Source organism: Herpailurus yagouaroundi, unplaced genomic scaffold (assembly GCF_014898765.1).
Source record: "Herpailurus yagouaroundi ecotype Mexico unplaced genomic scaffold, PumYag 160, whole genome shotgun sequence".
NCBI classification, from domain to species: Eukaryota; Metazoa; Chordata; class Mammalia; order Carnivora; family Felidae; genus Herpailurus; species Herpailurus yagouaroundi.
In genome coordinates, this window is record NW_024412401.1 from 26788440 (window position 1) to 26931314 (window position 142875).

General features: G+C 41.5%; 6 protein-coding genes and 1 long non-coding RNA gene across 17 annotated transcripts in view; 3 read left to right on the forward strand and 4 right to left on the reverse strand.

Annotated features, from left to right (window-relative positions):
• The window catches only part of PLPPR1 (phospholipid phosphatase related 1), a 326239-nt gene extending 290712 nt beyond the window's left edge, over positions 1–35527 (forward strand). For 4 of the 5 annotated variants that reach the window (XM_040481836.1, XM_040481835.1, XM_040481834.1 and 1 more), the window contains 5 exons: positions 3325–3457; positions 21466–21716; positions 25492–25668; positions 29149–29280; positions 35139–35527. In XM_040481836.1, coding sequence (XP_040337770.1) covers positions 3325–3457; positions 21466–21716; positions 25492–25668; positions 29149–29280; positions 35139–35171 — 726 coding nt within the window. In that variant the 3' untranslated portion in view covers positions 35172–35527. Of the gene's footprint in view, positions 1–3324; positions 3458–21465; positions 21717–21979; positions 22940–25491; positions 25669–29148; positions 29281–35138 lie in introns of those variants that run through there. The other variant, XM_040481838.1, reaches the window with a different exon arrangement.
• A 14089-nt stretch (positions 35528–49616) lies between these two features.
• BAAT (bile acid-CoA:amino acid N-acyltransferase) lies at positions 49617–71615 on the reverse strand. 3 transcript variants are annotated; one of them, XM_040481841.1, is made up of 4 exons: positions 71551–71615; positions 54533–55026; positions 54092–54294; positions 49617–50672 (listed from the first exon to the last, which is right to left on the reverse strand). In XM_040481841.1, exons 2-4 carry the CDS (start codon positions 54993–54995, stop codon positions 50079–50081), a joined length of 1260 nt encoding a protein of 419 aa, XP_040337775.1. In that variant the 5' UTR covers positions 54996–55026; positions 71551–71615; the 3' UTR covers positions 49617–50078. The 3 variants fall into 3 exon arrangements, with proteins under 3 accessions (XP_040337775.1, XP_040337773.1, XP_040337774.1); XM_040481839.1 differs by having other exon boundaries at positions 71497–71608; XM_040481840.1 differs by lacking the exon at positions 71551–71615 and adding an exon at positions 66673–66994.
• On the reverse strand, positions 70487–96260 carry LOC121034758 (bile acid-CoA:amino acid N-acyltransferase-like). 3 transcript variants are annotated; one of them, XM_040481842.1, is made up of 5 exons: positions 96155–96260; positions 83368–83505; positions 78241–78757; positions 74740–74942; positions 70487–71631 (listed from the first exon to the last, which is right to left on the reverse strand). In XM_040481842.1, exons 3-5 carry the CDS (start codon positions 78704–78706, stop codon positions 71035–71037), a joined length of 1266 nt encoding a protein of 421 aa, XP_040337776.1. In that variant the 5' UTR covers positions 78707–78757; positions 83368–83505; positions 96155–96260; the 3' UTR covers positions 70487–71034. The 3 variants fall into 3 exon arrangements, with proteins under 3 accessions (XP_040337776.1, XP_040337778.1, XP_040337777.1); XM_040481844.1 differs by lacking the exon at positions 96155–96260 and adding an exon at positions 90957–91002; XM_040481843.1 differs by lacking the exon at positions 96155–96260 and adding an exon at positions 88502–89265.
• Positions 93226–96287, reverse strand: MRPL50 (mitochondrial ribosomal protein L50). Its single transcript, XM_040481845.1, has 2 exons — positions 96155–96287; positions 93226–94182 (listed from the first exon to the last, which is right to left on the reverse strand). The coding sequence occupies exons 1-2, from the start codon at positions 96244–96246 to the stop codon at positions 93795–93797; spliced, it is 480 nt and encodes a 159-aa protein (XP_040337779.1). The 5' UTR covers positions 96247–96287; the 3' UTR covers positions 93226–93794.
• Positions 96288–96495: 208 nt separating this feature from the next.
• On the forward strand, positions 96496–109250 carry ZNF189 (zinc finger protein 189). Of its 3 annotated transcripts, none has more exons than XM_040481847.1 (3): positions 96496–96850; positions 97595–97721; positions 106451–109250. In XM_040481847.1, the coding sequence occupies exons 1-3, from the start codon at positions 96818–96820 to the stop codon at positions 108169–108171; spliced, it is 1881 nt and encodes a 626-aa protein (XP_040337781.1). In that variant the 5' UTR covers positions 96496–96817; the 3' UTR covers positions 108172–109250. The 3 variants fall into 3 exon arrangements, with proteins under 3 accessions (XP_040337781.1, XP_040337783.1, XP_040337782.1); XM_040481849.1 differs by having other exon boundaries at positions 97640–97721; XM_040481848.1 differs by having other exon boundaries at positions 96497–96850; positions 97637–97721.
• Positions 109251–117152: 7902 nt separating this feature from the next.
• ALDOB (aldolase, fructose-bisphosphate B) lies at positions 117153–131845 on the reverse strand. Its single transcript, XM_040481850.1, has 9 exons — positions 131756–131845; positions 126762–126883; positions 125492–125703; positions 124401–124455; positions 123364–123524; positions 122173–122256; positions 121099–121273; positions 120244–120443; positions 117153–117667 (listed from the first exon to the last, which is right to left on the reverse strand). The coding sequence occupies exons 2-9, from the start codon at positions 126871–126873 to the stop codon at positions 117572–117574; spliced, it is 1095 nt and encodes a 364-aa protein (XP_040337784.1). The 5' UTR covers positions 126874–126883; positions 131756–131845; the 3' UTR covers positions 117153–117571.
• Positions 131846–133175: 1330 nt separating this feature from the next.
• On the forward strand, positions 133176–137845 carry LOC121034762 (uncharacterized). The gene is made up of 2 exons (XR_005792596.1): positions 133176–133389; positions 137336–137845. It is a non-coding gene; the product is annotated as an uncharacterized LOC121034762 (long non-coding RNA).
• Positions 137846–142875: the final 5030 nt, after the last annotated feature.

Below are 142875 nucleotides of genomic sequence, written 5' to 3' on the forward strand. Positions count from 1 at the left end.
ACACACACACACACACACACACACACACACACACACACACACGACATCTGTTCACGGCTATGCCTCCAGTGCTAAAACAATTCCTGGCAGAGTGGGTTCTCCCTCTCCAAAACTGTTGAATGCAAAATGAGGATATGATGAATTTAGTTTAGAAGAGATAATTCACTTTGTATTACTTGGTCCACAGTTTTCATTTATTCTTAAGCAATACACCAAGAATTGTGTACTGTTTTCCGGTCCATATTGTCAATTCCCTGCAGTGTTCATCTTCAGAGAAATAAAGGTCAGAGGTCAGAGTCTATAAGGTCAGATTCTACCTAGAAGTAGGTCCTCTAAAGATTCAATCTTTTGTTTATTCAACAAGTATTAATTGAGCCTACCAGACCTTGTTCTAAGCACCATACAAGGAATGGCACAAGTCCTTCCCATAAGAATATTGTAGTCAAATGAAGTAGGACACACAAACAATAATTGCAGTTAAGTGGGTAGATGTCAAGAGAGAGATCTGTATAACATGTTGTGGGAGCAATGACAAGACAGGGTCTCTCTTTTCCCGAGGGGATCTGGTAAAGGCTTTGGGGAGGGTAGTGACATTTTCACTGGGTCCAGAAGGATAAATAATAGAAATTATTTTTTGTTCTTTATAGTCTACCTCATTACACCTGTGTTCCAAAAGACCTTCCTTAATCTGGTGTGCTTCATTCAACATTGAATAACTATACCTTACACTGGGCTAAGCCGGGGGATGCTGTAGGGAGGGGATAGTAACCAAGAATACCAGGACATCCCATAACAAAGAACAACAATAATAATATGTAACCATTTCTGATAAGAAATAGAAAAGAGAAACCCAAGGTAAGAAATTCACGTATAACAAGAATGCCTGAGCTAGTCTGTGGAATCAGAGAAAACTCCCTCAAGGAAATACTGTTTCATGTATCCAAGCATGCATGAATCCATCCCCATCTGTTCACTAAGATAAAAAACCAACAATACACTTCCATCACGTACAGTAAGGACAAACAAAACCCTTTGGCACCTTATTTTAGCAGAGATAGGTCTTACTGGAAATGAAGGAGGGCTGAGTTCTTAAAGCTATTCAGATATTTGTACATGACAGAGCATCATCTCATTGTTAATTCCAAGGGACATTAGGCACAAAATATTTTTAACTCAGAACAACCATACTTCGACGCCACCTGCCAAAGTGATACATGCCATTGTGTGCCTGTCTGACCCCAAATACTGTCTACTCCTGCCAACTTCCCACCTCCTTCTGACTTGCCTCTAGTGCTATTTCCACAACACCATTCTGTCTTGTACTTTAATAGCATCTGAGTTTTTCAGTATTTAAAACATATTACGCTTAACTTGTTTTGTTTTCTATGTTCTCAATATTAAACACAGATGCAACAAATATTTTTATTGAGTCACTACTTAGTAAAAGTGTAAGCAGTTGAGATGAAGACCATGGAGCCAGGTCTTCTTGGCTTCAGAGCCAGGGTTTGTGACTTACTAGCTCTGACCTTAGACAAATTATTGAATCCCTCTGTGCCTCAGGTGTTACATTTGTACAATCAAGATAACACTTGTGCATGGAATTATGTGTAAAGGCCACATTCTAGTGCTGCCTCCAACACTATGTGTGGCCAAGCACTGAGACCTTTGGTGTCCTAGATCATCAAAGGGAAAATATCTGTAAATGGTTCCAATTTTATAATTTTATAGTTTCATTTCCACACCCTGTGCCATTCATGATGTTGCCACCTTTATCCATCTATTCCATAATGATGGAAGGAATATAAGGAATGGGAATTCTTAACGTATTGATAAAGTTTATCTAACACCATAAGCATGTACATAGCAAAGAAGAACATCTATAGGATCACATTCTTCTGGGAAAATGTTGAAATTGGGATTAGGAAAATAAAAATGGCATGTGATGTGGTGGAAAGTGTGGACTTTAGAATTTAGTTGTCCTGGATACCAATCCCAGTGCCCCCACATGCCAATTGTATGCTATGGGAGGTCCTGAATGTTCTATCTTCCCTAGCAAAGCAAGGGTAATAATACTTATACTAGGAATCTTACAAGCATGAAAAATACTATGATGAAGTGCCTGACCCATAGTTTTCAATAGATGATGGTAATTAGCAACTTTTTATTCTTTGTTGGTGGTTCTCAGTCTTCACTTGTGGCAGAGTTGGTGAACACTTACCTCATGCTAGTTCCTTATTTTTTTTTTTTTTTGAGAGACAGAGAGAGAGCAAGCCTGAGTGGGGGAGGGGGAGAGGGCGAGGGAGAGAGAGAGTCCCAAGCAGCCTCTACACTCAGCACAGAGCCTGATGGGGAACTCAATTTCACAACCATGAGATCATGAACTGAGCCAAAATCAAGACTCACTTAACCAACTGAGACACCCAGCCACCCTCCCCCATCAGTTCCTTATTTTAAATAAGAATATACTATGCTGAGTACTACAAGAGTAATCAAGAAACATAGGTTGTGGTCCCTGTCCTCAGAGAGTTTACAGCCTACACAAAGACATTATAATGTATATAGTAATATATATGTATTAGTTCAAGATAACGAGAGAGAGGTACCAAGGTACCAGTTATAAAGAGACAGTCAACCAGTAAGAGAAATAAAGCTTAAGCCAATATATTCAAGTAAAGATTTATCAGGTGAATAATGTGTTGCCATGTAACAAGGTAATAATTTATTGTTATGTGTGCTTATAATGCCTTGTTAGGCACATGGGGCTGTCCCAGTCATTTCTCATCATTGCAACTCACACATTCAGTTAAAAAAATCAATCCCAGGGACACCTGGGTGGTTCAGTCGATTGAGCGTCGGGCGCTTGATTTCAGCTCAGGTCATGGCCTCGTAGTTTGAGAGATAACAGTGAGGATCCTGCCTGGGATTCTCTCTCTCTCCCTCACCCTCTGCCCCTCCCCCACTCATGCTTGCCTCCTCTCTGTCTCTCTTTCTGTCTCTCAAAATAAATAAATAAACATGAAAAAAATTCAGTCCCAGTGTGAGTGAGCCTTATCATAGTTCCCACTGCAATTCACTATTTCCATTTATGTTTTTATGACCTTAGAATTTAATAATATAGCCTGAAACCTAGCTGAAATTATCAGTTATTGCCACCTCTAATTCTTTTGAAGAATTAAGTACAAATTATGATTTAACTCTCCATCTCTGCAACATGACATCTTTTAAAAGCATTTGGAGCTTCAGAAGTTTTTGTTTTTTAAGGCAACTGGTCTCTTTTGTCAGACAGCTTTCCAACTTGACATTTCTTAAACATTCTTTCTCCAGATTTTTATTGGTGAGATATCCATGTATTTCATAAAGTCAACCAGAGAGTCTCTAATTGCCCAGGAGAAAACAATCCTGACCGGAGAATGCTGTTACCTGAACCCCTTACTCCGAAGGATCATAAGATTCATAGGTGAGTATAAAAGCATGCTGAACTGAACCCTCGCCCCCAGGTAAAACCTACTACCCTTACCACAGATGGACACACTTGATAAAATAAACTAAGCTATGAAAGCATCAACTTTTAAAAGCAACGGTTTCTTTAGGGATTTTCCAGGAAGCACAGAAACCGAGCCTAATCGTAGTGCCATGTCAAATTTTTCATCCTTAAAGTGAAGTAGTACTTATTGTCTTACAAATGATTTCAACTTAGATTTTTTCCCCCTACACAATATTTATCTGAGATTCCCTCTGGACATATATTTTCATAGTCACCAGCTATTGTCATATACCCTTTAACTGAATCAGGGGAGCTTGTGGGAGCCCAGCAGGGGACACCAATAAAATGAATTTAGAAATAATCAAATTTCCTGACAAAAATTTCCCATCCAGTATAATTTTGTTATGTGGGGAACTCTACGAAGTATGGGCAATCTAATCCATCAGATTCTGGAAAACAAGGTTGGAAGGCAGAATCCATCTGATTCTGCCTTTCCAAGTTTGGAAAACAAATAGTTTTATTAGCATTCATGATAAGAAATAATTAAGGCATGTTCTATATCTGTCCTTCTAGGACTTTTATAAAAATGTCTGAGGTGGTGTGGATAATGACTATAGATTTGGGGATGAGTGTATATATGGGTATAGGTAGAAATATACCTATATATATTCCTACCTCTGATTAGATCTTCATGGGAGCCAGGATAAAACTCCCGAGTGTGATCATAGCCGGTATTGAAACAAGCTGTGATACTAGTGAGAACCTACAGAACTGACAACTGGGAAAGTGAAGTCCAGAATATGGCATGCTCCAAACTCTTGGTTTTCCTTAATCCTGTTTTTTCCCCGCTGTAGGAAAAAGGGTTGAATTTCCTCAAGTCATAGGCAAATGACCACATTAAAATCAAATATGCAGTAACTTCTATGATCAGAGTAGAAATGAGGGACGTAGTACAGCGGGAAGTCTAAGAAAATCTAATTTCAAAGAAGCAACCCTTAACATTAAAATAGTCTTGAGCATCTGCTGATGGTATTTGCAGAATGACCTGTGGCAGTCTGTAATCAGCTCACTGGGTAATCCCCTAATCAATACAATGTCATCTCTGTCTATGAGTTCACTCATTCCAAACAGTGGTGCCTTTCAAAGATGTTCGGAGTTCGGTCACTTCCCACCAGAGTGGCGAGGTAACAAATCATCGAGGAGAAAACAAAAGGAGAAAAGAGAATATTTATTATCAGTAGAGTGGAGTAGATGCTTTACAAACATTTCATTTAATCCACCCAACACCCAATAAGGTAATTGATAATCCTAATTGTACAAGTGAAGATCTGATATAAAATGGGATGAAGTAACTTTTCCCAAGGAGTATGAGAGTGCCTGTGTATGTATATAGACACATTTACATAATTTGATTCGGAGAAGATTTCATGTTCACTGCCTGATCATATAATGAGAGCAAGTTATTCAAAGCAGAAGGTTATTAGACTATAATTAAGCAGAGATATCTTTATAAAAGTCACTGTTGTTTTTCCTTGGCAAAGATAATTTATACCTATTTGGGATCCACCCCAGCTGGGGCAGAGTCCAAAGAATAGAAATTGTAACTGATATCTGTCATTTATACACACCTGCCTGTATGCATTGTCAGGGCAAGACTTTGTTCACGGAGGGATGCCAAAAGGCCCCCACCATCCAGGAACGAACCCTGCCGATTGCCAGCGGTGGTACTTGAAATCCCTACTGTAGTCAGTGCATCGAGCTGAGGTGTGGTTTCAGGAGGACAATTAAATAGAAATGTCTCACCCTAGAGGAACATCAAACTCCCATTTCCATAATCAGTGACACTTTAGTCCATTGGGGTCTATCATAAGCTGACAGAGATACTTCTCACAGGGATGCTTGTGTGGGGAGACAGCCAGCAGGTAGCATGTAAACCTCGGAGAATTAGAGGAACAGCATCAAAAGAGAAGAGAGATTGCTGGCTAAGGAAGCACCTGCTCCATTCTTTTCATCATTTGTTTTATGGCACCAGGATCTGCCCAGTTGCTTAAATCAAAAACCTAGAAGTCACATTAAACCGAAGGAGAACTTGTTAGAAATGTACATTCTTAGGCTCCATTCCATACCTACGGAATCAGAAAGTCTGGGGATGGAGCCTGATAATCTGTGTTTCATGATAGGTCATCCAGGTGATTCTGATGCACTCTGAAGTTTGGGAGCCACAGCTTTAAGCCATTGAAATTTCTTGCCCTGTAAGTGGTCTCCCTCCATCTTGTCTTGCTACGTGGCTCTGTGTACCCCAGCCCTGCAAAAATAACATCCACTGACCACTTTGCACGTGTTTCCGGAGCAAAAGTATGACCAGGTCATTTCCCTGCTTAAATTCTTTCAAAGAATCCCTAGCGTGCTTAACAGTGTGATGCTTTGCCCTGGTTCCTGTTCATGTGCTGCTCCTCCTGCCTATTGCCATCCTCTCGCCCTTACAGCTGACAATCCTGCTCGTTCTCCAACACGCAGCTTACATGTTACCTGTTTACCAACCCAGACAGCTCTCTACCTCCTCTCCCCAGCCCCCACTGAGACTTACACCTGCATCTTTTATAGGCACTTAAAATTTCACTGTAATTATATAAGACTTTTACTCCTACTAACTTGTGATCCTTCGTAGAGCAGGAACTGTATCTTTTCACTTTTTATCAACAGTATATCAGCAAAATGCCTGGCACATAGTAGGTTTTCATTAATTTTTTTTTTTTTTGGATAAGTAAAGAACAAAGATTACCTGTGTTAAGACACAGACTTGCCTAAAATTGCTTCCATAAATGCTGGTTCTTAAATATTCATTTACCTGCTGTTTAATTAACTTTATTACCACTCTTCAGCTTAGTCCCAGGAAATTAAAGTACATAAGTTAGGCAGTTTCTAAGAGAAGGTGAGAGAAGTCTGTCCTAACTTCATATAGGAGAGTTGAAGGTGTAGGGAAAGGCTATTTATCTTAAGAAGAGTAACATTTTTTTTTAGTACCTGGATTAATGTTTTTTTATAAGAGGAAAAAACATACTACTTAAAAATCCTTTAAATAGGGATGCTTCGGGGCGCCTGGGTGGCGCAGTCGGTTAAGCGTCCGACTTCAGCCAGGTCACGATCTCGCGGTCCGTGAGTTCGAGCCCCGCGTCAGGCTCTGGGCTGATGGCTCGGAGCCTGGAGCCTGTTTCCGATTCTGTGTCTCCCTCTCTCTCTGCCCCTCCCCCGTTCATGCTCTGTCTCTCTCTGTCCCAAAAATAAATAAACGTTGAAAAAAAAAAATAAATAGGGATGCTTCATTTGAAAACAATCAAAGTAAACTAAGGCAGTAATCAAATATACTAGAAATGTTATTGTAAAGAGATTAACAGTCTGTTTTTCGGACCTAGTAGCCACCAAAAATGATCAGAAAATGCCAACTGTTTCAGCTAACTCTTCTAATTAAGTTGAAATCCCATGACTTTCTCTTGCCGTTTATGTAATTATTCTAGAGTCCATTACAAATAGTATTTCCCAACAAATACGATCAGCTTCTCATTGCAAAATGACCAGTGAATTAGCAAAATATTTTTAAGCAGAATCATGCTGTATGCTGTCAAAGGTGAGGGAAAAGTTGGAATTCAAATACATTTTTGGCAAGACTAAACTGATATACCCTTTCTGCATAGCAGTTTGATGGTATATTTCAATAATCTTAAAAACAGCTGTCCTTTTTAACCCAAAATTCTACTTCAAAAATTTATCCTATGGAAATGATCACTGCTATAGATTAATTTTTATGGACTAAAATTATTTTTTATAACCTAAATTAGAAATCTCTCAAGATACAATTTTTTCAAAATAATGCTCCCACCATAAGTTGCAACCTCAGAAAATATTATTTTTAAGAATTTTTAATGAAAAGGGAAATATTCACGATATAATTTTATGTGAAAAAGTCAAGACACTATGAATCTATATTTCAAAATAAGGATACAGTATCATAGGTGTGTATGTGTGTGTTTATTTGTGTGTGGGTATCCCAGAGAAAAAAAGATTGAAGGGAAATACACTAAAAGTTACCTTTGTCACTTCTGAGTGTTAGAAGAATGGTTGAATAATTTTTATCTTTTGCTTTCTATGCTCTAATTTTTAATTTTTATCATCAATATGTATAATTTTAAAATCAGAAAAGAGAGCTAAACATTATTTTTTTAAGGGACAGGGAGAAGGAGTGGCAAAATAGAGGCTATCCGGAAGGATGGCCATGTCCTTTAACGTGGTCCTCAGTGCAGGAAGCAGAACTGAGCGTGGCACCTTGGCTCTCAGTCTCCCCTAGTCTGGGTGGTGTGGACTTGCACAGCATCCCCTCACTCTACCCCACAGATCCAAATTTAAATTTTCAGTAAGAAAATGGCAAGAATAGTGAAGTCAAAGGGAAAACCTTCGAATGAAGCCATCCCCACCAGTAGACAGATGCAAAGTGTGTTGGCCTTCACAGAGAAGATGGAATTCTTCTGATTCACAGATCCAACAGTAAATTGGTTTTCCCAAAGTTATCTTTATAGGAAGGATTCCCAGCCTCCTGAATGTAGGGATGTGCCCTCATAAGTGTTCCACCCCTTTCTAAATTGTTGTTTAATTTCTCAAGTTTTGTTTACATGATGTGGGAAGGGTGGAAAAGGAAGGATGGCTGAACTAACAAATTTCACCAGCATTTTATAAGAACAGGTGTACCTAAAGTAGTAACACGTACTTGGACTTTTCCCTTGCCTCATCATTTTCCTCTCCAGTCCTTTTCTTCTACAATCTCTTTGGTATTGCATTAAATTCTACAACACCACCACCCAGATTTAAGTTCTCGAAAGAGATAAACCACTGCGTTCTTTTTTCAGGAGCAAAGACAACATAAGGAAGTCACATTTTCCCAAAAATTCATGAAGATAAGTTTAGTTATATCCTTTTCATTTACAAATACACTTGAGTAAAAGTATTCTTGTAAATATCAATTATTAAACAGTAACTTTTTAATTTAATATTGGAAAGTAATGAATAAAAAGCATTAGAATTTGGTGAGGGTTTTGGGGTTGTTTGCCATGTGGAGGGAAAACTAAACTAACTATCTTCTTGAATAACTAATTTGTTTGAGGTTAAAGGAAAAAAACTCATCTAAATATGTCAAGATTAGACTGTCTATTAGCAACTAAAATAGCCTGTCACCCAGAAGCTATTTATTATGGGCTTTCCATTTGGGATCCTTATAGTTGCTCCATTATTACTTCTAATAAAAATTTAATTAAATACTAAGCAAGTCTTATGCCATTTAGGTCAGGTCTGTGGATGAGGTAGCACTGGGCAGAATAGAAAGTAGCATGGTAAACAGTTAATTCATGTAACACTAATTAATTGCCATAAATTAACTATGATCTAAATGGAGCATGAATATTTTAAATGCCGTTTCAAAGGTCACAGTGTTTTATGGCCATAAGAATTGATACCCTGAGACAAGCTTAATGTCAGCCTTTTTGAGAACTAGAAAATCCTTCTCCATTTGGAAAGTCATTTAAATGTACTTTATCTGAAAAGAGATGTCATTGGATTCAGTAAGTCCATTTCTATGTACCTTCAGTATTTATAATTAAATTATAAACTGGAGGACTGATCATATCCATTCAGCCTTCAACAAATAATTTGTTGGCATCTACCATATGGTAAGCACTGATTAAGGTGTTGAGGACATATTAGTGAACCAAATAGAGATTTATTTGCCCTCATTGAGTTTATATTCCAGTAGGGGAAACTCAGCGTTAAACAAAATAAATAAGTAAATTATACTGTTCATTAGGAGATAAGTGCCATGGGGAAAAATAATGTAGAAAAAGGAAACAGGGAGTTTGTGGGGACAGATATGTGATTTTAAAGGCTGTCCTACAAAGAGAATTGTCTAGAGTTGGCAGTGACTTCACAGCAGGATAGCGACTGCCTCAGGGACCAAGGTGCCCCGTGAACTAGGCCAGCCCCATGTGCCAACTGAAGAAGCCGAAGTTCCATTCTTTTCTAAAAAATTAGGGTGCCCAGGCACCCAACTTTAGTTCTGAGACAAGAAGCTGGAGAAAAGGGCAAATGCAAGGCAGGGCATGGGCTTATAAGCAGATGGAGATATTTCTGGAGCTCAGCAACATAAACCAGAGTTGAAGCTCTAGGATATAGATCAGAAACCAGAGTAGAAGCTCTAGGATATAGATCAGGAGGAGAAAGCCAGGATGGGTTTTAGGGGAAAAAAATGGAACCTCAGTTTCTGGGCTCCGTGAGCAGCCAAGCCACCAGACTTCAAGACTGGCCTGTTTGGTGTTTCCTTCTAGAGAGCAGAGATGCAGGGAGGAGAGGGATACGGAGGCTGGGAGCTCTGAATGACCTAAAAGGCAGAACCAGACCTCTGTTCAGGTCTCCAGAGGTTGTGATGAGGCTGCCTGTGGTTGCTTTGCTCAGTGGACGGAACAAATCTGCTCTCCTTTGAGTGCCATCCTCTGTGAACCAGCACATTACATACAGTCCAGAGCAAGACTCCTACTCCAGACGGGTACTCTCATTATCAAGAGGAAAGTTAGTTAGTCATATGAGACTCTAGTGATCCTTCCCTGAGGGTCTTCCCAGCACCAGTGTTTAAAGACTGGACTCTGATGAAAAGAGCAAGTAGATAGCCACTTTCTTACACTTTGCAGATGAGCCAGTGCACATTCATGGCATGTCAGCGAACCTCTCTGCTATAAAGCCATTTCTCAACCTCAGCACTATTGAGCTGTTGAGCCAGATCATTCTTTTCTGCATAGGGTGTTCAGTAGCATCCCTGGCCTCTATACACCAGATGTCAGTAGCACCCCTGACCCACTAGTGTCAATCAAAAATGCCTCTGAACACTGCAAAATGACCCCTGGAAGCAGGACCACCCTCAGTTTTAAAGATTTAGGAAGACAAGTATACTTCAGACTTTTGCTTCAAATGTTACGTGAATATTTTTGCTATGAAGATACTACACACATCACAAAATTAGGCACAGTGAGATACAAAAATACTGTCTGAATATTGGAAATGACTTCCAACAATCGATAAAGGGTGGTTTCAAAGCTTTCTATGTGAAAAATAAAATTTGCAATATATGCAATATCGAATCACTATACTGCACACTTGAAACTAATGTTCGGGGACCCTGGGTGGCTCAGGCAGCTAAGCGTCCAGCTTCAGCTTAGGTTATGATCTTGTGCTTCACGAGTTCGAGCCTCACATCCGGCTCTGTGCTGACAGCTCAGAGCCTGGAGCCTGCTTCGGATTCTTTGTCTCCCTCTCTCTCTCTGCCCCTCCCCTGCTCGCTCTCTTCTCTCTCTCAAAAATAAATAAAACCTTCTCAAAATTAAAAGAAAAGAAATTAATGTTCTATGTCAGTTATACCTTGATTAAAAAAGTGGTGCTTTGGAAACAATTTAAGTGGTTATATTAGAATGTGATAACAGTGATTAGGAAATGCGTCAAGCAGAGGGCAACAGCACCAGATCAGTAATCTGTCAGTTATCAACAGGACTTGATGCTTGTCAGTGGTGGGAATGGAGGGAATTCAAAGCACCAGCTTTGTTTTTGAAACACAAACATTATCAGAAAGGGCAGAACTCGGGATCTGCTATTTAGAAGCCCTTCAGAATTTAATATACCCATTGTTAGATTCTTTGGTAGGTTAGGAATCTAGAATCTTCCCTCTCCATATTTAGTTTGTATCTAGGGCATACTTCCTAGATTTACCTGCATGCAACTTCTCCATTTTATTGTAGAATTCCACTGCCTCTGGCCAACTTTTAGGATCTTTGTCTCTCTCAAGCAGCATTTGGATCCACACTGCCTAGGGGAACTGAGAGGCAGATATTGAAAGGCCAGCAGGAGTCAGACATTTGAGAGAGAAAAACACTGAGGAACTGTCCCCAGAAAGGAGGACTAAAGAAGACACTCCAGTTGAGATGAAACTGTGTCATCAAGAAATGTAATTTTATGCTTTGGGGAAGGAGAGATGTGTTTGTTCTTTCATTTATAAAAATATTTAGGAGGAATGGTTCCTGTTGATTACCCATCATCTTTATTAAGTAATTATCCTTAACCTTCATCCATCATGATGAGTAGATATACTGCCAAATATAAGGTACTTTTTAAAACCACCAGCTCATCATATTGTAAAAGGTACTTTATTAATTCGGAGAATGAATAACACAAAGAGTCGAATATTTGATTGAGGTTGTTAGCATTATAGGGTCCTTGTCTCTTTCCTCTGTTTTAAAAATAACTTTATAACCAATTTTATAATCAAGCCTGGGTGGCTCAGTCAATTAAGCATCCAACTTTGGCTCAGGTCTTGATCTCACGGTTTGTGAGTTTGAGCCCCGTGATGAGCTCTGTGCTGACAGCACAGAGCCCACTTCTGATCTTCTGAACCCTCTCTCCTGCCCCTCCCCCACTTGCGTGCATGCTCTGTCTCTCTCTCTCTCTCTCTCTCTCTCTCTGTCTCTCTCAAAAATAAATCATTAAAAATAAAATAAAATAAAATAAAATAAAATATACTGAGGACATTTATTTCCCTCAGTTATAAAAATAGTAGTAACTAGTATCTATATCAAGCTCACAATTTACAAAATGTTTTTACAACTATTTCTGTGATTTGCATAATAACCCTGTGATATAAAGGAACTGAGGTCCAGACTAGTTGATTTAAATAAAATTATTCTTAGAATTAAAACCATGCCATTAAGACAAGTACACACCCATCAGCCTTTGGTGTTTTCATGGAATATGTAGGAAACAGAGATCACATGGATCTTGTTTTGTGAACACCTGAAATTAACTGTCCAAGGAACTGATGTATTCAATAGTGTCAAAAACTTCTTTCTGAAGCATAAGATATTTGATGTGTGTAGATCAATTTGCACTGATGGGTGTTGTAATATATTAGAAAAAATTAGATTCATTGCCAAAGTGATAAAAAAAAACTATCTCATTCAGTGATGACATATCCCAAGTATTTTATCATAATATTCTTGTTGGAAAATTGTTGCCTAAAATATTGAGGAATTCTTGTTCAGTTGTGACAAGTGCAATACATTTCATCAGGGGCATGTTCTAAATCCTTGCCTCTTCTCAGTGTGCATTTGCACGTGTGTGTGCATGTGTTTGTGTGTGTGTGTGTGTGTGTGTGTGTGTGTGTGTGGCCAAGCAAACAGGACTAAAAGTGTTGTTTTTCATGGCCTGATGCCTACTCATATTTTTTAAAATTTGTTTTAATGTTTATTTATTTTTTTTGAGAGAGAGAGACAGAGACAGAATGTGAGTGGGTTAGGGACAGAGAGAGAGGGAGACACAGAATCCGAAGCAGGCTCCAGGCTCTGAGCTGTCAGCACAGAGCCTGACACAGGGCTCGAACTCATGAGGTGTGGCCTACTCATATTTTTTTAGGTTTATGAAAATATAAGCTTAGAAGGTTATGATTAAGAGTATGGATTTAGGGGCACCTGGGTGGCTCAGTTGATTAAGTGTCTGACTCTTGGTTTCGACTCAGATCATGATCTCACAGTTCCTGAGTTTGAGCCCCACATCAGGCTGTGCACTGACAGTGTGGAACCTGCTTGGGATTCTGTCTCTCTCTCCCTTTCTCTCTGCCCCTCCCCACTCACACTGTCTCTCTCTCTCTCTCTCTCTCTCAAAATAAATAAATCAACTTAAAAAAAAAAAAAAGAGTGTGGATTTAGAGCCATACTATTTAGTTTCTAATCCCAGCTCTTTTTTGGTCAATTTAATTGACCTCTTTGTGAAACGTGGAGCTACTAACAGTGTCTACCTCATAGAGTTGTGGTGGCAACTGAGTGAACTATATTCTAAAGCATTTAGACCAATACCTAATGCACACTAAGCACACAGTATTAGCTACCCTTGTTACTGTCTTTATTGTTATTACCTAGTATCCATGGCACTCTTATTTAAACATCTCACCTGTGCAGTACATCCTTACAAGGAAATGGGATGAACATGGTAACACAGATAAGTCTCTTCGTTGGGTAACTTTCAGTTTGAATAAAGCATATTAAACAGAAGACGCTTCAGGGCACCTGGGTGGCTCAGTCAGTTAAACATCCTACTGTTGATGTGGGCTCAGGTTGTGAGATCGAGCCCTGGGTCAGGCTCCTCACTGGGCATGGAACCTGCTTTAGATTCTCTTTGTCTCTCTCCGTCTCTCTCTCACTCTCTGTCTCTCTCAAAAACGAAAAGACATTTCACCTTCTTTCTTTCCTTTTCCTAAAGAAAGGGTTGTTTCCTGAGAGAATGATCTTCACAGCTGAATTGAGAGCAACAGCTGACTTTCTCCACTAAGATTTTCCACTAAGGACCTCGATGTGGCAAAAGTAAAAGCAAACAGGAACTCTGTTCATTTCTTTGTATCTTGTATTCTATTTACAATGGAGATTTGGTGGAAGATACGATCTAAAATTAAGAGTTGGTGATTGAATCAGAATGTGCACTGAGGACATGGCCCATAAGAATTCCTTAGGTGTTCCCCTTCCACTGTCGAAAATGGACTGACGAACCCATGCCACTGGCTCTACTTGTTCCTGTGGGATAAGCTTTTCATCCATTTCCCCACTAAACCAAAGGCTAGGAAGTGATTCGAGGGCGGTTTGCTTGTTGCTCAAGTGTCATAGTAGGAAAACTATCACAAAAGATTCACAAAGCTGGTTACATTTTGAACATGAGAAAATGTTCAAGCATTCTCAATGTCACGTAGCACAATAGTTCTTCCATCCTTTCACTGCATTGTTTTGCTAAACATAGACACAGGATCAGCCCTCTTTTAGAAATGTTAGATGAGAGGCTGAGAAGGGATGTTGACGGAGGAATGGGAGTCCCTCCCCTTTTCAGAGAGTACTGTGACCAACCTAACCCAGATAACTCGTTTTTATGTCTTTTTCAATATACTTTTCTTTCTTTTTTTTTTTTTTTGAAGTTCTATATTTTAGTTTCCCTGCATGAGAATAGGTAGGAGTCATGATTTCATGTGCCCCTGTGTTAATATTTAAACTGACAACCATGGGGCACCTGGGTGGCGCAGTCGGTTAAGCGTCTGACTTCATCCAGGTCACGATCTCACGGTCTGTGAGTTCGAGCCCCGCGTCGGGCTCTGGGCTGATGGCTCAGAGCCTGGAGCCTGTTTCCGATTCTGTGTCTCCCTCTCTCTCTGCCCCTCGCCCGTTCATGCTCTGTCTCTCTCTGTCCCAAAAATAAATAAACGTTGAAAAAAAAAAAATTTAAACTGACAACCATTGCAACTTCTCAGGATCAGAAATGGGGACATTTCTCTCAAATATGTCTGAGTCTAAAACTATACCCAAGCTGGTCATGATTTCGGGATTCACAGGCCTCCCCGGCAGGAAGTCTCTCCTATGTATATAGCAGGGATCTCCATATTCCAATTTAAGGTTCTTTTTTCATTCTTGCTGCATCAAAAATGGAGAATCCTTTAAAAAAATTTTTTTAACGTTTATTTATTTTCAGGACAGAGAGAGACAGAGTATGAACAGGGGAGGAGCAGAGAGAGAGGGAGACACAGAGTCCGAAGCAGGCTCCAGGCTCTGAGCCATCAGCCCAGAGCCCGATGCGGGGCTCGAACTCACGGACCTCGAGATCGTGACCTGAGCCAAAGTCGGAGGCTTAACCGACTGAGCCACCCAGGCGCCCCAAAAATGGAGAATCCTTTAATTTACAAATGATGACTTATGAGTTTCCCGACTCATGAGAACTTACATAGTCCCAGTTTTCAATTATTCTCTTTACTTGCTAAGTGGGACTATGCAGGATTTTGTGAAGTTTACAAAAAAGAGACATGGTCCCTATAGCTTACATCCCAAATGTTTTTTTGTCAACCCTGTGTTCTGTGTTCAGTAGAATCAAGGATGTGAGACGACAATGTGAGTTAGATAATTTGGACAAGTTCCTATGCTTTTTTATCCTCTTCTATTGTTGCTCTGAGGTTTCTTTAGCAGTTCATGAATTGATCCACAAATATGTATGAAATGTTTACTATGTGCCACATTTGATACTAGGTACTTAGTGTGCAGTGTTAAAGTAGAGGTGGTCAGTGCTCTGAGAAAGCTTGTATATTCTACAATTCTAATGAGAGAGGCAGACATTACTGAATAGTCACTAATGTAAAATTCCTACAAGTCTCAAATAGAAATATTTTTTCTAAGACCCCATGAGTATGTGATTGTTTCTTTCTCCCTATTCACTCTTTTTCTTTAATTTTTGTTTATTTCTGAGAGAGAGAGAACATGCAAGCAAGCATGAGGCGGAGGGGGGGTGGTGCGGGGAGAGTGGGCAGAGAGACAAGGAGACAGAGGATCCTAAGAGGACCCTGTGCTGACAGCAGAGAGCCCAACACAGGGCCGAGAACATGACCTGAGCTGAAGTTGGACACTTAACCTACTGAGCCACACAGGCACCCCTCCCTGTTTGCTGATTTTTGTTGTTTATTTATTTATTTATTTAGAGAGAGAGAGAGAGAGGCAGAGAGAGAATCCCAAGCAAGCTCCACGCTGTCAGCACAGAGCCCAGCAGGGGGCTCGATTCACGAACTGTGAGGTCATGACAGAGCCAAGATCAAGAGTCACACACTTAACTGCCTGAGCCAGCCAGGCACCTCTCGCCCTATTCACTTTTAAGTGAGGCAAGCCCTATACACAGTATTCATCAACAGAATTGTGGCTTGCTCTTGGCCTGCTCTCCGGAACGACAGCTTGCCAGCCGCTTGGTGTGCACAGCTTCAGTCCAGTTCCCAGTCAGCAGGCTTTCTACTGGAGCTCCTCGGCTCCAGTGAACTGGCATCTCCTTGTACCCCCACTACTGTAAAGATGAGAAGCACACAAAACCACAGGACCCAGCAGGCCCTGCTCTCTAGAGCCCGTCTGGGTGTGTTCCTCCTAGAAGACACTACTGCCCGTGCTCCTGCCACTTCCCACCGAGTTGCTGTCCATGACTATGTTTCTGAATACATTCAGGAGAGTGAAGAAGGAGAGGAGAGAGTTTCAGATAAATTCAAAGAGCAGACCTCATCCAGTGGAGTGACTGCAGCCCTATTTCTGAGTAATCTAAAGCCTGAATCTGAGTCAGCGGCCAGATGGTAGGACAGAAAGGAATTCTCACCCTAGGTTTTCTCCCCTGATCTCTGTTTTCTAAGGAGAAGCTTGAGTTTTTCATGAAGTAAAATTGTGTGTGTGTGTGTGTGTGTGTGTGTGTGTGTGTGTGTGTGTGTGAGAGAGAGAGAGAGAGAGAGAGAGAGACAGAGACAGAGACAGACAGACAGAGAGTAAACTTGCTCCATGTCACTTATTGACAATGGAAATCCCTTGCTGATTCTCCCTTTGGGCTGACATTATGAGTTTCCATCTTTTTTCACAAGCCCCATGTATACTTTAGTAGACAATTGAGAGATGCTCCATCAGAGGCTGTCAGCTAGGTGCCATATTAAACTGTAAATTACACATTTATAATTGAATATAGAACAGTTGGCCTTCAATTTAGAAGCCCCACCTCTAAAGGTCACAGGATCTTTGTGGCTAAAAGGAATGTAGTCTTTCCCTCACCCACCAGCCCCTACTCACCCCGTTCCCAACCTACTATCTGGGGCTAGGTTTCCTAATGAAGGGCACCTGTGTGAAAAGCAATAGCATCCTCCTTCATACCACGGAGTCCGGTTATGTATTTTCCCAGTTCTTTGTTTGGAAGGCCTAATGGTATCCTGGTAGGAGTCCTGTTTTTCCAGCATGCCAATTATCTGTGGCTTTGGTGGTTCTCCTCATGCACATTTCCTGGTTATGTCACTGTTTTTCTACGTTCATGGTTGAGTGAAAGGGTAGAATACTGTAATGATTCCATAGTAGGGACCAGGTCCCAGAATGTGACCTCCGTGTCCCAAATTACTAGTGATCAAAGACCCTAATTTGTCCATGGACAGACTGAGATCAGATGGACCCAGATAGAATCCTGAGGAAAAAAGTAAGGACTTTTTAATACCTTCATTTTCCTCTTTCTTTATCCTTGGGCTTGCCTGATGGGTGTCATATTTACACCGCAATGAAGAGGCCGGGGCACTTGGGTTGCTCAGTTGGTTAAGCATCCAACTCTTAGTTTCAGCTCAAGTCACAATCTCATGGTTCTGAGCTGGAGCCCCACGTTGGGCTCTGTGCTGACAGTGTGCAGCATGCTTGGAATTCTCTCTCTTCCTCTCTCTCTGCCCCTCCCCTACTCGCGCTGTCTGTGTCTCTCTCAAAATAAATAAATAAACTTTAAAAAACAAACAACAAAGAAGAGGCATGCTTAGGTTTCCTTAGCTGATCTATGGCATCCTGACAAGGACCACAGACATCATGATCAATCTCTTTGTCCTAATTTCAGGCCCTCCTAGCCTCTTGGTCCTGTCGGCATTCTAATGCCTGTCACCCCTTAGGGATGTGGGAATTTACAGCTGCTTACCCCACACCACACCAGAACGTAGGAGTCTTGTGAGGAGACCCTTGGGCTCCACCAATTTGATCTTCTGCCGTTGCTAATGCAGGTACCCTCATCTGATACCGTGCTGGGTGTGAAGCTTCTCTAAAAGGCTTGCAGCTCCTGAGCTACACCCTGAGAGGGATAGGACACACTTCAAATGGATTTCCAGAAATCATTCTGGAGACTTCTGTTGCCCTGACCCTGGGTTTGTCAGCCAGCGTGAGGCAGGGAGCATGGGAGTGCCTCTTCACTCCCTCAGCCTCCTTGTGCGGCATCCTCAGCCACATCCCCCCCCCCCACCCCCAAGGGTGGCTCTCAGTCTTCCCATCCAAGCCTTTTTGGAATTCCAAACAAAGCAACAACAATAACAAGTGTCTCAAGCACACAGCTCTGGCAAATCAAAAGCACTTCACTTTTAGGCTATTGTGTCAGCTTATAAATTCATTCATAAATGCGATCAGCTCCCCTGAAGCAAGGAACACTACTGGGAGCAGATTCATAAGATAAATAGAACCCACTAGAGAGGGTTATAGGAATGAAAAATGTATCTGTTAAAATTTCAAAAATATGACCTCACTTAAAGAATTTTTTGACACCCAGGTAGGTTCTATAGACATTTTAAAAACATACCCTTCAAATCCTACGTTGCAATACAGAGACCATAAATGGTATTCCACCTGACCCTGAGGACAAAAGGAGCTATTGTTAGCTTCTGAGGCTTGTAAAATACAGACAAGTAGCTCAGGGTTAAGGGCAATGGCTGGAGTGTCTTACAAAAGCCCCGTGTGATAGGACATTGTCTGTGAATCGCGCTGCTTCAGGTTCTGCCGCCCTTTGTTGGCATGGCCTGTGACATTCAGGTGGCCTGTGACTGTGCCCTTCTGAAGCTAGATCAAATGCACCGGAATGAAATGTTTGGAAAGCAGATGCTTGTTAAGCCATTAGGAGAAGCAGAGATGATGCCTAAGGAGGCAAAGAAGAGGGAAAGCAACTTTCTGCAAAATATCACAGGACAATAAATAGAGCTGCCCATCACAGAATCACCATGGACCACAGAGCTGGCATTTCAGACACCCATCCTAGGAGCCTAGAAATCCTGTCTCAGAAAGAACAAACCCGCCCTAATTGTAAGCACTTCTGACAAATAAAATGCCAGAGGAAAGTGCTGGCACTTGTCCTTTTTCAAATCATAAATTTCTCTGGTTTCCTGGAAAAGTATGCCCAGACAGACTTATTGCCCCTTGAAAAAGCCAGAGACCTGGTCTTTAAGAATCTTGCTTAAAGGTGTAAAAAAAAAAAAAAAAAAAAAAGAAAAAGAAAAAGAAAAAATCTCTAACCATTCAGACTTCCTGAACCTGGGGCGAAAATTGCCACGAATGATCAATGATTGCCTACTCTCAGAGGTCAGACCCTCTGAGAGGGAGCTGGCTGAAGCTATTAAAAGAGCCAGTTCTCATTGTGATAAAGCACATCCTGGCAAAGCCACAAAAAAGAAAATTATAGCAATCAATACAGATCAAAATGAAAACCGGATGAAGGTTTCAGCCAAACTTGTCTTCACTTGTGCTATAATGGATCAACTTTTCAGTGCTGATGTCAGCACAATTTGCAGATGGAGGACATTGAATATGGGAGTCAAAGCTGGGTAGAAACTTAACTGAAACTGTAGCAGATCCTTGACATTTACAAGGGTTAATGCTGACTCTCACACTTGCCAACTTCTCCCATAATTGAGCTGCATTTGGGAAGTCTTTATCCTTTCAAGTAACTTGTATGTACCTCGGCTCTGCACAGCCCCCTTTGATATTTTTAACAGACAATAGTGCACTGATAATCTATAGCTGTACTGTGTAGGCTTTGAAAGAGTTCACAGTGAAGCTTCCTATAAAGAATTCTGCCCTACCATGTTCAATCTTATTGGGACTAATCCCGTGGAATTTGCCAGAGGACAGATAAAATCCAGGAAATACAGCCTACCCACAGGATTCTCAGCCAAACAGCAAAGTCAGTGTGGCGGAAAGAATAATGCCCTCCTCTCCCAAAATGTCCATATCCTGATCCCTGGAAACTGTGGATTTGTTACCTTATATGACAAACGGGAATTTACAGGTGTGATTAAACTCAGGCTTTTGAGTTGAGGAGATTATCCTGGGTTGGACAGGTGGACCCAATGTAATCAAAAGTCCTTATAAGAGGGAGGCAGGCAGGAGGGGTGCCTGGGTGGTTCAGTCTGTAAGCGTCCTGTTTTTGGTTTCAGCTCAGGTCGTGATCTCACAGTTCGTGGGTTTGAGCCTCACGCTGGGCTTTGTGCCTGCAGCACGGAGCCTGCTTGGAAATCTTTCTCTCTCTGTGTGTCCCTCCCCTGCGTGCGCGCTCTCGCTCTCTCTCTCTCTCTCACTCAAAATCTCTCAAGATAAATAACTTTAAAAAAAAAAGGCGGGGGGGTGGGGAGGCAGGAAACTCTGAGTCAAAGAAAATGTGACAATGGAAGCAGAGGTCATAGTGACATAATTGCTAGAAGGGGGTCACAGATAAGGAATGTAAAACAGCTTAGAATCTGGAAAAGGCAAGAAATGAATTCTACCCTCAAGCTTCCAGAAGGAAAACAATCCTGCTAACCTGTTGATTTCACCCAGGGAAACCTACCTCTAGAACTCTAAGAAGATACACTTGTGTTGTTTTAAGCTACTCTGTTGTAACTTTTTACAGCAGCTGTATGAAACTGATACAGTCACCAACATTTTTCTTTAACACTCTCCCTTTCTTCTCATTTTCTCTGCCCAACTGTCAAATGAAACATCCAATTCAATCGAGGTTTCTGGAATGACCTTTTTTATCTTTAAGGATAACTCCCTAACAACCTCATTCACTTCAGCCGCCATGATGTCATAAATATCCCCTCCTCAGAGTATTTGCATTTCCAAACATGAGCAGGCAGAATATATTTTCTACAGGAAAAAAAAAAGGAACTAATGTTGAGTAGCTATTGACACCAAAGGGAGTATTTTGTACCTGTCCTACTTAATCTTGCCCCCCAAGAGGTATCACTCCCCCCGACCATTTTGTGACTGAGGGTACCAAGGTTCAGAGAAGGCAAATAACTTCTGTGAATGTCAGCAACGTTGGGGCTGGATGGAGCCCAAATCTAGTCCTTCCCATTAGAACATGCTGCTTCTGGTTTATACAAAATGATAAAATGCTAACCGCAGAATATCTGCATCAATTTGAATGGAATAATGATTTGGGAAGCGGCACCACTCCCTGCAAAGATAAAGGTTGGGGAGACAATTTGGCGAGATCATTTTTGGTAGGTTCTGATGGACTCTCACTGCTATGTTTTCCTCTCAGGGACAAAACCAACTGACGGTGCACCTCACCATTGCTAATCGTTTCAAATCTCCTTGTAGGGGTATTTGCCTTCGGACTTTTTGCTACTGACATTTTTGTAAACGCCGGACAGGTGGTCACGGGGCACCTAACCCCATACTTCCTGACAGTGTGCAAGCCGAACTACACCAGTACAGACTGCCGAGCACACCACCAGTTCATAAACAATGGCAACATTTGTACCGGGGACATGGAAGTGATAGAAAAGGCTCGGAGGTCCTTTCCCTCCAAACATGCCGCTCTGAGCATTTATTCCGCCTTATATGCCACGGTGAGTAGCCCAGTCTTGCCGGCACTCCCAAGATGAGTTGTCGGCTGGGATACATGTCTCTCTGCCCTCCTCACCTTCATTTTTTTTGTCACAGTCACTTAGAGTGATTTTTAAAGTCCTGTTACAACATGTTTCTCCTGCATAGCACCATACCGTTGCCTCCCCCACCCCGCCCCAACACCCCAGGGTAACATACCGAGCTGCCAGAGGATATTGATTTGGGAATGTGGATAATCTCTTAGTCAAATCTTCCCATTTTACAGATGCAGAAACTGAGCCCCAGAGAAATAGGTAAGAACCCACAGTTAGACCTGGGACCCAGGCTTCTGGCACCCTGTCGGGGATCCTCCCACTGCTCACAACAGCACTCTTTGCCAAAGTTCCACTGGTTCCAGGACAGCATACATTTCTCACACCTGCCTGCAAGTTTGCAGGTGTGGGCGTTAATGTGAACGGCTGCGTGGGTAGTGCAACAGACCCGGGATAAAAACACAGCTTTCCTCTGCTCCTCCCGACACTTTTCTTCACCGTTTACCCAGAACAGAAGGGTGATCCTACCAGATCCCCAACACCCGAAAGTTCACGTGTCCCTGCTCCCCAAATCCTACAGGCTTTGACTGCCCCCGCTAGTGTACAATGTTCTCTCTACATTGTTTGCTTTCGTCACAGAGAAAACCTAAAGTGGGTCCCACATCTTAAAATACAAGAAGAAACCATGCTGTCCCTTTTACTTTCCTACTCTTTAATTGCATCCATTTTGGAAATGACTTCATCTCCCCTTTCTCTGGCCTATGCTTCCTTAGAGACAAGAGCACAGAAGTAGAGGGATCAGCTCAAAGGCCGATAGCCTATGCATTTCCCTGGGGAAGAACAACTATTGGTCAAAAACACATCTTTTCCTTACTTGAACTTCATGTTCCAGGTAGGACTAGCCCAGTGAGTCTCAATAGAAGGGAAGGTAGAAGGCAGAGGAAAGACCCCTTTGAAATAATCCATTCTTCCCAGAGGTTCTGAGCAAGACTCGCCCCCACCCCCCAGGAGAGCATGTTCCCACTCCCTCAAGTGAGGGTAACTGCACTCTCTGCTGAGAGTCTGCCTCCGGTTGAAGGGCGTCCCTGCCAGCACCTGGATGCCTACATTCAGGGTGGAAAGAAGGGGACTGACTACACGTCTGGTCTACTCAGTACAGCGTCAAGTAGACTGCTGAATATTCTCTTTAAAACGATAGCTCGGGGCGCCTGGGTGGCGCAGTCGGTTAAGCGTCCGACTTCAGCCAGGTCACGATCTCATGGTCCGTGAGTTCGAGCCCCGCGTCGGGCTCTGGGCTGATGGCTCGGAGCCTGGAGCCTGTTTCCGATTCTGTGTCTCCCTCTCTCTCTGCCCCTCCCCCGTTCATGCTCTGTCTCTCTCTGTCCCAAAAATAAATAAATGTTGAAAAAAAATTAAAAAAAAAGATGGCTCCTTGGCATCACATTCACAAGATCACACGTATAGGATGAATTTGTCAACCACCAATTACCCAAAATCAGTCTTCCTAGTTATTCCTTTTAAATCTGCTCTTTAATGAATAGGAGAGAAAAAATGACTTCAGCTGCCCCATGTTAGGAAACATGCACCTAGATAATATAGAAGCCTCAAACAGATCAATCATAGCTTGGTGAGCCTTGCTTTATGATAGATAGATTAGATAGATAGATAGATAGATAGATAGATAGATAGATAGATAGATAGATTAGATAGATTAGATAGATAGATTAGATAGATAGGCAGGCCGACCATGTATTCTTTAAACAAAGAAAATCCTCTCAGGCATTTGGCATGTTCTCCAACTTTCAAAATATCCATTTGTTCTAAATTATCTACAGCCTAAGTTCTATGAAGCAATGTATTCCTGAACCCTTTTCCTACCCATATTTATCGAACTCAAGCCACTGAGGTGTGAAATTTGTAGAACACCGTTATAAAAATAAATCTGTTACTCATAATAATCTATTGTCTCATCAAATGAGATACAAATTTCTTTTGAGAAAAAAGTCTGCTCAGAATAGCAGATGTTTTTCAAGGGTTCAGATATAATCCAATTCAAATCATGCCCCACAGACTATAATCAGATAAACCGTGATACAAGACTCCAATTGTGTGAACATTTTTTGAGCCCCTGTTATGTGTGAAGTCCTTTCAGAAATTACTCAACAAAGATCTCCTAAGGACTAGTTAATACCGTGAAGAATACTAACCCTAAGCCCCTGTTCTTATAGTTTGTAATCTTATAGGAAAGACTGATAAAGGGTATAATTAAAAAACAACATAAAAAGATAAAATATTAGAGTTAAATATATCTAGTGTAGATGTTAAGTAACATTTCCTATACAGCCCCAGAATGGTGTAATGTGCTCTAATTTTTGTAACTGATCAAACCATACTTTCGTAGGTCATCTATTACATGTGATAGAGAATTCCATCTTCTGTATTCACACCACTGTTGAAACATCATTCTACAAAAGTAAAAGTTTCCATTGTAACATTGTAAAATGCATCCACTGAACCTGTATGTGCTCAGGCCATACAAACACACTGTAGACTGTAAGTATTAGCATACTATTTCTCAGAGTTGCAAATTCACTTATCGGTTCTAAAGAAATGATGGGATGGATCAGTAATGCCCTCTAGTGGTTTCTTATAACCATTGCACAGGTGATCGAACCGTGTTTACTTCTTCGAAAGAGGCTCTGGGCCACCAGACACACATTTGATAACTGAGCCGATGAAACTTTAAGAGTGTTGCCAAGCCCCTCACAATAGATAAGAACAGCCCACATCTCAGGTGCCATAAATTACATCATCCTTTCCTCAGGTCAGGAACTCCTTTCCCAACCTTTTGGATGTCGGGGAACCCATAGGAAAGTTTGATATTTTAAAACACATAGAGTTCAATAATTTCAAACACGACTAGAGTAGGGGCACCTGGGCGGCTCAGTAGGTTAAGCCTCCAACTTCGGCTCAGGTCATGATCTTGCGGTTCATGAGTTCCAGCCTCACTCAGACTCACTCGTGCTGTCAGCGCAGTGCCCACTTCAGATCCTCTGTCCCCTTCTCTCTGCCCCTCCCGTCTTGCACTCTCTCTCTCAGAAAGAAATAAAACATTTTTTAAAAATTTAAACACCAGAGTAAATGAATGCAGAGAGCCGATCACAGCTGTTCCAAGGAACGTGAGAATTTAGCACAACTGAAACCTGTTTGTGTGACACACCCATCTGGAAGTTCTAATGCAGCCAATCAACTAACCAGTCAATGCTTTTGTGTTTGTTGCTCACAAGTGTGGAGAATCAGCTAGAACTCTGGGAGACCCCAAAAGTAAAACGTATTAGCCACTCGCCTACCTGGCCTTCTCTTTCATAAAATTCATTCTCACAGAAGGTTTCTTCGGTATCTGAGATTCTATGTGGGTTTCCTTATACTCCAAGTGATTCTTTAATTTGTTGCATAAAACTTGCACACTCTGATGTTCGTTATGCGGTCACTCTCTGCATCGCTATTTCTGTTTACGGGCCCACTAGAACACAAAACATGATTAGGAGACGGCCATTCATTGTTCTTGCTGCACTGGTTTCCCACCCAAATTCTTTCCTACCTGACTTCGTGGAATTGTTCAACTAGTCAGTGTGGCCACTTGGGCGCGGCCCCTGTTGCATGTGCTGGTGCACGTCTGTGCATGTATGTGTTTGCACCGCACAAGGAGGCTGCCTGTCACTTGCTGGTCTCTGTCCTGTTCCAGATGTACATCACAAGCACAATCAAGACAAAGAGCAGTCGGCTGGCTAAACCAGTGCTGTGCCTTGGGACCCTCTGCACAGCCTTCCTGACAGGCCTTAATCGGGTCTCTGAGTATCGGAACCACTGCTCCGACGTGATTGCGGGCTTCATCCTGGGCACTGCTGTAGCCCTGTTTCTGGTAGGTTAGCTTCCCTCTTTCTACCTTTTTCCCTCTCGTGCCCTCTGCAAGGGTGTCAGGTTAGCCAGACTTCACAGTGTAAGTCCGTGTTCCTCCTGCCCCAGCCTTGTGAGTTGCGACTTTCTTCCAAGTATTATGCATCCTTTTGCTACAAAAATGACTTCTGAAGCACCCTTTCTTTCAGAAATCTGACTGCATGTTCCCCCAAGGGGTCAGAAAGACGAATGCCTGTGGAGGACGGCTTGCTCTGCTTCCTTCAACACTCGGCTGTGGACTGGGGTCCAGCAGACTAGTAATTTGGTGTACCTTCAAAGCAGTGTTCTTTATTTTATTTTCAAAGCAATGTTCTTTAAATATCTGTTCAGAATGTATCGAGAGCAGAAACTAAGGAGGGAAGAACAGAAAACAAAGAGCCTGGGTGGAAGCAGACAGCCCCTTCTCCCATACCCTCAGAATCTCTGCTCTGGCCCAGACTTGCATATCCCACTCTGCAGTATGAAAACACTCCTCTAGCCACTCCCAGGCTTTTTAGAAGGCTTCTGCTCTCACCTACACTTGGCTCTCAGCTTATTTCCACTATAAGTGGCTTCTCAACCACATATAATAATCTTTCTGGAGAAGAGTTTTGGCTGATCCAGTTTTCTCCGTATCTTTACTTTTCTGATGATTTTAGTTCTTCAAATAGATGGGGGCCTCACCACCTGCTCAACTAGGAAATTTCTTAATCTTAGTTGGACCGGAAGAGAAGAGGTTAATTTTTATTTTTGTCTTTTTACAGTTTTATTGAACTATAATAGGCAGATAATAGATGCCACATGAAGTGTACAATTTGATAAATTTTGACATACGTATATCTTTCTCTCCCTCATCCATTCCCCTCATTCCCAAGAAACCACTGATCTCTCCAACACTCTATATTAGTTTGCCTTTTCTAGGATTTCATATGAATGGAACTATATAGTGTATATTCATTTTCTTGGCCGTCTTTCACCTGACATGATTATTTTGAGATCCATCCATTGTAGCATGTCTCAATAATTCATTTATCTTTCTTGCTGTGTAGTATTTTATCACAAGGGCATACCACAGAGGTACAATTTGTAAATACTCTTCATGGATTTAAAGTATACCTGGAAGGATTTACAGTAAATCACTGGGACTGGAGAGTCCTATGTTGTGCATGAAATGAATCCCCTAATAATATTCAGCAAGCTTCCCCTAAAAGACAATAGCCATCACAGTCCAGATGTCCCTCCTCCCATTCTGCCTATCCTGGTCCAAAGCACCCATAGAGACTGGCATTATACATAGATGACTCTTCCTTGTCCTAGCCTTCCTCCTTGCCCTTCCCAACACACTGAATACACCTATGCCTCTCCTAACTTCTAACTCAGAGTTTCCAACATTTTTACCTACTGAGATACAGGAAATGCTCCCAGTTACTCAAAACACTGATCTCCCCATGGAGATGGGGAAACTCCATTTTAATTCCAAATTATTTTAAATGGATCCAGGCTTTCTTTCTAAAGTGAAAGATGAAGGACTTCAATGCAAATTGTCTGTGTGAAGCTGCAGGAAAAGCGGTGCTGAATGATCCTGAGGTGTTGATCTCTCATAGGAGATATTTCCCAATGATTGCTTTTAAAAGAGTTTGGAAAGGGCACGGGTGACTTCAAGAGAAGAGAGGGTTTTCAAAGACAGATCAATAGTCCATCAGTGAAGGCTCAGGCTCAAAAGCCAAAAAATTTTGCTGTCCATCAGTCCCGGGACCAACATCCCCAGCTAGAGACGAAGAACGGTACAGACTGTCCCAAGGTATTTCATGAGGTCTTTATGGGATGAAATCTGTGACATCCTTTGCATTTTCTAAGGCCACATGTACAAATTCTGCCTTAGTATTAACCTTCCTTTCTCTCACTAACTTGCAGCCCTGTTTCCTACCACTTAGTTATTATTTGCTCTGTTCTTGCCTTCCCAGTTGATGGCAAATGTCCAATTTTGTTTTCCACAAATGGTCTTTATGTAAGACCCAGAACTGTTGCTGAATTACCCTGGCAGAGACAGACCCCATGCTCTTCCTGTTGTCTGCATGTGCACATGTGCACACTTCACATGCGCACACACACTGAGCTTGGAAATGGGAGGGGAAAGATGTCTTCGAAGAGACTGGAAGCCTCCCAAAGTGGAGACTTGGACAGGAAGAGAAGACTCTGTGAGACCAGGAGCATACTTTAGAGCACATATGCATTATTGTGAAGATTAAAGCAGCCAGGGCAGGGGTTGGTGATTAGTTGAGAAATTACTACGTGCCCTAATCTGTATATACACCAAATCATGTGCTCCTAGGACAACCCTAACACTATTCTTATCCTCATTTTACAGATGAAGAAAATGGGGCTCAAAGATAAATAACTTACTCAATGGCCACCCAGCCAATAAGCTATAAATCTGACCTGGGTCTTTCCAACTTCAGAGTTCCTATGTTTCCCAGTTCCCCCATTTCCTGAATCGAGGGGATTTAAGCAGAGCTGGAGAGTGAGGTGGAAGAAAGCCAAGTAGAGAATATTTATATAAATGTTCTGCAGGGTTTGAAGAGTGACAGGAAAGATTCAAAGATACTGGGTATAGAAACAAAGATGCAGAACAATGAAGACAGTGGGAAAAGACAGATAAACTCTACGAGGGCAAAAGAAGCAGAGAAGATGGTAAAAACAGACTCGGTTATGAAGGAGGGCCTCAGTAAGAAATAAAAGTGAGCAGTCGTTTAGAGGGAAAGTATTTTCATGGAAGCAATAAAGGAAAAGTGCCACTATTTTGAGTTATTTAATCTCAAGCAAACCGTAGTCACATAATTTAGGGAGGGTCGTCTTAGGAGTGAAAGACTCGTCAGCATGGATCATTTGCTATATGTGTGGCGCTTGTTAAGAGGCAAAAGAGTAAAGTGGTATGATTAAGGGGCTGTGGAGTTGAAATCTCTGTGTGACCTTGGGCAAGTTATCTAACTTCTCTGTGCCTCCTTACCCAAGTTGAATATGATAATAGTCCCTCCCTTGTAAGATTGCTGAGTGGGTTAAATGAAGGAAGGTGAAGTCCTCAGGACCATGCCAGACAGAGTGGCCCTCAATAAACCATGCTGCTGTTACAAGATGATTTACATTCGTTGTGTCTTTTAATGATTTCAGATCTGTGAGATAGGTGTTGTTATTTCCATTCACAGGTGAGGAAACAGGCTTAGTGGGGTGGATTGATAACCACATGGCCAGTGGTAATCAGTCAGATGCTTCATCAGCCCCTAGACATGTTCAGTAGACACCCTAAACTATGCCCGAGGTCTTTGCATGGCCCCTATGACCCACTGGCTCAAAAGAAGACAGTCACTATGGCAGCGATGTTCTAGGGGGAAAGGCCTGCCATCCTCAGAGGTGCCCAGGCATAGACGGCTCTAGTCTGACTCCAGTCTTTTTTCCCCTCATCCTGCAGGGAATGTGTGTGGTCCATAACTTTAAAGGAACACAAGGATCTCCTTCCAAATCCAAACCCGAGGATCCCCGTGGAGTGCCCCTAATGGCTTTCCCAAGGATAGAAAGCCCTCTGGAAACCTTAAGCGCACAGGTACAGTAAAGTGGTTTTAGCAAACCAAACCCACAGGCTCAAGGCCGGTTATCTTGGGAGGTCAGCTAATCCATTCCTCTACTGGAAGCAGGATACCACTGAATCCACTCAACACTAATCAAATCTGAGGTAAAGGCTTCAAGAACTTCAATCTTCTTTCAGTAGTCCTGTATTTATTCTGGGGCGTGGCAATCATGAATCCTCAGGAAGTTCTTAGTAATGTCTAACTTAAACCCCAGCTGCTTTAAGACACCTTGACCTACTATGTAATACCACATTTATGAAATTTGGACCAATTATGTGGGAGGCCAATCTGGTTTAGTGACTAGGACAATATTTAGAAAGAGAAAGGTTTTGTTACATTCAGCAATAGATGTAAGCTGGAAGCACATTAAAAAAAACAAACAAACATTAAAAAGGTTACTAAGTGTCCTTTTGCATCTATTTTGATGACCACAATCAAAAAATTTCAATGCAACCATACTCACTTATTTACATCAGGGCCTTGGTTCATGTCAGATACAGAAAATGATTAGCTGCACAGTCCTTGTCCTCGAAGAACTCACAGATAATCAGGAAGGTGGATATAAGTGAGTAGTCATAATATGGCATACTGAATCAGAGGTTCCCAAGGTGCTTTGTGAATCCAAATGAAGAAAAAGAAGTGTATTCTGTCTGAGAAGACAGGAAATGCCATGCAGAAGATTCGCCAAGTGAAAGCAGCCTCGAGAGATAGTATCAAACACTTGTTTTTGCCTGGGACAGTTGCTAGGTGCTTTACAACTACATTCTTATTTGAATGAAAACCTATTGAATCGATAGGAAAGTCCCACTGCACAGGTTAAAAAATAGGAATATGGGGGTGCCTGGTGGGCTCAGTCAAGCGTCCAACTTCAGCTCAGATCATGATCTCACGGTTCGTGGGTTCAAGCCCCACTTTGGGCTCTGTGCTGACAGCTCAGAGCTTGGAGCCTGCTTCGGATTCCGTGTCTCCCTCGCTCTCTCTCTCTCTGCCCCTTCCCCTGCTCGCTCGCTCTCTCTCTCTCTCTCTCTCTCTCCTTCAAAAATAAATAAACGTTAAAAAAATTTAATAGGAATATGAAGATAGCGATGTTCACCGAACTTGCCTGAGGCCACGTAGCTAGCAAGCAGGAGAGCTGAGATGAGTGGTTCTCTAAGCAGAGAAGGAGATAACCAATAACAAAACAGGGTTCTACTGTCAGGCCAGGCTGAGTCCCACTAAAATGTTTTCCTGTAATAATCTATTCATCTTGAATCGTGTTTATGTTTATATCCTTACAAAACCATTTTGATAGATAGTACAAGGGAAAAGCAAATCACTTCCCACTGGAATTATCAATATAGTATAAAATAATTTCCCTTATTAAAGATTATTAACTATCCGGTATCTGAGATGAACTCTCCTATTTCTTTTCACATTTAGTGAAGTCTTTCTAATTTTACTAACAAGAAAAACAAAACACTAAAGCTATTTCCATCTTGGGAAAACTAGGCCTCTCCATTAAACCCAGAGCCGAGTATTTTGTTTGTTTTTCCCCCAACCTGTATTAAGGTGAACGTTTTGACTTGATTTAATTAAGAAGTAACATACTAAGGGGCACCTGAGTGGCTCAGTCAGTTGAGCGTCGACTTCGGCTCAGGTCATGATCTCACAGCTTGTGGGTTCGAGCCCCGCATCAGGCTCTGTGCTGACCGCTTGCTCAGAGCCTAGAGCCTGCTTCAGATTCTGTGTCTCCTTCTCTCTCTGCCCCTCCCCTGCTCACGCTTTGTCTCACTCTGTTTCTCAAAAATAAATAAATGTAAAAAAAAAAAAGTAACATACTAAAAAATCTATTGCTGGTTTATTTATATACAGCCTATCGATGCAGCTTGAGTGATAAAGGAGCTAAATCATGATCCCTTGTAATGAAATGGTGAGATAGACTTTCTCTGGTCTTCCCTATCTAATTATGTTTCTGTACCTGATAAGATCAGAGTGGTTTCCTCTACTTTTGAGGTGAAGCAACTGAAGACAAAGGTGAGTTTTAAAAGCAAACAAATAGCTACTGAGTTCCACAAACATGGGAGTCTCTGTGTTCTTTTAAATGCTCTCTACTTTGCCTTAAATGTCCCAATTTAAGGACATCGACTTTGGACCCCATCCTTCCGCCAAACACCACTCAAGCACTACCCTCTGTTGGAAGCCTTCTCCAGGCCTCTCTCTCTTCTCCCTCAGGACCATTGATAGTGACCACAAAGGTCATAGAGACATCTAGGTCGTATTTGGGGGGATTCCACTTACATTGAAATATGAAGTGCCAAACAGAATTTCAAACTCTGCTCTTCCACAAGATAGAATGAAAGATTATCTTTAAAATATATATCATGATTCACTACGAGCAGCAGTTGAACTTCCTTCAATCTGCCCATGTATCTTTGTTTCCATGTGTATCGTTCCATCTGGATACGAGGCCATTTCTGAATAATAGGCTTGGGCCTAAGGACCTCATGGACCCTTGTGTGATTGTCCTACACAATTAATGCCAATAATGCCCCTTCATATCTGCCTCTGCCAAGAGCTTGGAGACCTTGAGGATCTGAACCCTATTATTTACTCTCCATATTTCCTGGCATTCGTGAGGCATGAAATGAATGTTTGACAGGGGCAGAGGCAAGCCAGAAACAAAACCTGAACTAGAGACTTTAGACAAAAGCAAGAACCAAAAATCAGACAATAGTCACTATCTGAACCCCCACAGAAGACAGAAATTAATAAGAAACAGTGAACAGGGCTTCTGCAGACTAGTCAAAGAGAAGCCACAGGACGCTGGTTAGAAAGTTGACTTCTCAAGTGATGCCTTCCACACCAACTATAGAAGACTCAAGTAACAAAGCATCCACCTTTATTTAAAATGTTTTCATGTGGGCAGTTAGGATGATTATACCCTTTACTTGTTGGGTCAAGAAAAGAAAATTAGCATTTATTGCAAGCCATCACATTCAGTCCTCACAATAATCCTACAATTGTTATAAATCCCATTTTGTAGGTAAGTTAAGTAAAATACAAAGATTTTAAGAAACATGCCCAAGGTCACCCAGATAAAATTAAAACAGACCCATCTAATTCCAAAGGCCCCGCCTGCTGTACTATACCATAGGGCCTGGCATTTCATTCAAGAGAAATTCCATTCTGAAGTCTGCAATTTAGCATTAAATGGAAACATGCGGTAAGGGATACTGTATTTGAACTGAGCTACAGTTCTTCCAAAAGAAATCTGCCCTGTGGTTTCTCCTGTGGGCAAGGACTCCCTAGTCAACTCCAACAGCTGTGGTTGCTATTAGAAGCTGACTCCTTTGTAATATCTGGGATAGAACCATCTTCCCAGGGAGAAGATCTTTTGGAATCTGAGAGAAAATAGGAACTTCTCTTCAGAGCATCTATTCATACGTGCGAAATCTATCCCACTGTTCAAAAGACCTCAAGGAGTTGGGGGCGCCTGGGTGTCTCAGTCGGCTGAGTGTCCCACTTCGACTCAGGTCAGGATCTCGCAGTTTGTGAGTTCGAGCCCCGCGTCGGGCTCTGTGCTGACAACTCAGAGCCTGGAGCCTGTTTCAGATTCTGTGTCGCCCTCTCTTTCTGCCCCTTCCCCACTCATGCTCTGTCTCTGTCTCTCAAAAATGAATAAATGTTAAAAAAAAAAAAAAAGACCTCAAGGAGAAGACTGTCTGGCTGGAGAGGGGACCTGGTCACCCTCCTTTCCTTCCTCCTGAGACACCTCTCCCTTTTACCACATGGAGTTACAGTGCTTTTTATTCCTTTCTGAAAATCAACTCAAATTTGAAGATTTGTCTTCTGTGATTCCTTTAGCATAGTTGATTAAGACAGGGTTCATTTTCTAAAATCTTTCCCAAGTACTAAATAAAAACCAAAAAGTATTTATAGAATCCAAACAAAACAAAAATGGTCAGGTTTCCAAAGCATAATTTTGTGGTCCTGTAGAGTTCTTGTAATCTCATAGACACCCTGTTCTAGGATCCCACAGAGTTATTGTGACCCTAAGGAGACCAGCTTGGAGCTGTGCTCTGCTTCTCCACGCCCTTGGTGTTGAGCAACTGTGCACTTGTCAAACATAGTTTATATTCACAAAAGGAAGTTAGAAATGAAAGGATTGTATGAACTCACTCTGGGTGTGGTGTAAAGTCTCTCAATGTCTCCAGATTTGGGAAGAAGGGGAGACCTTTTTTTCTTTAGCAGAAAAAGAATCTAATGGGTGCTGAGACCCAGGTGCCTAGAACCTTACCCCAGGAGGTTCTAATCCATCAATCATGAGGTAAAAGAATATTTATAGTTCAGAAAATATTCCCAGAGGAATTCTAAGGGCCCCCTTGATTTGAAACTAGTGATATTGTAGACATCATATCATAAATAGAAGACAAGACTTGGAAAGTTAAAGAAGTCTGCCCAAAGTCACCCATTTAGTTATCCTAGCCTATTGAATTACTTTATCTTTACTGCTTACTCTGAAATGGAATCTTATAAGCATGTAAATTAACAAAGCATTGACCCAACATTTTTTTTTCCAAAAAGGAAGCATATTATAAAAGTGAAGACATAAAGGAAAAGTCATTTTTCACATTATGGCAAGAAATGCATCAAGCTCTAGTTTTCACAAACATGACAGATAAAAAGTACATTGAAAAACAAAATACTTAGTTTCTAAAATTTGTAGTAGAGCTCTCAAGAATATATGAATCTCTAGTATTTTAAACATAAACAGGAATCAAGAAACCAATAATAATCAGATCTAAAGCCACAGTTTCCTAAGTCATTTCCCAACCCCATGGACTGGGGGGTTTAAGTTCAGACAAAAGAGGAAATGTTGGGACCTGTATATAGAAGTTATGTAAACAAGAGGTAGGGGTTATATAAACAAGCCATAAATGCTCAAAACGATAGAATTACGAGGAAAAGGGGACAAAGCTGCAAGCATAGTATGGATTGTAACACATTTCTCTCTAATTAATAAGCAAATAAAATATAGTGAAAATATAGATGATTAGTAAGATCTAATGTGCATTACATACAATCCTCAAAACATATGAAACATTATGAAAATAAATCACATAAAAGTCTCAAGAAATTGTAAAGGATCAATATCACACAGGTTACATTCTTTAGGAAAAAAATAGATATCTATACCTAAAACAACCCTGTACATTTGAAAATATTAAACTCCTTTCTTTATAGCTCATGACTCAAAGAATAAATCATACAGAAAATTTTCAAAACTCAGAACCGTTTGATATTAAAACACCACATTAAAAATGTGGAATGCAGGGGCGCCTGGGTGGCGCAGTCGGTTAAGCGTCCGACTTCAGCCAGGTCACGATCTCGCGGTCCGTGAGTTCGAGCCCCGCGTCAGGCTCTGGGCTGATGGCTCGGAGCCTGGAGCCTGTTTCTGATTCTGTGTCTCCCTCTCTCTCTGCCCCTCCCCCGTTCATGCTCTGTCTCTCTCTGTCCCAAAAATAAATAAATGTTGAAAAAAAAATGTGGAATGCAGCTGAAGTTACTTTGAGATCCTTAAATGTTTCTATTAAAATATGATTGAGTAAGTATGATACAAGACAACTTTATAGAGACCAAGTTTAGGTGCAGAAATTATTTATTTTTGGTTGAAAAATCAGGGAAGATTTAATAGAAACAGTGATAATTTGTGAGGCCCTGGAAAAGCATTTCAGGGAGAGGGAACAGCCTGTATGAAGTCAGGAGACGAGAGAGCAAGGGCACAGCCAGGGAAGAGTGAGTGTGCACGAGTCAATCAGCCCGACTCTGAGATTACACCTGCTTGTCTTTACAGAATCACTCTGCCTCCATGACCGAAGTCACCTGAGACAGCTGATGTGTCACAAGCTGTTTTTTTTATCACCCTCCAATTCGATACTTCAAGACACACAGTTACTTGATGTCAAACTGTGAAGACAAGTATTATGTTTATCTAGTTAGAAGCTAATGTTTTGTACATTTTTTTGTATGAGGAAGTGATGTAGCTTGCCCTGATTTTTTTTTTGTCAGCTTTAATATATTTATGCCAGAATTTTACACCAACAAAACTTTCTTCTTGTTCCAGTGCGCATTGAAGAACCACATTGATTCAATGATTGATGTTGTTTTGTGATATTTGTACACAGACCTTCTTTTCTCAGTTTTATAGGCACAGAAATAAAATTAATGTAACAATTCACCTTACCCCTTTATTACTGCACTTGCTGCCTCCTCCAGAGCTTTTAAATTTTAATGAAAATTAACTTTTGAGTTGCAGGGAGGGCAATGTTGGTTAATGGTAAATCTCAAAATCAATTGGGCAGAAAGAAACATTCCTTTCACAAAGAACTTTGTGTTCTTGTCTCTTAACCTGTTTTGTATTCCAAGTTAAAGTACTATATTAGTGAAGTCACTTACTTAACATAAAAAAGTGGCAGAGACTCCTGGATTTGAGGGCTATTGGGGTTATATGGTTCTCTCCTAGATAAAGTCTTCTCCCATCTAAAAAAAAAACTCAAGAGGGGCGCCTGGGTGGCGCAGTCGGTTAAGCGTCCGACTTCAGCCAGGTCACAATCTCGCGGTCCGTGAGTTCGAGCCCCGCGTCGGGCTCTGGGATGATGGCTCAGAGCCTGGAGCCTGTTTCCGATTCTGTGTCTCCCTCTCTCTCTGCCCCTCCCCCGTTCATGCTCTGTCTCTCTCTGTCCCAAAAATAAATAAACGTTGAAAAAAAAAAGTTTTTTAAATAAATAAATAAATAATTAAAAAATTCAAGATCTTTCTGGAATCATGTCCTTGCACTGGGAGGTAACACTGCAGACCTCTTTCCAAAAAGCAACCAGTACCAGTCTCCCCTGTCAACTCAACAGTTTTGTATATCATATTGTATGGACTTTCTATGAAAATGAATATTTTACAGTTTGCACAGTATTATTTTACAGAAAGGGTATCGGAGCATCTACAACCTAGAGCCGCAGAGCAACAGCTTGGCTTTGTGGCTTTTAATTGTTCTAGAATTTTAACTGCATCTCATTTTTCTAGCATGGTAATAACTAACGTGTAACTCCTTTCAGAGAAGGAACTCCCTTGTCTGGACCTATCAGAATGTTTTCTTGACACTTTCATGTTGGCTCTTAGCTTTTTTTTTTTTTTTTATTTTTTTTTTTTTTTTTCTAAAGAGAAGAAAAAAAAGTTATCACAAAATGTACTCTGGCTCCTGTCGTTTGTTTTAAGCTTCATCCCCTGGGTATTTGAAGGGCCACAATGAAGTGAGCCCAACACATGTTTACACTTTTTAGTTCCATGCCTGCTGAGATCAGGGCCAGCAGAGGCATGACTGGTAGGTCTTTTCGTGGGGGAGTATGTGAGCGAGTGTGAGTGGAGGTGGGTGGGACTGGGGATGTGGAGGCAAAATTTTAAAATTCTTGCAATTATTAGGACACTTGGAAACACAACCTGGATGTGAAAACCTTGGTTTTCAGCCTGCCCATGTTGAGTCGCCAATAAAAAGTTGGTTGTTCTTAAAAACGAAAGTGACCTCTGCTAAAACCTGGCCTGATCTCTCATTTCATTCTGGCCTGAGGTTATTTTCATTTCCACGCTCGTGCTCTCACACGCACCTGAGCTCTGTCTGGCTGAAGTTGGGTAAGCAGGTGAGGAGGGAAAGAACACTGGAAGCTTTGTTCATCCTGGATGCCATACCATGTGCTTTCGCACACGTAGTGTGGTTCTTCTCCAAACAGCCCAGCGAAGCCGTGACTCTTCCAAGGTAGTGTTGTGCATGTCAGCACCGGTGTGAGCACCCAGGTCCTCCTGACTCCCCTAAATCGAGATGCCTCTGAACCAAGTCCGCGTCTTTTCAAAGGTTTCTCAATGTGATGTACCTGCTTAGATGGTTCAGGGGATGATGTAGGTAAGAAAAGCACATCGTACAGGAAGATGCATTCTGCTTCTCAGAAGGAATAACGTGCGAGCTCTGAGCTCTCCACTTTGTGTAAGCTACCCAAGCGTCACATTGCCCGATTTCTGAGTGACTCATTTTTTTTTTCCATTGGATACTTGGCATGCTTTTATTTATTTTTTTTCAATATATGAAATTTATTGTCAAATTGGTTTCCATGCAACACCCAGTGCTCATCCCAAAAGGTGCCCTCCTCAATACCCATCACCCACTCCCCCCTCCCACCCCCCATCAACCCTCAGTTTGTTCTCAGTTTTTAAGAGTCTCTTATGTGAGTGACTCATTTTCTAAACGTATTTGAGGATTTTGTTTTCATAACAGCAATGAGGGTTTGATTTTATTTCCTCGTTCGTGGTAAGACATTCTGAAAAGCGCTGGCAGGCTATATGGATTTTCCATTACCCGTTTCTCATCAAAATGAGAGGCCATTTAAATGTGTGACTCCCAGACGGTATTTCCAAGAACAGAAGTCCAGTTGACAAAGTGAGTGTTATCCTTCTACTTTGCTTTCCAGTTTCCATCTGGAAGGATCTCTCAGAAGTATTACAAGCGCTCTGGCCACAGACACCAATTGCCTGGCCTTGGGCTTGGTGGGTGTTGGTACATGACCGAGCCACACTCCAGAGGACACCACACTGCAACACTTGGAAATAAGGGACATCTCTGGGCTCGCATCTGTGGGACCGCTGAGCCAGTCTGATTCCTTCCATGACGCCATGGCAACGTTAGGGTTGCCCCAATTAGCCCCAAGTCACTTCACAGGCCTCACGTTGATGTTTCAAGCCTGCCATTTGAGATTCATTTCTTAGGGCTAAGGACCTTTCCCCGTCAGCCTTCTACGAAAGACCAAGCCCTCTGTCTAAGTAGGACGAGTGGTCGCGATAGCCTCTGAACGAATTCCATAATGAGCTTTTCCTCTTTTTAAGGAAAGCCCACAGGAGCCTGAGAAGCCTGTGAGAGGGAAGAGGGAAGGAACAAAAGAAGGCTAAGGAAGTATGTTGACCTGAGCAACTTCACAGAGCGAATAACTAAATTTGCCAAATGGATGGATTCCAGACTTCCTCCCAGTTTGGCTAAGGAGACAATGACTTATTTGGAAATAAACAGAATTTGAATGCAGCCTGAATGGTACCACCACTAGTTGAAAGATAAATATATTTAGATACAGGACTGATAAGGTAAGGGAGCTGCACTCAGCACGCATGAGCGTCTGGGTGCCTCTCTTGGCAAATTCTGAAGATCTCTCTCTTAAACTGTGCTAGAAGGGCTGTATGTTGAGCTTCTGAATCAGAATGCAAACAGGCATGATCCCACACTCAGAAGAGGGAGTGGGTACCAGTGGGATGATTTAAAGAGCAGAAGAGCCTGGAGTAGTCTTTTTGTTTCAAAAAATTGGCTCGATTTCCCTACTTTATGCAACTACACTCTCAAGGGTGCTAAATATCTTGGAGGCAAACACATGAAATACCAGATTGCCCCAGTTCGTCTTAAGGAATAGGGTTGCATTAAAGCTGTTGTACTATTCCCACCACGCTGAATTGAAGATGTGTGCTAGAACTAGTCTGTCATGTACTGTCATTCCTGGTACTACTACAGGAATTTTGTAGTGAGTACCAGGTGTCTTGTTTGCATCCTAGCTCTTGATCCAGATGTCCCAGGATGGGTTGATATGTTCATGGATAGCCCAAGATCAATTGACCCATTGATACTCTACCCTCCAGCCCATTGACCCTTGTGGAGCCCAGTTAACTGCACACACATTTCTAAAATTAGAAATTCCTCTGCCTGGGAAAGCAGCGTTTATACCACACAAGGCTGGTGCCTGTGTCCTCAGCCTGTCTTGTTCATTTTGGTATCCTATGTGTGTCAGCATCTATAAAAGGTTACAATCTATGGACTTCCCATGAAACCAGGTAAACCTATGAGCAGAGTGAAGAATAGGGTGAGTATGAAGCTCTTTTCCTTAAAGATAGTGTCTAAAAAAACAACAACAACAAAAGTCCTTACTTTACCCTATTAACTTTATATGTATATATTTTAATTTCATTTAAATCCATGTTCACATATAGTACAATAATGGTTTCGGGAGTAGAACCCAGTGATTCATCACTTACATACAACACCCATGCTCATCCCAACAAGTGCCCTCCTTGATGCCCATCATCCATCTAGCCCATCTCCCTACCCCCATCAACCCTTAGTGTGTTTTCTGTATTTAAGTGTCTCTTATGGTTTGTCTCCCTCTCTGTTTTTATCTTCTTTTTCCTTCCTTTCCCCTATGTTCATCTGTTTTGCTTCTTAAATTGCACATGTGAGTGAAATCGTATGACATTATCTTTCTCTGACTGACTTATTTCACTTGGCACATCACTCCAGTTCTATCCACATCGTTGCAAATGGCAAGATTTCATTCTTTTTGATTGCCAAGTAGTGTTCCACTGTGTATGCGCGTGCGCACGTGCGCGTGTGTGTATTCTTTATCCATGCCTTATTAACTTTAAAGGAACTTCCATTTACCAATTTATCTCAAATATTTTGGAACAGAGAACAACTCTTCTCTTGGGATGACGATGTTTAATGTTGTTATATAAAGTCATTTCTGTCTTGAATCATCCTGTGAAGCACTTTTTCCTCCGTTTCAAGGGATGTCCCACAGTATTTCAGAATTGAGTAAACCCAGGCTCACTCAAGTCACATAGACTCATCATGCATAACTTTGTACAAAACATTTACATCCCCCTCTTGTGCTCCCTCTTTGTAGCCAACAGAGTTTCTGCCTTTGTAGGGACCACACAGTTAACTACTCCCTCATTTGGCATTTCTTCTGTCTGTTCTTCGGCAGCCACAGGGGTAAGTGTAAAACACAGGCAGGAGGACCTCCACTCCAGCTGCCTATTGTCTGGGTAGACGCTGTCTAGTTCGGGGTCTAGGGCTAATTAACTGAATAGTCACCAGTGGTGAATTAACTCACCCTTAGAGGGATTTTCAGTTGTTTGACCGCCTTAAAAATAGATACTTACAGATTCGGATCATACCAAGATCCATTGTGTATGTATTAATCTACCACTGCCTGCTGAAATCACTGATTTTGGTGAACTTATACCAGCTTTATCACCATGACTTTCACCTCACTGGCATGAAGTTGGAGTCTAACTTTTCAAAAACATCCTTATTAAATGATAAAGCAAAATAGACCTGCTGTGTGTCTCTATAGGATTCTTAAGAATGTATCCCTTCATCAGACCTGTTACTTCTTATTATTGTAGCATCTTTATTCTAAGAACTTCAAAAGAAAAAACATATTTTGAGATGCAGTTCAAATGCCATAGCTCTGTGATGCTTTCCCTAGATACTGAGGATAGAATTATTACCACCACCACTTGCATTTCCAAACTTTTGTAGTAACACAAGCACGACTTGTGGGGAAGGGAGTGTCAAGGCAAGGAGGATATGGTCTCTAGTTCTAGGCAGGAATCTCAGGATAGAAGTCACAACATCGGGTCTGGACCACAGCCCTGTTGGCCTGAAAACAGGCACTGAGTTCCTCAAAGACGGCCAATTCCTTTGCGACAGACTCTTATTGAGTGTAGCAGAATAAAAAATGTAACCCATTTCTCGGCATGTTTTCTAAAAGCAGTCTAAACTTCCTAATGAGCCTCTCTGTCCCTCTGAGTAGAGGGGGAAAAAATCCTATCTTTCCAATTAAGTATAATTCCCTCTCTTCCAGTTAAACCAGACTTTTTAGGGTAAAATCTATTCCTTTGGGAGACATTAACTCTTTCCTTCTCTTCGTGTTGTTGTTGTGACAATCCTAAATCTCCCCCAAGGCAAGTAGATAAAAGCTGGGGGGGAAAGGGAATAAGGAAATGCAGAGAAAAGCATGTAAATACATTTTAAAATATTATCTCTGTCATTCTGTTCATAAACTAAAAAACAACTCTGGTGTCCAGAATTTGACATCTCCTACCCATATCCCATCTTGTAATTAGGATATCTAGGAAACCATTTTATTGCTTAAAATGTTGCTTGGTGAGCATGAAATCACAAGCCAAAAGTTGAATAGTGTATACAGATATTTCGATAAGACATGAGAAAAGCCTACTACATAGACCTAGTCCTATGGCCAAGGTGATTTTTCTATAGTTGACTGAACTCGATTTTTTTCCAGCAGTGGGTTTTCTTCTTGGTCCCAGTTTTTCTCATTCAGGACAATGCGGGACAACATTCACTGAACCTTTCTCACTGAGGTCAGTCTACACCTCTGCTTGGTTTGCCCTTTCTCGCTAACTGTGTAGTAATCTCAAAGTATTTTAGGCCCTGTGTCTCTGGACCAGAAGAAAGTCAGTTTTTTTACTATTATATGTTAAGCTAATCAAACTTAAAAAGTATAAGGACCCTACCCTGACCGCCATTAGAGTGGAAGCTATAATATAACAGGTAAGAGAGGATGGAATTATTTCATCCCTAGCTACAGCAACTTGGGTAGCTACTGTTGTCAGATGAGTGAAATAATAGTTACGTGAGTTTTGGAGGAAGACTGTAAATGCATCTCTATTGTAAATTCATCTCTATTTGAGTGCGCTGAGAGAAGTTAACCTCTCCAAGGTTTAGTTTACTCATCTATAAAATGGAAATGATCTAGTGACTACCTATGCTGTGATAGTTAACTTTATGTGCCAACTTGACTGAACCACAGGTTGCCCAGACATTTGGTCAAACGTTATTCTGGATATGTCTGTGAGGGAGTTTTTGGATGACATTAACATTTGAATCAGCAGACTAAAGAGATTGCCCTCCATAGTGTGGGTGTCCCTCTTCAAATCCGCTGAAAGCTGCAAAGAACAAAAAGGCTAACCTTTCCTCAAGTAAGAGGGAACCTCTCCTGCCTGACTCTTTGAGCTCAGACGTTGGTCTTTTCTTGCCTTCAGACTCCTATTGAAACACCAGCTCTTCTTGGATCTCAAGCCTGTTAGCTTTCCGACTAGAACATACACTATTGTTGGCTTTTGTGTTTCTCAGGCCTTTCAGACTCCGATTAGAATTACGCCATCAGCTCTCCTGGGTTTCCAGTTTGCTGCTTGCACATCTTGGCACTTCTCAGCCTCCATGGTTGCATGAGCCAATTCTTTGTCATAAATGTCTTTATATACATTATGTTTGTTCTGTTTCCCTGGAGAACCCTAATAGAGATTTTGGTCTTGAGAATGTTCTAAAGAAAGAGAACTTAAGGATGAGTTTTCTGCATTGGTTTGGGGGTTTCTGGGATTGGATGTGTATTCTGATTAAAGATCCTAATGACTCTATTTCAAGTACTAAAGAGAACACTGCTAGTCAATGGCATGATCTGGCAATAGGGATATGCAAATGTTACTACTGAATACTCCTAATCAACCACTAATAAGCAAGGGACTGAGTGGTATTATATATGATACTTTTGAACATTTTTGGCAAATTAATAAATATAGTGATATTGGTTACTTGTTCCTCATGTCATGTCATGGCAGAATGTTGAATTCAGGGATTTAAAATCCCAGTTTATATGCCCCATAAGTGATCTGAAAGGTTCTATGTGCTCTCTGAAGAAAATCCTCATCTCCTATAGCCATAGGGCTGAGACTGCTAAAAATCAAACCCAGAATCTGATCTGGTAACTGGCTGAATCACAATGCAAGACAAACCCCCAGCCTCATGGGGTGTGTACTGTTAAAATGAGGGCATTAATAGGGAAGGTGTGCCGTAAAGATGTGAGGATTAAATTAAATAACTCATGAAAAGCTTTTCGCAGAGTTTCTAGCATACAGTAAACATTCAACAAGTGGTTTTGTGTCTGTGTTTCGGCAAAGTAGGTGGCTTATTTTCAGCTCATCTCCAATCAGGAAGTGACTCTACTTCCTATAAGAGGTTTCTCTTCTTTCCACAACCCCATCAGCACAAACCAAATGTAATCCAATCACTTCTAGCAACAAAACAAGGTCCTCAGGTTATGCATATTATGCGAATTTATGAAACACTAAGAGTCTAATAAATGTCTCCTGAAATTCCAGATGGTTATTAATTTTTAATCGCTCTTGCTCACTTTTAAAAAGTTAGGGGTGCCCAGGTGGCTCAGTTGGTTAAGCACCCAACTTTGGCTCAGGTCATGATCTCACCTGTTCCAAGTTCAAGCCCCAGATCGGGCTGTGTGCTAACAGCTCAGAGCCTGGAGCCTGCTTCAGATTCTGTGTCTCCCTCTCTCTCTGTCCCTCCCCTGCTCACACTCTGTCTCTCAAAAATGAATAAATGCTAAAAAAAAAAAAAAAAAAAAAAAAAAAAGTATTTTTTTAAAGTTAGGTCGTGCAGTTTGTCCTTCTACATTGCCTCGGGCCAGATCCAAAAGAGGGAGGGCTGCTGTGATGGGGGAAGTGTCCGTGATCATGAGAATCTTAAGTAGCAAAGATGAAAATCCCAATGTAAATGGCTTCAACAAGTAAGGAAATGTATTTAATCCAATAATAAGAAATCCAAAGGTTGAGCATCTATGAAAACAACATAATTAGAGCCTGAGTCCCATTTCTCTACAATTCATTTGGCTCAGACCTCATGTGTTGGTTTTGTCCTCAGACTAGCCTCAATATATCCTCAGCATTAAGATAAAACAATATCCAAAGGGAAGATTTGCACTTCTTTGCTTTATAAGAAAGACCCCCCCCCCCCCCACCAATTCCCAAAATGTTTTTTGCAGACCATCTTCATTCCCTTCAGAGTCTCTGACATCTCACTGGCGAGAACTATGTCATATGTCCATGTCTACACTGATGCCTGGGTGAAGAAAAAAAGACCACCAGGATTGGTCTACACCAATTAGCACTCACCTGTGGGGCTGGAGTAAGTCTAGAATCACTGACGCACAAGGATGCATTTGGGTACTATCAGAAAGGAGGAAGTTTAGTCTACCAAGAGTATATACCACAGAGTTTTGAAACCAATGAAACTTTTTGCCAGAAGCAACAGAAATCTGTGAAAAGCACATAAAAAGGATGAGAGAAAAATGCCTGGTCACAGTGTAACAATGAAACAGTAGAATAGCATGCCTTAGGGAAAAAGAAATCCAGAGATTGAGACACTGCCAGGTCCTGTATTACAAATTATGTGTATTCAAAGACATACAAAACTTTGTTTTGAGGTATACTGTCTAACCACCCTAGAAAGGGAATACAATAGAGTGAAAGTACTGGGACTCCCAAATACACATAAATAGGAAGATAAGAAGTGTCCTACTCATTTCTTTAAACAAGAGGGACATCTGCAGTCTGCCAAAGGGCACGAGAGCACAGTTCAGAGACTCAAAATGCCTGGACAAGTCAATTCAAGAGTAATCTTTGTCCACAAGTTAAAGAAAATATTTGGAATGCATCAGAAACCAGAAAAGTACCTGCCCCCCCCATTTTCATTTGTTATAAAAAATAATAGAGGAAATAGGAAACACAAGTGGGGCAAACTGTGCTGATTGGCAAGTCGATAGCCCTTGCTAATAATGGATTTCACTTGTTTAGCCATCTGCCAAATGGACATGTCCTTCGATGATGCTGGATGTGTAAGGTTAAGTCTTGATTGTCTAAGTTGTCGTGGTGGTCTCATTTCTTTTGCTTGTGATTGTGTGATTGCTTTAGTCATGAACATGTGACCCAGTTTGGCCACTGAGACATGGGGAAACCTAAGGGAGATCTTTTGAGATACGAGGGCCTGTGGTCAACATCTGAGAACAATAGGGGGGGCTAGCCTTAGAGAGTAAGTTAGCCTGTTAAGGATGGCAGAGCAGAAAGACAGAAGGAATTTGGTTCTTACTGACCCTGCTGAACTGGTGAATAACCAAAACTATCCTTTCTTTGGATTTCTTTTTTGAGAGACAATAATTAGCCCAATATAGGCTAGTTTTAGTCTGATTTTTCTAAGCAAACAACAGGTGACAACTAAATGGTGGAGCTGGGAGCTGAGATCTCAATAAAGCCTTGAAAGAAGACCATGAAGAAGATCTGTTTCATTTTGCTGAAATCAGATCCCTAAAAAGCAATATCCAAGTAGTGCTGGGATCAGTGGGTTTCTTAATCCCAAAGGTTTATACTGCTTTTTAAATACAATGACATTATTCTGCACAGAATGTGGGTGTGTTCGTGAAGGCTACTGGTGAAAGCAGGAATAAGAAAGGATATCTACTGATCTATCTATAAAATGACAATGGGATAATGGTGACTATAGTTACTAATACTGTATTGTTTACCCGCAGTTTGCTAAGAGAACAGATTTTAATGCTCTCACCACACACGCACACACATGAACTGATAACTATATGAGGTGATGGATGTGCTAACTAACCTAATTGTGGTAGTCATTTCACAACATATATGTACATCAAATCCTCGAATTGCATGCCTTAAAATTTACACAATATTATTTCTAGATTATATCTCAATAAAACTGAGAGAAAAATGAGAACAGGCTTTAAGGAAACAGATGCAATTATAGAGTGGGAACATTTTAAATAATGATTGTCAAAATAATACCTGAGATTTGAGCTAAATACAACTTGGAAGCAACTGAAGCGCAAATTAGTGAGTTGAACAATTAAACTGTGAAGCTCTCCAAGAATACAGGGAGCAGGCACGGGAGGCAGGGACTACAAAAAAGAAGCATGAGAGAAATTTAATATTCATAGAGAATATATCCAGAAACTCCAATTAAGAGAATTTTGTTCTCTTAATTGGAGTTCCAGAAGGAGAGAGTAGAAAAGATGAAAAGGGTAAGTGATCAGAAAATCAATAGAAGAATCAAGGCACCTGGGTGGCTCAGTCAGTTAAGCATAGACTCTTGATATTGGCTCAGGTCATGATTTCATGGTCCATGAAATAGAGCCCCACACCGGGCTCTGTGCTGATAGCATGGAACCTGCCTGGGATTCTCTCTCTCCCTCTCTGTCTGCCCCTCCCCCACTTGCTCACACGCACTCTCCCTCTCTCTCTCTCTCTCTCTCTCTCTCTCTCTCTCTCTCAAAATAAATAAACATTAAAAAACCATTAAAAAAAAGAAAACAGAAGCAAATATCTAAAGCTGAAGGCAGCTATGTCTTGAGTTTGGAATGGCCCATACAGTACCAAGCAAAATAAACCTAGTAATGACAAACCCGCCCCTACTCATAACTTGAAGAAATTCCAGAACACTAAGAACAAAGAGAAAATTGTAAAAATCTTTCAGAGAAAAATCCCACAAAGTAACAAGAATCAGACTTCTCATTGACAACAATGGATACAAAAATAAAAATACCAAAGTCTGTTACCATCAAATTCTATAGGTGTAAAAATTATCATTAAAAAGTAAGTAAAAATAGACACTTCTAAATTTGCTAAGATTCAGGTAAATAAGAGTATTTTAAAATAGTTACTTGAGTTTGCACTTTAAAAAATGGCCAAATAGAAGATAAAGCCAAGAACTGAAAAAACAGGTTATAAGAAACCACAAGGATGAAAAACACATTAAAGCATAGCTATTTATGTTAAATATGTATTTATTGTAAAACAAATCAATAATCTGAAATTAATGGGGGTATCACGGAGAAAAAGATATAGCATATGCTAAAGTTCTTGCCTTTGGAGGATGAAAGGTAAATACATTGTGTCTTTTATATTTTGAGTTTTTTATTATGAAACATTGCAAGCGCACATAAAATACTATAACAAACCTCACAATAGCCACAATCTAGATGTAATAATTATTTACATTTTGCCATATTCCTGTAGTACTTTAAAACAATTCCCAGATACCACAATCCTTCACCTTTAAATATGTCAGTATGCATCTATATGTAGAAGTGACTTTTTCCACAACCACAATATTAGGACACCTAACAACATAATAACAATTTCATAGTATCATTTAATACCCAGTACATATTCAAATTTTTCTAATTGTCCCCAAAAAGTCTTTTTTTGCAGTTACTTTGTTCAAACCAAGCCCACAAATAGCATTTGGTTGATTATGTTTCATAAGTCTCTTTTAATGCTTGATAGCCCCACAGCTCATTCCAATGCAAAAACAAAAAGGAAAAAAAAATCTCACAAATTTTTTCATGCAACTAACTTTTCTAAGTTGTTTAGATCTGTTGCTAATTAACTTACGATGAGACCAGGTGGTAGAATGACCCACAACGTAGATTTGTTTGTCTCTTTGCAGTACCCTTTAACTGGTCTCTAGCCACTATACTAATAAGTTTGATCTAAAAGTTTGATTAGGCTTACATTTTGTGTGTGTGTGTGTGTGTGTGTTTATTCAATATTGAGAGACAGAGAGCACGAGCATGGCAGGGGCAGAGACAGGGGGAGACACAGAATCTGAAACAGGCTCCAGGCTCCGAGCTGTCAGCACAGAGCCCGATGCAGGGCTCGAAATCACAAACCGTGGGATCATGACCTGAGCCGAAGTCACACTAACTGAGCCACCCAGGCACCCCTGGTTAAGTTCACGTTTAATAGTGTTGTTAGACATAGATCTAAGTAGTGCAGGGCACTCCACATTACATGTTGTCATGAAACACATCATGTAAAAATGACCTTTGTTAGGGGCGCCTGGGTGACTCATTAGGTTAAACATTTGATTCTTGATTTCTGCTCAAGTCATGATATCATGATGGTTCATGAGATTGAGCCCCAAGTTGGGCTCTGCACTAATAGTGTGGATCCTGTGTGGGATTCTCTCTCCCCCTATCCCACTCTGCCCCTCCCCTGCTCTCTCTCTCTCTCTCTCTCTCTCTCTCTCTCAAAATAAATAAACTTAAAGAAAATAAATTTTTAAAAAAGGGGTGGCTCAGTCACTATAGCCTCTGACTCCTGATTTCAGCTCAGGTCATGATCCCAGGGTCCTGGGATAGAGCCCAACATCAGGCGCCCCATTGGATATGGAGTCTGCTCAAGATTCTCTCTCTTTCTCTCTCTGTCCCTGTCCCCCGCTCATGTGCGCTCTCTCTCTCTCAAAAATTTGTTTTAATTTAATTTTTAAAAATGACCATTTTAAAAGATGCTAAGTTTGAACAGTGGGTTCAAGTGGTAACAATGTGATCCCTCCACTACAAAGTTCCTCACCCCTTCCCCTTATAATCAATAAATATCTATAGTATGCTACTTTGTACTTTGGTAAAATGACTCTTTGATTAAGTTGGGGGTGGGGAGTAAATCAGAAACTGTTTAGAAATTAACGAAATGAGAACACTGGATGTCAAGAAGCCAGAAAAATAAACACAAAAATGGCAGAAGGAATGGTTTGATAAAAATAACAACAACAACAACAACATCAACAGAGGGGCTCCTGGGTGGCTCACTCGGTTGATTTAGGCTCAGGTCACGATCTCACAGTTGGTGGGTTGGAGCCCCTCATTGGTCTCGCTGCTGTCAGCACAAGGCCTGCTTCGCATCCTCTGTCTCTCTCTCTCTCTCTCTCTCTCTCTTTCTCTCTCTCTGCTCCTTCCCTGCTGATGAGCGCTCTCTCTCTCAAAAATAAATATTAAAAAAAACAAACCCAGAAATCAAGGAATCAGGAAAAAAAGACTTGACCAATAAATAAACCAAAAACTGTTCTTGGAAAAGATCAATAAAATAAAAAAACATATTTGGCAAGTCAGACCAAGAGGAAAAAAGAGAAAGCATGCCAATAGATAACGGGATATGTGCAACTTCTAAGTGACAAATGTGTTCTATAAAACATAGGTGAAATTCTGAGAAAATATAAATGGCCAGGTTGACTCCAAAAGAAAATTAAAACTCAAATTAGTCAATATGAGAAAATCATGTAGTAAAATTAGATGCAAAAGCAAAATGAGTCCATTAATGAATGTCATTCACCCCATTAACAGATTGAAGGCAGAAAGCAGTATGAAAATAATGACCGCAAATTCTGATACAGTAATTGCTATGTATCTATTCTATTTGCTATTCTAATTGTTTTAAATACATTAACTAATTTCAATAAATGCTACAAAGGCACATGATTAAATTCAACCCCAGTCCTTATTAAAAATGGTAAAAAGAAATATATTTTAGAGATGAAAAGAAACATCCCTATTCTGAGAAAAAAAAATACCTATTGGAAATCTATAGCAAGCATTACATTTGATGGTAGCATTAGAACTTTTCATATCAAATGTCAGAAACCTGGTTTGTTGTTGTTGTTGGTGTTGTTTAAATTTTTATTTATTTTTGAGAGAGAGACAGAGCGTGAGCAGGGGAGGAGCTGAGGGGAGGGAGACACAGAATCACAGGCAGGCCCCAGGTCCCAAACCATCAGCACAGAGCCAGACGCGGGGCTTGAACCTACAGACTCCGAGATTATGACCTGCGCCGAAGTCGGACACCCGACCGACTGAGCCACCCAGGCACCCCGAGAAACCCAGTTTTAAACAGAAAATGTTTTCCACCACTTGCCAAGTCCCAGGGAATTCACCTAGATTGGCAAATACCTGGATCCAAGGTATCCCTAACTGGGGTACAAAGGTTATTCAATTTGCAAGGGTATCACAATTTTGAGACAGCGATGTACCCTGCTGGTACATATAAACTAAGATTCGATTTACAAAAATTCAAATCACATACAAATTCGTTCGAAATAGTTCATATGCACCTGTGCCCTTGTCCTTTGATTTTGTCCAATTTCCTTCCAGTTGGTCCAAAATAACTGTGAATCTAGAGAAATCAGGAAAGCCCCCTCTTTCCGTCATATTCCTGCCTTACTTTCATTGTCTGTCTCCCCAGTACATCACCACCCTTAGCCCTTCCTTGCTCAGAGTTTGCTTCTGGTTTGAGTAAGGTGTTCCCTGAAGAATTTCTGGATCTCTCCCCAGGAGTGCTCCTGGGCTGCCGCATGGGCAACAGGGTCCCCTCCCCAGAGCAGGATCCCGGAACCGAACCTGTGTGGGGAAGCATAACACAGGGGTGTGTAGGGCGGTTCTATGAGGTGGCCCGCCCCCGGGTATACCAGCATCCTTCCATTGTTTCTCCCATGGCTCCTCAGCTGGTCCAAGGCCTGCTCAGCATACTCCCTGCTATTCAAGCATTCATCACCGTCTCCTACAATGAAAAGAATCGCACCCTGGGCCTTTTCGATGGGAAGCACGCTCTTCCGATTCAGTTCATCCCGGGCGTCCCCCTTGTAGTGGCGGAAGCGCATAGCTCCTAAAACGTCAATCTGCACGCGCTCCATAAACGAGGGGATGGGTGTTATAACCAGATCTTTGTACCTGAGCGGAAATTCATAGATGGCGTTGGGCCCATTGATGCAGATGGTGGCTACCACCTGCTTCATGAAGCAGGCCATGGCCAGCGCGATCTCTACACCTTTGCTCACGGAGATCACTCCGATTCCTGGCTTTTGGATCTGAAGCACAAAATAAAGGGAACCCATCACATGCCATACTCGAAGAAGCCGCCTTACAGGCCAGTAAGCTAGTGTGAGCAAACAGAAAATATTGGATGGGAGTCCTGGCACTCGAGTTTACCAGCTTCTATGACTGAAAACATTACCTACTTGTCTGCCCTCTGAAAGCCTTCTTGTCTTATGGGGGCGTTAATATTACCTACCCTGCAGGATTGTTATGATGATCTAGTGAAACAATAGAAATAAAAGCCGTGGGGCGCCTGGGTGACTCAGTCGGTTAAGCCTTCAGCTTCGGTTCAGGTCATGATCTCACAGTTGGTGACTTTGAGCCACGCGTCCAGCTCTATGTTGACAGCTCAGAGCCTAGAGCCTGCTTCCAATTCTGTGTCTCCCTCTCTCTCTGCCCCTCCCCTGCTCGTTTTCTCTCTCTCTCTCTCTCTTTCTCAAAAATAAACAAACAAAAAAGAAATAAAAACTCTTCATCAAAGGCAGAGTTCTGTAAAAGCAGAGTCTAAATGCACCAGCAATGTTCAACATCAAGTGAGTACAAGCAGGTAAACTTCACAAAGAATCAAATTCTTCTCTCTGGCTAGGAAAAGAGATTTCCCTAGGTTCTTTAGAATATTTTGTGTTATTCATATTTAAATAGCATTTTACAGCAACGGAGGTTTTGCACATCCATTAATCTAAGAGCTAGATTAATGAAAGCATTGGGGGTGTAAAGATGAAGCCTTGGATTCTATAAACAATTGAATCCCAGTGCCCAGTCCAATAGCAAAAGTAGTAGGCCGTAGAAGGGGGTCCTTAATTCTGTGGAAGGCTGAGGGAACAGAGGGAAGATTAGGAAGGGAACAGAGAAGTTAGGAAGATGAGTAGGGAAAGGTGTTAACTAACTCGAATTTAAATAAAATCTTGTGGGGTGCCTGGGTGGCTCAGTGGGTTCAGGTCCTGATCTCATGGTTCATGGGTTCAAGCCCCGCATCGGGCTCTGTGCTGACAGCTCGGAGCCTGGAGCCTGCTCCAGATTCTGTGTCTCCCTCTCTTTCTGCCCCTCCCCTGCTCACATTCTGTCTCTCTCAAAAATAAGTAAACATGAAAGAAAGAAAAAGAAAGAAAGATAGATCATCCTAGGGTCAGGTACCAGGCACCTAGGGACCTCTCCTATACTTAAATAAATAAGTAAATAAATAAAATCCTGGGGGGAAATATGAGTAGGGAAAGGAAGGGCATTTTGGAAAGACAGTAGCAAATACATTGCAACCTGATATGTTTACTTTGCTTACATTTGTATGCCCAGCACCTTTCTTTTATCAGATCACCTGAAAAAAAATCTTTTTTAATTAGAGCTTTCCAAGATCCAGTTTTCACGTTTCTACTTCAATAGTTCTGAGTGGGCCCAAGAATCGGATAATATAGCATATCCATGGGGAAATCCAGTGGGCTCCCATATCTGGGAACCATCCATAAGAGGACAGGACTGGGGCAAGGGATGAGAGCAAGGGACGAGAGATAGGAAACTACACTATGGCGGTACCACAGTGAGGCAGTGATGACAACAAACTAAAACAGTGGCCTGGACGGTGGACAGGGTGTGAGGTATTGAGAAAGATTCAGGAACAGACCCTAAAACACTTTGGGACTGGTTGAGGATGTGGGGAAGGGAGAGGGGTAAAACCAGATGGGCAAAGATGACAAGGTGGATTTATTGAGAGTTTACTATATATGCCGGCCCCTCAGCTAAGTGCTCTACACGTAAGTTGTCTCAGCTTGTCCTTCCATAATAGCACTGAGATTCAGGAAGTTTACAAGCCCTGCTTAAGGTTACAACAGTATCAAGGGGCAGAGGTGGGAACTGCACCTCTTCTGATGAATCTAAATCTAAACTGAATTTGGGGGCACCTGGGTGGCTCAGTCGGTTAAGCATCTGACTCTTGGTTTTGGCTCAGGGCATGATCTCGTGGTTTCATGGGATCAAGCCCCGTGTTGGGCTCTGTGCTGGCAGCACGGAGCCTGCTTAGGATTCTCTCTCTCTTTCTCTCTCTCTCTCTCTCTCTCTCTCTCTCTCTCTTTCTCTCTGTCTCTTTCTCCTTCCCCCACTAGTGCTGTCTCTGTCTCTCTCAAAAAAAAAAAAAAGTAAACTTAAAAAAATTTTAACTGAATTTTGACAATTGCCCTTTCTCCTCAGATAATGTCACAAATAGTTAAATTTGAAGTGAAAGAAAATTTTTCACTTAAACATTTTATCTGGACAATCCTTTAAAAAGAGCCAAATATGCTTAGAAAAATCACCCATTCACATTCATCACCTGATAACAAAGCCTCTGGGCCATGGATGACATTTTCTTTTAAATTTTTTTTTTCAACGTTTATTTATTTTTGGAACAGAGAGAGACAAAGCATGAACGGGGGAGGGGCAGAGAGAGAGGGAGACACAGAATCAGAAACAGGCTCCAGTCTCCGAGCCATCAGCCCAGAGCCTGACGCGGGGCTCGAACTCACGGACCGCGAGATCGTGACCTGGCTGAAGTCGGACGCTTAACCGACTGCGCCACCCAGGCGCCCCATGGATGATATTTTCAATGGTACAACAAGACTTGACAGAGTTCTAAAATGATCCTTCCTTTCCAGATTCCATTCCCTACCCTGGCTTTTAGACTTGGACACTTATTTTAGGCTTAGTTCTGTTCCTAGATCTGATACCTGAAGAGCTAATTCAGCTAATCAGATGGTGCAGCCACATCCATTTTGCTGATAATTCTGCTCTAATCCTGTGGCCCAGCTCTGAAACGGAACTTCTGCATGTTCTTAGTCTCAGGACTCTTTAGTGTGACTTACTCCAGTATTACCCCATGCAGAGACCATCACTGAAGTTTGAAAACACTTCAAGTCAGAGAATTCATGATTTGAGATCAGCGGCTAATGAAAATTGAAGAGCCACTGATGAACAAGTCACGTGCACTTCAAATGTGAGGACTCTTGGCTTTTTCTTCCCATTGAAAATGATCATAATATATCCACCATTTACTGTCTTTTGTGCCAGTAAGTTGATCACCACCGATCCCAACAATCCTACAAGGTAGATATTATCATCCCCATTTTAAGAGTAAACTCTGCTATGCCCAAGTCTAAACAGATTGGTAAAATAGGCAAAACAAACATTTATGTTTTTTTTTTTCACTATAATGTTGCAAGGTAGAATGAAAAGTATTTTAAATACCTTGGATTGGGGTGCCTGGGTGGCTCAGTCAGTTAAGCGTCCAACTCTTGATTTCAGCTCAGGTCATCGTATCACAGTTTGTGAGCCCACATAAGGGCTGCTTGGTATTCTCTCTTTCCCTCTCCGACCCTCCCCTGCTCATTCACACTCTGTCTCTCTCTCTTTCAAAATAAGTAAATAAACTTAGAAAAAAAAAAAATACCTTGGGATGAACTAATAGCCAGTTAGCAGCTTCCTCAAAATATTCCAGGTCGATCTCCTCCAGTGTTTTAGGCAGATCTTCATAGAGAAAATATGCTAATGCCAACACCGCAAAGCCATGGGTAGCCAAAAGACTGGCCCGAAATTCAACCAGACCCCCTCTGCCCCCAAACAAATCCACGATTCCTGGGAAAGGACCTTCTCCTGAAAGCAACAGAAAGAAAAGAGAATGGGATCAGAAAGAGTGAAAAGAGGGCCCCGTGGATATCAGGGGAAGTACGGGATGAGCAACGTGATTTCCACCTTCACTCACACACAAAATAGCATGTTGCTTTTAAACTATCGTGTATCGAAATATTAGTTCTCCAATAATTTGATGCCATTTGTTTTTGTTTTTATATTTGTCAACAATGTTTTCCATATCACCAAAGATTGGCCTCACCTGGAGGGAGAAAAAGGGCTCCTCGCACACGACCTTCTCGGATCTGCACCCGCTGTATGCCAGGGCCTGAGAACCAGCGCTGTACTGTCTGGCTGGCCCTAGGCTGATCTGTGGTGGAAACTTGCAAATAAACTGAGTCATATAGGTTCAGAGTGACATAAAAGGGGCTGTTCATCACATCCTGCTTAATCAGCCTCCGGAAAACCTTCTCGGGCTTCAGAGACCAGAAGAGACCCATCGGGTGGACCCCCACATAGTCGCCTCCAATTGAAGGAGCCTCCATTAGGTCCAGTTCGCCAACCTCGTTCGCCTTGTAGAAGGCTTTAGAGTGGTACACGTACCCTTTCTCATCCTTCAGGGATGCCGTGAGGGTCACTATCTGCAACGGGGACAGGCCTGTCACTCGGATATGCACTGGCTCATCTGCAAGGGCACTTGCCGGGGTGGCGGTCAGCTGGAACATTGGCAACTGGCAGAGGGACCTGTAGTGTGCCCTGTAATGTGAGAGGAGACTTTGAGTTGGAGACTGAAATCCCAGGAAAAAGACCAAGACGAGGCTTGCATTAGGTCTGGCCAAGTTCTGCTTCTAGAGACCTCATGCAAAATACACACAACATTTCCAGGAGGGAAAAGGAGACATGCAAGAGGACACATTATTCTCATTTTACATATGAGGAAACAAGTTAAGTGACATGCTTCAAACCTCATACATAACAGTAGAACTGGAAATTCAAGCTAAGGCTGAACCACAGCCTCCTGCCTTATCCATTGTAACACTGTCGTAAACATTAGTTTTATGGTTTGGGGTAAGTTGAGCTTTAATTCCTCAGTTAAGATAATACCCATGTGACCTATTTTACAGGGTATTTGCCAGGATCTAAGGAGGTAACGCATGGTAGAGCACTTACAGGAAAGATCAGTGCTGCTTTTCAATCCCCATACCTAGCTGGGCAGAGTTACATAAACAAGAAATATACTAGCATGTTGTTTCTTTTTTGTTTTAGTTTCTAATCCATCCCTGCCATCATAAAACCAACCTTCAGCTCTTTTTCGAGTTCCCATTATTTATTCTTTTCACAGGAAAATAAAACTCCATGATCTTGTCTCTGCTTTTCTGCCTTTCCAATGGGGTGATAAATGTCAAAATGCTGTTTGCAGTAAAGAGACTGTAATAGACACTGGATCATACTCCGTTTCATTAATGAGCAAAACGTGGGGCATTTCCTCCTTCCTTACATTCCTTCTCCTGTCCTTTCTTCTCTCTTTCCTCCCTTCCCTTCTTTCTTCCATTCCTCATATCTACAACAAATTTGAACCTGTTTACAGATAACAGATACAGATAGAATAAAATAAAATAGAATGGGGAACATATGAACAAAATCAGAGACATTGGTCAAAGAAACCCTGGAGCATGAAAACTAGAGCTTTTTGTGAGCTGAGTAGGTTTGGCCCTAAATAAATTAGTGATAGCCAGAGGAGAAAAGGCAATCTGGGCAGTTTCATTGTTCTAATTATTCTCATAGAAAAAGTTGCCAGTTCCTCAGGGAAAAGGAAAAGTGATACCTTTCCAATATTTAGTTCTGAAATAGATTTCTTATATTAAACTTCAACATAGGTATGCACCATTTCTTCAACAAGATCTTGATGCAAATTGTAGTGATAGAACTGCTTTCTAGAGCCCAGAGATGGATACCCAGCAGCTATGTTTATACCATGTGACCTCAACCTGGGGCCATTGCAATGGATACCTGAAACAATATGTGCCAGGGATGTTTTCCCTTTGCCTATTTAGAATGGGGGCCCAGAGGGGCACCTGGGTGGCTGAGTTGGTTGAGTGTCTGACTTTGGCTCAGGTCTTGATCTCACCGTGAGTTTGAGCCTTATATCAGGCTCCTGTTGTCAGCACAGAGCCTGCTTTGGATCCTGTCTCCCTCTTTCTCTGCCCCTCCCCTGCTCAAGCTCTTTCTCAAAAATAAATTAACATTTTAAAAATTAAAAAAAATTAAAAAAAAGAGATCACCAGTCACTCTGACTTGTCAGAAATTCCTCATAATGGTCACTATTATTCTATGTCTACATGATTGCTATTTCCACCAATGTATATGCAAGAGATTAGAGTGAAATTTCCTATAAGAAGCAGTTCTCTCAAGAGAAGATACCACTTGACAGGTCAACAGTGGGTGCTTGTGAATGGTGTCTCAGGTTTCCCCATGAAAGACTAGGAAGGGACCAGATGGTCATCAACCCTAGTGTCATTGCCCTTGGAATATAAGCTAAAGAAAATCAGCATCTTTCACAAGTTGACAAGGCAGGGAGGACCCTTATGAGGATTGGGTAGGGATCTAAGGCAAAATTGGACAGATTGCCTTTCCAGAAGTTGGTTGTAAGTCTAACAGACCTCGGACTTCTCAAGCCTATGTGTCATCCCTCCCTTATATATTCAAGAAGCAAGAAGAGTCCGGGATTAAAATACACACACATAACACATACATATGTGTGCATGCACACACGCGTGGAAGAAGACTTTGTACCTCTACACCAGGGCTTCTCAACTGGGGTTCTGAGGAGCACTGAGGTTCTGCAGAATGTCATGAGGGGGTTCCACTAGAGTTCTTAGTTGAGGAAAAAAGAAAGTTTTTGAATTTCAAGTGTCATGTGATGCTAGTGCACTCAAGGATGGATAGTGACCGAGCAGTCCTATCAGTGATTTCTTTACAGGTTTTTCATCCCATAAGGGCAGTGGGCAAAAGGATCATGTTCATTTGACTAAGTTCATTTTCAGTTTTGGATGCAAGATAGAGGAGGCTCTTGACGGTTAGTGAGCACTACGTTGCATGGAGAGAAGGGTGGTAGGCTGATCACATTTGCCTCTCCTTCCTGATTTACCTACTCCAAACTCCCTTTATAACTCAGCTGCCCTCTGACACTTTGCTATTATTTATAAGCATTGCCAAGTGTGTGGACAGTGTAAGAAAAGCATTGTCAAGTACGGATGGGACAAGAACACTGTGATAAAGAACTGTTTTTTCAAGAATTTTTTCACACCCTGTTTATTATGCCACTCTTCTGTATTTTAGTAAGCATTTGCCTTTTGCAAACATGTCTGAAGGTCCAATAGGCTGATTTTTGAAGATTTTTTAAGTTCCTGTTTTCCCTGTATTCCATTTCTATTATCTTATTCTCATTTGGATCCCAGCTACTCCACATATTATGACAGGGATTAACACCTTTGTCAGTTGATAAGGCTTATTGCCTCTCAGAACCAGACCCTCATAGACTTTCACAATAAGCTGTAAGAAGCCTTAAAGCTTATCCTGTCCAATGCTGTATTGTCATCATTATCAATAAAGCACCTACTGTGCACAGGGAAGAGGAGTCTCCACCATGCCACTCAGAGCACTTAATATATTACTGAACCTTATACTAGAACCATTTATGTTGAGCTTTCACTTTCCTGTTAATCTGTAAGTCTCTTGGGGGCAGGATCTGGTCTGACTTGTCTTTGTCCCACCTGCTGCGCATGGAGTCCTTTACAATCCATGTATTCAGTAAATGATTATCGATTGTGCTGTCCACTTCATTCCCATAAACTCTCATCCATTTATCCAATTCTTCCTCCCTGTTCAGTCTTTTGCACTCCCCAGTCTAATCTCTGCAATGTCGTCAGATCTTTACAAAACACAAAAGTAATCAAATCACTCTCCTGCTTTATACTTTCAATGACAGCCAGAGTCATTAAAAGGTGAACTCTAAGTGTTGGGAGAAGATGGCGGTGTAGGGGGACGCTGGGCTCACCTCCTCCTGCTGATTGCTTAGATTCCACCCACATCTGACTAAACCAGAAAACCGCCAGAAGACTACCAGAACGGACTCTCTGGAGACAAGCATAGACAAGAGGTCCACGGAAGAGGGTAGGAAGGGCGGAGAGGCGGTATATGCTACATGGACTGGCAGGAGGGAGCCAGGGCAGTGAAAGGGCAGCCCGCCAAGCAAGGCAGAGCCTCCAAAGTCTAGCTTGCAAAAGCCGAGGGGCCAGACTGCATGAGTTCTGACAGCCAGCGGGACTTAACATCTGGAATGTTATAAGTCAACAGCTCTGCTCCGAGAGTGGGAGGGCGAGAGGACACCGGGAGGGAGAGGTATTGAGCCCTGGAAGACAAAGCTCAGCTCGGCAGGGGGACAAAGTCGCTGGCCAGTGCCATCTCCCTCTCCCATCCCCCAGCTGAAATCCCAAAGGGAACCAGTTGCCCGAACTTGCTTGCACCGCACAAATACCCAATGCTGTGCTTCTGTGGATCCATCCCTCTGACAGGTCTGCTTGCCTCCCTCTGGTGCTGCAGGGCCCCTCCTGCAGGGGACCACCGACAGCAAAGCGAGCTAAGCCTGCCCCTCCCGCCCCAGTGCAACCAGATCCGCCCCAGCTAATACACCAAATCCTATCGAAGCACCACAAGCCTGGCAGTGTGCAAGTAGCCCAGACAAGGGCCACACCACTCCACAGTGAGTTGTGCCCCTGGGAGAGGGGAAGATAAGGTACATACCAGTCTGATTGTGGCCCCATTGGTGGGCTGGGGGCAGATATTGGGTCTGACTGCAGCCCCGCCCAACACAAGTTACTCCAGACAGCACAGGGGAATTGCCCTGCAGTTTGGAGCCACTGCAGGGACTACCCAAAATGATGAAACAGAAGACCTCTCCTCAAAAGAAACTCCAGGAAGTAGCGACAGTTAACGAATTGATCAAAAACAATTTAAACAATATAACGGAACAAGAATTTAGAATAATAGTCATAAAATTAATCTCTGGGCTTGAAAAAAAGCATAGAGGCAGCAGAGAATCTATTGCTACAGACATCAAGGTACTAAGAAATATTCATGAGGAGCTAAAAAATGCTATAAATGAGGTGCAAAATAAAATGGAGTCGACCACAGCTCGGATTGAAGAGGCAGAGGAGAGAATAGGTGAATTAGAAGATAAAATTATGGAAAAAGAGGAAGCTGAGGAAAAGAGAGATAAAAAAAAATCCAGGAATATGAGGGGAGAATTAGAGAACTAAGTGATGCAATCAAACGGAACAATATCTGTATCATAGGAATTCCAGAGGAGGAAGAGAGAGACAAAGGGGCTGAAGGTGTACTTGAACAAATCATAGCTGAGAACTTCCCTGATCTGGGGAAGGAAACAGGCATTGATATCCAAGAGGCACAGAGAACTACCTTCAGACGTAACTTGAATCAATCTTCTGCATGACATATCATAGTGTAACTGGCAAAATACAAGGATAAAGAGAGAATTCTGAAAGCATCTAAAAATAGACAGGCTCTAACTTACAAAGGTAGACCTATCTACTGAAACTTGGCAGGCCAGAAAGGAACGACAGGAAATCTTCAATGTGATGAACAGAAAAAATATGTAGCCAAGAATCCTTTATCCAGCAAGTCTATCATTCAGAATAGGAGAGATAAAGGTTTTCCCAAACAAACAAAACCTGAAGGAATTCATCACCACTAAACCAGCCCTACAAGAGATCCTAAGGGGGACTCTGTGAATGAAATGTTGCAAGGACCACAAAGTACCAGAGACATCACTACAAGCATGAAACCTACAGACATCACAATGACTCTAAACCCATATCTTTCAATAATAACACTGAATGTAAATGGACTAAATGCTCCAACCAAAAGACACAGGGTATCAGAATGGATAAAAAAACAAGACCTATCTATTTGCTGTCTACAAGAGACTCATTTTAGATCTGAGGAAACCTTCAGATTGAAAGTGAGGGAATGGAGAAATATCTATCATGCTACTGGAAGTCAAAACAAAGCTGGAGCAGCCATACTTATATCAGACAAACTAGACTTTAAATTAAAGGCTGTAACAAGAGATGAAGAAGGGCATTATATAATAATTACAGGGTCTATCCATCAGGAAGAGCTAACAATTATAAATGTCTATGCACCAAATATGGGAGCCCCCAAATATATAAAACAATCACAAACATAAGCAACCTTATTGATAAGAATGTGGTAATTGCAGGGGACTTTAATACTCCACTTACAACAATGGATAGATCATCTAGACACAGGATCAATAAAGAAACAAGGGCCCTGAATGATACATTGGATCAGATGGACTTGACAGATATATTTAGAACTCTGCATCCCAAAGCAACAGAATATACTTTCTTCTCGAGTGCACATGGAACATTCTCCAAGATAGATCACATCTTGGATCACAAAACAGCCCTTCATAAGTATAAAAGAATTGAGATCATACCATGCACACTTTCAAACCACAATGCTATGAAGCTTGAAATAGACCACAGGAAAAAGTCTGGAAAACCTTCCAAAAGCATGGAGGTTAAAGAACACCCTTCTAAAGAATGAATGGGTCAACCAGGCAATTATAGAAGAAATTAAAAGATACATGGAAACAAATGAAAATGAAAATACAACAATCCAAATGCTTTGGGATGCAGCAAAGGCAGTCCTGAGAGGAAAATACATTGCCATCCAGGCCTATCTCAAGAAACAAGAAAAATCCCAAATACAAAATCTAACAGCACACCTAAAGGAAATAGAAGCAGAACAGCAAAGATGCCCCAAACCCAGCAGAAAAAGAGAAATAATAAAGATCAGAGGAGAGATAAACAATATAGAATCTAAAAAGACTGTAGAACAGATCAATGAAACCAAGAGTTGGTTTTTTGAAAAAATAAACAAAGTTGATAAACCTCTAGCTAGGCTTCTCAAAAAGAAAAGGGAGAGGACTCAAATAGATAAAATCATTAATTAAAATGGAATTATTACAACCAATCCCTCAGAAATACAAGCAATTTTCAGGGAATACTATAAAAAAATTTATGCCCACAAACTGGACAACCTGGAAGAAATGGACAAATTCCTAAGCCCCCACACGCTTGCAAAACTCAAACAGGAAGAAATAGAAAACTTGAACAGATACATAACCAGCAAAGAAATTGAATCAGTTATCAAAAATCTCCCAACAAATAAGAGTCCAGGACCAGATGGCTTCCCTGGGGAATTTTACCAGACATTTAAAGGAGAGATAATACCTATCCTTCTCAAGCCGTCCCAAAAAATAGAAAGGGAAGGAAAACTTCCAGACTCATTCTATGAAGCCAGCATTACTTTGATTCCTAAACAAGACAGAGACCCCGCAAAAAAAGAGAACTACAGGCCAATATCCCTAATGAATATGGATGCAAAAATTCTCAATAAGATACTAGCAAATCGAATTCAACAGCATATAAAAAGAAGTATTCACCAAGATCAAGTGGGATCCATTCCTGGGCTGCAGGGCTGGTTCAACATTTGCAAATCAATCAATGTGATACATCACATTAATAAAAGAAAAGAAAAGAAAAGAACCATATGATCCTGTCAATTGATTCAGAAAAAGCATTTGACAAAATTCAGCATCCTTTCTTAATAAAAACCCTCAAAGTCAGGATAGAAGGAACATACTTAAACATCATAAAAGCCATTTATGAAAAGCCCACAGCTAATATCATCCTCAATGGGGAAAAATTGAGAGCTTTCCCCCTGAGATCAGGAACGCAACAGGGATGTCCACTCTCACCACTGTTGTTTAACATAGTGTTGGAAGTTCTAGCATCAGTAATCAGACAACAAAAGGAAATCAAAAGCATCAAAATTGGCAAAGATGAAGTCAAGCTTTCACTTTTTGCAGATGACATGATATTCTACATGGAAAACCCAACAGACTCCACCAAAAGTCTGCTAGAACTGATACATGAATTCAGCAAAGTCACAGGATACAAAATCAATGTACAGAAATCAGTTGCATTCTTATACACTAATAATGAAGCAACAGAAAGACAAAGAAACTGATCCCATTCACAACTGCACCAAGAATCATAAAATACCTAGGAATAAACCTAACCAAAGATGTAAAAGATCTGTATGCTGAAAACTATAGAAAGCTTATGAAGGAAATTGAAGATGATAGAAAGAAATGGAAAAACATTCCATGCTCATGGATTGGAAGAATAAATACTGTTAAAATGTCAATACTACCCAAAGCTATCTACACATTCAATGCAATACCAATCAAAATTGCACCAGCATTCTTCTTGAAGCTAGAACAAGCAATCCTAAAATTTGTATGGAACCACAAAAGACCCCGAATTTGTATGGAACCACAAAAGACTCTGGATAGGATTAAATACCTATCCACCAAAGGAATTTTGAAGAAGACCAAAGCAGGAGGCATCACAATCCCAGACTTTAGCCTCTGCTACAAAGCTGTAATCAACAAGACAGCATGGTATTGGCACAAAAACAGACACATAGACCAATGGAATAGGATAGAGATTCCAGAATTGGACCCACAAAAGTATGGCCAAGTAATCTTTGACAAAGCAGGAAAGAATATCCAATGGAAAAAAGACAGTCTCTTTAACAAATGGTGCTGGGAGAACTGGACAGCAACATGCAGAAGAATGAAACTCGACCACTTTTTTACACCATTCACAAAAATAAACTCAAAATGGATAAAGGACCTGAATGTGAGACAGGAAACCACCAAAACCCTAGAGGAGAAAGCAAGAAAAACCCTCTCTGACCTCAGCCACGGCAATTTCTTACTTGACACATCTCCAAAGGCAAGGGAACTAAAAGCAAAAATGAACTATTGGGACCTCGTGGAGACAAAAAGCTTTTGCACTGCAAAGGAAACAATCAACAAAACTAAAAGGCAACCGACGGAATGGGAAAAGATATTTGCAAATGACATACCAGAAAAAAGGGCTAGTATCCAAAATCTATAAAGAGCTCACCAAACTCCACACCTGAAAAACAAATAATCCAGTGAAGAAATGGCAGAAGACATAAATAGACACTTCTCTAAAGAAGACATCCAGGTGGCCAACAGGCACATGAAAAGACGTTCCATGTCACTCCTCATCAGGGAAATACAAATCAAAACCACACTGAGATATCACCTCACGCCAGTCAGAGTGGCTAAAATGAGCAAATCAGGAGACTATAGATGCTGGAGAGGATGTGGAGAAACGGGAACCCTCTTGCACTGTTGGTGGGAATGCAAACTGGTGCAAGCCGCTCTGGAAAACAGTGTGGAGGTTCCTCAAAAAATTAAAAATAGACCTACCCTATGACCCAGCAATAGCACTGCTAGGAATTTACCCAAGGGATACAGGAGTACTGATGCCTAGGGGCACTTGTACCCCAATGTTTATAGCAGCACTCTCAACAATAGCCAAATTATGGAAAGAGCCTAAATGTCCATCAACTGTTAAATGGATAAAGAAATTGTGGTTTATATACACAATGGAATACTACGTGGCAATGAGAAAGAATGAAATATGGCCTTTTGTAGCAACATGGATGGAACCGGAGAGTGTTATGCTAAGTGAAATAAGTCACACAGAGAAAGACAGATACCATATGTTTTCACTCTTATGTGGATCCTGAGAAACTTAACAGAATCCCATGGAGGAGGGGAAGGAAAAAAAGAAAAGTTAGAGACGGAGGGAGCCAAACCATAAGAGACTCTTAAAGACTGAGAATAAACTGAGGGTTGATGGGGGTGGGAGGGAGGGGAAGGTGGGTGATGGTTATTGAGGGCACCTGTTGGGATGAGCACTGGGTGGTGTATGGAAACCATTTTGACAACAAATTTCATATTAAAAAAATTAAAAAATAACGGTGAACTCCAAATCCTCTGGCCCAGCATTGAGACCTTTAGCAGGGAATGGCTTCATGACCACACCCTGGAGAGCTTCCAGGCATTCACTGGCAAAACTTGTACCACTATGACCTAAATCTGGATGGAATGCCTTGTGACTCTGCCAGGAACATAGCAAGGTAGATGATCTTTAAAGGAGGCTTCACAAGATTGTTTTCTCACTTGTTTTTATCTTGTAATATCACATTTCAATTATATTTTATTAGTTTCAGGTATACAACATTCAACAAGCTAACCAAATGGTCAACAAACTAACCACATTACCAAATGGTCACCCCGAAAGGTTTAGTTACCACCTGTCATCAGACAAAGTTATTACAATATTATTGGCTATATATTCCCGATGATTGATTTATTTTATAAGTGGAGGTTTGCAGCTCTTATCTGTCTCTCCCTATCTTATAGGAGACTGCCGCGAGACAGTTTTCCCATCCACCTCCCTGGTTCCAGAGAGGCACAGGACTTTCTGGCTCACACCCACACTCCCCTTCAAGGGCAGAGCCACAGGCTCTGTGACCATTTGCTGCAGTCTGGAGTTGGTTTCTCAGCAACAAGGCACCTCACAACTCTGTTGAAGTCATGAGGCCCCTTTTGTTTCAATGCCATTATTTCAGGGTGTTAAGACAAGGACTCGGACAGCTGGCACTTTCAGTTTCTCTTGCCTCCACTATCTATGTAAGTAATAAGCTGTCTGGAATCTAACAAGGGCTTATTATTTCTTTACCAGCTGAATCTGTCAGTCTTGGATTTGAAGTTCCCTTTGTTTTTGGTGCCCTTTATAATCTGATGCAATGGAAGCCTTTTACAACTAACCCCAACCTATTACCAGTCCAACCAACCATCTTATTATAAAACTTAGTATATGATATTGTAAAAATCTGCTTCTTTATCTCTCACCCTTTTTGTTCTATCCGAGATAGTAGCCTCTAGCCACATATAGCTAATTAAATTTCAATTTATTAAAAATAAATTAAATTAAAATTTTAATCCCTCAGTTACAGTAACCATTTTAATTGCTCAAAAGCCCACATATAACTAGTGGTTACTGCATTGGACAATGCAGATATAGAATATTTCCATCACCCTAGAATAGTCTATTAACACTAGATTATAAATTATTCTTCAAGGGCAAGAATTATTCCTTGTCCAACACTCTATTCTTCAGTTTCTAGAATAGTTCCTGGCACATAGTGATTGCTCAGTAAGTATTTGAGGAATTAAAAGGAAGAATAAAAGATAGATGGAACAGTTTAAAAAAAAAAAAGAAAAATTTCTCTGAGAGAGTATGAAGAAGAACGGAAACCCAACTGAATTTTCATAGGTTACTTCTGAAGAGGTGAGACTCTTCAAAATGCAACGGAATAAAATCTCCAGGCTTGCTCACTTCTCTGCAGCCGAAGGCTACACCCTGCACGTTGTAGAGAATCCAGGAAGCCAAAGCCACAAAGCAGCCGAAGGGCAAGAAAACAGCTGCGTCACACAGGATCAGCCCTGTGGTGGTTGCAGAGAGAGACTTGGGCAATCTGGAAGCAACCCGATAGGAGCTGAGAGCTGACAGCCATACTGTGGCATAAGTTCCAGGCATCCAGACTCCCAGGGTGAGGGGTATCAAGGCTACACCCCAGGGAGACTTTGACCCATCAGGAGAAAAGGCAGTTAGGAACTGGCCCACACTACCGCAGCAGGAGGCAGGAAAAAAGGAGAGCAAAAGGTCACCCACAGAAGTTAAAATTACCAGTCAAGAAACAGAATGTCATTCCCTCTAGGGGCTTTTTGCTCTTCATCACAGGCACTTCCTCCCCCTCCTTCCAAGCAAGAAATCCCAGAGGAAGATTTCTCCCATCAAGAAACAGTCTCTCCCTGGAGCACCTGGGTGGCTCAGTTGGTCAAGCGTCCGACTCTTGATTTCGGCTCCAGTGGTGACCTCCCGGTTGGTGAGATGGAGCCCCACGAGGGTGCTGTCAGCATGGAGCCTGCTCTGGATTCTCTCCCTCCCTCCCTCTCTCCCTCTGCCCCTCACCCTCCCCAACTCCCTCAGAAAGAAAGAAAGAAAGAAAGAAAGAAAGAAAGAAAGAAAGAAAGAAAGAGAGTCTCTCTCTAAGTTCACATTAGCAGGATCCTGACTTTTACAGCCAAGTGTGCAGTTTGCCCCCAAAATAGTCTCAAACAGTCTCTTGTTGGGTGGATGCATCTGACATATCTGCCTTTCCAAGCAACCGGCCACCCCGGGGCGTTAACTGCAGGTTCCTCAGAGAGCTGTGCTGCCCATCCAGACGAGAGGAAGGCAGCCAAAGGAAAGCCGCCTTCCCAGGTACCAAGCGGCTGAAATACAGAAAGGACCTTGTCTGCGGCATCCCCACATCCCCGACTGCTGCACACTCACTCACCCTGAATTCCTCTGCAGGAAGCGGCCTGGAGCAGGATGGTTTGCTGAGCCAACGGAAGCCCTTCTGCTTTTGCTGACGTGTTCTCCTTCGAACACCCCAGCCCACGCTTCCAAGGTGAAGTTGTGTCACAAAACTATCAGCTGCTCCTTCCTTCTATAGGTCCCCTGTGAGGGGACTACCAGCCGGTGTTGCCGAGGGGTCAGGACAGAGGCTTAGTGGAGCTGCTGCACCTTTCAGTCCCACTGGTTCTTGTGTTTCATCACACAGCTCTGGTTTCTAAGCCTCTCCCTGACTCCTCCTCTCAATCCCTGGCTCTGGTCTCCTTTACTCCAAATCCTTTTCTATTTCCTCCTCTAAGTCATTGGTCTCTTAGGCAACTGCCTTTTTGATAGTGTCTAACAAGGTAACTCCCAGTTACCCAGCGTCAGAGCCCAGAGTGTGGGCTTAACGCTCACCGGGGGCCTGTTAGGTAAAGGTTCCTGGGCCCTGCACCTGGAGGCTCTGACCAGAATAAGGCTCCAGGATCTGTATCTTTGACCGGGAATCGCCAAGGCATATTCCGGTGTGCAAACCACTCTTCCAAGGGACCGCAGAAGCCCTCACAGTGCAAAAATGCCTCCCCGGGGCCAGAATCCCTGAAGTCCGCCCTATGGTTAGTCTCATGAGTCAATGTCTCTTGTCAAAGTGTACAAGTCATCAAGTTTACAGACCATGGCCTATGCTTCCAGGTTGCCACCTGCTTGAGGGAGGGTACCATGTCTTTTCACTTTTGCATCTTTGGCAGCCCGTGAGGTGCGGCTGGAAGACCACCCGTCTCTGGAACCAGAGACCTAGATTGGAACCCTGACTCTTTAGCAGTGTGACTGACCTCAGGCAGATTGCTTAACGTCCCTTGTGCTTCAGCTTTTTAAACGGGAGTGATACATACATGTATTACAAGTGAAATACAAGCCTCGAGGAGAAAGGGCTGCTCTTGGAAGTCATGGACAGGCTGAAAGTTCTGAGAGAAGAAAACGGTGTGTTGGCACACAGCCATCACACTGGATGAGAAGTACCTAGGCAGGGTAGCAAGGTTCCCAGCCGAGTGACTAATTCCCAGGAGCAGATCCCAGGATGGGATGTGAGGTGGGTGAGGAAGGCAGCAGAAATTAGTATCACTTTTATGATGATTCTTTTTTTTTTTTTTTTTTTTTTTTGACAGAGCGCATACATGCAAGCAGGGGAGGGACAGAGGGAGAGGGAGAGATAGAATCTTAGGCAGGGTCCACACAGCGCAGGACTCAATCTCATGACCCATGAGATCATGACCTGAGCCAAAATCAAGAGTTGATCACTTAACTGAGCCATCCAAGGTCCCCATTTTCATAAAGATTCTAAGAGAAGTGCAAGAAAAGGTGAGCAGGTCATGATGCTTCAGCACCCAGGTAATAAAGTGAGGAGCAGGTTAGACGGCATAGACCCAGGTCTTCTCCACTCTGCTGCTCAGAGCAGAAAACATCAGAAAACCATGGGCCCCTAAGGGATGTGGCCAAAGAAGACTGGGGACGCCGGATGGTAAGGTGATGACTATGTAGAAAAGAGGCATCCACAGTTACTAATAGCAGGCATGCACCATGCAGAAACAGCTGAGGTCCTCTCGGGAGGAAGGATATCTAGCTCCAGTCTGCCTTCAGACTCACGAATGCAACACCAGCTCTTCCCTGGGTGTCCAAGCCTGCTGGCCTACCCTGCAGATTTGAGTTCCCACAATCACAGGAGCCACTTTCTTAAAATCAATCAATCTCTCTTCCCCTCTCATTATGCACACCCTCTTAGGGTATATTGACCAGGCCTGAGAACATAACTGACTTAAGACAGATTCAGAGGAGAAAAACATGCAAATGTATTTAATATAAGTTTTTATGTGTCACGGGAGCCTTCGTAAGGAATGAAGAGCCAAAGAAAGAGCAAAACCTTCCTGCAAGTGTCTCTCCACTTCTGATTTGTGAGTTTCAGAAGCTCCCACATTCTCACGGTGCTGGGCACGGAAGGCAGCCAAGAGCTGACGGCCAGCAGGTCGGCCCTGGGATCATCATGGTGTAGTGTAAGCTGACCCCTTAGCATAGGATATGGGGTATATGCATCTACCAGGGACCTGACAGAAGACACGACTTACACTCAGAGAATTTGCAAGGGCAATAAAAGCCAAGTGGAGCAAATGCAGAGAGTGAGAGTGGGTTGGCCAGCTGGCCTGGACCTTGCCAAAAGGACAGGTACATCGATGTACGTAAGAGGCCAATGCCTGGAGATCAGACTAGTTACATTACTAAAAGGTTAGAGAAGCTGGTCAAGAATGTTATTTGATCTGCATTCATGCCAATCTTTGTAGTAGTGATACTGAAAAACTATGTGGAAAAAAACCACAGAACCTTCTTGGTTTTGAAAAACCATAAAATACAGGGCACACCTAGTTGGCTCAGTTGGGACAGCATGCGACTCTTCAGCTCAGGGTTGTGAGTTTGAGCCCCATGTTGGGGGGAGAGATTAGTTAAAAAATAAAATATTAAAAAAAAAAAGAAAACCCATAAGCTAGAAATCAAGGGATATATATCAGACCAAACACTAACAGCATACCTCATAGTCATTCTTCTTAAAATCCAAAACAGGAAACAAAATAATTATACCCATAGGGCACCTGAGTGGCTCAGTCAATTAAACATCTGACTTCAGCTCAGGTGATTATCTTAGTTTGTGAGGTCTAGTCCTGCTTAAGGTGAGCTCAAGCCTCACTTCGGGTGAGCCCCACTTCTCTCTCTCTCTCTGCCCCTCGCTCATCTGTGCCCTCTCTCTCTCAAAAAATAAAAATAATAATTATAATAATTATACCCATTAAACCCACTATGATAACTATTATATAGCGTATGGCATATACAACTAATGCATATAACATCTAACATATATAGTTGTTAGATAGCATATAGCACAGGAGATATTAGCCATTGCAATTACACGATTATTATAGCCAAAGGAGTGACATATTCTAATTGACTAGGTCTGGGAGATGTGAAAACTTATCTGAATGAGAAAGGAGAGGCTAGTAGCCTCAGTCATACTGAATGGAATAATTTTATGCCCAACATAGGGAATATCAGACATCAAATAAAAGAAAAAGAGTTTAGGCAGATACAATGAAGTGTCCCCATGTGACTTCTATTCTAATTCCTCACTGGCTCCCCCCATCACACCTACAAAATCATTCAAATATGTTTTTGCTGGTTTATCTTCACTTGATTATCTACTAATCACCTTTCACATCCATCCATTGCAATTCAGTAACTCAGGAATATTTGGATGGTGACTTGCCCCTTAGAGAATGTGTACTTGGACAAAGTAATCTGGATTGTTCTAAACCCAGGGTCATCAAACTGTGCCCTGTGAGCCAAATCCAGGCTACAGCCTGTTTTTCTGCTGCCCAGAAGCTAAGAGTGGCTTTTACCATTGTAGATACTCGGAAAAAAATGAAAAGAAAATTACTATTGTGTGACATGTTAAAATTATATGAAATGCAAATGTCAGTGTCCATAAAGAAAATTTAATTGGAACAGAGCCACAGTCATTCATTACAGCCTGTGCTGCCTTTGTGCTTTAATGGAAGAACCCAGTAATAATGACAGAGACTTTATGTATGGCCCACAAAGCCAAAAATATTTGCTATCTAGTACTTCATAGAAACAGTTTGCCAGCCCCTATGGTACACAATCCACACCCTCATGGCTCCTTTCCTAAAATGCAATTCTGTGAATCTCAGATTGTTTCTTTCTTAAAATGCTGTATGTTTAGACACAAAAATTATTTCATTTTATTAGCGTTTGTTGAATTTATTGTAGACCGACTCAATCATGTTACCTCCGTATCAGCTTCCATACTGCCTTAAAATAATGCTCTAGTTTTTCAGTGACAATGATGTAACCATGAGCCATGAGCATATTTTCAATGAGAAATCTAAACATATTTAATTTGAGTTTTAAGAAATCAGCAAATATGAGCACCTGATTCTACACACGTCTGTTTTATAAACCAGGGGATTCTGTAGTTCATTTTGGTAACTTTCTTCCTCCAGAGAATTGCTATTATAATTATAAACTGGAAAATTTTAGGGCAGGTAGAGCCCTAAATTTATTTTTCGAAATAGAAAATCCTCTGTGTATGATGCTGGATTAAGTGGGAACCATTTTTCCCTTTCCAAGTCAAGACATGACCATTGCCATCCTCTTGCTTTCTCTTATTATAACCTCCCGCAATAAGAGGTCAAAGACATTGTTCCATGAAAATCAAGTGAAGGTCTGATATTGCTTCTCTATTTCTCAGGAACATTTTCTCTTCTCAGAGTTGACTGGTCACAACTGGAATGAGATGCTTCCTGAGAAACTTCTGGATCTCCTTCCAAGAATGCTCCTGTGCAGCTGCATGCAGGGTCACCTCTCCTCCCCACTGCATGAACAGGTGGAGTTTGGAGAGCTTTGAGGCACAGCACAGTGGGGAATAGGGAGGCTCTAACATGTGGCCTGCCCCAGGGTATGATAGCAGGGTCCAATTGGCCTTCCCATTTCTCCTCAACTGTTCTGTGGCTTGCTCAGCATATGCTTTGCTGTTGATACTCTTATCATCTTCTCCCACAATGAAGAGGAAATGTCCCTGGGCCTTTTCAATGGGGAGAAATAAGGTCTCACTGGCTTTACTTCTAGCTTCCTCAAAACAATACTGGAACTGTGCTAACCCTAAGGCATTGATAGATACTAACTGTGGAGAGAAGGACAAGGGCTGACTAATTTGACCGCGATATACCTGTGGAGTGCTAAATACAAAGTTGGGTCCATTAATAAGCACGGTGGCTATGACCTGTTTTAGGTGAATAGCCATGGAGAGTCCAATCTCTGCTCCTTTGCTTATGGAAACTATCCCAACGCCTGGGCCAAGGACCTAAAAATAATGAAAATGAGACATTGATTTTATCCACCATTTAGCAAAACCCTACCATCTCAAACAACCAAAGAACTTGAATGGCCAATCGGAATCAAGCAAGGATTAATCCCACCTACATGCCCAGTTCTAGAGTTCTGAAATATGTAATGTATGTTCAAAGGAAATACTCCTTCAAGAATATGTCAGGCTTTCCAAATTAAATACTATGAATTCAGCATGGTGTTAGGTGCTGAGTTTAAAATGCCCTAAAGAAATACCAATGTAGTAGGGAAAATAAGAAAAGGGCACATAACTATTGTGAATAGTATGAGTCAAGGTATAGCTAATTGGTAAACTTTGTTGTACCAATACTGGGGTCTCTAAAGGTCATAGGAAAGGCACTCTGTAGGAAAAGACTGAGGAAAAAAAGGTAAAATTGGTAAAATAGAGCATTGAAACACGAACAGAGGATTCTACATCTGCTGTGGTTTCCATAGAAGGTTTCTCCTTTGGAGAAAGGTTTCATGAAGGAGGCTTGGCTCACCTTCCTCTTCCCTGGTCAGTCACCAAGCAGGCATTTTTAGATCGTCCACCCTGTACTAACCACTGGGGGACACTGAGGGGAAAAAGGCACAAATCATCTCTTACCATCAAGGAACTCACTACCAGGTGGAGAGACAGGAGGGCAAAAACAGACAATTAGAGTAACTTACAAATTCTGCAATATAAGAATGCATAAGCAAGGCTGCCAACCCGGATTATCAGGGAATAAAGGCAGGATCAGAGAAAGATTCTCAAAGGAAATAGGCTATGAATTGGGTTTTTATATTTAAAAAATTTGAGTTGGGGCACCCAAGTGCCTCAGTCAGTTAAGTGACTGACTCTTGATTTCAGCTCAGGTCATGATCTCACGGTTCGAGGGATCAAGCCCCGCATTGAGCCACACATCAGGCTCCATGCTGACAGTGCAGAGCCTGCTTGGGATTCTCTCTCTTTCCCTCTTTCTCTGCCCCTACCCTGTTCTCCTTCTCTCAAGATAAATGAATTAATTTTAAAAAATGGGAACAAACAAGAAGGAATGGTATTCTATGTTGTGTATAGGCTCACTAACAGGAGCCATTCTCTTCTTATTTTGAGGGGCATGTATCCAGTCCCAAGGGATAAGTTCTGATGGATCTGAACCTAGTCCCCTTTTCTATCTATGTTTTCAGGCTCTCTTGTAAGGCCAGTACATTCTACCTAAGATCCTACCCTGCATATTAAGTGGCGTGACGTGAATCATCTCCTTTTGAATTGAAAAGAGCTCTCAAGCTCTGAAGTTCTAGGTCTTAATATAAAAGATATAGAGTCACATCACTGCAATGAGAGATGAGAACCCAGAAAAGATCTGGCCAGGGAAGACAAAGTAAAAGGAAGTATAACATGCATGAACAACATGGTATAACGAAATGACACAGCTATCTGCAGCCTTTTGGCAGAACACTAACTCTCGTTACAATTTCTGCCACCAAATTTGGGATTAGGGATTTTAGGATGCTTAAAATCAACAGATGGAGAAATAAGACCTGCAAGGAATTGAAAGATCTGTGGTCTATCCTCCCACAGAAGAGACAGAATGAAGCAGGTTTAGTGCAAGTACCAACAGCCTAGGAAAGAAATCTGGTTTCCAGGTCTCGCTTAGTCATTGACTATCTAAGTGACATTGGTAAGATTACGTCGGGCTCTGTGCTGACAGCTCGGAGCCTGGAGCCTGCTTCAGGCTCTGTGTCTCCTCCTCTCTCTGCCCTTCCCCTGCTCATGCTCATGCTCATGCTCATGTTCTGTCTCTCTCTCTCTCTCTCTCTCTCAAAAATAAATAAACATTAAAAATAATTAAAGATAAAATAAAAAGTAAAAATTCAAAGCATCAATAGATTGTCAGTGATCATAGCCCATCTAATTACTACAATTCTAATCATATTTTGGTGATCCTGATATGAAATAGGATGTGGTACAGAGACTTAATTTTACTTAGATCAATTCTTTTTAAGAAAAAAATATTAGCTGGGGCACCTGGGTGGCTCAGTCAGTTAAGCAGCTGACTTCGGCTCAGGTCATGATCTCACGATCTGAGTTTGAGCCCCACGTTGGGCTCTTGTGCTGGCAGCTTGGAGCCTAGAGCCTGCTTTGAATTTTGTGTCTCCCTCTCTCTCTTCCCCTCCCCCTCGTACTCTGTCTCTCTCTCAAAAATAAATAAACATTAAAAAAAAAGATAAAAACATTAGCAATTAGCAAGGGCTAACATGCAGCAACCCTGCAGTAGCAGCAAATCACATTTTAAAATTTAAAGAAGGTATAGACTAGAAAGAACTATAGTATTATTTTTAAGGCCTCTCAAATAGCTAAAAATGCAGACTCACTCCTCAAGAAAGACAGACTATCTTTCTGGTGAAGTCTGGTGATTAAATAATTATCAGAGGGGCGCCTGGGTGGCGCAGTCGGTTAAGCGTCCGACTTCAGCCAGGTCACGATCTCGCGGTCCGTGAGTTTGAGCCCCGTGTCAGGCTCTGGGCTGATGGCTCAGAGCCTGGAGCCTGTTTCCGATTCTGTGTCTCCCTCTCTCTCTGCCCCTCCCCCGTTCATGCTCTGTCTCTCTCTGTCCCAAAAATAAATAAACGTTGAAAAAAAATTAAAAAAAAAATAATAATTATCAGAGAGGTGATGATAATATAATTACATTTATTGAGGGTGTAGTATTGCCAGTGACTATAGTGAGCACTTTGCTTGTATTATCCCCTTAGATAATTCTCACAAGAGCCTTACAAAATAGCACCACTGCCATAGTATTTAATAGATGAAGAAACTGAGAATTAGAGCATGTTAGTAGCTCGCCCAGATTCCCACAACCAGACGGGACGGAGCCAGAAAGGCAACCCATTTCTGTCTGAATCTAAAGCCATTGCATTTTGATTCCACCATGGACACAGGCTAACTTCCCATTTTGTCTTTCTGAGCAGAAGACATTGGGTGTGAAAGAAATCATGTGAATAATATGGGTATGTATATAGAATCATACTTGGAAGTTAAAGGGTCACAGAGTGTTATAGTTATTTAAAAACAGGAACTGAAAGAAAAGGCAAAAATTACCTTCGGATGTCTCAGGAGAAAGTTGACAGCTTCTTCAAAATATTCTAACTCTATTTTTTCTGGGTGTAAAGGCAGATCTTCATAGTCACAGTAGGCCAAGGCCAACGCAGCAAAGCCATGACTGGCCAGGAGACTGGCTCGGTATTCAATCAGCCCACCAATATCAGCAAACAAGTCAATTACCCCTGGGAAACGGCCCTCTCCTGAAAAAGAACAAAACAAAACAGAACTGGATATGAAGGGAAGGGAAGGAAAAAGGAAGAAAAATACGACAACACAAAGAAATGCATCACAAATCATGGAAATGACATATAAATTTTCAATGGAATCCCTAAATTTTCAGGCTCCTATCTGGGACAGAATTAAAGCTGATTGAATACACTAATGGAACACAATATCAGGAAGCTTGATTGGGAAACCTGTTCACTGACATGCTTCATCTCTGTAGCCAAGGACTACTGGGGACTCATAGTGGCTCATTTCTATAGTACTGAGTAAAGAAAGCCATTGAAATTAGGCAAGGGCTTTTTAATCTATGAAGAGGTACACAATTAGGCTTTAGGACACCAGTGAAGGTCCTGAGATTACACGCAAAATATATGTTTATATGTGCATGTTACTAATGAAAGCCTCTATGGATTTAATTGGGTTCTCAAAGTATATATGACTCAAAAAAAAAAAAAAAGGCTTCAAAAGTATATGACTCCAAAAAGTGAATTGAAATGATTATTAGCTATAATCCTGACTTAACACTGTTCTGTTACATTAGTCTGACTACACCCAAGCAGATGTAAATGATGAGGGCTTTCATGCAGTAACACTGTTTATTCACTGCAGCTTAACACATGGCAAAAAGTAGAGGTGCTCAGAGTATCATTCTATACTCACTCTCTGTGTAGGCAACTTGTTTCCTAAATAAAGCAAGGTTCACACACTGAAAAAAAATTTATGATGCACTACTAGGGGCATTCTATTCTTGTGTAAGTGATTTTAGCTATGGAAGACTGGTACCATCTACCTTTGAAAAGAGTGACTTGGGGATGCCTGGCTGGCTCAGTTGATAGAGTGTGCGACTCTTGATCTTGGGGTTGTGAGTTCAAACCCCATGGTGGGTGTAGAGACCACTTAAAAATAAAAAATATTTTAAAAAAAGAAACAAGTGACTTGATTTAAAGGAATATTGGGAATTTTCAAAAGAAAACATTGCTGTGTTTCCTTATGTTGAGAGAAGAAATAAAATGATATTAAATCTATCTTGGCTTTAAAATATACCACTTGTTAGCGTGCCTGGGTGGCTCAAGTTGGTTAAGCGTCCAACTTCGGCTCAGGTCATGATCTCACAGTCCGTGAGTTTGAGCCCCGCGTCGGGCTCTGTGCTGACAGCTCAGAGCCTGGAGCCTGCTTTGGATTCTGTGTCTCCCTTTCTCTCTCTGCCCTTCCCCCCACCCCTCAAAAATAAATAACCATTAAAAAATTTTTTTTGTTAATTAAAAATAGAACTACCTTCAACCCAGCAACTGCACTATTAGGTATTTATCCAAAGGATACAAAAATGTTGATTCGAAGGGGCACATGCACCCAATGTTTATAGCAGCACTATCGACAATAGCCAAAGTATAGGAAAAGCCCAAACGTCCCTCAAATGATGAATGGACAAAGAAGATGTGATATACATATACAATGGAATATTACTTGGCGATAAAAAAGAATGAAATCTTGCCATTTGCAACAATGTGGATGGAACTAGAGTGTATTACGCCACGCACGTGAAATAAATCAGTCAGAAAAAGACATGATTTCACTCAAATGCGGAATTTAAGAAATAAAACACACAAACATAGGGGAAGGGAAGGAAAGACAAAATAAAAACAGAGAGGGAGACAAACCATAAGAGACTCTTAAATACAGAGAACAAACTGAGGGTCGCTGGAGGGGTGTTGGGTGGGGGCATGGACTAAATGGGTAAGGGGCACTAAGGAAGACACTTGTTGGGATGAGTACTGGGTATTATATGCAAGTGATGAATCACTAAATTCTACTCCTAAAACCATTATAAAAAAAGAGTACTGAGCCTCTTATCCTGGAAGAATGTCATAGTTGAGAACCACTTTGAGACCTGACTCATTCTCTTTTGGCCCCCACAGAACAAGGAGGACACGAGCACGTGCGGTGTCCAAGAGGATTCACAAATAGCACCCTCTAAACCAACACATCATCCCAATGTGGGAGGCCTGCACCAATATTAAATTTTTCATTGAAGTGGAATAATAGAGGCACAGACGTTTGTGTCACTCACTGATCCCCACACACAATAATCTTGCCTATATGCTAATTACTGGGTGTAAACATATTGAAATTTGTCCAAACAACTAAATGGGTCATGATGACTTTGGAAAGGGAAGTTTTTATTCCTTCTACGTCGTCTATAACTCTATGCTGTTGGAAACCACTTCTACCACTTCAAGCTTCCTCAATCCATCTCAGTTCTACTAAGTGATTATGTTTTTATTTTTTTAATGTTTATTTTTGAGAGAAAGAGAGAGAGAGAGAGAGAGAGAGCAGGGGAGGGGCAAAGAGAGAGGGAGACAGAGGATCTGAAGGGGGTTCCACGCTGCTCAATGGGGACTCAAATTCATGAACTGTGAGATCACTGAGCCGAAGTGGGATGCTTGACTGACTGGGGCACCCAGGCACTCTGTGATTATGTTTTTAAAAGCAGAGAGAGAGGCATACATCCTGGCAATACGATGGCTATGTCCCAGATCAAATCATGTGTCTGCAGAAGGGGGCCTCAGACACTCCTGAAACCTGGACCTGCCATGAGCAACTTCTGGAAAACTAACTTTGCTTCATTCAGTCCCACAATAAACCCTGATAAATGTACCAGTAGATGTTTTGAACCACTTACTGATATGTGGAGATCACTGTGAGAAACTATGTGTATTCTGGTAAGTTGTATGCCATTAAAAAGCATGTTGTATTTTCTGCAGATTTGTGGAATACTGTATAAATATGAAATATTTATGGAACTAGAGAATATAAAGTTTCTTTGCATCCTCTATATTTGTTGCAGTATTTCACTCCATAATATCATCAGCTTATCGCATGCGATGACCTATGCCTAAACTGAAACTCAGACAGGACAAAACCCCCAAGAGAAGCTGGGATACAGTTCCATGATATCAGGATAGGGGTCTTCAGATAGTCAGGCTTCAATATAGAAGGATTTCACATAAATCCAAAGCTATGGGAAACCCATAATGCAGGGACTTCATAAACTACATGTAGTCATATCCTTAGAAAAGCTCCAGAATTGTTGAGATCAAACTTGAGTCGGAATGGGGCATCACCATATTCTTGTTCTGACCCAGAATTAACCCTGATTCTACGGCTGGCAAGGATTACACTATGTACTATCCTTGTCCAAGTTAAACCTCTAGAAGGACGAGGCATTCAAAAGAGGAAACATGAGGATGACAGTACCAGGTTAATTCTACTCACCAGGAGGGAGAAAGAGGGCTCCCCGAAGGTGGCCTTCTTGAACTTGGATCCGTGTGACACCAGGTGCTCTGTACCACCTCTCCAAAGTCACGCTGACTTTTGGATCAGTGGCAGCAATCTGGGCTAATGGTAAATTTGAATCATAAAGTTTTATCTGGACCAGGAAGGGGCTAGTCATCACATCTCTTTTCATCAATTTAGTTAAAAATTTTTCAGGTTTCAGGGACCAGAAGAGACCCATGGGGTGGACTCCTATATAGTCACCTCCAAGTGAAGGAGCATGATCCAGGTCTACCTCACCAACCTCACTGGCCTTATAGTAGGCTTGAGAATGAAACAGGTTCCCCTTTTCATCTTCCAGTGTTGCCTGAAAAATCACTATCTGAGAGGGACGCAGGCCTGTAGCTCGGATGTGCACTGGCTCATCAGTCAGCGTGCTTGCAGGGGTAGCTGTCAGCTGAATCATTGTTACAATGTGGCACCTTGAAGATTCTTCAAGTAATGCTTTGAGTAAACCCTGGATATATATAAAAAAAAAAAATGGGATAATGAAATAAGACAGTGATAAGGTTAATGAGAGGTGAACTGGAACAGAAATCAGGCTGCTTGGGATTCAGCTCTAACCCTCCAGTTGTTTAGCAAATATACTGATATAATCTTCAAGTATTAGATACCTGACAGCTTTCAACGAATTTATAGAATACATAAAACAAGTAGATAAGTTTTATAATCATTATGAACCAGGGTGGAGGAAGCAGCAGCCAAAATATGCACGAATGGTATCAACATATCCAAGGAAGATATCGCAATCGGCCACCAGAACCCTTGGAAAAATAGATGCAGTGGAGGATAAGAGTGAGATGTGCAGTAGAAAAGGGGGGTTTGTTAAATATCTATATATATATGGAACTGGTGACTTCACTACTAATCCCCTTCCCAAATCCTTCAGACACAATGCCTGGCATCTAAGAATTCATGTCTAATAGAGTATTAAAAAAACAGACAAATCTTCTCAAAAGTATGAAAATAAAATCTTTGGGAAGAGCAAGGAGGCTGACCTATGTATTATTCCCTAAAGAAAAAATATTCCTGGCTTCAGAGTTAGGATTTACCCAGTCCTAAGCAAAACCAGGCACTGACCAGCCCTTCAGACACCCAAAAATTTGCTGGGCTTTTTATAACTTCCATCTTAAAAATTAGGGAATGCCTCTCTCCTTCGGTTAGTGTGAAGAAAGCCACAAAAATGACCATAATTCCCATTCTAATAACCTAAAATTATCTGTATAAAAACAAAATCAATTTAAAAAAAATTTTTAAAGCTCATTAGATTGTCAGGAATCTAAACAAATTAAACTCTAGTGAGTAACAAACTCATCATAGGAGAGAGAAAACTTTCTCTTCTACAGAGTGACTTTTATTTATGACAAAGCAGCAAAAAAGAAATGCCCATCAAAAAAATAAGGAGAAATCAAAAATAAGGAGAAAGTATAATGGATGTGTGTGGGCTGGTTTGATAGATTCGAATCCTGAGAAACTCCAGCCAGAGTCTTTCTCCAAGTGCCAACTCTTTAGGACCTGGCCATGTGCTCTAGGACAATACATCAAAGAATGGGAGCAGAGACACGAGCCAAGAGAAATCTGTCTGCAGGTCTTCGGAAGAAGCAAGGCAGCTAACTTCCAAAAGATAGGGAAGAATAGCAAAATAGAGAGATTTCCCCAGGCTCAGAAAGCCAGGACTGGGACTGCAGAGCAAAGAAATGTCCTTGATGACCCTCCTTCCAGAAGAATTATAAATCAGAGGGAAATATCCTACAGTTAGAAAAGCTAGCAACCTGGCCACAAAAACCAAAGATATCTCCAGAAGTTCAGCAATGGTTAGGCACCAGTTTCTTCTGATGAGAAGAGCCTAATTTCATATCCCAAACTATGTGAAGCCAGGGGTACGCTGAATCAGATAAAGCTGAGACAAAGCCCAGATCCAGCTGGACTACAGGTCAGCCCCTAATTCTACCATTCTGACAGAACAGGGCTTTGCTCTTTTCTTGAGGTAAATATGACTTAGTCTACTCTTTTTTCTTTTTTTTAATGTTTATTTATTTTTGAGAGAAAGACAGAGCGTGAGTGGGGAGGGGCAGAGAGAAAAGGAGACACAGAATCCGAAGCAGGCTCCAGGCTCTGAGCTGTCAGCACACAGCCTAATGCGGGGCTCAAACCCACAAACCGTGAGGTCATGACCTGAGCCAAAGTTGGTCGCTCAACCGACTGAGTCACCCAGGTGCCCCTAGTCTTTTCTTTTATATGAAATATCTGGTGTATAATAAAAAAAAAAATTACAAGGTGCAACAGAAGCAACAAAATCAACCCATATTCATGATGAGAGCAAACAATCAGTAGGAAAGGGCACAGAAATAGATGAGAGTGGATTTATCACGCAGGAACTTTGAACCGACTACAATAGAATGCTATTCAGGAAAAGAAAACAATCGAATTACTGATAAATACAATAACTGGGAGGAATCACAAGAGAATTATGCCACTCCCAAATGATTACATATTGTATGATTCCATTTATATAACATTCTTGAAATGACAAAGTTATTTATTTGTTTGCTTATTTGTTTGTTTTTAGAGAGAGAGCAAGTGGAGGAGAGGGGCAGAGGGAGAGAGAGAAAGAATCATAAGCAGACTCCATGCTCAGCATGGAGCCTGGTGCAGGGCTCGATCCCACAACCCTGCGATCATGACCTGAGCCAAAATCAAGAGTCAGACACTCAACCGACTGAGCCACCCAGGTGCCCTTTGAAACAACAAAGTTAGAGAAATGGAGAACAGATTAGTGGTAGTGGTTGCCAAGGTTCAAGGATTGGGTTGGGAGGAGATGTCTATAAAAGGACACCATGAAGGATCCTTGTGTTCATAAGAATATTCTGTATCCTGATTGTATCAAGGTCAATATCCTTGTGACACTGTACTACAGTTTTGCAAGATTTTACCATTAGGGGAAGCTGGGTAAAGGGTACATGTGTTCTCTCTGTATTATTTCTTACATATGTGGTAAATCTACCATTACCCCAAAATAAAAGCTTAGTTAAAAAAAATAACTGTGATAAAAATGCTAAAGGATCAAGTAGAAAAGGCAGACAAAATATTTGAGAATTTCATCTGGGCATGAAAGTTGTAGAGAAGAACCAAATGGAAAAGCTAGAAATAAAAAATACAAGAATAAAAATGAAGAATTACTAGATAGACTTCATAGAAGACTAGAAAACAACAGCAGAGTAAAGGACCAGACTAAATTGCAACAAAGAAAAAAGGGTATAAAAGAAAAACAGAGCACTTGAGACGTGTGGAACAATATCAGATTCTAATATGTGTGTAATTGGTGCCTCAGAAAGACAGGGGAGAGAAAGGCACAGAAAAAATGTTTTAAAAAATAGTAATGGTGGGGCGCCTGGGTGGCGCAGTCGGTTAAGCTCCGACTTCAGCCAGGTCACGATCTCGCGGTCCGTGAGTTCGAGCCCCGCGTCGGGCTCTGGGCTGATGGCTCAGAGCCTGGAGCCTGTTTCCGATTCTGTGTCTCCCTCTCTCTCTGCCCCTCCCCTGTTCATGCTCTGTCTCTCTCTGTCCCAAAAATAAATAAACGTTGAAAAATAAATAAATAAATAATAGTAATGGAGAGGCACCTATGTGGCTAAGTTGGTTGAGCATCCGACTCTTTTTTTTTTTGGTGCAAAAAGATGATTTTTTTAAAGCACATGGACAGGACCCATGGGCAGAAAGACAGAAAGAGCTGCCCCAGGACCATGAGAAGAGACTGGTTCGAGCAACCGACTCTTGATTTTGGCTCAGACCATGATCTCATGGTTACTGTGTGGGCAAGAGCCCCGCGGTCGGGCTCTGCTCTGACCATGCAGAGCCTGCTTGGGATTCTCACTCTCCCTCTCTCTCTGCCCCTCCTGCCTCCCTCCCTGACCCCTGCACTCTCAAATGAATAAACTTTAAGAAAATAAATATTGACTGAAATTTTCCCAAAATTGTTGAAAAATATCTTGCCACAATTACAAGAAACTCAGCAAACCAGAAGGAGGACAAACACTAAGAACACCACAACTGCAGCATTGCCTATTATCATTAGTTAAACTAATGATAATAAAATATAAAAAGCAAATATTAAAAGCAGCCAGAGAGGGGCGCCTGGGTGGCTCAGTCGGTTAAGCGGCCGACTTTGGCTCAGGTCATGATCTCACGGTCCGTGGGTTCGAGCCCCGCGTCGGGCTCTGTGCTGACAGCTCAGAGCCTGGAGCCTGTTTCAGATTCTGTGTCTCCCCCTCTCTGACCCTCCCCTGTTCATGCTCTGTCTCTCCCTGTCTCAAAAATAAATAAAACGTTAAAAATAATAATAAATAATAAAATAAAAGCAGCCAGAGAAAAATGGAAACCTTACATATAGGAGAATTAACAACATAAATAATGTTTGACTTCCCATCACAAGCAATGGAAGCCAGAAGACAATACATTTTTTAAATGCTTAAAAGAAAACATAAAAACTCCAAAATTCTCTATCTAGCAAAAATACACTTCAAAAATGAAGGCAAAATAAAGACATTTCCAGGAGGTGGGGAAATGGGAGACATTATGTCTGTGGTAGACCGACATTATAAGAAATGCTGAGTTGTTGGAGGGAAATTGGACCAGATGGACAACCAGATCTGTGGAAAAGGATGAAGACCACAAAAATGGTAATTATAGAAGCCCATTTAAAAACATCTTTAATATGTATGCACACATATATATGTGTGTGTGTGTGTATTTAAATGCAAGTAAGAGACTATATAAAATAAAAATAATAACAATGTCTTGTGGGGTTTACAGAATACACTGAAATAAAATATAATGACACAAAGGTGGGAATGGGGTAAATAGAATTAAACTGTTGTAAGATTATTATATATTACCTGCTATTTTTCGAGCAATACAAGATTATTTGCAGGCTGACTGTAATTACTTAAAGGTACTGTTAAGAGCTCAGCTGAGCTCAGGGAGATAGAGAAAGCTGAGTGACTATGTGTCAGAGTAGCTGATTAAACCAACAAGCCAAAAACAAGAGTGAAGCCTTTAATCACTTACTGTGATGGGAGAAAATGCCTGGGCAAGACGAGGCTCGATGGTCTGAAGTTGGTGGCTCAGCCAGAAGTGGGGGTGGGTTGTTGAGGGAGCTCCAAAGGATCCAGCAGTTCTGAGGTCAGGAGAGAGTGAGGGGAAGGGCTAGAAGTAGAAAAGAGCTAGGCGCTGAATCACAGTGAAAAGAAATGTCTTCAAGTATCCCTCCTCCTTGCATATAGAGACCTCAGCAGACACACCTTGACAAGAATTTGGACCCTGAACAGGCCTGATATAAAGAGATCTACAATGGGCAGGGAAGGCAAATACGAGAAGAACATGATGGGCCTGAGTGACTAATGACTATGGAGACCAGTAACTGCTGAGTGGCTTAAGTCCTTGACTCCAACTTTTTCAAGAGGCTGCCATGCACTGACTGTACCCCAAAACTGGTGCTGGAAGGGGAGCTTTCTCCCATGATGCCTGCCAGCTAAAGCCTTTGTAATTGCCTATGGTCAGTTCTGGAAAATCATACATAGGTTTTTAACTAGGAGCTAGACTCCTCAGGTACATATTCTATAGAGTCTCTCTCTCTCTCTCTCTCTCTCTCTCTCACACACACACACACACACACACACACACACACACACACATTTAAATAACCCCAAAAGAAACAGATGTTATATTTACTATGGCTGTGTAGTAAATCCCAAAATTTAAAGGCATACGATAGTGATTATGCTCATATATTCTGTGGGTTGGGAATCAGGACAGGGTTCAGTGCGATCAGTCATCAGTTGCAAAGACAACTTTTCAGAGACTGCTAAACCAACCTCCACAACTGTGTAAGTTTAAATCCTTAAGAGTTACAGATCAGCGGGATTGAGGAGGCTAAAGGAAAGATTATTTATCGTCAGTTGATATCTCAAGCAAGCCAAGTTCTGAAATCGCTGTTGGCTATACCATGTAAATCCTTGTGCAATTCTAGAGAGAGGAGGCCAGTAACATGTGACAGCAGAACCTGGTAAGAGCAGGGTTGAAGAATAAATATGATAGCTTAATTATTCGAGAATAAGAAGAGAAACAGGGTGGTGGTTAAAGGAAGGGTCAAGTAGTTTGTCCTATCTTGGGTTGCTCGAGAAGTAAGAACTCAAAACAAGTAGTGTATTTTGAGGGGGTTCCAGGAAACAGGAATGCAGAGGGGCAATGGGAAGTATCCAATAGATGGTTAGCGAAGGGCTGAGTGGTAAGGGAGGAAAAAGCCTTAGTTTCCCACCACTTCCAGCCTGCCATGCTGAGAGGTAAAGCTGACTCTGGAGGCCCAATAAAACTATCGGGCAGAGGAATCCAAGGTCTGATGTTGTGAGTCAGGCCTGTGCACTAATGCCACTAGGGGAAGTATACACAGGCAAGGTATTGACAGTATCTGCTAACACGACAGTCTGGGTTGTTTTTTTTTTGTTGTTTTGTTTTTTGTTTCATTTATTTTGAGACAGTGTGGGTGTGTGTGTGATCTTCAGATGGGGCAGAGAGAGAGGAAGAGACAGAATTCCACGCAGGCTCCGCAATGTCAGTGCAGAGCCTGACACGGGGCTCGAACCCACGAACCGTGAGATCATGACCTGAGCTGAAATCAAGAGTCAGACGCTTAACCAACTGAACCACCCAGGTGCCCCAGGATGAGTTTCTTTTAACGTCAGCCCCACATCAGGCTCTGTGCTGGGCATGGAGCCTGCTTGGGATTCTCTCTCTCTCTCTCTCTCTCTCTCTCTCTCTCTCTCTCTGCTCCTCCTCCCCTTCATATGTGCTCTATCATTCTCTCTCTCAAAATAAATAAACTTAAAAATACAAGAAAAGAAAATCATCCTTCAAACAATATAAAAATGGGACCACAATTCAAAAGCCCAAACTAAGACAGTTTCTTCTATACTATTCTAGGAAGTCATCTTTAAAAAGAGGGAGAAATATTAATGGAGATATGGGGGAAGACTGAATAAAGAAAAGTTAATTTCAGAGAGCCTGTCATTCTCCCTCAGAAATATAAATTCTGGCTTGATATCTTCATAATCACAAGTTCCTTTCTAAACAAAATCCAACAGATAAGACACACCCTTATCTGAGCATTCTTTGAACTCCAAAGCTGAGATTACAAAATGAATAAAAAGACTATTTGTCCACACGAACTGCCAAATTCCAAACACTGAAAGTAAGAATCTAATTTTATGACTCACTCAAGACCTGAGACTTTAACCCATCTCCAACTAGCCCAGAAGAGAGAGCCCTGATTACAAACCAAAGTACCTGACTTTTTCCTCTTGAGCCTCCCTTTCCATCCCTAAAGGAAGAATGGCACTCCCTAGAGTTCTTATTAATCAAAACCCCAAATACATCTTTGCAATCTGACCAAACTAATACAAGAGAAGCACCGGCTTATGGCCCACTGTTTGCTCTAGTTTCCTATTAACTTTTAAAATGTATTGAACCCAGTCCCCTCCTATTTTCCCCTTTTTCATTCTCTATGCTTTCTAAACCTCTCCCTCTTAGGAATAGCACCTACATTTTACTCACATATTTTATTAATTTTTGTCATAAACAAATTGCTTGACCTTCATTGGCACCGTTTGGCCATACCTTTGCTCTATAAATAAAGAAGTCAAGGACTTTGACTTACTACCAAAGAGTTCTGAACTGAGAATTGCAAATGTGGCCACAGTAACAGGCAACAAAATACTTGCTCTTGAGCCCACAATTTCTGCTTTGGGAATGTGGGCAACACCAAATCTCCCAGTCATTACCTCCCCCTCCTGAACTAATTCATAGGAGCTCTTGAGAGCCTACTTAATGCTATAGAATGGAGCATTAGTGTGTGGGAAATAAGGTTAGGAATTCCCTGAGTTTCCACCATGGGTTAACAAGGCATAAAGAATTAGAAAGCCACAGGATAAACACACTCAAGTTTGGGTAAACAAGATTAGGTAAACAGGGCAAAGTCTCCCAGTATAGGACAAAGGTATAGGAATAGGAAATCTCAGGATGGAAGCATCCAAAATGAGGTAAACAAGATTAGGTATTCAGGGCAGAAATGCCCCCCAACTTAGTACAATAGCAGAAAGCTGCTTTCATAGGAAGGAAGGACAAAAAAAAAAAAAAAAAAAAAGGAAAACAGGACTTTAGACAGGGCAGGGCAAAGTTGCCCAGAGTGGAGCCAATTAGCAAAAGAAAGGTGTTTTTTTGACCCTGAGGTAGCCTGCTCTGTCTTTCTTTACCTAGGCCAGTTTAGGTAAACAGAGGTGGTGCCTCTTATCTTTACCTAGGCCAGTTTAGGTAAACAGAGGTGGTGCCTCATGTCTGCTGTAAAAAACCTTCCACCCAGCTCCAGGATTTTGTTTTGTATTGACCCAAACTGCTAACACTGCATATCTTCAAAACCCCCTTTTCCCCATGCCCATGAGTTAACGTTCATGGTTTCACTGTCTCTTTGTGCACATCCATCATGCTTGTAAGCCTTCTGATCCTAATAAAGATGGAGCAAGGACCTTACTCAGGGCTCGTCTCCTCTCGGACATTAGCCTCTCTTGCATTTCAATTCTGCAGACGCTCTCTTGCTGGACAAGAGAGAACTCCAGACCCAGGGTCTACGACATAGTGGGATTTTACATGATAAGAAAATAAAAGCACTATTAAATCATTGAGCCCTTATTTATTTGAGGTGACAGACAGAGCACTTTAAAAGTATGAGTTTAAGGGCACCTGGGTGGCTCAGCCAGTTAAGCATCCTACTCTTGGTTTTGGCTCAGGTCATGATCTCACAATTCATGGGTTCGAGCCTGCTGTCGGGCTCTGGGTTCTGTGCTGCCAGTGTGGAGTCTGCTTTGGATCTTCTGTCTTCCTTTCTCTCTGCCTCTCCCCCACTCACTCTCTATCTCTCTCTCACAAAAATAAATAAATAAACGTTAAAAAAAAATAAAAGTATGAACTTAAAGAAACTATTAGTAAATTTATCTTCCTTAATTGTAAGGACTTCTGATCAGCCAAAAACTCCATGAAACACTTGAAAACACAGGCTGCTAACTTGCAGTAGACTTATATTACACATAAAATTGATTAAAAATTATTAAGCAGTGGGGGCACCTGGGCGGCTCAGTCAGTTAAGCATCAGACTTCAGCTCAGGTCATGATCTCATGGTTTGTGGGTTCGAGCCCCTTGTCGGGCTCTGTGCTGACCGCTCGGGGCCTGGAATCTGCTTTGGACTCTGTGTCTCCCTCTCTCTCTGCCACTCTCACATTCTGTCTCTCTTTCTCTCCCTCAAAAATAAATAAACATTTTTTAAAAATTAAATAAATTAAAGCAATAAAAACAAGACTCATAACTATATTCAAAAACCTAGGTGAACATCACAAACATAATATTGAGTGTTAGATGCCAATCATAAATGAATATACACAGATTAATCATAAATTTATGTATGCTAAAAAATTATATAACATACTTTTAGAGTAAATTTTTAAACAAAAGCAAGGAAGAGATTACCAAAAGAGTCAGGATTGTGGTGAAAAATTATCAGTGTAGTTCACATTGATAAACTGCAAGTAAATGGATGAAAAATAATATACCATGCAACAGTAAGCATAAGAAACCCAAAGTGGCTATATTAATGTCAGATTAAGTAGATTTCAATATCAAGAGTATTATCAGAGATGAATAATAATGGGACACTGGGTGGCTCAGTTGGTTAAGCATCAGACTCTTGATTGTGGCTCAGGTCATGATCTCACCATTCGTGGGATTGAGCCCTGTGTCAGGCTCTGTACTAGCGGCCTGGAGCCTGCTTGGGATTCTCTTTCTTTCTCTCTCAAAATAAATAAACATTTTTTTTTTTTTTAAAGAAAAAAATAATAGGGGCGCCTGGGTGGCTCAGTCGGTTGAGCATCTGACTTCAGCTCAGGTCACGATCTCACAGTCCATGAGTTCGAGCCCCGCGTCGGGCTCTGGGCTGATGGCTCAGAGCCTGGAGCCTGCTTCCGATTCTGTGTCTCCCTCTCTCCCTGCCCCTTCCCCGTTCATGCTCTGTCTCTCTCTGTCTCAAAAATAAATAAATGTTAAAAAAATTTTTTTTTAAATAAAAAATAAAAAGTAGTAATAATGACAAGTTTGGGGCACCTGGGTGACTCAGTCAGTTGAGTGTCCTCTTGGCTTCGGCTCCGGTCATGATACCATAGTTCATGAGACTGAGCCCTGCATCAGTCTCCCTGCTGTCAGAACCTGCTCGGATTCTCTTCTTCCTCTCTCTCTGCCCCTCCCTGCTGGCATGTGCATTCTCTCTCACTCTTTCTCCCGCAAAATAAATAAGCTTAAAAAAATAAATAATGGCAAATTCATAAAAATCATAAATCCTAATAAAGGATTTCAAAATATATGAGGCAAAATTTGAGACAGAATTAAAGCGAGAAATAAACAATTCCATATTGATGGTTAAAAATTTTAACATTCCTTTCTCAGCAATTGATAGAATAACTTGGCAAAAATCAGTTAAGGCATAAATTTAAACTATGCTATCAATGACCTTGACCTAATTGCTATTTATAGAACACTAAGCCCACATGATATATTTAACAAGATAAACCATACACTGCACCATAAAATTAATCTTAACAAATTCAAAAATGCTGAAATCAGAGAGTACTTTTTTAGACCACAATGGAATTAAATTAGAAAGTAATAAAATAATCCAGAATATGTTATTCCTTATTTGTTCCCAAATATTTGAAAATCAAACACACTTCTAATTATCCACAGGTCAAGGAAGAAGTCAGAAATTAGAAAATATTTTAAACTGAATGATAATGGAAGTACAAAATGAAAATATTTGTAGGATGAAGCTAAAGCTACAAAGTGAAATTTATCATCTTAGTGACTTATACTGGAAAAGAAGTTCTAAAAGCAACGACCCAAGTCTACCTCAAAATCTAGGAAAAAAGAGGAAAGTAAACCCAAAGTAAATATAAGAAAGGAAATAAGAAAAGCATATTATCAATGAAATGGAAAATAAACAACAGAAAGAAATTAACAAAGACAAATTTAGTTCTTTGAGAAGACAGACAAAATTGATAAACTACAAGCCCGACTGGTCAAATAAAAAGAATAAAATAACAAATATCAAAGTGAAAGAGGGCTTATCACTGCAGATCCAATAGACATTAAAAGGAAAATAAAAGAATATTATAAAAACTTTATGCCAACTACTTTGACAACTTAGAAATCATTCAAGTAAAAACTTGAGAACTTTTGCACTGTGAAATAAACTAATAAAAATGATATAGAAAAGTAACTGCAGATAAGATAAAGCTCATGTGTGCAGGTATGACTGAGTTCAAGGTACTTGTCACTTTATACTTTAAGATACACAAGAACACACTTTAATGGATTACAAATGAAGAAGTAGGACAGGAGGGCCTGGCTGGCTTAGTCAGTAGAGTGTGACTTTTGATCTTGGGGTTAAGTTCAAGCTCCATGTTAGGTGTAGAGCTTACATGAAAAAAAATATTGCCAAAAGGATGACTTGCGATTAATAAATATTTATTAAAACACACACACACACACACACACACACACACGGAAGCAGGACCAAGTTGCCCATTCCTAGGTTCAGAGTCAAGAAATTTACAGTGGAATGATTTCCACTTCTGAGTAAAAGGGAGTTTTATGGCAGACCAATACTCAACTATAAAAAAGCCAGATTAAAACAAATAGATAAGAATAAAAGCAAAAAACTGGCAATAATTTAATTATCCAGTAATAGAATATTGGTTGAATAATTCCAGTAGTCCTCCCACCCCTACCCCTTAGCTACAGTTTCACCTTCCACAGTTTGAGTTACCTGCAGTCATTCCCAGTCTCCAAGTAGATAAGCCTCCTTCTGACATAAATCAAGTCAATAGTAGCCTAATGCTACATTACAACACCTAGATCATTCACCTCACTTCATCTCATCACATTGGCATTTTATCATCTCACATCATCACAAGAAGGGTGAGTACAATAAGATACCTTCAGAGACCACCTTCACATAACATTTATTACAACATATTGTTATAATTGTTCTATTTTATTATTAGTCATTGTTAATCTCTTACTGTGCCTAATTATAAATTAAGCTATCATAGGTCTGTATGCATAGGAAAAAACATAGTATATATAGGGTTCAGTACTATACAGGGTTTCAGGCATCCACTGGATGCCTTGAAATGCATCTCCCCAAGGTTAAGAAGGGACTACTGTACTTAACATCCAGTTATGGCATAATGCATTATTAATCAAATTTATTAAGGACTTTTAAAATGTAGAAACACTCATAGAGTGAAGGGAGCAGGGGGACAATGTCACAGTAAATTTTAAAATACAGGAGAGGGGCGCCTGGGTGGCTCAGTCGGTTGAGCGCCGACTTCAGCTCAGGTCACGATCTCACGGTTTGTGAGTTCGAGCCCCGCGTCAGGCTCTGGGCTGATGGCTCAGAGCCTGGAGCCTGCTTCTGATTCTGTGTCTCCCTCTCTCTCTGCCCCTCCCCCATTCATGCTCTGTCTCTCTCCATCTCAAAAATAAATAAACATTGGGGCACCTGGGTGGCTCAGTCGGTTAAGCATCTGACTTCAGCTCAGGTCACGATCTCATGGTCCGTGAGTTTGAGCCCCGTGTCGGGCTCTGTGCTGACAGCTCAGAGCCTGGAGCCTGCTTCGGATTCTGTGTCTCCCTCTCTCTCTCTGCTCCTCCCCCGTTCATGCTCTGTCTCTCTCTGTCTCAAAAGATAAATTAAAAAAAAAAATTTTTTTTAAATAAATAAATAAATAAACATTTTAAAAAAATACAGGAGAAAAGTTTATTTTCATTTAAAAATGTACTAGTATATTAAGTGATTATCTGAGCAGTAAGATGGAAATGGTATTTTTTGTCTTTCCCAAATTTTTAAAAAAAGTGCTTTTATAATCACAAAAATGACATTAAAATTAAAAAGGAGAGGGAGAAGTCTACTTATGTGGCTTAAAATACATAGTGTTTGTACAAGACTATTTCTATTAACCCTGAATATTTTATCATCAGGGTTTTTGTAAGTATATTTATGGAGTTCAAAGATCCAACTAAGTAAAATTAATAGACTTCTTGTATACAGCAATCACTTAATTTTTACAAATGTAACCTTTTAGAATTATATCAAGTTTGGTTACTTAAGTGAATAAGTTACCAAACCTAACTTAATGTTCAGGAAAACCAAAGGTCATTATTCTGGTATGTTTATTGTGTTAGACTGTAGAACAGTGACGCCCTCTAGAGTTATTGATGGATGTGCAGTTTATCTTTTCTGGTAGCTCAACTTTCCAGGATTGCTGCTTCAGGGTTGGAACTTTCCCACTTCAATACTAGGGTCTAGGGCCATGTTACTCAAAACATTATCACCATTGCCTAGGAGGTTTTTAGATACACAGAAGCTCAGGACCCACTTTTGACTTATGGGATGAGAATCTGCATTTTAAAAAGACCACCAAATGACTTGTATGCACATTGGATTTTGAGAAACACAGCTCCAGTCTACAAGGAAGTAATTTCTTCTGCCTTTACATTCATGAGAAGCCTGGTTTTACAGTTCTCCAGCTGAAACCAATTGTTTTTTCAAACCGCCTTTATCATCTATTACTTCCATCATGCCCTTTATACATTTTCCTGTCTCCAGATCAGAAATAAAAGTTGTGTGGGAAATGAAATGATCAAATCCTGTATGTAAAATTCAAATATTTCCATACTGAAACCCTCTCACATAGAAGGTATATAATAGCTCTGATATTTAAGCTCCAGACACTCTGATACTCCAGACTTCTGAAAAGCTCTTTAATGTACAGGTTATTAAAAACCTGATCATCTGCTGATGTTTATTGGGCATGACTGTAATGTAACTGATTTTTCTAATATGCCAGAATTTATACACCCACATGATTTTTGCCCTCTTCAAAGTAGTCATCCTGGGAAAGAAAATAAATGCACTTTCCTTTGTTTAAAACCTGTCACTTTTCTTTCAGAACTGTAAGTAGTCAAGGTAAAATATAAGAAATTCCTTCTCCCTCTTATTACTCTCTAGCCATTATCTAAAGTCTAAACAACAATAATCCCTAATTTAATCACTTCCTCATCTAACATCTGTAATTCAGAACTGTCTGGTAACTTGCTATTTGAGTTATTTCCACAAATTGAGTACACCAAAGTCTGCAAAGACTTACCGCCCTAGTGGATACCCATAGGTATTCAAAGCTGCTTTTAAAAAGTTACAGAAAAGGGGTGCCTGGGTGGCTCAGTAAGTTAACCAACTGACTTTGGCTCAGGTCACGGTCTAACGGTTCGGGGGTTCGAGGCCTGCATTGGGCTCTGTGCTGGCAGCTCAGAGTCTAGAGCCTGCTTTGGATTCTGTGTCTTCCTCTCTCTCTCTCTGCCCCTTGCAGACAGCTTGCGTGCTCTCTCTCTCTCAAATATAAATTAAAAAAAATAAAAAGTTACAGAAAAGATAAAGGGTTTGAAATAAACATCATCTCCTTTGAAGAGCATATTCATTTAGATACAGAAGCTGGTATATCTTTTTTAAGAAAAATCACAGCACTTCATAGCTGGCATATATATTCTTTCGTTTATAATACTTAAATTAAGGAAATGATAAGGCAAAAAAGCAAATTTTACTTTTTTTTTTAGTAGGCTTCACACTCAGCATGGAGCCCAAAGTGGGGCTTGAACTCACAACCCTGAGATCAAGACCTGAGCTGAGATCAAGAGTCGGACGCTTAATCGACTGAGACATTCAGGCAACCCACAAATTTCACCTTTAAAAAATTTAAAAATACACAACACTCTTCAAGAAATTTACTTTAATTCCAAAAGAGATTAATCTAGAATGAACAGTATCATTTTCTACTATTTTTACTCTTGTAGTAAAGCAATGAAAGAAACAACTTGCTGTAATATACAACAGAGATTTTTACATTTCTTTTATACATATCTACGTTTCCTCATTTGTATATGTACTATACATAATTAATACCACCTTAGGTTTAAGAGTCCTAACAGGATTAAAACCTGTTTTTGCATCTACTAATTTATGCGTAAAAAATAAAGACCATGTGTGAACATATAATAGCCTTGTATCTTAAACCCAAGTTTAATTACAGTGTCCTCCAAAGAAGGAAATTTTCATACATGATTAAAGACTTGATTCCATTAAAAAAACAAAGTTCCAGCAAACGTGAAAAAAGAAAATCTTGTTAATTCATGATGAGAAAAAGAGATAATTCATCCTTCCACAGAAAAAAGTGGGTTTAGAGAACAGTTCTGATAGCATTTCACATGGTAACGTATCAAAAGTCTAATTAATAACCAGCCCCCTTGCTCAGGACAAAATGATCTTAATGAGCTCCTCTTCTGCTTAGTAACCCCAAGTGATTTTTACATTGGGAGGCAGATTACTAGCAGTAAGTTCATCAAATTTAGATTGATCCCTAATAGGCACATTATAGAAATCAAGAACATCTCTGACCCTGCACATCTGGTGAAGCCTGGAGTTGGGCACTGCATGGCCCAAGTCATCAGCTAAACGTGCCAAGAAACTGAACTTCAGAAGGTCATCTTCCAGGGACACATCCTGCCAACTATTACCAACAGAGGAACCAAAAATTTCTTTGACACAAGATTCCAAACGACTCTGGAGATCTTCAGGTGGTATGTATGTTCGGCTTCGTAAGGGTGGACACACCAAAACAGGCTCTTTCTTCACTTCTTCTACGGTCTCAGCCACCACTAGCTTTTTCTCTTTTCTAGAATGGTCAAAAACAAGTATGTGAATCTCTAGTTAACTGCACTAATGCAGCTGACAAACTGACAAACACCAGACCTAATCTTACCCATCTATCTAAATCAATAATTTGCACACTTACTACTCTTCTGGGCACTGGAGAGAGAAGAATAAGATAGGTGCCTGCCTTTGGAAGCTTATAGTTGAACTGAGCTGATACAGACAGAAAAGAAAAGCTACTTACAGATTTCACATGCTGTAAGAATTCCTAAGAACACGTAAAGAGGTAAATTGCCTGTCTGGGATTCCCAGTTTCCAAACCCAACCAACCGCTCTAACCTCATGTCCTACAAATCTACTAGAAACACTCCATGCCCTACCCACACTAAACTACTACATTCTGTTTCCCACTTTCCTGAGGTCATGTGTTACCTCAAGTTACATCCTACAGGAGATGCCAATTTCATCTTTGCCTATTGAAATCTTACTTTAAGTCCTAGAACAGAACTGTTATCTTCCAAGGAGTTTTACTTGATTTCTCCAAATATAAATTCCTCTGATCTAGTATAGCGCTTTATATTGCTTTCACAGCACACTTCATCGTACCAGAGTTTTATTTATTTACATTCTATTTCTCTTACTAGATCATGGTTTCTCAGCCCAAACACTTGACATTTTGGACCAGATAATTCTTTGTTGTACGAGGCTATCCTGTAATTGCAAGATGCTCAGCAGCATCCCTGGCCTCTACCCAGGGCAGGGTAAATGCGAGGAGCACTCCTATGCTCCAGTCATAACCAAAGGACATTGCCAAACGCCCCAATAGGCAAAATTATCTCTGGTTAAGAACCACTGTACCAGATTATAAACTCCTGAATACAGAAACCTGTTTTATTGATTTGGGGTCCTTTGAAAACTGCTTGAATAACTACTACTGAGTACATGGGCCAAAGTGAGGAAATCTGCCTAAGACACTATTTCAGTGCTTAGTGAAATATTATTCACTCTTGTTTTCCATGGAGCTGGTATCTGACTGGGACTGGTCATCACTACAAAAATTGGGAGGCATCAGAAATGAATGATGGAGGGGGGGAGGAAGGACGAAGTACGGAAGGAAGGAAGGGGAGGGAGGGAGGGGGAGAGGGAGGAAGGAAGGAAGAGAAAAGAAAAGAAAAGAAAAGAAAAGAAAAGAAAAGAAAAGAAAAGAAAAGAAAAGAAGAGAAAAGAAAAGAGGGACGCCTGGGTGGCTCAGTCGGTTGAGCGTCCGACTTCGGCTCAGGTCATGATCTCGCAGTTTGTGGGTTTGAGCCCCGTGTTGGGGAAAAGCAGTAGATGGAGAGTCAAAGACTGGTTCCAGCTGTGCCATTAACTTGCTTTCAGCAAAATAACTTCCTATGGGGCCACTGTTTCCCCATATGCCAGAGCGCTTAAGCTCTGAGAAGGGACTTTGCTTCCACTGCTGTAACCTACTTAGGGAAATGCTGGGCCAGAGAGGGCGTTTAATAACTATCTGTTAATGAATCAATGAATGGACAAACGAAAAAAACGAGGAGGCCACGCTTCATTTCTGAATCTAGCTTGTGAAGAAATACCCCGCGCAAATGCACTTAGTTTACCGAGCACTTTCACGTTCATGTTCCATGTTACTCGTTCCAAACGAACCACTTGTATCCTGATACCAGTCGGTGCCTGGAACACATGGTCAGTACTGTCTGCTTACTACACTAACGAGTTAAGTGGAAGGGAAAGAGGGCGGCATTTCCGTTATAAGATGAGAAAACTGAGGCCAAGACTGGGCCCCACCACTCAAGGACACCCGCGCTGAAGCCTCTGAACTCAGAACCTAACGTACTTTCTCGTCCTATCCCAAGTCAGGCGCAGGGCCAGGGTACCGTCCTAATAGCAGGACTCTCACTTTTGAATTCGTCCTTTCATCCTCCTCAGTTTCTCTCACTTTCGCTGAACGAGACCCACCATCTAACCTTCCGCTTTACCTGAATCGAGACCAAAATTCTCTGCGTGGTGCCCCTAAGACTATCCACGTCAGGCCTCTTCTGGTAACGCCAGACACTGACAGCGCCGCCATCTCGGAGGAGAGCTACCGGCTGGGGCTCTGCTCCCAGCCGGCAGTGACGCGCCAAGACCAGCCAATCAAGTGTAAGCTTAGTGATAGGTGTTCCCTTTTTCCTGTTAAGCCTCCCCAGAGGCTCCCTCCCGCTTTGCACGCCGGAAAATGTAGTCCGATGGGTCTTGCCGGCGGAGGCTGGACCGAGGCGCGCTCTCAGAGCACGACGGGAGTTGTAGTTGGGGGGCGTCCCGGGAAGGTTCCGGGTGACGCCTTCTGGTCCGGGGGCGGACGGTCATAGCGCTCCTTGGCTGAAAGGAGGAGGAACTGGCAACTGGGAGGAGGCTCTAGTGAGGCCTGGAAGGCTGCGCAGCTAGGTGGGGAAGGAATTTGGCGTTGGGGGACAACCAAGTAGTGGGTCTGATATGCTGCTGGGGTCGTGACCGCTCTGGGACCGAGGCAGGACCTGGCCAGACCCAGCCTGGAGGCCTCGCCTTCGTGGGGCCTAATTTCCAACGGCCGGGTAGGCCTCACGAGAAGCTCCTTTCCTTGCGGCTTTCCCGGGTTCCCGTCCTAATTTTCTGTCCTGGAGATGGCCTCCCCGAGCCCCCCGCCGGAGCCAAAGGTAAGTCGCTCCTCTGGGTATCCCTGTTCTCTGGCCACTACTGGAGCTAGGCCGCGCTACCCCCCCCGCCCCCCCCGCCCCCATCCCCACGACCGTGGTCTTTAAGGCCAGCGCTGTGCAAGGAAGTACTTCGTAGTGGTCCGGATTGCGCCTCGCGACCAAATCGCCCACTTGGCCCTTCGTTTCAAGAGCGACTTGATAAATTAGCTGAAGAAAATTAGTAATGCTGCAAACAAGCGCTCTCATTTGTGAGTTCTTCCAGATGAGGCACCATTTTTGACTCTTCCCTGTGTCTTGTGCGCCTGTCACGAAGCTAGGACCCCAGGTAGACGCTTAGAGAACTTCCTGCAATTGAATTGAACAGGGTCTCAAGCCACTGCTAATAGAGTTGGATGGAGCCGGGCAATGAGGTGCAGGAAACTTGGGGAGGCCTTGGGGCAACTTACTAAAATAAAAATGTTAGGGTATAATTATTCAGCCAGAAAAGCTCTATCCTTAGGGTATAATTATTCAGCCAGAAAAGCTCTATCCTTAGGACCATCACTACTGACGACCAGGATCCAGTTCAGTTGCCCTCTAGTTGGAGATGCTTATCTGATACAGAATTGGGCCCAATTTGGATCTCTGGGTAATCATGTTCCTCCTAGCCTACCCGGCTCTGATAAGTGATTGCTTCGGCTACTTTCAGTGGTAGAATTGTCCTTGAGACAACAAGAACTGACTACAGAAATCGTACTATTTCAGGGGTTGCTGACATTTGAGGATGTGGCTGTGTTTTTTACCCAGGAGGAGTGGGATTATCTGGATCCAGCTCAGAGAAGCCTGTATAAAGATGTCATGATGGAGAATTATGGAAACCTGGTCTCACTGGGTAAGAATCTTTTGTTTCTCTGATCAAAATATCTAAGAAGCTATAAGAAATCAGACCCTGAGAACACTTGAACCACCACAAGTACCAAAACTGCTTTGTTCCAAAGTTCAGATTCAAACATTTTGGCCATTAATTGTTTCCATGACTCTCGTCTGTAGTGTCCTTGCAAAAACCAAAATACAAGCCTTTCTGGCTTCTTATCTTCATAATCTCATTCCCATACTGCTCTGCACTTTCCCTCCTGGCTCATCCTCCCACTGCTTTCCTCCCACCCCTTTTCACTCTGCCTTCTGGAGCCCCTGTTCTTCTTCACATAATGTTCCTTACCCTTCCTGGCCTTAACTGAAAACTGGCACTTTCCCAAGGACACCACTTCTCTGGCAGAGGCTGCTTACTCTCCCACATCCTCCTTTTTCCCTATCCTTTGTCTCAAGGCTGGAAGGGAGAAGTTACTATTCTCCTGGCTTTTCAGTGTTGTTCTCAAAGCGTTAGTTTTAACCCTTCAAACAAAATCTCCCTTTGGAGGCTTCAGCAGTCTTGCTCTACCCACCCAGTTCTCTTCTGCTGTCATCTGCCAACATTGTTTGGTCTGTCACACGTAGATTTTGTCACATTTCAGAATCTCTCTATGCTAACCTATGCCATCAATGATGCAGCCATTATTTAAGCCTTGCTATATCCTGACCACGTTGTCTTCAGGAACCTTGCTTTCCTTTTTTGTTCAGCAAATCCCATCAGTGATCAAACCCTCAATTTTGTCAAGGCAGGCAAATCTTAAACCCCAGTATCTTAGTCTTTGAAAATTCTTCAGCCATTGTTTTTATCTTAGACCATAACTAAACAGGGGTGACTAAAACAGACATGATCTCTGCCCATGTAGAGCTTACTACAATTTCTTACGCTTCTACATCTCCTACTCGTTTCCTCCCAAACCAGCTTATTCCCAGTCATGCTACTTGTTCCTTGATTTCTCCTTTTGCCTCCCAGATTATCAGTCCTCTTCTAACTTCACCTCTTCATCTGTTCCATGGACCTACATATGAATTATCACCAGCATGCTCTCTTGCCACCTTGTCATTGTGCTCTACCCATTCTGCAAACTTCATATTCTGTATTGGTTATAAAATCAGCTTTTTCTCCTGAGTTGCCAAGCACAGCAGGGGAAATTGTTTAACTGAAAGGATTAATGCCCTGGATATATGCATGGCTTTTCTAATAGTCTCCAGTGGGTTTTCACATCTCAGCCAATTTTTTATCATTGATTTGCTCATTCTCTTCTTCCCTTTAGTGACTATTCCAAAAACTTAAAAAAGTTTTCCTTGGGTCCATCACTCAGTAGTAGACCTCACTTTCTGTTTCACAGAGAAGATAGAGGCCACTGAATATGAACTCTAACTTTCTGCCCCTCGTGTGTATGCTTAAGTCTGCTCCTTTTTCCTCACTTTTCCAAGAACCTATCCGTCATCTTTTTTTTTTTTCCCCCTTACAACTTCAGTCTCTATTCCTTCTCCTCTGGTACCTTTATTTTGGTGATGGGTATGTTTACGACTCTTCCAGTTGGGGAAGGTAGGGCCGGGGGGGGTGGCTGTCCTTTGAGAGAGCCTGTAACCTGCTCCTTGTTCACTTACAGCCAAGTTTTTGTAAGAGTAGTTAATGTATATTCTTTACTTTCCCTACCATTATCTCTAAGCCCCTTCTCTTGCCTCTACCCTTCCCCTTAAATTGTTTAACATTCTACTTTAATAGGCTAATTGTCAAATGGAATAGACACTTGGACCTTATTTTATTTCACCTCTCTTTATGTATTTGAAGCTCTTTATTGCTTACTTGTATTGCCTTCCTCTCCATCTATGTGCTTTCTTTGGTGAACCTTATCTATAGTCAGGTCATCACCTACCACTGTGATGAGTCCCAAATCTTTATCTCTACCTAAGAGAAGCAATTGAAGCCTAACTGCCTAAGCAAAAGTCCTGGTTCCACCACTTAGAAGCCTTGTGACCGTGGGTGAATTATATAACCTTTCCATGCCTGTTGCTTTTTTACCCAATGGCAGTAATAATAGCACTTACTTCTTAGAGTTACTGTGAGTACTGAGTTAATATGTGTAAAGCACTTAGGACACTGGTTAGCATGTACTAAGTATAATATAAATGTTGATTGCTATGGTCATCATACCTATTATCTTCTCTAAGAGCTCCAAAATCTTCATCATCTCCTTTTGAAGACCACATAAATAACTCACACCTGGCCAGTGTCAAATAATCCATTAAGATCTCAAGGCCCTTCTCTTCAGAATTAAGTACTCCTTTCTCTGTGCTGCCCTGTATTGCACTGTGCTGCACTTCTGTTGAATTTCTCAACTGTATGCACAGTTTACAATCAATTTATCAAATGACTGTACTCTAGTCATTCTTTATGTTATTTCTCTAACCAGACTGGTCTCCATGAGGATGGTAACTATATATTTTTTCATTTGATTTCTCCAGGACTTAGCACAGAACCAGGTATATATTATATGCCTTTAAATATTTGTATAACTGAATTACTATACTTAAGACTCAGAACCTCTTGTGGCTCCTGGGTGGCTCAGTTGGTTAAGCATCCAACTTTGACTCAGGTCATGATCTCGCATTTCGTGGGTTTAAGCCCTGCATCAGGCTGTGTGCTGACAGCTCGGAGCCTAGAGCCTACTTCGGATTCTGTGTGTGTCTCTCTCTCTGCCTCTCTCCCCCACTTACACACTATCTTTCCCTTTCTCTCTTTCTCAAAATTAAATAAACATAAAAACAAGAAAAAGATCGGTACCTCTTGAACAGATTATTGCATTAGCCCATAAACTAGCCTCTTGCCTCCAACTCCCTTTCTTTTAATACATTCTATTCACTGCCACCAAAGTGATTTTGTTAGTTAACTGCTTACAATTTCTGATTCCTGAGAGCTTAATAAAAAATTTAATTTCTTGTCCTACCTACCAGGGCCTCTCTAAATAGCCCCTGCCTAGCTTTCTAACATCATCTATTATTTCCTGCACACCACTTCAGTCTCTAGCCAGATCAGCTGCTGATTTTTTTCTCCCAATATGCCATGGTGTCTCTGAGTCACTGCGAGCTTTATCCACACATATGGTATCCTGGTTGATAGAACCAGGCAAATGCCCAGTCTTGCCTGTCCCTACTACTGTAAAATGTGAGTACCATATGGATGAAGGCATGGCAGTGAGCCCATCTGTGATCTACTTTCAGGCTCTCATTTTAGCTGAACTACAGCTTTTTATCAGTTCTTTCTTCCTCCACAATCTTTTCATCTTCCTCTGTAGACTCTGTCTCCATTCCCTTGATGAAAAATCACAATTACTTAACCTTTTTTTCTTTAATTTTTTTAATGTTTATTTATTTTTGAGAGAAAGAGAGAGACATAGTATGAGTGGGGGAGAGGCAGAGAGAGAGAGAGAGAGAGAGAGGAGACACAGAATCTGAAGCAGTCTCCAGGCTCTGAGCTGTCAGCACAGAGCCCAATGCGGGGCTCAAAATCACGAACCGCGAGATCATGACTTGAGCCAAAGGCTGACACTTAAATGACTGATCTACCCAGGTGCCCCCTTAACTTTTCTAATAAAGTGTTTTCCTGCACTTCATCTTGCTGCTTTACTTAATACAATACTTTTCCAGTTTTAATTTTGGTCCTTTATTTAATACCTTTCTCCTTTCCATGCTGAGTTTTACTTAAAAGCTTTAGTAACAACATTGATAATACAGCTGACAGCTTGATCTCAGTTCTTTGAAATGAACTGGACTTCTTTAATTTTAATGACTCCTTTTCAGTCTGCTTGAACCTTATTGGACCTTGACAGAATTGGGAATTGCTGTACCTGTAAGACGTTAATCTCATTGCTTCAGTTCTTTGATTATAGTCTCTTTTCAGTTATTTGTTCAACTACTCATCCATTCAATAAATAGTTAATCAAGCACTGTGCTAGCGTTAAGAATGTAAGTCTTCCCCATTCTGTCATTCTTTTACCAAGAAAACTGTTCTTTTTATACTTTTTTAGATACTAGGGTTAGCAACTATGGTCCACAGCCCAAATCTGGCACTGTCCATTTTTATAAATAAAGTTTTATTGGAACATGGACATGCCCAATCCTTTGTGTATTATCTGACACTACTTTCACGCTATAGTGACAGAGTTGAATAGTTGCAACAGAGACCATTTTTAGCTAACAAAGCTAAAAATATTTATTGTCTGGCCCTTTTTAGAAAATGTGTGGTAACTCTTGTTCTTTCCTAAAGTTTAGCCACTTCCACTTTACCATTTCCTTGCTTTTTGTCTCTCTCCTCAGCTAGCATATTATTAAAACGGATTAAAGATTATAGGAATCAACTCAAACTAGCTTAAGCCAACAAGAGAACTTACTATAGGGACATAGGTGGCTCATAGGATATATAAGCATGATTGCAACTGGATATCAGAAAAGGACTAAACCTAAAAATTGGTGCGCTCAGGAAGTCAGTGATTAACCCTTGCATTTTGTTTCTTTCTCCTTGGTAGATTAGTCTTTCCTCCTCATATCCACATGCTTTTGTCCCTATAGCTTCTGAGTTGATAGGTTACAATTCTGTCATGTTCAGAATAACTGCATATTTCATTTTTAATTCCAAATTCCTGGGAGAGATGCACTTTGAGTCAGCGGTACTCTAGACAAATTAGCTACGATCACAGGATGGGAACATAAGACAAGCATGGCAGAGACCTCAGAAGGTGATTATAGCTAACAAGCCCAGATCTCACAGATAGTCCTTTCTGTGCTGCTTTGTGTACAAGACTGAAGTCACTTGTTTTCTTTACCTATCTGTTTGACCTGTTTATTTTTGTACCAGAGCATCTCTATTTTACTTAGCAATATATTGCATTTTATATCTAGCATGATAAATCATTCTCTTATATTCTTTTCCAGGATACACTTAGCTAGTTTTCTGCATTGTTCCAGTTGAAATTTAGATTCATTGGGATTTTTAATTAGTTCATAAGATTTTGATTGGAATACAGTTGGGTTCATAGATTGTTTTAGGAAGAATTAAGATCCTTATAATATTGAATCTCTTTAGCAATTTGGTTGACTCTATTTGTCTGTCTTAAGTCCTTCAGAAAAAGTTTATGGTTTATCTCTGTGGATCTCATACAGTTCTTGTAAGATTTATTTATAGGTTTTATGGTTTTGTTTTCATGAAAAGCATATTTTATTTTTCTATAACATTTCCCAACTGGTTATCCTTGGTAGTAAGTACCAGTATTTATTTTATAGCTTAGTCTTCATGTTGCTATTATATTTCACTTAATTCTTCTAGAAATTTTAGTTAGACATTCATACTGTCTGCAAATAAGAATTTGTCTTACTCCTTTGAGTAAAACCCCTGGAACAGTAACCACTGAGTGAACATTAAAAGAGTCTTCCCCTTCTCACAAGGAATTTACAAACCCATAGAAGAGACGAACACAAACAGTTAAAACAGCAGGGCAGTAATAGCTGTAATACAGTTGTGGATGAGGACTGGTGATAAAAAACAGAACACCTAATCTGTCTAGTGAACTTAGTGAAAGCTTTGTGGAGGAACTGTTGCTTTGAATTGAGTCCTAAAGAGCAACCAAGAGTTGGCCAGGTAAACAATGCTGGGGGACATTTAGTAGACAAGATATGCAATGAAATGGTATAAAACATTAACATAAGCAATTTGCCCAATTCCAGTGTGAGAAAGTGGGGAGAAGGGTGACTTGAGGTTTAGAGAACCTGTTTTGAAGCACTGAGTACCATAATGTAAAGAGCTTTGATTTGATCCTAGAGATGATAGAGTACTAGTGAACCTACAGGTGGTGATGTGACTGGAATTCCATTTCTTGTACATCTCTCTGGATGCAGCTAAGTAGGTACAGTGTGGGGGCAGCTTAAAGACTAGAGTGAAGGATTATTAGATGGCTTTTGCATCATCCAGAGAAAACATGGGAAGAAGGTAGATGCTAGAGAGTCGGATCTTTGGTTTTGGTGATTGGGTAACGAAAAGAAAAATGGAGAAATCTAGGAAGATTTTCTACTTTGGGTAATGGATGAGGATGCCCGTTAAGAGAAGATAATTAGAGGTAGAGACCTACATGACAGCAGATGATGAGGATCATGTTAATTGCAAGCCCTTTTTGAGGCATGTAAGTGGCGATATCGTGAGTATGAATATAGAGCAAGGTAAGAATGTAAACATGGGTGGGGCACCTGAGTTGCTTAGTCAGTTAAGCATCCAACTCTTGACTTCAGCTAAGGTCATGAGCTCAGTTTGTGAGACTGAGCCCTCCTGTCAGGCTCTGCACTTGTGACAGTGGAGAGCTTGCTTGGGATTCTGTGTCTCTTCTCTCTCTCTCTTTCTCTCTCTCTCTCTCTCTCTCTCTCTCTCTCAATAAATAAATAAATAAACAAATAAGCTTAAAAGAAAGGAATGTAAACATTATTGGTAACAGTAACCTTGTCAAACAGCAGTTGACAAAGGAAGAAAAATACATGAAGGAGATTTTTTAGAAAAGGCCAAAGAAAAAGTAGGGAGGGGACTAGAAAAATGCAACATACAACAATACATACATACAGCATACAGCAACAGCATAGAAACCAAAAACAGATAGTGTCAAAATGGGAATAATCGACAGTGTCAGATGCTGCTGAATAAAGGACTGAAAAATGTTTGTTGTATTTGTTATTCAAGAGTTATTGGTGATTTCATAAGAAGCATCTCTAGATGCCGGAAACCAAAGCCAGATTTCACAGTAGGTTATAGAACAGATTGAATGGGAAGATGTTGGGCATGGAAAACATAGTTGGGAAATGGAGAGCTACAGAGTTAAAATTTTATTTCACAAATTTGGATTTCATTAAGAGAAGGATTTCAAGTTCAAGATATAGTTGGACATATTTGTATGCTGAGCATATTTGTATGCATGTTGATATATTGGACAATGGAGAGTACAGATGGAAGAAAGAGGGAAAAAATGCTAATAATTGAACAAACACTCAGAGACAGTGGGATAAAGAGAACGTAGATGAATTCAGCTTGGATAGGAATGGGATAGATCTTCATGTGCCATTGCATATAATTTTATAGGAAGGGGGCAGAAAGTTGAGGGAGTTCTTTGATCCTTTTTCATTGTGTGAAAGAAAGCAGTCCAGTGAAGTGAATTTGAGAGAGAAGACTGTAAGTAGTATAAGCAAAAATAAAGTTTCTACTAGTTTCTTAGAGGAATAAGAGAAAGCTTTTTGGAATAAAATAACTTGATGACTGGTTTAAAGTGAGTGAAAAGAAAATTCGAAGATGACTCCAAAGGTAGAAGGTTAGAAAATTAAGAGAAAAGAGGAAGTCTAAAAAAGGAAATTGTTTAGGGCCAAATATATATTTGGTAGTGATCAACCAAATATGTGGAATTTTCCAGCAGAAAGCAAGAGAGAAAAGAAAGAAGTCAGAGGCAGACTTAAGTGTTCTATATGCCACTCTGTTTACATTGTAGACCATTATGTTATCTTTCCTTAACACATGCAAGATTTTCATTTCTCAGATGTCTTAGAGACTCTCGGTTGGAACCAGATGGTTCCAATGTGGCTCTTACATCTTTGGAAGAGTAAGAATCATGTATACTTGAAGAACGTGGGGTGATTTGTGGTAGGTGAGGTTACCACACACTGTTTTTCTCTGTTTCTTTCATTAACCTTGACTGTGTTCCTTTGTATTTATTTTTGTCATTCTATATCATAGACTCCATGTCACTCCAACCCATTTTTTTAAAGCTGTTTTGTCTCTTGATACAGGAATTGCTTTACTTAATACTTTACCATTTTATTTTCTTTCCCCAGTATACTTGTCATCCATTTTATTTGGTAGGAAGTTTCATGTCTTATCTTTGAATACTGAATCATTACACAATGCCTGGCATGCTTTTGATTGCAATAAGTAAATTCTTTTTTTTTTTTAATTTTATTTTTATTTTTTTATTTAATAAGTAAATTCTTATTAATTGTTGCTTCCTGGTTTTTGTCTTTTATCTTTCTCAACATCATTTTGTGTTCCTTTCTGTCAGTTACTTAATCTACTCACACTCCAGCAATGTTGTTTCATCCCAAATTTCCCAGAACCTACTGTTTTCTTCCTGTGTCATCCTTTCTTCTTTGACAGACTAATTCATCACACCACTATTTGTTTTATTTCATTGTTGGCCCATCTTACCTTGCATAATTCTCTGTTGATCATCAGCCCTTCCTCCCAACTCTGCTTACCCCCACTAACTTATCATTTGCCTCATAAAAACACTCTTTTCTGGGCACCCATCTGGCTCATTCAGAGGAACATGTGACTCTTGATCTTGGGGTTGTGAGTTTGAGTCCCATGTTGGGTGTAGAGATTACTAAAAAAAATTAAAACTTCAAAGCTTGCTCCGTTAAAAAAACACTCTTCACACCCCTTCTCTAAGAAAAACTTTTCATCAGATAACTAATAATAATATTTACATAGCTTGTATTCTTTGCCAGGTATGGTCTTAAATGCTTTATGTATAGGAACTAATTTAATTTTTACAACAATACTGTGAAGTAATCATCCACATTTTATAGATGTAGTGGATTAATTTATCTTAATCTTATTTTCCTAAGCATTTCTTCTTGCTAGCAAAGAGCCTGGCTAATCTTTCTATTTTCTATTTATTATTCCAGATGTTTTAAACAGAGATAAGGATGAGGAGCCAACTGTAAAACAAGAAATTGAGGAAATTGAGGAAGAAGTGGAACCACAGGGTGTAATAGTTACAAGAATCAAAAGTGAAATTGACCAAGATCCCATAGGTAGAGAAACCTTTGAACTTGTTGGTAGGTTAGATAAACAGAGAGGAATCTTCTTATGGGAAATACCAAGGGAATCTTTGGCCCAGGAACAGAGAATGTTCAGAGGAAATACTAACATTATTCGTAAGAGACCAAACCCAGAAGAGAAATGCCATAAATGTGAAGAATGTGGAAAGGGATTTGTCCGCAAGGCCCATTTCATTCAACATCAAAGGGTCCATACTGGTGAGAAGCCTTTTCAGTGCAATGAATGTGGGAAAAGTTTTAGTCGCAGTTCGTTTGTTATTGAACATCAGAGAATTCACACTGGGGAAAGGCCCTATGAGTGTAATTATTGTGGAAAAACCTTTAGTGTGAGCTCAACCCTTATTAGACATCAGAGAATCCACACTGGAGAGAGACCCTATCAGTGTAATCAGTGTAAACAGAGCTTCAGCCAGAGAAGGAGCCTTGTTAAACATCAAAGGATCCACACAGGTGAGAAACCCCATAAATGTAGTGACTGTGGGAAAGCCTTCAGTTGGAAATCACACCTTATTGAACATCAGAGAACTCACACTGGTGAGAAACCCTATCACTGTACCAAATGTAAGAAAAGCTTTAGTCGAAATTCATTACTTGTTGAACATCAGAGAATTCACACTGGGGAAAGACCCCATAAATGTGGTGAATGTGGAAAAGCTTTTAGATTAAGTACATACCTTATACAACACCAAAAAATCCACACTGGTGAGAAGCCTTTTCTTTGTATTGAATGTGGAAAAAGCTTCAGTCGGAGCTCATTTCTTATTGAACATCAAAGGATCCATACAGGTGAAAGACCTTATCAGTGCAAAGAGTGCGGGAAAAGCTTCAGCCAACTGTGCAACCTTACTCGTCATCAGAGAATTCACACAGGAGACAAACCCCATAAATGTGAGGAATGTGGAAAAGCCTTTAGTAGAAGCTCAGGTCTTATTCAGCATCAGAGAATCCACACCAGAGAGAAGACTTACTCATACAGTGAAACTAAGGAAAGTTTTGATCCAAATTGCAGTCTTGTTATACAGCAGGAAGTCTATCCCAAGGAAAAATCTTATAAATGTGATGAATGTGGGAAAACTTTTAGTGTCAGTGCTCATCTTGTACAACATCAAAGAATACACACTGGTGAAAAGCCCTATCTATGTACTGTATGTGGGAAAAGCTTCAGTCGGAGCTCATTTCTTATTGAACATCAGAGAATCCACACTGGTGAGAGACCTTATCTATGCAGACAGTGTGGCAAAAGCTTTAGTCAACTTTGTAACCTTATTCGACATCAGGGTGTTCACACAGGTAATAAACCCCATAAATGTGATGAATGTGGGAAGGCCTTTAGCCGGAACTCAGGCCTTATTCAGCATCAGCGAATACACACAGGAGAGAAACCTTACAAGTGTGAGAAGTGTGACAAAAGTTTTAGTCAACAGCGCAGCCTTGTCAACCATCAGAAGATCCACGCAGAGGTGAAAACCCAAGAAACCCACGAATGTGATGCTTGTGGTGAAGCCTTCAATTGCCGCATATCTCTGATTCAGCATCAAAAATTGCACTCTACGTGGATGCAATAAATGTCAAGAAATGTTCGAGCGCAGTTTGACTTGAGACTAGCTACCCAAGTGCGGTTTCAGTATGGCTCAACATGAGTCAGGTTTAGTGATAAATTCTCCTTGGCCTCAGGCAAATTGTTTCTGAAGATTCTGTGAATAGTGGACAACTGCCCACAGGCAGCTCAAGACTTCCATTACTCTTTGTTTTGATGATCATAGAGAAAGACTCAGTAATTTATTTAAGCATCCTTTTCAAAAAAAAAAAAAAATAAGCATCCTTTTCTAACACATCTTTCAGCAGAGAGGTCAAACCCAGGTTCAGAGCACTTGGTGTTGTAATTAAAAAGGGGAGAAGGACAAAGTTGCATTGGTACAAGGGAGCTGAAGGTAGAAAAGTAGCGTAATTATTCAAGAAAGTCCTCTGCCACCATTATATGGTGGTTCTTTCAGTTCCATGATGTGTCTGGCTGTGCATGCCAAAACCTAGTAATTAAGCATATGATTACATTTTCAAGGAAACAAAGCCCCAGGTGTTTTTTTTTTTGGTTTTTTTTTTTTTCCTTTCTTTTTTTAACTGCTTCTCCAAAGTTTTGGTCATTTCTTAAGAAAGCCAGTTTTTTGGCATGTGAGTTAAGCAGTTCCAATGCCTTGTGGTTCCCAGATCTGTGAAATGAGTGGACCAGTAATTTTACACGTAAAGATTATGTGAGTAATTAAGAAACCTAGCAAAGGTGTTACCAAGGAACCTTAGGGAGTGCCTTTTTTTAAGATGGGCCCAACAAAGTGGAGGAAGACACTTCTTTGTGTGCCCTCCCAACTGTGAAACATAATTGTAGTCCTATACAAATAATCTTACTCCTCCACTACCAGTAGCATGCAAAAGTGTACATATTTTGATTACCAAGAGTTGGAAATAAAGAATATCTGGAGTCTATGCTAGGAAGCTGAGATATTTTGGTATTGCTTTGGTTTTTATGGTAACTAGACTTTGCATGCAATTTTAAAATCCTTATTTCTGGTTCTAGGGTTTCCCTTAGTTAATGGTTATATAAACCTACTAATTCATCTGTTCTAATCATTAAACCTGTTTTGTTTTTTGCTTTGTGTAAGAGTTCTTTATTACTTTAGTGCAAAATCTATCCTGTCAAATACTGCCTTTGAAAATTAGAATTGGGGTGCCTGTGTGGCTCAGTCAGTTCAGGTCCAACTTTGGCTCAGGTCATGATCTCACTCCTGAGTGAGTTTGAGCCCTGTATCAGACTGTGTGCTGACAGCTCAGAGCCTGGAGCCTGTTTCAGATTCTGTCTCTCCCTCTCTCTCTGCCCCTCCCCCACTCACTCTCTCTTTCTCTCTCAAAAATAAACATTTTTAAAATTCTCAAAAAAAATTAGGATCAAGATTTAAAAGAAATTGCTCTCACTTGTTCTACCTGTGACTACAGGCATACCTTGGAGATATTGTGTATTTGGTTCCAGACCACTGCAATGAAGCAGATAATTGGAGTGAAGCAAGTCAAATTAATTTTTGGTTTCTTAGTGCATATAAAAATTATGTTTGCACTTAAGTGTGCGGTGGTATTATGTCTAAGAAATCAATGTACATACCTTAATTTTAAAATATTGCTAAAAAGGGCTAACCATCATCTGAGCTTTGAACGAGTCAATCACTGATCAGATTAGCATAACACAATAATGAAAATATTTGAAATATTGCAGGAATCACCAAAGTGTGACAGAGACATAAAGTGGGCAAATACTTTTAGAGAAACGGAATGAATAGAATTGACACAGGTTTGCCACAAACCTTCAATATGTGAAAAAATGCAGTATCTGAGTAGCATAATGAAGCAAACCAATAGAATGAAGTGTGCCTGTAAGTTACCTTTCCTGGGTTAGTTCAATTAAGGTTAAATACAATTTTTTTAGTTTCTGAATATGGAATTCCAAAACACCAGAACTCGATTTCTAACTTCCTAATAGCTTGAGGAAAAAACCTCCCTTTCTTCAATATTGTAGACCTTCTGAATGTCACCTCCAAACTTAAATCTTCTCAGAATAGGTGTGTGTGCACATGTAAATGTCAGTGTTCTAGTATACATGTAGAAATTGTGCACTCTCCTATTCAAATTAGGTGCTCATAGTTAGCATATAGTTAACTTTTCAAAAACAGTTTGTATCCCAATGAAAAGCATAAAAAGCTACTGAAAGTGCATTTGATGTCTCAGTTATCCTCCTGCCCTAAATCTCCCCCGTTTTACTAGTCCACTAGTGGTTCAGAGGCCATGGTCTCAAATAATAATGAGGTTCTTATACCTGTTCTCAGTGTTTTGAAAAGCTTAGTGCAAAGTATATTCTTCATACTTTGCAGTTTGCATGCACACTAAGACATTGTGCTTTTTGCTGGAGTTGCATCTGTTTTGTGTATGGTTACCTTGCTTAGCAGAAGCTCTGGCTGTTTGCCTCATTGTAATGTGGGGACATTGTCATATGAGATATACCAACAAAAATTACATAACATCCTTGGATGTGAACCTGGAATGATATCTCAAAACTCCAGTAGCAGTGAAACAATACTGGATTGTATGTGCAATTCATTGCTTATAAAAAGCATAGCCAAAAAGATGAACTTTTAAAGCAAGGTTACTGCAGTGTTCACTGTTGTTTTCTAAGAGGATGATAGAAATAACAGAGAAGAACATGAAATGCCAGAAGAGGAGGGAAGGAGAAAGTTAAAGCTTTCAAGAGGAGATGATGCTATAGATGGGCTAAAAGATAAGTACCAAGAAAAAAGGATAGTGTCTGAAGACAGAATTGTAAGAGGACCTACTAGCCACAGAGCGAACCTCCAGTGATGGGAATGTGGCAGGAGGTAAGCCTGCCTGTAAAGGGCAGATGAATAGAGTTGCTGTGCTAAAGAGATGATAGGACTTAATGCTGCCTAAAATTCTGTGATAACATTTTCCTTGTATTCAAATTGTGTGTGTGTGCATGCCCAAGAGAGGCAGGGACACTTTTAAGTGTGCAGTTCTGAATTTTCACAACTAAATCTACGCAAGTGGCACTTGAAATGTTCCTGGTACACCTGATACTCACCTGGGTACCTTTCCAGAAACTACACACACAACAGATCTTGTGACGCCTTCATTTTAAAAGACAATATGGAATTGAATAGGAGGAGAAAGTTTTGAGCTAATGTGGTTATAAGGGCTAAGAAGTCCCATGATATGCAATCTACAAATGAGAACCATGAAAGCCAGTGGTGTAGTTCAGTCCCAGTCCAAAGACTCAAGAACCGGAGCACTGATGTCCAAGGACAGGAGAAGAGGGATGCCCCAGCTTAAGCAGAGAGCAAATCTGCCCTTCCTCTGCCTTTTTGTTCAGTTCACACCCTCAATGAATTGGATGATGCAAACCAGCATTGTGAAGTTGATCTTTACTCAGTCTACAGATTCAAATGCAAATCTCTTCCAGAAACCCTCACAGACACGAGGAATAGTATTTTACCAGCATCTCTTAGCCCAATTTTAAACATAAAATTAACCAGATAACATTTAAAACAAACAGGTAAAAGCCTTTGGTGGCAAAAGAAATCAATAAATCACTACAGTACTCCATTTCTCTAATTCCGGTAAAATTTTGTTTTCATCTGCCTTCCTTAAGGAGGGTTTCATCAGCAAATCTAGAGGCATACACTGCATCCCCAGTTGAGCATATTTGTAAAATAAATTTCAGCTTTTAAAAATGTAGTCCCAATATTCCAATCATTTTTTAAAAATTACTGTTCCTAGTCAGTATTTAATACCTTTCACCTTTCTTCGTGATCCCCTTCAAATGTGTTTTATGGCCTTGGGTGGGTGGCCAAGGAGTAGGTCGATTGATTTCTTTTTAATTAAGGCTATCTCTATAACCATAACACATGGAAAATAGAAAGAGTTACATTTACTTTACTGCACCAATGGTTCAAGTTCAATTAACGTATTTTTAAATACCTGCCAGGTGCTATGTTAATACTGTAAGTATTAGTTGCATAGTGGCTTCAAGCAGTCCTTTAGCTTCAAGGAGACTTTGGGAAGTGAATAGTAAGCCATATGTACTCCATAACAAAAAGAATGGAGGAAAAATCACTTAACTTGCCAAAATAGATTTTGTACAAATAAAACATAGTGCATATCTCTCTACCTGTCCTTGTTCCTGTGCAGAAGCCATGATCTCAAGAACATGCTTCTCATGTTCAATGGCTAAGAAATCATCGCATCACATGATAGTCATTTCATCCCTGGGACAAAGAAGCACACTCTGACTTCTTTAGCCTATAAAATCTCCCAGGGAAAACCAGGGCAGGACAAGGAAAAGTTGGAAGTGTCTGCAGAAACATGTTTGACCTTGAATTTTTTAAGAGGGCAGGATAGATTTCTCTGACATCTAAGACCTTAGGCTACAGCCAAGCTAGCCCTGGTTGTTCTGAACTGCCCAGAACAATTACTGCTGTGTTTAGAAGATGCTTTATATTTCACTGTGCCACCACCATACTCAAAGAGCCAAGTCTGTACATGTATATAAGCTTCTTTTTGAGAAGCAGAGGTAGAAGAATTTTGAATCTTTATTTGTCCCAGTACTTGCCTGTCAAGTTGCAATAAGACACTTTATTAGGGTGGTAAATAGCAATGCTCCATGAGAGTTTTCTGTTGTTTCCCTCAGTGCAAAAGATGTCATTTCCACTCACCCCTCTCCTCCTAGAGTCTAGGCCTGTGCTGGATTGCAGTTCTACACTCTTAGCTGCTTCCCACCTTCCCAATCCTCCCAACCCTCTACCTTTCAAAAAATAATAATTTTCAGCACTATTCTTTTATCATGTTATTCCCTACTCAAAAATTATTCACAGGTCCCTATTTCTCATTACTTCAAGGTAAGACTTTCCATAATATCTCTGCCCAACCTCCCCTTCCCCTCCACTGTGTCACTCTACTTGGCCTCACTTTCTAAGTTCTGACAATGTCCTCAACATATCCAACCTGTACTCTAGGCAACATACAGTCAATTTATCTTCATACCCACTTAAGTGCCTTGACCATTTCTCAACAGCCAATTTACAGAGAAAAAATATAATATTTGTTCACAACTTATATATCTGGCACTATACATAAAATATTGCTAACCTCACAGCAATCCTATTTTACAGATGAGGAAACTGAGTCTCAAGACCCCAAGATCATATAACTAGCTGTCTGTAATTCATCCCACTTTCTTTATAAAGCCCCTTTGATCTCAGCATGCCACTGTGATTTAGCACATTTTTGCATACCATTTTGTTTCCTAACTGTACCCTTGTCTTCTTCATCTCCATGGTAAGTATACAAGGACCATGTAGTGTCGACATCACCAAGTATACAGTAGGTGCTAAGTGAATACTTGTTGACTGATTTTATAAATGTTTACAGATTGATACCCAGCATTGAGTGTTCAACCATTTCAGGAGGTTAGGACAGACTATGTTACAGCCAGAAAAACCTTTATTTGACTAATGAAAAAGAGCTATGACTGCCTATGTTGACCTTTGCCATTACTCCTGTCTCTTCATTCATCCTTTCTAGAAAATGGGCTTAGGGAATTGGTAGCATTACATGAGCCCTCTGGGCTCTACTGAGCATAGGTAACTCACTTTTACCCTACATATGAGATAGATATTGTTCTAAGGGCAGGTCCACAATTCTTTATCTGATTGCCTTGAGGGTGTATGCGTTTTAGAAATCAGAATTTTTCAGATTTTAGAGATTAAATATAGTGCTTATGCTACATATTGTATAACTCCCTCTGCAGAGTCTGAGTCAGAACCTAAAATCAGGCACATTTTCTCTGCCTCCCATCAAGTGGAATAAAGGTGACACAGTCTCAAGTCACATTTTGCCACCAAATAATTTGCTGCAAACTTAGGAGAACGTTTTTGTTTTCAGAGCCTTTTGGATTTCAGAATTGTGAAAATTATAAGGGATGTGAACCTGTTATTGAGATGTATTGACTCATTTAATCTCTCAATAATTTGCAATGCTGTACTTGTTTTATTTTGAAGAGGAAGACACTGAACCGCAGAAAGGTTCTATAATGTGCCCAAGGTCACATGGCTAGGAAGTGGCAGAGACAACATTTGAACCTAGATTGTCTGACTCCAGAACTGGTGCTTTTCACCACCCCAAATTCTGCAAACCAAGAGGACTTTGCAAGTCTCACCTACTGGTGATGTGACCTTGGACCACTGCCTTAGCGTCCTGGGCCCCGTTTCCCTCATCTGTTGCTAAAAGTGAAATATAGATGTCAACCCGGAGGCTTTCACCCCAGGAGAGCTACATCAGATGAACTTGAAGTCTTATTCCTGCTTTGCCTAAAGCCTGCTCTAAGATTTCTGCAAGGTTCTAGAGGCTTATATTCTCATTGTCACAGTTGGCTTCAGCTTCTGTTAAATCAGTTCACATTATGAATCATTATGAGTCATCTCAGTATCTTGTTTTTGACAGCATGATGTAAACTCATGTGTGAAATTCAGCTCTTCATCTCAAGCAGACAAATGTCTTTAGATTGCTTGTTATTTCTCCACCTTCTTAAAAGTGCTTTAGTCACCTCCCCACCGCCCCACCACCACCCCCGCCCTGCTTCCATATTGCCCTGGCTTCTCCCGCTTTTGGTACTTATGCCTTCAAGATATCCTTTTCTCCCAGTAAATTTTCTTACACAAAGGCAGTTGTAAGAGTTCCTTCCCCTTGGCCATGCCTCGGTGCTTACCCTAGATGCTATCTCCTCCCACTTCCCAACCTCTAGTCAATGGCACCTGTGTTTCTTGCTTAGCTACTTAAGTTTGATTGTGTGATACGAAAATATCACCCCTAGCCTAAAGCTGAAACTTCTCAATTACCTTCAGTGCCTAGTACCAACTTTTATTTTTAGCAGGTGTTCAATAACTAGAATAAATCCGACAGTATGCCAAAAGGTAGGAACCCACTAATATATTCCCTCAGTGATCATACAGTTAATAGAAATTAAAGTCTGTAGCCTCATAAAACTTGTCTTCATATTACTCTCAGTGGCATAAATTACTGGGGTTGAGATTTCAAAGACAACTGTAGTGCTTTAGTTGGAAAAATATACCAGATGATAGCCAGGAAAATGCATTATATAAATCCTTATCCCTAGGGAAGTGTAATTTGGCCTGGATCAAAATACATTGATTATAGATTCTTGCTCAACCAATAAATGATAGTCTAGGAGGTTTCTGTACAACATAGGGTCAGTGATGCTAAGTGAGCTCTAGATAAAATTCCTGGCGAGAGTTTTGTCACATCAGGTGTTGCCAGCTTTAGGGGAGCTTAGCAGATGGTAGGAGCTCAACTACTTGCTGATTGAATAAGTGAATGAATGAATGAATGAATGAGGTAAGAAACGTAGAAGACCTACAACACTGGTAATAGAGGTTTTGAACACTGCCTGTTGTCCTGTCCTTACCTTCCTTCCTGGCCGTGTGTCCATTATAGGAGAAAGAGACCTGGATTCTAATCTCTCAGCTCTATCCTAAACCCCCATATGTGTGACCATCAGCAAGTAATTTCACTGCTCTAGGCTTGGTTTTATCATCTGTAAAGTGAAAGTCTCAGGCCAAATGATCTCTAAGGTAGGTTTGAATTGTTTATATGAATATAGCTGTCTTTAGAGAAGTAATACAAGTATACAGAAACAGATACTTAAGTGTGGTGGAGACACGTGAGTTAAAAATTTTCTGGGGCGCCTGGGTGGCGCAGTCGGTTGAGTGTCCGACTTCAGCCAGGTCACGATCTCGCGGTCCGTGAGTTCGAGCCCCGCGTCGGGCTCTGGGCTGATGGCTCGGAGCCTGGAGCCTGTTTCCGATTCTGTGTCTCCCTCTCTCTCTGCCCCTCCCCCGTTCATGCTGTCTCTCTCTGTCCCAAAAATAAATAAACGCTTAAAAAAAAAAAAAAAATTAAAAAAAAAAAAAATTTTTCTGTGTGCCCTACTCCCGGGTCTCTCTCCTCAAACAAAGCCCCTTTAGACTAATTCTGTCTTCCTGCCTTAAATACTTTGCTTATGCCTCTAGTTCTTAATTTATCTACTCCAAGCAATATCATTTATCTTTGTACTCTTCAAGACAAAACATTTAGTTTACTACTTTCTCCTATATTTAATTATACATATGGATATTTTAGTGATTTCTATTAATTTCCTTTAATACACTTAGAGGGCTATTTCTTTTTTTAAGCACAATTTCTTAATCCATCAATTTTTAGTAATATCTTGACTTCCCACTAAGTGAATTAATGTTCCCTCACTTCTCTCCCTTTAATTTCCTAGCTTCTATCAGTTCAATCATTACTTTTATTCCCACCAAAATCATTATTTTTATATTGCACAAAATTAAAATAAATTCTCTTTTCTAACTATGGCTGTCTATAATGCTTTTTCTGTAGGTTAATTTTGAAAATTGAAAGCCAATAAAGTATAATTGTGTGAATAGCATTTACTGCAAAACAAGGTAGCATGCTTAGATGTGCAGAGGGAGTGCATAGTCTATATCCCCAAACCTGGGCCACTTCAAGAGGAACCCTGCAGGCATCACAGCAACACTGATTCTCCCATAATACTCCGTGTGTTGCTTGAAATCACTTTACATTTTAGCTTGTTTCATATTATGAAGGGCTTTCATTTCAAAATATCCTCAAACTTGAAATTTAGCGTGGTAGCTCTGAAACTTGGCTGTACGTTGGAATCACCAAGGGAGCTGTTAAGAAACCCTGATATTTAGAGGATCCCACATCCACAGTTTCTGATTTAATTGGGCTGTGGTGTGGGCTGAGCATCTGGGAGTTTTAATTTTTGGCAGGTTATTCCCAGGAGTAGCCCAAATTGAGGACCCTAACCATTAATGTCAGTCATGTCTAGTAGAGTCAAAGGTAATGAAATATACTGAGCCCTTTGGAAGCAAGAGCAAAAAATAAAACCTGATACTGGCCGAAGGCTTCTAGAACATTTTATTTCTTTGTTGGTTGCAGTTGTCTCCTTCGTAACATATCACTGCTAAGATTGTTTAATGAGATGCACTTCTCTGCACTCAGCTTCTGCGATATTTGAATGTCGTTATTTGAATGGTTTTGTTTTCAAGTCTATTCTTTTCTTAGGTAGATACTCTGGGGCATGGGGAGCTGGAGCCGTTGGAAGGAAATTGCGTGAAATTTTGTCAGATCCTTGATATTCACACCTATGTTTTAGTAACTGATGTTTTTTCATTGAGTCTAAGAATTTAACAGGTACTGTGTTTCCAGTAGTTCAAATCTGATTTTGTCTAATGTCCAAGGTCAGTTGTTCTCTTTCAGCACTCCAACCAAGGCATGTAGGAGAGCTAGAGGCAGGCTGATTGGCCTCAGGTTCTAGTAGGAATAGCAGGCTGTAAAGAGAGACTGAGTGGAAGCAGCACCAGAAGAGCCGGAGTGAACATACTGTCCTTTAGCTGCCTGGCAGTTAGCCTAAAAAGCAAGCATGAGAGAGGACATGGGGTTAGAGCAAATGCAACCCTGTGCTTGACTCTCTCTGTCTCTCCTTTGAAACCAGCTCCACCTGCATTTGGATTTTTTTTTCTCCCTACAGTGATTTTGCTAAATATTGATGCTGATAGCTTTCCTTTCCTTTTATGATACATTATCTCCTTTTTTATCCCAGCTTTCTGAGCATTTCTCAGGCAGGCTGAGGTTTGTGTCAGTTACTGAGAAGGTCTCTTTTTAGTACCAACAGTATTGCAACAACAGTACTAAAAGTTGAGAAACTTCTCATTGATATAGTGATAAGGGAATGGACATTTCAATCTGAACAGTGGAGAAGCTTGCAATGGCTGTTCAAGTCGTTTGCTAGGAAATGGTCCAGATATTATGCCAAAGGACCAGGCAAGGTATAGCCAGAGGTACAACACAGCAAATTAAAGAAATTATTCCAGGGGCGTCTGAGGGGCTCAGTTGGTTGAGCCTCTGACTCTTGATTTCAGCTCAAGTCGTGACCTCATGGTTGGTGAGTTCGTGCTCCAAATTGGGCTCTGCACTGACACTGTGAAGCCTGCTTGGGATTTTCCCCTCTCCCTGCCTCTCTCCCTCTGCCCCTCCCCCACTCACACTCACACTCTCAAAAAAAATATTTCAAAAAAAATTTTCCATTTTCCACCTATATTTGTCCACAAGAATATATAATTTTTTGGAGTTGTAATTACACTATCATTTGATTCCTTGTATAAATTCCAATTAAAGATGAGTCCAGAATTACAAAACCTGCAATAATAATATTTGAATGCCCCTCGATGGTATCATGTCTTCAAGTCACTGTTGCTATAGTCTTGCTCTCTCTGGGACTTATTTCTACATCTACAGTGATTTTCAAAGTATGTTGCATGGACTTAAGCACTTCTTTAGGAATGAAAATTCTTTGGCTTAACCCCAGTTTTTCTCAATCAGAAACTTCAGTGGCTGGGGCCCAGAAGTCTGTATTTCCACACACCCTCCAGGTGATTCGGATGCATACTCAAGCTTGAGAACCACCATCCTGAATGATGAACTCAACTTCCCTTGTTTTGTGTGGATGGCCCTTCCAGCCCTTTCTTTCACAATCCCTCCATCATACTAGCTACATCTCCCCACCTCCTCAGCCACACATCAGCACAGCCAGACCCAGCTCTCCATCCTAACAAAGTCAAGAACTACCTCTAAAATCTCACACCTCTTTTATGCCTGTGGGATGTTTTCTAAGCTTCTCTGGGGCCTTCCTTTCTTTAATGTCTCATCACCAAACTTCTGGCTATGCTTGATTCCTTGCCCAGCCTCCTCTGTGATCAGCAAGCCACATTAGGGCTATTGCTCAAGTTCAGCACTGTCCCAGCTCCCTATTAAACTTTTACTCTGCTATCCTGCCATTTCCCACTGAGATTGATCTGGATCTTCCTGCATGATTAAGCTATTAGGAAACTTCAGGATCTAAGTTAACACACCACAAATTTACTCTCATTTCAGCCATACCGTGCTTGATGCTTGGCCATTATGTCTGGTCAGTCTCCTCCCAGGCTACTCCAACAACTATTCTGAGCTTCCCTAATGTTAATTAAGACTGAAATCTCCATTCCCTTATCACCCTCAACAGATGGCCTCAACTGGAATCAACTGCTACATCCCTTCACCTCTACAGACCTGATTCCAAACCCATTTTTTTTTCTTCTTTGCTGCCTCTTCCCTCCTTTCCAAGACCAACTCTGCCACCTGCATTTAATATTTAGTTTCGTGCAATCTTGTTTCTTCTAACTCCTTGTCCTCTCAGTTATCCCCACTGACCTTGTCTTTAATCTCTCCTCTGGCTCCTTTTGCTTTACACTTAAACATGACAGGCTCTCCCCTTTTTGGCTGAACCCTAAGCTCCCTGAAGGTGGTATCTGCATCTCCTTTATTCACCCCAGCCCTTGGGTCATACTAGGTATTCAAAAAGGAATGGTTACTGATTGAATAAAATCGTTTTAGTCCTTATTTCTCCTGGTATCCTTTCTGGGCCTTTTCCCACCAACATTCCTTCCTGACAACCTTTCCTCTTCTCTATTGAAATCGTTGAGCTGAGGGTCGCTGTATATGCTCCTAAATGCCAATGTCCGCTTTCCCTCAGCCTTTATTCTGAATCTCCCTGTAGCGTGTTACTACTGATCCCCTTGATTCTTGTCTCCATTTGTTCCCAGGATCCTTGGTTCATATTATTGCTGCTTGTCATGATGGTTTTCTTCTTCATCTCCCCAAATTGAAAGGTGCCTGGGGTCAGTCCTTGGCCCTCTTATGTTCCCTCGCCAGTGTCTCTGTGGAGATTGTCCTTCAGTCTGCTGTCATCAACTAAGCTCCCAGTGTGGATAATTCACAACTCTCTCTAGCCCTCTCCTTCCTACTGAGCTCTAATGTCACCTTTTCAAATATCTAGCAGACACTCTCTGGAGATACCATTATGGCCTGAAAAAAAAGCAATGCTTCCCCAGGTAAGAAAGCTCCAAGTATCCACTTGATCAAGTAGCTAAGAAGCAGTAGCATCTTACCAGGGCCCGCTTCATGAAAGCCTCCTGGGTCGCCTTCTTGTTTGCAGCTTTGCCGCCCCAGGCAGCCAGTGCACTAGCCTGCAGGGCCCGTCCGTAGGAGAAACTTAGTTTCCAGGGCTTTGGTAGAGGGCAAAGGTTGATAGCATTGAGGTTGAGAGTAGCATCCTCTTCGCTCATGCCACCAGACAAAAAGCAGATACCTGGAAGGAAAGAAGCCATTCCTCTCTACTACTCCCAGTTTATGTGCCTGGCTTGAGAAAGTGAGCAATGAGCCTAAAAGAAATGTGATGCCTCAATCTTTTCTTTTTTTTTTTTTTTTTTAAAATTTTTTTTTCAACGTTTATTTATTTTTGGGACAGAGAGAGACAGAGCATGAACAGGGGAGGGGCAGAGAGAGGGGGAGACACAGAATCAGAAACAGGCTCCAGGCTCTGAGCCATCAGCCCAGAGCCCGACGCGGGGCTCGAACTCACGGACCGCGAGATCGTGACCTGGCTGAAGTTGGATGCTTAACCGACTGCGCCACCCAGGAGCCCCAACAATCTTTTCTCTCTTTGCATGGAACTGGGTTGGAAAAATTAGTTAGCTTTTGCTGAGGTTAACTGGGCTAAAAAGAGAAGGCTTTAATAAATAAGGAGGGTGATTAAATTTTGAGGAAATAAATGGATTTTGTGCATTTGGACAGACTCAGGATATGTGGTATCATGGAGTATGAGGGAAAGTGCTGGCTGCCTCTGAGATACAGAGGTCTGTTTCCTGGAAAAAAGAAGACTTTTAGACAAACACAAGAGGTTGTGGAACTCCTTCACAGGATGAGAGCTAAGATCTCAAGTCAGAGGAGAAGGAAAGCCTTACCAGGAACAGCTGCAGGAACAGTACGGTGCAGAGCTGTGACAGTGGCCATAGCCACTTGCTCTGGCATATACTTCTTGGTACAGGCGTGTCCAGCAGTCACCATGTTGGGCTTCAGCAAGGTGCCCTCCAGGTAAACATGATGGTCATTCAGGGCCTTATAGACAGCAGCAAGGACCTGAAGGACAAGAGGTCCAAACAGGTGAAACCCAGAGCCAGCCTGACAGTCACCTGACCTTGGCACTTTTATGTCGCAGGGATGCGAGCCAAAGGTATTCTTGTATGAGGCTTGGCCAAAGCTTCCCAACCAGCTTCATCTCAGTCCACCTACTTTTGCAAGTGGAGAAACTGAAATCAGGTTACACTGCAAGTATGAATGAAGTACCTTCTAATTACATTTTTCTCACGTGATGCTCGTCTTATTTTTACCTATTTATTTATTTTTTAATATACAGGTTTTTAAATTTTTATTTATTTAAATTCAAATTAGTTAACATACAGTCTAGTATTGACTTCAAGGGTAGAACCCAGTGATTCATCACTTACATACAACACCTAGTACTCATCCCAACAACTGCCCTCCTTAATGCCCATCACCCATTTAGCCCATCCCCACCCACGTCCCCTCCAGCAACCCTCAGTTTGTTCTCTGTATTTAAAAGTCTCTTATGGTTTGCCTTCCTCTCTGTTTTTAATCTTATTTTTCCTTCCCTTCCCTATGTTCATCTGTTTTGTTTCTTACATTTCACATTTACTCATCTTATTTGTAAATTTCTTTGTTTACATATAATGTAACTGATCCAAAAAGATAACAGGATTTACCAAAGGTCCCACAGCTGGGGACGTGGATTGTGAAATGCAAGTCTTAGTACAGAAAATTCTGTGCTTTTTCCATATGGAGAATACCATTGTGCCAAAAAAAAAAAAAAAAAAAAAAAAAGGTTTGATAAGTACCTCCTTACCTTCTCAATGCTACGTAATGATTCCAACTGAACAACATTTCATATATCACAGCTGATATATGTTAAGTACCAAGATTTTTCAACTGGAATTGGGACTTTTATGTTCAAGACTTACCTTCTCAGTAACATACTGGCAGTGTTCCATGTCATGGTCTCCATCAGGAAGTACCTCTGGTTCAACAATGGGTACCAGCCCATTCTAAAAAGGGAAAAAAGGAAGAGGTAAAGAGCAGCTCTGTTCACTGTGATCCTTTCCTTAAGAAGATGTTTTACAGCTGCCTGGGGCACCTGGCTCAGTCGATTAAGCGTCTGGGCTCTTGCTTTCAGCTCAGGTCATGATCTCACAGTTTCATGAGTTCAAGCCCTGAGTCAAGCTCTGTGCTGGCAGCGAGGAGCCTGCTTGGGATTCTCTGTCTCCCTCTCTCTCTGTCCCTTCCCTACTCACACTGTCTCTCTCTCTCTCTGAAAATAAGTAAATAAACTTAAAAAAAGATGTTTGACAGTTGCAATTGGTATAAAATGGGGCCCTTATAGAGAAATACCATTCACTGACTTAAAGACAGTGAAAAGAAATTTAATGGGATTTCTAAAGAGCATTTGTAGCTTGGCCAAAAAAGCACAGTGAGGTTAAAAAAAAAAAAAAAAAGTTCTCCTGGGAGTGAATAAAAAAAATAAAAACCCATAGTTTCTATAGATACAGATCATGCTAGAGATTATTCTAGCTACCTCAGAACCTAGTTGTCACCCATTTAGTGCAGTCAAGATCACTAAGAAAGATCCCCCTTGTGTGGGTTAATTAAGGAATTAAGCACTGTTTATGGTTCTGAGAACGTTGGTAACTCCAACATAACACCCACACAAGCAAATCAGACGTTAACTGGGATCCCAGGACACTTCAACGTATGTTGGAAACTAGTGTCAGGTCACCATCCTCCAAGATACTATTTGGATTGGGGCTAAATCAGAGCTGTCACTCTTGAGCTAGGGATCTCAGAGGATCATGTTTTAGATGTGATGGAGCATAGGCAAGCAAGTGCCCTGGCCCTAGGGGCTGGATCACTCGTAAGACTCAGCTTATAGAGCTTTGACAGAGGGCAGCTGTTGATGGCATCAGCCTTTGGGTTCATAGCTAACTTGTGGAAGCAAATCTTACCCTACCATACCTAGCTATAGCAAAAGTGGTACAAAATGCCACCAGGATACAGGGGTGAGATAAGGTTCATGTACTTATAGTAAAATTGGAAAGAGAAGCTCTGAAGAAGGCTCTTTCCTACTGTTGTTTTAGCTCAAGGGGAAGGCTGAGCACCTGCTGACAGATGCTGGCATAGCGGGCCAGGGCATTGGCATTTTCCTGGATGGCAAGGTTGGATGGACACTGGTTGTCAATCCTTAGCACAGCACGCCATTTCCCAAAGTCAGCACCATCTTTCTTGTACTGGGCACAGCGCTCAGAAAGGCCATCAAGCCCTGCAAGTCACAAAAGAGAAAAAGGCTTCTTTGCACCCTTATCCCTGATCCATGGGGCACTGATGAAGTGAGGAAGTTCTTCCTTGCCTTACCTTTCAGTTGGTGGAGCTTAAGGACTGAAAACATCCAGGCAAATAAATATCAATCCTGGTACTGAGCCCAAAGATCTGGGGCTTTATACTTTGTAAGAATAGAGGGAACTAATATTTGTTTAGTATTTACTATGTTCCAGGCATGATTCTAGGAATTTTGCATACTTCATCTAATTACCATAAGAATTCTAATAGTTAATATTATAGTAGTTTTACAGATGTGAAAACCCAGGCTACAAGAGGTTAAGTGGCTTTACCAAGTTTGCATAGCTAACAAGTGACAGAACAGGAATTCAAATTCCGCTTAGCTAACCCAAAGCTGTGGTTCATACTTACCTACTTGGGCAGTGAAGTACCTTGCAAAATTGTCTAATTGGGAAGTGATAGAACCAGGAGTCAAACCCTGGTGAGTCTGATTCCAAAACTTGGGACCTTTCCTCTCTTCTGCTGCTGGATTTTTCTCTAAAACTTATACTCTCAGGTACAGAGTATCTTCTCTGCACAAAGCACTGTGGTAAGCACTTTAGGTACCTTATCTAATTTAATTCCCACAACTATTCTGCAAAGCAGACACTGTCATCCCATTTTAACTGGCTCAGAACATTTACATGACTAGCTTGAGGTCACACAGTTATTACATAGAGGAGCTGGGATTGAAAAGGAGATGTGTGTGGCTCTAAAACCAGTGTGATATTCATATTTTGGTTTCCCTTACTTCCCTCTCTGCTTGCCATCATTTCTAACATATATTGGCATGATTCATATCAGTGGGTGATATCCTTACCTTGAATGGTGGTTTCTTTGTTGGTTCCTGCAAGGGGAGCGCCTCCCTGGTCTAACTGTGAACATAATTAACAAGCAATTAGCAGATGTCATGGGCCCCAGGAAAACACAAGCAGAGCCCCTGGTACTAATAGTTGTCATTTTTCATAAGCCAAGGAGTTGAATTCCAAAGGTGTGTTAGTAACAGGACGGAGGGAGGGGCAGAGACACAGAATTCAGTCCACAGCAGAAGGGAAGTTACCCGGAAGGAACAATGTCTGAGTGTCAACACTAAGAAGATGGAAAGTATGGAAAACACCGGGAGCTTGGTAAATAAGAAGTAATCTGACAGTACCTGGGATGTAGAGGTGCCATATAGGAGTAGCTCCCTTAAATTATGTGTCTAAGAGAAATTTCATGAGCACCTGCACATACCAGGCACTACATTATTCCAGGAAATCAAAAGAATAAAGACACAGCCCCTACTCTCGGCATACCAGAATCTGAGGTCATGAGCCAGAGAGGTAGACAGCCTGGGTGTGAACTGGCTCCAGTTTTGCCTTGCTGTGGGCAACTTACCGCTATGCCTTGTAATTCCATTTTCTTGCCTCATCTCTAAAATTAGGATAATAACTAAACTGACCTCCAGAGGTTATGAGGAAGATTAAAGGAGCACTTGGAGTTGTAAGCACTCAACTGATACTAGTTTTCAATCCTGAGCTCATGTGGTTTGAGATAACAGAGTTATAACTGAATGGTAAATGCTTCAATAATAATAGTGATCCTGAAATAAATAATAATTATGTGACAGGAACTGTTTTATAAACTCCTCATTCTTATAAGTGCCTTATGAGGTACGCCCTACTATTCCCATTTTAGAAATGGAGAAACTGAGACACCAGGAGATAAAGTACCTTATAGAAAACTTGGCTGGAAGAAGAAGGCACTGGCAGAAAAGTCTAGAAGAGGATCTGGTCCTCAGGGGGAGGATGATGCTGGAAAGGAGTACGAATGACAGTTGGATGATGAGGGTGTCCAGAGTGTTGGCCCAGTGACTGTGCTGAGAGTTGGGCTGGGATGAGGCAGAAGGGAGGTGGAAATGGAAGTATTTACCTTGATTCCCACCACAATCCCCTTTTCCTTGAGGATGTTTCTGAACAGCTTCCCCTGACTGTCCTTCTGGTAGAGGGTCTCATGGAAAAGGATCACGCCCCCGATGCTCTGGTTGATGGAGTTGTCTACGGTAAAGAGGATTTCCCGGAACTGCCGGCGGTTTTCCTCAGTGTTCTCCACCTTGATCCTCTGCAGGCGGTTTCCCATGGTGCCTATAAGGTGGGCGGGCCAAATGCAGCTGGAGGGGCAAGCCAGGGCTTTACTGCTGGCCTCCTCCACGCTAGCTCAGCAACCCTAAGCAGGACAGCAAGACTCTGTTTTATTCAGATCTTCAAAACTGTCTCCCTTTTGGCTCCCTCAAGAAAGACCTGGGCTGCTGTCAGGATGCTGGTTAGGAAGTGCATGGAATGGACATGTCAGGGTCCAGGTGGGTGGAAGCCACCATTGGGTTCAAGTGGGTTTGTAAGGCCCTCAGACCTCTCTAGCCACCCCCACCCCCCACCCCCAGGTCCAGCCCTCAATCTGACTAGACGATACAGTAGAAGGAGGGATGGGGTGGGCTCTTGACTCCTCTAGCTTCTATCATTTTATGGTGGGCCATAGAGGCCAGCCGCAACCCTCCCTTGTGCCATCCTGGGCTTCTCTCAGCCACAAGCCCTTCCCTGTTCCAGATATGGACACTTCCCTGCCTTCCCTGACCTTCCTTAGCTGACTTTACACTGACTTCTCAGCAGCAGAGGTCTGTGTATCTGACCTCATTCTTATTACTGAGTTCCTGGCCTTGCTATAGTCTATATTCAAAAGATCCCTGGCAGGGCACCTGAGTGGCTCAGTCAGTTCAGCATCCAACTTCAGCTCAGGTCATGACCTTGTGGTTCAAGAGTTTGAGCTCCACACTGGGCTCTGTGCTGACAGCTCAGAGCCTGGAGCCTGCTTCAGATTCTGTGTCCCCCTCTTTCTCCACCCCTCCCCTGCTCCTACTCTGTCTCTCTGACTCTCTCTCTCAAAAATAAATAAAACATTAAAAAAAAAAAAAAACCCAAATGATTGCTGGCAAGGGGGCCTTAAAATGGAGGGCTTGAGCCTCTTCCTTTGTTTTTCAGAAATCTACCCACTGGAACTACAGGACTCAAAATGTCTATGTTTACTGGGTCTTCTGCTCCCACTGCTGTGTACCTTTACTCCTCCGAGAGGAAAGAATATGATTGTTGATTGCCTTTGCTAAGTTGTAGAAATAAGAATACACTTGTATGATGTTACTTGCACTCACCTACGGACTCATCTGCAGCCAGGATCCCCTTCCCATTGGCAACAATGCGCTGGGCGATTTCTGAGAGCTCCTTCTTCTGTTCTGAGGTGAGGGCTGGAAATCGGTGGGCCATGGTGACAGGTCTGGAAAAGAGTGTGGGAGTGTCCTGAACAGAACTGCAGGTGGATCAGACAGGCTCATGACCAAGACAGCCAAGGTATGCTACCAAGCCCTGTGGGCCCCTCTATTTCTGAACCATGTCCATAATGGATAAACAAATGAGGTCTGGGTTTTTCCCCCTCTAGCTTAAGTAGTTGCAATTAGCCATAATGGAGGAAGGTGGGATGCCAAATTTCATGGTCATCCTAAATAGAATGTCTTCCAGGAGACCTTTGGGTTCACTGATTCTGAGACTGAACCAGCTAACTAGTGACCCACTCAAATCTGACAAATAGACGGCACTGCGGTCATTGACTATCCCTCCGTGGATCTCTGGTGCCTTTGGGTGTTCTGGATGACTTGAAGCCAGGACAGTGAGGCTTTCAGCCATTTTATTTTGTTAGCCTGGATTATTCTTTGGGTAGCAAGCTTGAGAGGAGGAACTGCCATTTGGCCTTGCAGTTAACCTCCCTTCGGCTTTGGGACATAGAGTATGGTGTGCAAGGCTCTTTTTTCTTATATTCAACCACCTATGACACCATTTGGGATATAAGGGGAGGATTTTCCCTAAATGGCTCTGGACTGGAGGCTCCCATGGACTCTAGGATCACTCTGTATGCCAAAGTCATACAGTGATCCCTGCTCCAATCCCTCTCAGCTTCACTGCTCTAGCAAAGAGACACTCTGGTTTGAAGATCCCCTATGCAAGCACCCTTCTCAGCAGTGGCCCTCTGAAAAGAATCTTGCCTCTGTTCGGCTGCCACCTTGGGCTAGTTAAAAATGCAAGCTCCCAGCACTCTCATCTGGATGTTAGAAAGATTAATTTTGCAGGTGTTGGACTATCAAAGAAAAAAAAATGGTGGTAAGGATTATCTTGAATGGTGTCCTATTCAATCCTATGACCTCCTCCTTTCCCTGGTCTTCTCCCTCTCAAACACTCATCCATAGGGTAGATGCCCCATGCCTGCTTTCTACTTCCTGCAAGCACAGGGACATCTCGGTTCTCATTTAATCCACTCAGCAATGGGGTAACCAAGGCAACTATTATCTTCATTAGTTAACCAGCAAGTTAATACCCAGAGAAGTTAACAGACTTGCCCATGGTCTCAGCTAGGATGAGGCAGAGCTCCCCACCCAGTGCTGCTCCGCATGGCAAATCAATTTCTTCACATTTTCTGCATCCCTTCAAGGCAGGGTTAATATAAGAAATGGATGGCTACTGAACTAATTCACAAGAGGGTGTCATTGATGCCACTCTCACTTCAACAGGGGTTCTCGCATTAACCCCAAAGAGTGGAACCACAGCACTGTCACTGGGGACAGACAGGATAGACTAATGGGCAATGATCTCTAGAGAAGATGATCTTCTGAGACCCCTCCCATCCCAGCCACCTGAAGATAGGGTTTCCCCTCATTTATATATTAGTTCCTAAGATTGTATTCGGGGATTACTAACTTTAAATCTGGCCACTAGTTCTTTATGTGGATAAAAGCCAACCTGAAATTGGTGACCTTCAGACCAAAGTGCAAATTTTCTCTCTCAGTTCAGGTAATTGCATAAAGGAATTAACAAATAAGAAAGAAAAATGTTTCCCTGATGAAACAAAAGGAAAACATCACCCAATAATAGCAAATGACCATTTATTGCCAAGTACTCTGCTAATTGCTTTACATGCACCATATAATTTATTCCTCATTATACCCTCAGAAGGCAGCTGGGCTTCTCCCCTCCCCCCACACACATTATATAATAGATAAGGAAAGAATACAAGAAAGTTTAATTATTTGTCCAAGGACATGTAACTAATAAGGCACAAAGTTAGGATAAGGGGCAGTACTCCCCTCTTTCAAGGAAAGAGTGAGTCTGGTGAAAGGAATCAGCCTTTGGGTGACTCTAATGTCCCCAATAACACCCCCAGAGTACTTGTTGATGACACCCCCAGAGGACCCAAAATCCTTGGGCTGTGTTTCATCAGCCTTACACTATAGAGCTTGTCGATTTATAAACATCTCATATATTCACACAGGGTTTTGATCCTAGGTCAGACAGACCTGGGTTCAGACACTGGCTCTGCTTCCTCCTCACTGGGACCTTGAGCAAGTCAGTAACTTCTCCGAGTCTTAGTTTACTATGGAATAAATGGTGCTAATATCTGCTCTGGTTGTCTCATTGCCAGGTCTAATGTAACTTGTGAGCACCCGTACTCATTGTAGTTGCTCCAAAAATGTTTGTCGAATTAATTGCATGATAAATTGGAAGATGTTTTATAATGCATTATGAAAATGTTGGATATTACTATATATCTCTTTATAAATGTTAAAAAAATAATTACCCAAGATCCCATGTTTCTATATACTACCAAGTTATTTTTTTAGTCTGAGTGTGCTGATTCAACCAGAAAAAAAAAACAGAGAAAAGGTCAAAATGAACCAATACTGCTTATGGGAAGTTAAACTTCTACAGAGAGATTAAAGGTCTGTATCACATCAGCACAAATGTTGCCCCTCTGTTAATCATAAAACAGGGTCACAGACCAATGTTCATCCCTGGAGACAGGAAGATAGCCAGGAGTGGGTGACCGTGGAGAGTGATTTCCATGCTCCCCAGCCTCTGCTCACTGAGGTCTCAAGCCATTTTGTTTTTAAAGTGTGATGGGAAGTTGTTCACATTGTATTATTACAATGGGGGGGGGGGGGGAAGAAGCAAGTTTCAGGGAAGTATGTAATATTTAGTATCATTCTTTTTTAGTTAAACAAAATGGTTTGGGGCGCCTGGGTGGCTCAGTCGGTTAAACATCCGACTCTCAGTTTTGTGTCAGGTCGTGATCTTGCAATTTCGTGAGTTCAAGCTCTGCATCAGGCTCTGCACTGATGGCATGGAGCTTGGGATTCTCTTTCTCTCTCTGCCTCTCCCCTGTCCATGCCGTCTCTGTGTCTCTAAAAATAAATAAATAAACCTAAAAAAAAGTATTTTACTGGTATAACACATACTGTTTGTGCATCTATGTAAGCAGAGAGTAACCACCCTGGAGTTACTTGTGGGGACTGAAATGGGATGGAGTGACCCTCACATTTTACTTTATAAATTTTTTGTAATGTTTGATTTCTCAATGAATAGGTTTATATATTACATTGTTTATTATATGTAATATATTAACAGGTGATACATATACAAATCTGGGAGAAGTTTGTATGGAAATATGAGAATAGAAGGTAATCACAGAAAAACAGAAGTGCAAGTGACCTCAGAGGTGTCAACCCTGCCAACTTTAAAGATGGGGAATCTGAACCTCAAAAAGAATATGTCTGGTGCCCCTCCTAAATTGTGATGCCCTGGGATTAAAAACCACATCCTACTGGCTTCTGACTTGGAATCCTTTTTCCAATCCTTTTTTAGAAAAATAGCAGATGAAACCTACAGTTCTTTCTGCCTTCCTTGAAGAGGTTCTGTGAAAAGATAATGATTTGTAAAAATGAATATTTAACTCCTAGAGAAACATAGGGGAGTAGAGTCCATTCGCTTCTCCATGTGCAAGGCAGACGGGCTTTCAAGAAGACATGAGGAGGTAATACATTGAAAGCCTATGACCTCCAGGCACTGCGAGCAAGATTTTACATATAGATGTGTGAAGATGCCCACAGCTTCATTACCCACCCACCCACCCCCATGTCACAGTGACAAGCGCAGTGAGATGCCCTATGACAGCTTGATCCCTGATGCTTTGAACACACATGAGGTAGCTCAGAAAGAGAGCTGAGTGTTGCTCTTTCTTCTAAACTGGCACCTAGGTCAAAGGCACTTCTTGGTCTCCATCCAGCACCTCAGGCTTTAGTGTAGGTCTGGGGTGGTCCCCAGATGTGCCTTGGCTTAATGGCAGCAGAACTCAAGCCCCTACTGGATCCCAATTGGCTAACGGAGCCCTAGGTAACTAGAAAGAAGTTTATTGTAAAAGGCAGCATCTCCTGGGGTGCCTGGGTGGCTCAGTCCCACTCTGGATTTTGGCTCAGGTCACGATCTCACAGTTCATGGGATCAAGCCCCCTGTCGGGCTCTACGCTCGCTCAACAGGGCAGAGCCTGATTGGGATCCTCTCCCTCCATCTCTCTCTCTGCCCCTCCCTTGTGCATAAAGGCAGCATATCCTCATAACACATCTATTTTTCAGACAGTAGAACAAATATCCTAAAGTACGTCAGCAGCTTCTGAGTTATTCCAAATAACTTAAACTGTAGGATCTTCAAAGTAGGAAATGTTACAGAAAGCATCAAACAAGTGGAAATTTGACAATTCATAAACAAATGATGATGGTGCTCTGTGACAATTCCCAGCCTGTTCCATTTTCTCATTTGAGCAGTGGTGAAGGCAAGGGTAACAAGCAACATACACCAGGAGCTCATTTATGTGACAAAGGAGCTTCAGCGCCAGCACTAGTAGGAATAGGAAGAGAATGAAGAAAATGACATCAGGCAATAGATATGTAAACAAATCATTGAATTAAGCAGTTGTCATGGGGAGAATAGAAATGAGCAGGAACCTCAAAACATGATTGGCACCTAACCAAATAAGAGCATTCAAGCTGTTTCTCCTAGGCCAAAGACAGAAGAGCTTTCATGCAGGTCACACTGGGAGCTGACATCCATCCTGAGCATTTTGCCTCCAAAGAGTCAGCAAAGGTGTGGATGAGCATTCACGCTTAGGGAGGAAAATCATTTCAGTACAACATCACATTTTCAGCCACCATCAAGTTTCTCCTGAAAACAAAAGCAAACAGACTTTCTCCTCTACCTGTGTAGTGCCATTGTTAACCCCTTACTCCCAGGTGCCGTCCAGGCAGACAAAGGAAGTTCTTTTACTTACAGTTTGTGGGGGAGAGTCCTCTTAGGTATCAGAAGCTGTGGACGAGGCAGCAGCCGCCAAATAGGACGAACCTATGGGAGCACACAGTTTTTATAGAGGTCTTGTCAAAGTTTGTTTGTCGTGGGTTTTTTTTTTAACTTTCACCCTCCCCTGCCCACCTTGGCCTGATAGGGAGGTGTTTATCCGATACCTGGTTGGCTCATAACCAGCCAATCCTGATCACGCTCACACACTCACTGGACTCACAGAATGTTAAAGCTACAGTGGATATCTGGAGACCATGTAGTTCTTAACCCAGACATCATTTTTCAAGTGAGGAAACTGAGGCCCAGAGGATTAGGGGATTCCCTTAAGTCACAGAGCCAGTAAATTACAGAGCTCTAGAGCCACCCAGAGAAACTGGGAAGAATGTCACTCTTGATATAGCACTTACTAAACACATGACTTTGGCCAAGGCTTTATGTCGGTTTGTTTCTTTTCATTTCTGCAGGCCTTAATATCCGCCTCTGTAAAATGGGATCTCAACTTCACGAGAGCATTAAATGAGTTTGCAAAGTCCTTGCACACATTAGGCATGAAAGATCCTTCCTATTCCCCAAGAACCAAGCTGGGCCCCATGATGTTTTTAATACCAGAACACACTGTATTTACCCCATTCCCATTCTCCCTTACACTTTACACGTTTGTCTTTAACTTTGCTAAAAACTAGAATAAAACCCAGAGTGATTGGTAGAAGCCATCAGTTTTCCTAGATATACACTGTGTGGGTGTGGGTGCATTCTACAGGGTTTTTTTTTTTTTTTCCCCTGATCACTAAACCAAAACCTAATTCAAGAGAAGGCAAATAAAAATAGTGTCTGCTTCCTCAGGCAAATAATGAATGTGGCAAATAAGAGTTATGTGGAAACCTAAAAATAATGGAGTGGCCACGATCATAGGAAAGTATAAAATTTTCAGGAACCTATTCCTTTGGAATAACTCATAAAATGGGAGGAAAAACACCCTAAAAACCAAGTGCCCAGTGGTATAGAGTGTAACACTCTAATGAATGAACCGTCAACGAAATGAAAGAAAAAGAAGCAAAGAACTAAGCTGTCTTAACATCAGAGTCTAGGCTCAGACAGCTTCTAAAAATGGGGGAGTGTTAGACATTGAATGTGATTGTGAAAGGAAATTGAAATGTTTGAAACACAAAATTGAAGCTCATTTGCCTAGGGAAGGTTTGGCCAAGCAAGGCCTGTCCTAAGGATCGCAGGGGGCTAGGCCAAGTACAGACCATTGGCATTCTTTTTTTTTTTTTTTTTTAACATTTATTTATCTTCGAGAGACAGAGACAGAACATGAGCAGGGGAGGAACGGAGAGAAAGGGAGACACAGAATCGGAAGCAGGCTCCAGGCTCTGAGCTGTCAACACAGAGCCCGACGTGGGGCTCAAACTCACGAATCGTGAGATCGTGACCTGAGCTGAAATCCAGTCGGACGCTTAACCGACTGAGCCACCCAGGCGCCCCTGGTGTTCCTGACTCCACTTGCCACCTGAAGGCACGCTTTCTGGTTTCCCCGTGTCTGCCTGGTGCTCCTTCAAGCCCCTGGTGCTTGATTCATCAGACCACGATGATCTGCTCTGGGGACATGTGAGTTTCATCAGATTTGCTTTGTGTCAAAGGAGAATGGAGGAAGAGAAGGTGGACAGTGACGAAAGACCGCAGAGTAGGATTAGTGACGGCCATTGGCGGTCAGGGCTGGAGTGTCAGAAGTGTGACTAAATCATGCCACCCACTGAGAGACGCACGGTAGAAATAATTTTACTTACGCTACCAGCACTAGTTCTTCTTGCTAGAACAGTGGCAGCAATAACAATACTAATAGCTGTGTTTAGAGGTGTTATGATGCATCTGGTTCTCCCTATACACGATTTGCAATCTCAGCACCCCTCTGTGGAAGGGTTTATTACTCCTGTTTTCTGGATAAGGAAACTCTGGTTCAGAGAGAGCGAGGAACTTGCCCAGAGTCACAGGACAGGTACACGGGGACACTGCCTCCTCCAAGCCAGTGGTCTAAAGCAGAGCTGCTTACCTTTTGGCGACCACAGACCGCATAGATTAGTCCTTCCCCTCCCCGCCTCCCAGCAGTTTATAACCTTGGACATTAACCTGCATTCATCAGGGAAGAATGCCTTGCGTAGGCAGACCTGGGTGGCCCTGCACTTGCTGGGCATCATTTCACGTGGACAGCAGCCTGGCCAGGCGTGTCAGAGGATCACTACCATGCTCACCCCTACTGGTGCCACCAGCATTTGGCCGCCTCCACAGTTTGATGTGCAACTGAAACTCAAAGTTCAGGAAAGCAAGGATAAGGCTTACTGGAACATAGAGAAACAGCAACTCCTGAGCAACACAGACTGCTAGCAGGGTTTTGGTTCTTTTTGTAAGTCTCTGAACTTAGTAAAAGGTTCAAAACTGAGGTGCCACAATATGCAGAAAGAACATGGGACTTGGGCACTATGAAACAGTGGGGAATCCTTCAATCTCTTTGATGCTCAGTTTTGTCATTTGTAAAATGGGCTAGCGACACCTCCATCCGAAACGGATTATGAAGCAGGAATGAAATGACATATGATGAGGCATTTAGCACACAGTAAATTTTTATTAAATGGCTTGATCTGAATATATAACTCTGGTTTAGAAGTCCCCAGCTGCAGACTCTTCTAACAGAAGAGTACCTCCAACAACTGCCATGTTTATTCTCCACTCCCGGCCTTACTCTAGATACTTTGGATTTGAATATGATATCTACGTAAGTCAACTGACAGGCCATGAGTTCAATGTTTTCATGAGCACTATGAAGTCTGAGTCCACAAACTTACACATGCAAGTTAATCTCCTATATATCATAGTTACACTCAATATAGGGTTAGTAATATTATAAGGGCGCCTGGGTGGCTCAGTCAGTTAAGCAACCGACTTTGGCTCAGATCATGATCTCATGGTTCATGAGTTCAAGCCTCGCATCAGGCTCTGTGCTGATAGCTCAGAGCCTGGAGCCTGCTTCGGATTCTTTGTCTCCCTCTCTCTTTGTCCCTCCCCTACTTGCACTCTCTCTCTCTCTCTCTCTCTCTCAAAAAAAAATAATAAACATTATAGGATTAGTAATACTACAGAGGAAGAACTTTCCTAAAAAGGGGCCACATCTACACAATGGAAGGAAGATCCATGATTGGGTCAATATGGCCTTTTAAAATATCGTTTCTAATCTGTGGTACAGACATTTCCTTACTATCTTGCAATCTGCTTTAGTGGTTGGGATGGTTTCAGGGCCCTGAAAGCAGTGGCCCTTATTGTGGTCACAGAGATAGAGCTAGTGTTATTTCAACATAGCTCACGGCATTTTTACTGAGGTTGTACGTATAAGGCATTTTGTTAGCTACAGAGGCATTTTGCAGAGAGTACACTTTTGTAGAGAACACAAGATGATTAAGACTGGCCTGTTGTCAAGAAACCTCTAAGAAGTGGGAAGAGAGGGTTGAGGTCAGGACCAAATAAACTCAAACCAAATAAGAGAATGCATTTGAAAGTACAAGAGATTGTGGTGGTGGTCGTGGTGGCTGTGATTGGAGTGTTCAGTGAAGACTCCATGAAGAGACATGAAAGAAAAGTCTAGATATTCTGGATTGCTACATGGCCAGGTTAGCCTCCATACCATCTGATTCAGCACGTCAGACTACAAGATCTATGTGCAGAAAGACAGTGATAATTTAAGATTATCTAAATTCAAGGGGCGCCTGGGTGTCTCAGTCAGTTAAACGTCTGACTTCAGCTCAGGTCATGATCTCGTGGTTCATGAGTTCAAACCCTGTGTTGGGCTCTGTGCTGACAGCTCAGAGCCTGGAACCTGCTTTGGATTCTGTGTCTCCCTCTCTCTCTGCCCCTCCCCTGCTCATGCTCTGTCTCTCTCTCTCTCAAAAATAAATAAACATTTAAAAAATAAAAAAGAAAAAAAAGATCTAAATTCTAGGTCTTAGAAATACCATCCCCTTGAGACTAGAGACAACTAAAGCCTGAATGTGATAAAGAATGAGGTTTGCCTTGGGGCGCCTGGGTGGCGCAGTCGGTTAAGCGTCCGACTTCAGCCAGGTCACGATCTCGCGGTCCGTGAGTTCGAGCCCCGCGTCAGGCTCTGGGCTGATGGCTCGGAGCCTGGAGCCTGTTTCCGATTCTGTGTCTCCCTCTCTCTCTGCCCCTCCCCCGTTCATGCTCTGTCTCTCTCTGTCCCAAAAATAAATAAACGTTGAAAAAAAAATTAAAAAAAAAAAAAGTATGAGGTTTGCCTTGTCTGAGGAAACTCTTAGGACGCTGCAGAGGCAGAAGCAGTTAGAAAGAATGGGGCTGCAGAATTTCAGAATTAGAGTGTCCAGTAGTTCTCTGACAGGAAAGAGTTACACTGTGGTCAGCAGTGACCACAAGCCCCCGTTGTCCCATATTCCCTCCTGGAGAGTTGTTTACTGCCTTGTCAGTGTTTTCTCTCTGCCTTTTGCTCAATCATATCAAAGTCCAATTTTTCCCTCACTATCTAATCAGGACTGTGGGTGACTTATGTCATTTATGACCCCCACCGTGTATTTTTTCCCCACTATTCCTTATCTCTTTGGTGAAACTGTTTGGTGTTTAGGTGAGAAGGTATTGTGTGCTAGTACAAAGAGCCACGGATAAGGAGCCACAGGATCTGGGTGGTGGTCTAGTTCTGCCCCTGGCTAGCCATGGGACTGAAGGAAACCACGTTTTCTCAGCCTCCCGTCCCTGATGGGCAAAGTGGGCCTAGCAATACCACTCCTGTGTAATTTTTCCATGTTGTTGCACAGAGTGAACAATATCATCTAAGTGAGTGCTTTGAAAACTATAAAGTCCCACCTAATTACAAGGTGACTAAACCATGTTCTTCATGGAAGCAAACATCACCAATGCTCCGTGGCGTGCGTGTGCACACTCACACACGCATGAGAATCAGAAAAGAAGGTTCTAGTCCTAGTTCTGCTCTGAACATCTGGAAGATATTGCCCAAGGGAGGGCATTACCATTTGTTGATCACCTACTCCTTACAGGGCCTTTTCTGGGCACTTTGCATTGAGTACATCATTCAGTCCCCACTGCATCGGCCAGGTAGGCATTGTTTTGGAGAGGAAGGAGTTGATCCTGTTTCTGGCCCAAGGGCACACCATTAGTAAGTAGCAGGGCAAGGACTTTTAAATACAGATCTCTAAAGCCATCCTAGGACCTTCTATGGGACTATGTATCATCCATGCAGTGAAGGAGGGATCCCTTCTAGCTGTGATATTCTATGGTCTTTCCCCCTGAAATTGTGTGATTTTGACATACATGGTTATCCTAAAACAAAGAAAATGGTTTTAAACAATAATATAAGAAGCTTAAATTAGACCATAAAATGCTTTCTTTTGGGAAGTATTGTTAAAATGGATTATTTATTGATTAGAAATCTTCAAAATGCTGATGTGTATGAAAGAAACCGGGTAGTTCTAATCCCTGCCTCCTATTCCCCTACCCCTTGGTTTGCTTTATGCCATAGGAATGAAGAGTGCCAGGCTGACCAGATCCTGGAAAGTTGGATAAAAGGTCCAGACTCTGAGCAGCAGCCAGCCAGCCAGTATATACAAATGGTGGACCAGTCACTTGCTTAGTGACCACATCGGTGCCACCTACTCTCCCACAAAATGAAGAACAGGGTCACTTAGCCTCCTAGGTAATTAATCCAGTTACCTGAAAACTCAACCCTGTGCCTTTCTGAAGGCCCAGACATAAATTTTTTTTTTGGCAAGTCAATATATATATATATATTTTTTTGTCATTAAGAATTTGGACTTTGAAGTCAGACAGAACTTACCCTTAAATTCTGGCTCAGAGCTTCCTAGTCGTGTTACTTTGGGCAATTCCTCTTAGCTTTTTGAGCCTCAGTTTCCCTAGCAGCAAAAGGATAATAATAAAATGTGACCTATGACATTGTTGGAGGATTGGATTGAATAATGAGCAAAAAGGGTTATGCATGATGCCTGACAAAAATTAATTACTGGATAAATAACAGTTGCTATCATTCTCCTCTTCATTATCCCCTTCTCCCACATTGTCCAAATTCCCCTCTCCCTTCTCTGTCACCAAAGAAGGGTCATTCCAAAACTTTTTCTCCCATAGCACCCAACCTCATCATCTCCTGTGTCCTTCACCCTGAATCCTCCCACCTCACTCCTACCCTCAAAAATCTTTCTTCACTTAATATACAGAAAAATTAAGGTGGCTCCTGAGTTCATCTCAAAAGTTGCAAACCCACACCCAAGAAGAGGAACATACCCCCCCCCAGAAGGTAGTGGGGAGCTGTAGAAGAGGAACATTTTTTTCACCCATCATGGTACCCAAAGTTTAAAGGTATGACTTATCCCTTAAAAGAGATGAAGAGAGGCAGAAGCAGTTTGAGGAGATTAAAGAAAATGGCATGACAAGTGGGTGGCTCAATTGGTTAAGCATCTAACTCTTGATTTTGGCTCAGGTCATGATCTCACTGGTGGTGAGATCAAGCCCCAAGTCAGGCTCCTGCTTAAGATTCTCTCTTTACTTCAGTCCCACCCCTGCTCGCAAGTGCCTGCTCTCTCACTCTCTCTCTCTCAAAAAACAAACAGACAAATATAGTTTCATTTTAAAAAGTGAAGAAAAGAGGGGTGCCTGGGTGGCTCAGTCGGTTGAGTGTCTGACTTTGGCTCAGGTCATGATCTCATAGTTTGTGAATTCAAGCCCTGCGTCGGGCTCTGGGTTGACAGCTCAGAGCCTGGAGCCTGCTTCAGATTCTGTGTTTCCCTTTCTCTCTGCTCCTCCCCAGCTTGCACTCTCTCTCTCTCTCAAAAATAATTAAACATTAAAAAAAAAATTTTAATGAAGAAAATAAAAGAAAATGGCAATGTGATTTGTGGAAAGTGTAAAGGCACATGAAGGAAAAGAGATGAATAAAGAGATAGCCATGCCTTAAAGGCTTAGGAGACAGAAAACCATTAAAATCCTAGAGGAGACCACAGTCAAGTAACCTCTTTAACATCAACCATAGCAACTTCTTAGGAGATACGTCTCCTCAGGCAAGGGAAACATAAGCAAAAATAAACTATTGGGACATCATCAAAATAAAGACTTCTGCACAGTGAAGGAAACAATTAACAAAACTAAGGGGCAGCCTACAGAATGGGAGAAGATATTTGCAAATGACGTGTCTGATAAAGGGCTAGTATCCAAAATATATAAAGAACTCATAAAACTCAATACCCAAAAAACAAATAATACAGTTTAAAAATGGGCAGAAGACATGAATAGACCTTTTTCTAAAGAAGACATCCAGATAGCCAACAGACCCATGAAAAAATGCTCATCACTCATCATCAAGGAAATGCAAATCAAAACTACAAAGAATGGCTAAAACTAACAACAACAACAACAACAACACAAAAACCACAACAGGTGTTGGCAAGGATGAGAAGAAAGGGGAACCCTCTTACACTGTTGGTGGAAAAGCAAACTGGTGCAGCCACTATGGTAAATAGTATGCAGTTCCTCAAAAAGTTAAACATAGAACTTTGTGATCCAGCAATTGCACTACCAGGTATTTACCCAAAGGACACAAAAATACTAATTTAAAGGGATACACACACCCCAATGTTTATAGAAGCATAATCAACAACAGCTAAATTATGGAAAGAGCCCAAATATCCATCAGCTGGTAAAGAAGAGGCGGTGTATACACACACACATACACACACACACACACACACACACACACACACACTGGAATATTACTTGGCAATCAAAAAAGGATGAAATCTTGCCATTTGCAACGACATGGATGGAACTAGAGAGTATTATGCTAAGCAAAGTAAGTCAGTCAGAGAAAAACAAATACCACACGATTTCATTCATATGTAGAATTTGGAATTTAAGAAACAAAACAAACGAAGAAAAAAGAGACAAGCAAACAAACTCTTAACTGTAGAGAACAAACTGATGGCTACCAGAGGGGAGGTAGATGGGAGGATTGGTTAAATAGGTGATGGGGATTAAGGAGTGCCCTTGTGGTGAGCACCAGGTATTCTATGGAAGTGTCAAATCACTAAATTCTACACCTGAAACTAATATTACACTGTATGTTAAATAACTGAAATTTAAATAAAAACTTGAGGGAAAAAAAAAAGAGAGAGAGAGGTGGCCACGCAGCCACACGTCCAGAATCAGGAAAGCAGGTTGAGTGGCAGAAAGGGCCACCATGCTAGGCAGGCAGATAGGCTGACTTCATCAGCACCCCTGTGCCACACAATTCTAGAAGCATGGCTGTATGCCTGTCCCCAGCAGCACAACTGACTTCTAGGTGCTAGACCTCACTGCACGGCCAGATGGAGGTGTAAATAAGAGGCTGGAACAAGTTATCTCTGAGGCAGAGGGCCCAGGGAAGTCCTCATCCAATTACTGGCACCCTCACAGCCAAGTCTATATGCAGACTGATCCTGACCAGGCAGCAGATGCCCTGGCTCCCCTGAGGGAGAAGAGGAGAGAATAAACCCTCTTTTAACCCATTTCCTGGCCAGGCTTGCCCTGTCCTGCCATTCATTTTGGTGGCTCTCCTTTGGGCCATTTGTCCTGTGAGAGCAAAGACCTTTGATCCTGGGGGGTAATGTAAAAGCTGTCACTTTAAAAAGTGTGAAGAAGGGGATACTTGGGTGACTCAGTCCGTTGAGCATCTGACTTTGGCTCAGGTCATGATCTCACAGTTGTTGGGCTGGAGCCCCATATTGGGCTTTATACTGACAGCATAGAGCCTGCTTGGGATTCTCTGTCACCCCCCTCCCCCACTCATGCTCGCTTTCTCTCTCTCAAAAAATAAATAAACATTAAATATATTTTTATGTGGGAAGAGGGGCACCTGGGTGGCTCAGTTGGTTAAGTAGTTAAGCATTTAACTCTTGATTTTGGCACAGGTCATGATTTCATGGTTCATGAGATGTAACCCGTGTCAGGCTCTGAGCTGACAGTGCAGAGCCTGCTTGGGATTCTCTCCCTCCCTCTCTCTCCGCTCCTCCCTCGCTCGTTCTCTCTCTCTCTCTCTCTCTCTCTTTTAAAATAAGCATTAAAAAAATAAATAAATAAAAAGTAGGAAGAAAAAAGGCAGCCTTGGGGGATACCTGGGTGGCTCAGTCAGTTAAGAGTCTGACTCTTGATTTTGGCTCAGGTCATGATCTCGCTCACAGTCATGAGATTGCACCCAGCATTAGACTCTAGGCTGGGCATGAAGCCTGCTTGAGATTCTCTCTCTCCCTCTCTCTCTCTGCTCCTCCCCTACTTGTGTGCAAATGCTCTCTGTGTCTCTCAAAAAAAAAAAAAAATAAATAAAGGCAATCATTTATTACAAATAACTACATTCTGGAATGTCACGGTCAGAGAAACAGTTACCTCTTGCTAGAGCTCTTGCTCACACTGTATGCAGGCAAATCTGCCAATCTTTTTTCCAGTGCTCCCTCCTGTCCTCCAACCTCCAGAAGCACTGACTCTGGGATCGTTTCCGTCATGCCGTCTCCCCCATGCATCTTGGACCTATGAGGTTAGCCATCAACAGTGCCCCTCTGCAAAAGTCAAAGTCCCATTTGGGTCTAGTAGGGTGAGAAGGCAAGATCACAAATAGCTGTAGTTAACTCTCATCTCTGCTTGACTTTCTTTGCCTTTTTAGATCCAGATAAGATTGGCTCAAACCTCCATTCTATAACCTCCGGAAAGCCCAATGCCTTTCTCCAGTTTGACGGAGATTCTGGGGGTTCTATTAAGGTCACTCTGGCTCAGAGCTTCTCATTTCACTGAATCTGTTCAGTCAAGCACACGGGTCATCCCCCAGCCCAGGACGCCAGCCCTATCCCTACCATGATGACCTAGATGGGAAACTTGACTCCTTCATTAGATTTCTGTAAAAAAAGCAAAAACAAACACACAAGCAATTTCACTTGCAGAAAGTCTTTTCGTAGTGCTAAAAGATTAACTGGGTCATGCGAAAATTCTAAGAATTTATCTGAGCAATACCAAGTAAAAGCACTCCATTGAACAGAGTTGAGGAAAAACTTCTATAGATAAAAGGCAGAAGCAAAGAAATGACATTGATTAGCTGTAGCTTAAAACCTAGTTGGCTGTTAGCGATTGGCTGTCCTTAGGTTTCAATTTCGTAACCTCGAGGCATTTACAGGCTTAGATTTTGGTTTGCTCACGTAGGAGCTTTGGCATTAGAGCCACCTCTGTTTAACAGCCTCCTTGTATAATTAATTTAACAGTAGAAACAACTAACCGTTTGCAGACAGGAAGGGGAATTACATGGCGGTGATCGAACAATTTAAAATCAAACACTAGTCATCCCTATTCCTAGAAGTCCTTTGAAACACCCGCCTCTCCCCCCCCCCCCACCCCCCCGCCCTGCCCCGGTCCAGGCGGGGTGTTCCATTCAGTGCTTCAGGAAGCCTCTCCTTTGCCCTGTCCCCCGCTCATTTCTTCCCTCCCAGATTGTCCTTAGAAGTCTGAATTGGTTTTACTCTCCCGGTTGAGGCAGTACCTCCCAGTACACCTCCAAACCTTGTATCTCCAAACAAATCAACTTCCTGGGCTGTCAGACAGGGTCCTATACTCTGCTTGTGACAAGCCACTCAGAAACCCTGAAACTTGGGTGCCTGTGTGGCTCAGTCAGTTAAGTGTCCCACCTGGGCTCACGTCATGATCTTGCAGTTTGTGAGCTCGAGCCCCACATCGGGCTCTGTGCTGTCAGCTTGGAGCCTGGAGCCCACTTCAGATTCTGTGTGTCCCTCTCTGCCCCTTCCCTGCTTGTTCTCTGTCTCTCTCTCTCTCTCAAAAAAATAAAAATAAAACATTAAAAAAAAAAAAAAAAGAAACCCTGAAACTTTCTCGAATCTATTCCACCTTCCTTAGCATGTATTCTTGGTATCACATCACATTTTTGGTTTCTCTTATAAGTGTATTCCAAGGTTGTGTGGTGAGGGCCATGAGACAGGCAAGCCCCGCCCTGTGAGTTCAGAGGAGGGGATTCTCTTTCTC

What these genes read in the sequence shown, in the direction of transcription:
- LOC121034758 (XM_040481842.1), bottom strand. Translation starts at nt 78,706, where the DNA reads ATGATTCAGCTGACAGCTACCCCTGCAAGCACGCTGACTGATGAGCCA. An exon ending in AGCCCTCTTTCTCCCTCCTG is followed by an intron (nt 74,943 to 78,240) that starts GTGAGTAGAATT and finishes GTTCTTTTTCAG; the next exon opens with GAGAGGGCCGTTTCCCAGGG. An exon ending in TTCTCCTGAGACATCCGAAG is followed by an intron (nt 71,632 to 74,739) that starts GTAATTTTTGCC and finishes CATTATTTTTAG; the next exon opens with GTCCTTGGCCCAGGCGTTGG.
- ALDOB (XM_040481850.1), bottom strand. Translation starts at nt 126,873, where the DNA reads ATGGCCCACCGATTTCCAGCCCTCACCTCAGAACAGAAGAAGGAGCTC. An exon ending in GGCTGCAGATGAGTCCGTAG is followed by an intron (nt 125,704 to 126,761) that starts GTGAGTGCAAGT and finishes CCCACCTTATAG; the next exon opens with GCACCATGGGAAACCGCCTG. An exon ending in ATGCCAGCATCTGTCAGCAG is followed by an intron (nt 122,257 to 123,363) that starts GTGCTCAGCCTT and finishes TTCCCTTTTTAG; the next exon opens with AATGGGCTGGTACCCATTGT.
- ZNF189 (XM_040481847.1), top strand. Translation starts at nt 96,818, where the DNA reads ATGGCCTCCCCGAGCCCCCCGCCGGAGCCAAAG. An exon ending in GCCCCCCGCCGGAGCCAAAG is followed by an intron (nt 96,851 to 97,594) that starts GTAAGTCGCTCC and finishes GTACTATTTCAG; the next exon opens with GGGTTGCTGACATTTGAGGA. An exon ending in TGGAAACCTGGTCTCACTGG is followed by an intron (nt 97,722 to 106,450) that starts GTAAGAATCTTT and finishes TTATTATTCCAG; the next exon opens with ATGTTTTAAACAGAGATAAG.
- MRPL50 (XM_040481845.1), bottom strand. Translation starts at nt 96,246, where the DNA reads ATGGCGGCGCTGTCAGTGTCTGGCGTTACCAGAAGAGGCCTGACGTGG. An exon ending in GAATTTTGGTCTCGATTCAG is followed by an intron (nt 94,183 to 96,154) that starts GTAAAGCGGAAG and finishes TGACCATTCTAG; the next exon opens with AAAAGAGAAAAAGCTAGTGG.
- BAAT (XM_040481839.1), bottom strand. Translation starts at nt 71,528, where the DNA reads ATGGACCCAACTTTGTATTTAGCACTCCACAG. An exon ending in TTGTATTTAGCACTCCACAG is followed by an intron (nt 55,027 to 71,496) that starts GTATATCGCGGT and finishes CTCACATTACAG; the next exon opens with GGCACACTACAGGTCCCTCT. An exon ending in GGCTATTAGTTCATCCCAAG is followed by an intron (nt 50,673 to 54,091) that starts GTATTTTTTTTT and finishes TTTGTGCTTCAG; the next exon opens with ATCCAAAAGCCAGGAATCGG.